At 40.8% G+C, this 111,520-nt stretch overlaps 3 protein-coding genes and 1 long non-coding RNA gene across 7 annotated transcripts; 3 read left to right on the plus strand and 1 right to left on the minus strand.

Moving 5' to 3' along the window:
• Positions 1 to 4,132: 4,132 nt before the first annotated feature.
• Positions 4,133 to 36,260, plus strand: LOC133551304 (potassium channel subfamily K member 4). The gene is made up of 6 exons (XM_061897882.1): positions 4,133 to 4,474; positions 28,956 to 29,070; positions 29,160 to 29,320; positions 29,408 to 29,594; positions 34,928 to 35,070; positions 35,140 to 36,260. The coding sequence occupies exons 1-6, from the start codon at positions 4,286 to 4,288 to the stop codon at positions 35,701 to 35,703; spliced, it is 1,359 nt and encodes a 452-aa protein (XP_061753866.1). The 5' UTR covers positions 4,133 to 4,285; the 3' UTR covers positions 35,704 to 36,260.
• A 9,332-nt stretch (positions 36,261 to 45,592) lies between these two features.
• On the minus strand, positions 45,593 to 47,513 carry LOC133551306 (uncharacterized). Its single transcript, XR_009806473.1, has 2 exons — positions 46,849 to 47,513; positions 45,593 to 46,772 (listed from the first exon to the last, which is right to left on the minus strand). It is a non-coding gene; the product is annotated as an uncharacterized LOC133551306 (long non-coding RNA).
• On the plus strand, positions 46,626 to 85,194 carry esrra (estrogen-related receptor alpha). Of its 4 annotated transcripts, XM_061897886.1 has the most exons (11): positions 46,626 to 46,878; positions 46,973 to 47,172; positions 48,924 to 48,966; positions 49,324 to 49,433; positions 51,048 to 51,141; positions 70,232 to 70,612; positions 74,323 to 74,439; positions 74,548 to 74,661; positions 76,074 to 76,241; positions 79,043 to 79,312; positions 82,904 to 85,194. In XM_061897886.1, exons 6-11 carry the CDS (start codon positions 70,234 to 70,236, stop codon positions 83,155 to 83,157), a joined length of 1,302 nt encoding a protein of 433 aa, XP_061753870.1. In that variant the 5' UTR covers positions 46,626 to 46,878; positions 46,973 to 47,172; positions 48,924 to 48,966; positions 49,324 to 49,433; positions 51,048 to 51,141; positions 70,232 to 70,233; the 3' UTR covers positions 83,158 to 85,194. The 4 variants fall into 4 exon arrangements, with proteins under 4 accessions (XP_061753870.1, XP_061753869.1, XP_061753867.1 ...); XM_061897885.1 differs by lacking the exon at positions 48,924 to 48,966; XM_061897883.1 differs by lacking the exons at positions 46,626 to 46,878; positions 46,973 to 47,172; positions 48,924 to 48,966; positions 49,324 to 49,433 and adding an exon at positions 49,682 to 49,969.
• A 5,643-nt stretch (positions 85,195 to 90,837) lies between these two features.
• prdx5 (peroxiredoxin 5) lies at positions 90,838 to 104,542 on the plus strand. The gene is made up of 6 exons (XM_061897888.1): positions 90,838 to 91,004; positions 102,460 to 102,594; positions 102,669 to 102,800; positions 102,926 to 102,964; positions 104,065 to 104,129; positions 104,239 to 104,542. The coding sequence occupies exons 1-6, from the start codon at positions 90,909 to 90,911 to the stop codon at positions 104,342 to 104,344; spliced, it is 573 nt and encodes a 190-aa protein (XP_061753872.1). The 5' UTR covers positions 90,838 to 90,908; the 3' UTR covers positions 104,345 to 104,542.
• The last annotated feature ends 6,978 nt before the right edge of the window (positions 104,543 to 111,520 follow it).

The raw sequence follows: 111,520 nt of genomic DNA on the forward strand, positions 1-111,520 counted from the left end.
TATTTTCTCCCCTCTTGTGGGTTCAGCAACAACCTCCCCTTGCTCACAATGCACACATACACACACACACACATACACACACACTGTCTGCTGAGGCACACTCCCCATATGTGACTGCCTGAACTCAACACTGCACACTGCACGAGGCGACTGCAACTCCGCTTTCTTAAATTATTTTTCATTTTTTTGAAGGTAAGTGCACATTATTGTACTCTTGGACCTCCACGCCCGAGACATTTTTACTACGACCATGCTTCAATGAAGCTGCATCAGCATTATCTGCAGTGCTATTGGCACACATAAATATATTCCTTTGTGGAGAGGTGTTAAATCTCACTGTGTTATAGAGACAGCATTCATTTGCAACAATGTTACGTGTGTGTGTGTGTGTGTGTGTGTGTGTGTGTGTGTGTGTGTGTGTGTGTGTGTGTGTGGTGGATCAGTGGTTGTATAATGTGTTCACTTTCAAATTGATATCTGGTGATAAACTATGACGTCTATAAAGAAGCATTCAAATATATTTCAACCCATGCATGCATTGGAATAAAAATATAGTTTTGTTTACATATGTATTTATGGATTCACAGCTAGATCCTATGCGAAATTAGTTCCTTTTTTGCCAAACACGAAATACACAAATTTGCTGCTGTTTTTCATAAAATTAAAAAATAAATGAAATAAATATGATAAAATACAATTACATACAATTAAATGTTATTTAATTTAATTATATTAATTAAATACAATACAATTAAAATAAATACATCCATCCATTTTTTACCGCTTGTCCCTTGTGGGGTCACGGGGGCTGCTGCACCTATCTCAGTACAATTAAATTAAATTAAATTGAATTAAATTAAATTAAATTAAAATAAATTAAATGTTTTAATATTTACTTTGCATTTCTTGTGACTGTTGTTTTTTAGAAGGACTCTAATGCTTCATACTAGAGATGGCCAGTATGTTTTTTTCAGGGCCGACACCGATTATTAGTGGTCAAGGAGGCCGGTAAGTGATATTTGCATCTGATATTCATTTGCAGTAAAAGTTATTTAAACATGAATGGGATGCGTTAGTAAACAGTTGGACAAGGCTTTTAGTATGTTTTTCATAACATTATTTTTGAGTAAACGTTGGACCCTTAGCCACATAATGTTTCAGTCAGAGGAGCATCAACATTTGCATTCCAAAATATTGGGAATCTACTGGGAAAATTGGTAAACATTTGCAATTGTTTGAGAACAGGTTCACAAACTAGGAATTTTTCTTGGTGCAATCGTGCAACATAAAGGACATATAACACAGAATAGAATAACATGAGCTGTAACTGAGCTATCAGATCAATAACTCGCCATATACTCAGTTTTATATAATGTTGTAGGAGTTCATGGATTTAATACATTGTGAAGTTTTTCTTTGTGAGGAACACTGAAATATTGCGAAAAATTTAAATAAAATCAATTCTACGCTCCAATCTTGTCTGTCTATCTGTGTTGTCCCTGTGATGAGGTGCGACTTGTCCAGGCTGTAAACCGCCTTCCGCCCGATTGTAGCTGAGATAGGCACCAGCGCCCCCCGTGACCCCAAAGGGAATAAGCGGTAGAAAATGGATGGATGGATGGAATTATAGGCTCCTTCACATATCTCACAGTTGAGACATTATTCAAGCTGTCTTACATCATTTCTTCCTGGATGTTACAGAAAGTATAAACTTTTCTTCTATAATAAGTTCCTTATTTATACGTATATTTACACAGAATTTGGATTTTTGGCAGGGATATCTTTTCTGTCATCTTAATGTCCATCCACCTCTGTCGCGTTATTTGATTGAATCACATAACGTTACACTCGCTGCGCTCTGAGCCCACACTCCAAGTGCTGTGGACGGAGGATTGTTTGTTGCAGTAGCGAAGCAAGGGAAAGAAGGACCAAACCTGGATTTCTTGGGGGGGGAAAATAATATTTTGAAAGCTAAGCAGAGGAGATCAATCTGTACATGTAGTATGTCAAGCAACCAACATTGCAGGAGGAAGAGAAAGTGAGGGTGGGGCTGGGCAGTTTTCTAAGCACTGCAGTGATAAAAAAAGGCAACTCTTCACCAGCAGAGCAAAGGGGCTGGTGCTTGAGCAATCAATATTTATAACTATCTACTTGACTAATTATTTTTAAAAATACTAAATACTGATATAATACGTGTATATACTGCATCTGTTAATGTAATTATGTTGTAGTTGTAAAAAAAAAAGAAAGAAATAAAGACAGATACTGATAAAAAATAAAAATAAAAAAAAGCCAATACCAATAAGTGCCAAAAATCATCCAAGCCGATAATTGTTCGATCTTTACTACATACTATTGTCTGCATTCATTTTGGATCCCACTGTAAGTTTCCAACATTTCACATTTATGCATTGTAAAATCAGTGACATGCGGTGAAGTTCATGGCTTCTTACACACTGACAGCCATGGATTCCCCCTGCAAATACTTTAACTTCTTGTGCTTTTTGCAATGTTAATTAAGGTTGCTCATAACAATGAAAACAATTCACTTTTGGTTAACGTTTTAGCTTTAAAAAGGTCTTTATATATGTATGTATGTATGGATATGTATACATATGTATATATATATATGATAGGTTGATTGGCAACACTAAATTGGCCCTAGTGTGTGAATGTGAGTGTGAATGTTGTCTATCTGTGTTGGCCCTGCGATGAAGGGGCGACTTGTCCAGGGTGTACCCCGCCTTCCGCTCGATTGTAGCTGAGATAGGCGCCAGCGCCCCCCGCGACCCCAAAAGGGAATAAGCGGTAGAAAATGGATGGATGGATGTATATATATATATATATGTGTATATATATATATATATATATATATATTCACACACACACATACATATACATTCATACATACATACATACATACATATATATGCACACTTATATACATATATACACATATATACATATATGTACATTAGGGGTGTGGGAAAAAATCGATTCGAATACGTTGTGCGATTCAGATTCAATTCTCATTTTTTTTAAATCGATTTTTCAAATTGTTTTTTTATCAATCCAACAAACCACTACACAGCAATACCATAACAATGCAATCCAATTCCAAAACCAAACCTGACCCAGCAACACTCAGAAATGCAATAAACAGAGCAATTGAGAAGAGACAAACACGACACAGAACAAACCAAAAGTAGTGAAACAAAAATTAATATTATCAACAACAGTATCAATATTAGTTATGATTTCAGTATAGCAGTGATTAAAAATCCCTCATTGACATTATCATTAGACATTTATAAAAAAAAAAAGAAAAAAGAAAAATAGTGTCACAGTGGCTTACACTTGCATCGCATCTCATAAGCTGGACAACACACTGTGTCCAATGTTTTCACAAAGATAAAATAAGTCATATTTTTGGTTCGTTTAATAGTTAAAACAAATGTACATTATTGCAATCAGTTGATAAAACATTGTCCTTTATAATTATAAAAGCTTTTTTTTTTAAAATCTACTACTCTGCTAGCATATCAGCAGACAGGGGTGGATCCTGCTGAAATCATATGTATTTAATGAATACAGAATCGTTTTGAATTGAAAGAATATTGTTTTTGAATCGAGAATTGTGTTGAATCGAAAAAACCAATATATTATAAAATCGGGACACCAAGAATCGATATTGAATTGAATCGTGGGACACCCAAAGATTCGTAGCCCTAATGTACATATATACACATACATATATATATATATATACACATATATACATATATATATATATATATATATGTATATATATACATATATATATATAGATATATAGATATATAGCTATATATATATATGTATATATATACATATATATATAGATACATATATACATCTCCCTGATGCATCCCTGCCTGTCTGTAGTGTCACCTCCTCCAGACTGTGATGTGGATGGGCTTCCCAGCGGTTACGGATCCAGGGACTCCATCCTCAAACCTGGTGATAAGAAAGACTGGAAGAGGCGAACGCGTGGTCGCTACAACAGGTTTGTGCAGCTGAAACAACATCTGCGCTTGTTTGCATGTGATTGTTGACAGTGCCACTTTCCTGATGGTGTTGCATCCGCTGTATGTCAGCACTGCGGTGTGGCCCATTTGGTGCCCTGTGTTGTGTGACGCGTGTGTGGGCATGTTTCTGCTGCAGCAGCTGGGATCAAGGCCACGACAGCGTGGACCCCGGCAGAACAAAACAAGCGCCCGCATTTGAAGTGAGCGGAGGTGCGGCCATGCGCTGCTCCACACTGCTGGCCATCCTCACGGGGGTGCTTTTGTACCTGGTGCTGGGCGCCGTGGTGTTCCGGGCCTTGGAGGCGCAGCGAGAAGAAGGCAAGCACATGCAGCTGCAGGGAACATGTCGAGACTTCCTGACCAACTTCACTTGTGTCGGTCCGGAGAACCTGCAAGCGCTCATCGAGGTACAGCAGGTTTAATTATTTCTGACAATATGTTTTTATCTCCTTCTTAAAGGAGAACATTATCACCAAACCTATGCAAGCGTCAATATATACCTTCATGTTGCAGAAAAAAGACCATGTATTTTTTTAACCGATTTCCGAACTGTAAATGGGTGAATTTCGGCAAATTAAACGCCTTTCTGTTCATCGGTCTTGTAGCGATGACGTCAGAACGTGACGTCACCGAGGTAACACACCCGCCATTTTTATTTTCACATTACAAACACCGGGTCTCAGCTCTGTTATTTTCCGTTTTTTCGACTATTTTTTGGAACCTTGGAGACATCATGCCTCGTCGGTGTGTTGTCGGAGGGTGTAAAAACACTAACAGGGAGGGATTCAAGTTGCACCACCGGCAAGAAATCTGCCGCCAGACCCCCATTGAATGTGCCAGAGTGTCTGCACATTTTACCGGCGATGCTACGACAGACATGGCACAGAGATGTATGGATAACCTGCAGATGCATTTGCAACGATTAAGGCAACGAAATCACAAAGGTGAGTTTTGTTGATGTTGTTGACTTATGTGCTAATCAGACATATTTGGTCGCAGCATGACTGCCAGCTAATCGATGCTAACATGCTACGCTAATCGATGCTAACATGCTTTTTACGCTAGCTGTATGTACATTTGAAACTAGATACCCACATTTAATGCGAAACAAACACTTACCAATCGCCTGATTTAAGTTGCTCCAGTGTCACAAGATGCGAAAGTCCTGATCGTTTGGTCCGCACATTTTACCGGAGATGATAAAAAGGCAGCCATGCTATGGGCCACTTCATTAGGTACAGCCATGCTATGGCCGAATAGCGTCAATAGCTATTCGCTCAATAGCTTCAGTTTCTTCAATCAATCAATCAATGTTTATTTATAGAGCCCTAAATCACTAGTGTCTCAAAGGGCTGCACAAACTTCTTCTTCAATTTCGTTTTCGCTATCTGCCTCCATACTCCGACCATCTGTTTCAATACATGTGTAATCTGTTGAATCGCTTAAGCCGCTGAAATCCGAGTCTGAATCCGAGCTAATGTCGCTATATCTTACTGTGGTAACCACCATGTTGTTTGTATTGGCAGCACTGTATGACGTCACAGGGAAATGGATAGTCGCATCGCAAATAGCGAAAATCAAGAACTTTAAAGTTTTTTTAGGGATATTCCGGGAGGTGTAAAATTTTGAAAAAAACTTTGAAAAATAAAACAAGCCACTGGGAACTGATTTTTATTGTTTTTAACCCTTTTGAAATTGTGATTATGTTCCCCTTTAAGGGGAACACATTCAATGAAACACACCTCAGAGTAGTCAATGTGCAGCATGTGTAGCAGTATAAAATTAGTATCATATACTTAAAGAGGGCAACATGTTTGTTAGTGTCTAAAAGGTTTTGCAACACAAGCAGGTTTGTCCCGATATTGGTCTTAAATGTATGGTGGCCTGGAAGTGCCAAACACTTCATGAAACTAATTACAATGACAGAAAATGGATTAACAAATAACAAAACAACTTGTAATTGCACAAACCAAATTCACAAAAGACAAAACAATCTGTACAAAAAAACTTGTGCGAAATTACTTTTTGACTTGGCTGTGGTTTGTGTAATTGTAAGTTGAGTTGCGTAGTTTAAGTTTATTTCGAAGTTGTTTTGTCTTTTGTTTATGTTCCCTGAAATTGTAAGTATTTTTTTTTTTTGTTTCATAATTTAGTTTCTGTAATTGTAAGTTGTTTTGTATCTTGGTAATTTGCTTCATGTAATCTTAAATTGTTCGGTTTTTTGTTGATTTGGTTTGTTTAGTCGTTAGTTGTTTAATTTTTTTGTTATGTAGTTTGTGTAATTGCTATTTTGTTTGTCTTTTGTTCATTTGGTTTGTGTAATTGTAAGTTATTTTGTTATGAATGAATCTGTTACTACATTAGACTTGCAACGAGTATATAAAAGGTTGATGGAGGGTTTTGAAAATATTTTAAAAGGCTTTGAAGTCTACAACGGTGACTCCCATTATCTGATTTTGCAAGCGTTTTGATCATCTTTAGGATCCTAAAAAAAAGACGTGTGTGTGTTACTGCCTCTCATAAGGATTGTGAATGATAGGTAAAATTTACCAAAAAAGCGCAGTTTCCCTTTAAACTTTTATACTTCGCTAGGAGTTATTTCTTTATTTTAAAAGTCTTTCTCGAATTCTTTATCAAAGTACAGGCACTCACAACTTTAGCTGTGTATGTTGTTGAACTAGCTGTGTACAAACAAAACATGAAATGTGGGCTAATACTTTACAAAAACTGTTATATGATTGTTCATGTTTTTCAGTCAGTACAGATTGGTGTCCTATCGAATTGTGTTGTGCATTATAAACTCTAACGTGTTTTATGCTGAAGTACAAGTTAGCTTATCTCTTTCCGTTGTTAGCTTTTACAGCTAATACCGTAGCACGCCGATGTGTTACTACGATAGAAAAAGAGTTCCTCAATGTTCGCTCTTAAAATAACAATGTCGCTACAATTTGGTTATTGTACAGGTTACGGAATGTAAATAAAGTATTGTTGGTGGTTTTTGAATGCATTTGTAAAGTGATTAAGAGGTAGAATTGCTGAATTGATAGCCACCTAGCACAAGCCGATTTGTATAAGTTACAAAGTCCAAAAAACTAAAAACATTTGTCTTCTTGTCTTTCATAAGTATTGTGAACGATAGGCCAAATTGTGCAGTTCACCTTAAGACCTTTAGTATATCAGGATTAAGTAAAGAAATCAAACAATGTGCTAATATGATCCAATTTAAGAAACGCTTCAAACTTGAAGTGTTTACAAAGTACAAAGACAAAAAAACATGATAAACGGTCCGTGTACCCTCCGTTCATTCTATTTCCAATTCTAAAACGCAAATCAAAAAAAGAAATTAGGGCCGTTTTTCAATTTTTATTATACATGGCAGGTTTTAAAACAAACAATAAGGTGTTGATTTTCATTGAAATATTGCCATAAAATTGGATTTGGTGCTGGTTTTTTTTCTGGATTTTTCCCCCCCAGATAAACACAAAAATGTAAAAAAAAATATGCAAAAAGGTATGGTTATCTGTGATGACAAATTGAACCGGAAGCAGTATTTTAGCTTTTCCTTTGCATTTAGCATTTTTTTGTCACACATAGACTTGGGTTGGTTTTGCTTCTTCCAGGCAAAGGATGATTGGCACGAGCCAGACGAGAGTGTAAGTACATATTTTTTTATTTAAACACTATAATAAAAAATAAACAAACTAAGGGCGCTCACAAGGAGGTACAAAACTTGGCTACTAAAATACAAACAGGAAAACAAAACGCCTGCTCGATGGCATGAAAGACAATGAATTATAAACTTAAACTTGCACTGTGGCAGAACTATGAAAAAACTAAAACAAAAACACTTACTGTGACCGAAACAAGGGGCATGGATAGCAAGGTGCGTAGCAGGTAATCGTGGGTGCATGAAGGCAAGCAAACGCAAAGTTCCCAGACTGATGGAAGGAAAGTAAAATCCTTAAATACTGGCTGTGGTAATTAGTAACAGGTGTGAGGGGCTGAGAATCGGGGTGTGACTAGAGGGACCAGGTGGAAACTAATGGGTTGACATGGTAACAAAAGCAAACCAGGAAGTGCAAAACGGAACCAAAGTCCAGAAAACAAAACAAAACATGATCAAACATAAAAGCAGATTCACAGGCATTACACTTTTTAGCATAACGGTAACATCTTTGTTCGGCAGGAGTTCTATATATAAATTGGACCTTATTTTCTATCTTAATTTTTGAAACAAAAGTTAGACACCTGTTTGATGAAACTTTTTTATATACAGGACTCAATAGGCCTCCTGCTGAACAAAGATGTTACTGTAATGCTAAAAACATGTTAAACGCACAGGAAAAGTTAAAATACTGCTTCCGGTTCAATTTGTCATCACACAGAAAACAACAAATGTTTGCACATTTTTTTGCGCTATCTGTAAAAAATTCAAATCCATAAAAGCAAAACAGCAAAAAATCCAATTTTATGGCAATATTTTAATGACAATCAACCCTTTTTTGTTTGTTTTAAAATCTGACATATAAAATAATAATCGAAAAAACGGCACTAATTTTATTTTTTGATTTGGGTTTCAGAATTGGAAATAGAATGAACAAAAGGTACACGGACCATAAACATTCTGAACTTACAGATAATCCAACCATATGAAATACAACTTACGTCACCATTTATTATTTATTTATCTATTTAATAATGTTATTATGTATGGAGTATATTGTGAAAAAATTGAGAACAGGATGTGACCAAAAGTGTTGGAAAAGGGGTAAGATTAAGTGAGCTCTGCTTCTTCCCACTCCTTTTCAAACATGTTGAAAAGAGAAACTGAAAATGGTGATGTATCATGTTGTAAATGTATGCGTGTTTGATAAAATAACCATACCCATATGGTTGATTAGAAGTACTTCATTGCATGCCAAATGAGTGAATGAAAATCATGTACACAGGGCATTTAGCATGTTGTGAACACGCTGTCAGAGTAACAAGATGCCAGCAGAGGAATGATGTATGAAGTCAAAGTCATGAGTGACGAGACCAGCAAAGTGATCCATCACCGGGAAATGGAATGTTATGGGTCAAGTTGTGGTCCAAGATGCATGTTGTTGCTATGACTTGTGTCATTACTGTATGTATTGGCTGTAAATGCAGCAACACTTTAAGACCAAAGGGACTCGGGGCCAACAAGGCCATGCAAAATAAATATTTGAAAATGATGCCTCTTTAACATTTGCATAAAAAAATGGTGCCGCTAGACTGACGAGGGAACCAAGCAGCTGCTTAAATCATTCCGCAAAAGTGGATCTGCGCAACAAGCATGCATAGTGGGATTGGGTTTCAACAAACAGGTTTCAATAGATCCAAAGCCTTCCAAGACGATCTGTTCTCGTCTTAAGTAATGTGAGAAGTCTCCTGCTATTATCGCATGGTGCAGGCTGCAAATGCCCCAGCAGTGGTTGTGTGGACAGAGTGGCATTGATTCCACTTGTTTATAGAATGCAGTGGTTCCTAGGTTTGTGTAAGTAATCCATTTCAAAAACTCAGATGAAGACAGATACATATTTTCCATTACAAATATTATATTATAAATGTAAATAATGTACAAAATATTACCAGAAACAAAAAAAATATTTTCTAGAACAGGGGTCTTCAATGTTTTCAAGGCCAAGGACCCCAAAACCGATGGAGATAAGGAGCAGGGACGCCCTACTTAAATATCTTGTATAAAAGTATGATTATATTACGTATCATTGTAGTACTAGCTGGCAACTGGCATGTTAATCACTAGCTGTCAACTACCGCACTAACCACTAACTGGCAAGTAACGCATTATTCACTGGCTGCCCACAAACTAGTATGCTGATCGGTTGTTGGCAACAAGAGTGCTAATCGCTAGCTGACAACTAGCACGCTGATCATTTGCTGGCAACTACAGTGTTAATCGCTATCTGAAAACTAGCGCGCTAATTGCTATCTGGCAACTAATGTGCCAATCAAAATACTAATTGCTAACTGACAACTGGGGCGATAATCGATAGCTGGAAACTGGTGCACAAATCACTGGCTGGCAACAAGCACGTTGATCGCTAGCTGACAACTTGCACGCCAATCGCTAGCTAGCAACTAACGTGCAAATTGCTACCTGACAGTTATGGCATTAAACGCTAGCTGACAACTAAAACACTAATCGTTAGCTGGCAAACAAAGTGCTAATCACCAGAAGGCAACGAACCGGCTAATCATTAGCTGTCAACTAGAGAACTGATCGCAAGCCAGCAAAAAGGGCACTAATTTCTAGCTGACAACTACCATGCTAATCGCTAGCTGGCAACAAACACGCGATTTGCTATTCAACAACTAGCATGCAAATTGCTAGCTTACAACTTGGGTGTTAATTGTTAGCTGACAACTAATGTGATAATTGCTACCTGCCAATAGGCGTGTTAAACTCTAACTGACAGCTAGAGTGCTAATCGCTAGCTGTCTTTAATGGTATCATAAATGTAATAATTTATGTAATTATTTATTCATGGCATATGTTATTATTTACATCAATCAATCAAAGTTTACTTATCCAGCCCTTAATCACAAATGTCTCAAAGGGTTGCACAAGCCCGAACGACATCCTCTGCTCAGATCCCACACCAGGGTAAGAAACAACTCAACCCAATGGAAACAAAAGAAACTTTGGAAGGGACCGCAGATGTGGGTATCCCCACCTGAAGCAAAGGATGCCGAGTGGGTACAGTTAATATTGTGAGAGTCCAGTCCATAGTGGGGCCAATTTAGTCATGTTAAACTACCATACAGAGTCTTGTCTCCGTATTTAGAGACATTTACATTTGTAGAAAAGCTAAATGGATTTTAGAAAATCTACCAAAAGTTTTACAGACCCTCTGCAATACCTCTGCGGACCCCTGGGCGTCAATACCTTTCGTTGAAGACCTCTATTCTAGAGGATAAATATAGTTTTACAAGCAATACTTGAGGAAAAAGCGCTATATGAATATAATTCACTTCACTTCACTTTACTTCCATGGAGACTTGTCTGTATGGTTCAGCTGACTTTGGGTAAGCACGCCATTTATGTCCGCAATACTTGCCCCAAATTCTACATTAACACCGGCACGCCAACCCCACTCTCTCTGCTTCCGTCTGCTCCAACTTTTAACTCTTCCTTCATGCTTGCTTCTATATAAAGCAGTTCATCCTCCGTATATTCAGGTTAAAAAATATAAGGTTCTAAATCCTCATTGTCCAAAAGTAGTCGTCTTCGTTGTCTGTTACCACGTCTGCCATGATTACAACACACTCGCGTTTGTTCTCGGAAGTAGGAACCCACCTTTTTTGCCAGAAGTCGGATGTGCGCTGCTATGGAAACAGAAATAAATGCACTGAGGAAAGAATTTCCGGTAATTCATCAAATTACCAAAATGCAGTAAATATTGTACATATTACATTTTGTTATGAATGTGTCTGTTACGAAATTATACAGGACTGTCTCAGAAAATTTGAATATTGTGATAAACTCCTTTATTTTCTGTAATGCAACTAAAAAATGAAAATATCATATTCTGGATTCATTACACATCAACTAAAATATTGCAAACCTTTTACTATTTTATTATTGCTGATTATGGCATACAGCTTAAGAACTCAAAAATCCTATCTCAAAAATGTTTAATATTTCCTCAGACCAAAAAAAAAGAAAAGATTTATAACAGCAAAACAAAATCAATCATTTAAGAATGTGAATTAATGCACTCAGTACTTGGTTGGGAATCCTTTTGCACGGATTACTGCATCAATGCGGCATGGCATGGAGGCAATCAGCCTGTGGCATTGCTGAGGTGTTATGGATGCCCAGGATGCTTCAATAGCGGCCTTTAGCTCATTTGCATTATTGTGTCTGGTGTCTTTCAGCTGTCAGTCCTGTATATAGATTTGCAGTATGATACAACACGTTGATGAATGGTTTTGAAGTTGTTTTAAAAGGCTTTGAATGCTACATCTGTGACTTTCATTATCTGCATTTTGCAAGCGTTTTTTTTTTATATCAGCTTTAGGATCCTAAAAAAAGACAATGTTGTTACTGCCTCCCATAAGGATTGTGAATGATAAATAAAATAAGAATAAAAGTGCAGTTCCCCTTTAAACGGACATCACTTACAGTGTGTGCTTTGCTACAAGGTCTTTCTTTAATTATAAAGTGTTTTCCAACTTTTTTATCAACGTGCTGGCACTCACAACTTTCTGTTCACAACTTTAGCTGCTCAGGCTAAATTTGGATCTTTAGCAATATTAAAGGGGAACATGATCACAATTTCAAAAGGGTTAAAAACAATAAAAATCAGTTCCCAGTGGCTTGTTGTATTTTTTGAAGTTTTTTTCAAAATGTTACCGGTCTCGGAATATCCCTAAATAAAGCTTTAAAGTGCCTTATTTTCGGCTCTCTGCGAAGACACTCGCCATCTCCCTGTGACGTCACACAGTGCTGCCAATGTAAACAAACAATGGGAATACCACAGCACATTAGCTCGGATTCAAACTCGGATTTCAGCGACTTAAGCGATTCAACAGATTACGCATGTATTGAAACAGATGGTTGGAGTATGAAAATATTGAAGAAGAAACTGAAGTTATTGAGCGAATAGCTATTGACACTATTCATAGCCATAGCATGGCCGAATAGCTGCGTTAGCATCGCCGGTAAAATGTGCAGACCAAATGATCAGGACTTTCGCATCTTTTGACACTGGAGCAACTTAAATCCGTCGATTGGTAAGTGTTTTTTTCGCATTAAATGTGGGTGGAAGGAAACGTAAAATGCATCTACAGGTTATCCATACATCTCTGTTCCATGTCTGCTTTAGCACCGCCGGTAAATAGCATGTTAGCATCGATTAGCGTAGCATTTTAGCATCGATTAGCTGGCAGTCAACATCAACAAAACTCACCTTTGTGATTTCGTTGACTATCGTTGCAAATGCATTTGCAGGTTATCCATACATCTCTGTGCCATGTCTGCCTTAGCACCGCCGGTAAATAGCATGTTAGCATCGATTAGCGTAGCATGTTAGCATCGATTAGCTGGCAGTCAACATCAACAAAACTCACCTTTGTGATTTCGTTGACTATCGTTGCAAATGCATCTGCAGGTTATCCATACATCTCTGTGCCATGTCTGCCTTAGCATCGCCGGTCAAATGTGGAGACACTCTGGCACATTTAATGGGGGTCTGGCGGCAGACACTTTCGCATCTTCAGGCGAGTGGTGCAACTTCAATCCTTCCCTGTTAGTGTTGTTACACCCTCCGACAACACACCGTCGAGGCACGATGTCTCCAAGGTTCTAAAAAATAGTAAAAAAAACGGAAAATAACAGAGCTGAGACCCGGTGTTTGTAATGTGTTGAAAATGAAAATGGTGGGTGTGTTACCTCGGCGACGTCACATTCTGACGTCATCGCTTCCAGCGCGATAAACAGAAAGGCGTTTACATCGCCAAAATTCACCCATTTAGAGTTCGGAAATCGGTTAAAAAAATAGATGGTCTTTTTTCTGCACCATCAAGGTATATATTGACGCTTACATAGGTCTGGTGATAATGTTCCCCTTTATATTTGGAGATCACCAATAATTTTTTGAGACTTATGTAAAAAAAATTTTTTTTAATGTTTTAATTAAACCTGAATTTAATTTGATGCAAGTTTTGTGCTGAAACTGATTAACTGAAAAGTAAAATGTGTTCTATATTTATTTTTTGTGGAAAACATCGATTTTAACATGAAACCCTTCAGAGTTTTTTGACAATATTTTCATCCATTCAGGTACATTTTTGGTCTATTTTTGCCCATAACTTCAGTTAAGTTATTTGGAATGGAATAATTTTTCTCTAATAGGTTTCTTATATTTTATATTTTGAAATTTTTATTTCAGATTCTTTCATATATAGATTGATTGATATTTTTGCTCAATAGGGTAGCTGAAGGACAATAAAAACACACCTGCTACAAAAAACATGACAGAACAAAGTATGTTGTCCTAATCATTTGTTTTGTTACGTCATCACGCCATTACAAATCACCCCCATCTGACCGGACGACACCAGTGTCAAAGTCCTGTGAGAAACACCAAATGTATCCCACTTAATTCCAAACAATAAAAATGTAAAACTGTACTCTTTTTCTTCTAAATTAAACCCTGAAATTAAAAAAAAAAAGCATGATTATATTTTGTAAAACTATACAGAAAAACATTGTCGCTACTGTAGTCAAGGGAGACTAATATTTCCTTTGATACTAAACCGATGTTAGGTTTGGAATTTGACAGAGCAAAAAACGAAAACAATCTATCAAAATGTGTTTTTTTAATCAGAATCACAAATGGTATGTATATTTAGTACTGCTCTTTACCCAAGTACCTCAGCCCTTTAAAAAAAAAAATGTTTTTTAAATAAAACAAATATTTAAATGGGCATTCAAAGGGTAAGCTATTTGTATTTAGGTCTAGAGTTGATTGAGAGATGGAAATAGAAATAGGAGATGAATCTAAATATTTTTATGCACGCCGAACTCCTTTTGGACATTTCGTTCTTGTGCTACTCTATTGCTATTCATTTCATTTATGTATGCCCCACAGAGTTAAACATCAACTTTTAATGATTCCCACTCCTACATTTTTACAAGGATAAAATGCCATTACCCCATTACCATCCCCTTTTGAGATGAGCACTAACGATGTGCGCCACCGGAGCTAATGTGATTGCATGGGGATTACCAGCGCTTCACTTTTACCACTTTTTGTTATGTTACAGCATTATTCCAAAATTGAATCAATTAACTTTTGTCCTCAAAATTGTACACACTTTATGACCCTGTGAGTGGGGATTTATGACCCCAGGAACTACAAAATCTGCAAAGGGTACTAACGGGGATTGATTTATGACCCCGCAAGTGAGCGTAGCATAAACCGGAAATAGGAAGTATACGTACGTCATATTTGACCGCCATTTTGATTTTGTAGTTTTAACTGTTTAATCCGCCATCTTGGTTGTAGTTAATATTTTTTACCAAGTCACACATACCTTATATATTTTGATCTATGGCAAAGACACAGGCCTCTTTTATAAAGCCTTTTTTAAGGTAGCTCTAACCACTTTGTATGAATAAAGGCTATTTTGTAACAGTTTCAGTAACAGAGTTGAGTTATTGTCCCATCATAATACACATACCCTATATTTTAAGCCTTTAGGATGTATTATTTAATGTGCTTTAATTGAACATTAGTTTACATAACCATTTTCTTATTTTATAAAAAATATTTAGCTTTACGCTTAATAACTTAAATAATTAGCTTAATTACTATTTTACAGGATTTTTTATTTCCTATCCTCTCAGACAGTGACGTGCGGTGAGGTTCATGGCTAGTGAGGCACTGACTTCATCACAGTCAGATTTATAAACATATGAACCCTATAGAGTATCTTATTTGATTGGCAGCAGTTACCGGGTTATGTTTAAAAGCTGATACCAGCATTCTTCCCTGCTTGGCACTCAGCATCAAGGGTTGGAATTGGGGGTTAAATCACCAAAAATGATTCCCGGTCGCTGCTGCTCACTGCTCCCCTCACCTCCCAGGGGGTGAACAAGGGGATGGGTCAAATGCAGAGGACAAATTTCGCCACACCTAGTGTGTGTGTGACAATCATTGGTACTTTAACTTAATGTAGCAGGTACTTTAGCTAGTATAGTATAGTATAAATAAATTACACTTATTATTATCATTATTAGCGATAATAACTAATATTAACAATATTAAATAATCACATGTATGTACAAAATAACAAACACGACATTAACAATATTAAATAATCACATGTATGTACAAAATAACAAACACGACAGTGCACAGCGTTGTCACTATGACAGATGTAACACAGCGTTGTCACTATGACAGGTGTAACACAGCGCTGTCACTATGACAGGTGTAACACAGCGCTGTCACTATGACAGGTGTAACACAGCGTTGTCACTATGACAGGTGTAACACAGCTTTGTCACTATGACAGGTGTAACACAGCGTTGTCACTATGACAGGTGTAACACAGCGTTGTCACTATGACAGGTGTAACACAGTGTTGTCACTATGACAGGTGTAACACAGTGTTGTCACTATGACAGGTGTAACACAGTGTTGTCACTATGACAGGTGTAACACAGCGTTGTCACTATGACAGGTGTAACACAGTGTTGTCACTGTGACAGGTGTAACACAGTGTCACTATGACAGGTGTAACACAGTGTTGTCACTATGACAGGTGTAACACAGTGTCACTATGACAGGTGTAACACAGTGTTGTCACTATGACAGGTGTAACACAGTGTTGTCACTGTGACAAGTGTAACACAGTGTTGTCACTATGACAGGTGTAACACAGTGTTGTCACTGTGACAGGTGTAACACAGTGTCACTATGACAGGTGTAACACAGTGTTGTCACTATGACAGGTGTAACACAGTGTCACTATGACAGGTGTGACACAGTGTTGTCACTATGACAGGTGTAACACAGTGTCACTATGACACGTGTAACACAGTGTTGTCACTATGACAGGTGTAACACAGTGTTGTCTCTATGACAAGTGTAACACAGTGTTGTCACTATGACAGGTGTAACACAGCGTTGTCACTATGACAGGTGTAACACAGTGTTGTCACTGTGACAGGTGTAACACAGTGTCACTATGACAGGTGTAACACAGTGTTGTCACTATGACAGGTGTAACACAGTGTCACTATGACAGGGGTAACACAGTGTTGTCACTATGACAGGTGTAACACAGTGTTGTCACTATGACAGGTGTAACACAGTGTTGTCACTATGACAGGTGTAACACAGTGTTGTCACTGTGACAGGTGTAACACAGTGTCACTATGACAGGTGTAACACAGTGTTGTCACTATGACAGGTGTGACACAGTGTTGTCACTATGACAGGTGTAACACAGTGTCACTATGACCCGTGTAACACAGTGTTGTCACTATGACAGGTGTAACACAGTGGTGTCTCTATGACAAGTGTAACACAGTGTTGTCACTATGACAAGTGTAACACAGTGTTGTCACTATGACAGGTGTAACACAGTGTTGTCACTGTGACAGGTGTAACACAGTGTCACTATGACAGGTGTAACACAGTGTTGTCACTATGACAGGTGTAACACAGTGTCACTATGACAGGTGTGACACAGTGTTGTCACTATAACAGGTGTAACACAGTGTCACTATGACAGGTGTAACACAGTGTTGTCACTATGACAGGTGTAACACAGTGTTGTCACTATGACAGATGTAACCGAGCTCCAGCGGCAGTGTTCATTTATTGTCTTTACTGTAGCATAAAAAATGCAGATGGCCTTAAAACGCCACAATACTCAGTCACCATATTTAAGTACCCAAAATAAAGACTCGACATAAATATAAATTCAATCGGAACAGAAACATTGGAGGAAACAGGATTAAAACCCAATGCTAACCGCACATAGAAAATACATGGGGACGGCTAGTAGCTACTATTAGCAAACAAATTCCCTTACCAACTCGGCTTAATATCTCAACATCGATACACTCTTTCGTCGCAACTCAGCCCTGATGGTCGGCACCTATTAGTTTACAATTAGTTGTAAAATGTTGGACGGTTGTTTTTACGATATGCAGGAAAACGACAATTTTTAAACATACCGGCTTCAGATGTCACCAGGCCTAGCTGAGTAGTGCAAGAATGATCCCTGGGATCACTAGCGCCCTCTACCACCAGGAGGCCGGAGAACAGGAGCCTCACATTGTGCGTCTTTGCAGCCGTTTTATGGTTGCCTAGCACAATAAATACGTTACACACATACAGTTGTTGACAAAATACACTGTACATTATATACCTCAGCTAACTAAACTATGGAAATGTATAATATAATTCATATAGCAATACGTTCTCACTGCACAGCAGCCAGCAGTTAGCCGAGTCATTGCGCAATCCACGGGGAGGCTCAACTGGCTGTGACTCACCGCAAGTAATTCTCAGTATTTGAACGGCAAATGTGAAAATTAAGCGATTTTGAATAAAAAAATATTTAAAACTGGTGAAGTTAAATGGAAATTAACTTTATAGTATAATCACTGGATACATATAACAATATAATTATTTTTTTTTCTTTTTACATTTTTTTCTTTCCATGCCTCACCTGCCTCCCGTAACTGCACGTCACTGCTCACAGACAAGATAACACATACACTGTATTATTTAATGTACTGTAACTTCAAATAACTTCACATAATATTTAATATACATGATTTTACTGTAAAAAAAAAAAACTAGGCTCTTTCTGCGGAATACACAGAGCCTCACGCATGCACCATCACATACACACACACGCACGCATATTTAATCACGTTGACATGGTGTCTTCAATTACCAAACAAAGAGGTACTGTCACACGTATCCTTATCCCACAGCATCAAAGCTGATTGTCATAAGAAGGAATCAGGGGCCAAAGGGTGTTGTTCTATAGATAATATGTTATTGTGTAGTATTCTAACTTTTATTTTTTTTACTTCAAATACTTCAATTTCATTCTATAAATCTTAATCCATTCTTCTTAAAGTGGAATGTAATTTGTATTTCTTAATTTACTGTTTTAAAGATATCATACAACCTGATCATTAATTCATATGCCTTAGGAAAGCCTTTAAAGTTGTCTATTCAAACCTCCATTCCTCACAAGGCAATTTGCATTCACACACACTTAATGTGTCATATGTTTAATTGAAATGCTTCAATTAAACCTTAGCTTCTCGATTTACAACGTTTAAACAAGGGTAAATGTCTACTTTATAGAGCTTTTAGACAAACATGCATTCCTATGGTTTTAACATTGTTTTTCCTAGAACTAAACTTATTTTGTATGTTGTTTGTATTTTAGAGCACCTTTATTTATTTATCCAGCCTTAACCTTTTACTAAAGTAATATTAATAATAGTAATAATTGTGAAGACTCTTCTTCGGCATTGTAATGCCGGTGTGGTTTTCCCGTGGATGCGTCGAAGCAGAACACAGCATAGGTAGGATAAAGGGTATTTAATAACAAAAGTCTATGAACAAAAATACTGGTGTAAAGAGAAAAAGTAAACAAAAGACGCTAGCGTGAAAGCTAGGATAAAACAAGGAAAACTAGAACTTGGTACGAGGACACAAAAGAGTAAACAAAACATTTAGCATGAAAGCTAGACAATAAAGTGGCTTGGCGTGAGAGCTAGCGAGAAAATACATACGAATGATGAGAGTCGTCACTGATGCGCGTGGGCAAATTAGGATCCGAGAATGAGTAAACAGAAAAGGTGAGCTTAAATAGGAGGGTGAAAATTAGTAGCAGGTGTGCGGGGCGAGACTAACAGGTGGACTGATGTGTAACCATAGTGATGGACAAAAACAGGAAATAAACGGGTCAGACTGAGAATGAAAAAACAAACACGTGAAGATCTGAGCAGCAGATCGCAACAGTATTCCCCCCCAACAAAAGACAGATACCAGATGTCTTAAAAAACAAACAAAAACTTGAACCCCCTCCCCAAAACCAGAAAGTTCACAAACGAAGGGAGGGCGGAGGGAGGCCACGGTGGAGGGTCGCCAGATCGCATGTCCCCGAATCCACCGAGGACACATCATGTGGCGGCGGCGGGTGGAACGCTGCTGCCGAAAAAGTTTTGGCGGGCGACCTCGAAAAGGCCACATTAGTGGCCGCATCGCAGGATGAGGTGCCCGGCGAGGCGGACGACCCGGGCACGGCCACATCCGTGGCCGACATGGAGGAGGGAGTGTCTGGCGAGGAGGATGACCTCGCAGAGGCCACGCCCGTGATCGACGTGGTGGACGACGCCTCAGCACCGAAATCCCAGCAGGCTTGGAAGCAGCAGACGAGGGTGCGGGGACTGCAGCCAAAGCAGGCCCGAGTGCAGCTGGCGAGGATGATGCGGGTGCTGCAGCCGAAGAAGGCGTCGGAGGCGGCCTGGGAGCCGCAGGAGTCGTCGGAGGCGGCCTGGGAGCCGCAGGAGTCGTCGGAGGCGGCCTGGGAGCCGCAGGAGTCGTCGGAGGCGGCCTGGGAGCCGCAGGAGTCGTCGGAGGCGGCCTGGGAGCCGCAGGAGTCGTCGGAGGCGGCCTGGGAGCCGCAGGAGTCGTCGACGCTGGTGTGGGCTCCAGCCCCGTCGTCGACGCTGGTGTGGGCTCCAGCCCCGTCGTCGACGCTGGTGTGGGCTCCAGCCCCGTCGTCGACGCTGGTGTGGGCTCCAGCCCCGTCGTCGGCGCTGGTGTGGGCTCCAGCCCCGTCGTCGGCGCTGGTGTGGGCTCCAGCCCCGTCGTCGGCGCTGGTGTGGGCTCCAGCCCCGTCGTCGGCGGTGCTTGGCGGCGCGGAGCTGGCACCGGTGCTTGGCGGCACGGAGCTGGCACCGGTACCTGTCGTGGTGCTGGTACCGGAGTGGGCTCCAGCTTTGGAGTTTGTGCTGGCGTGAGAACCAGTTTAGAGTCTGAAACTGGCGTGAGAACAAGGCTAGAAACATTCTCTGGTGTGAAAACCAGGCGAGAGTCTAATTCTGGCGTGAAAACCAGGTCAGAGTCATGTGCTGGTGTGAGAACCAGACTGGGAGCAGGTGTCGGCTTCAGCCGAGGAGCAGGTGTCGGCTTCAGCCGAGGAGCAGGTGTCGGCTTCAGCCGAGGAGCAGGTGTCGGCTTCAGCCGAGGAGCAGGAGTCGGCTTCAGCCGAGGAGCAGGAGTCGGCTTCAGCCGAGGAGCAGGAGTCGGCTTCAGCCGAGGAGCAGGAGTCGGCTTCAGCCGAGGAGCAGGAGTCGGCTTCAGCCGAGGAGCAGGCACAGGGGTCTGCCGAGGAGAACTAGGGGACTGGCTGTGAGCAGGACTAGGACTATGATGAGTGATAAGACAAACACTAGGACTCGGGCAAGGACTTGAGAGAGGACCAGGACTTACAATCACACTAGTGCTTTGAGAAGGGCTTGGGCAACGACCAGGACTTACAGTCATACCAGGGCTTGGGCAAGAACTAGGACAAACGGTCAAACTAGGGCTTGGGCAAGGACTGGGACTAACAATCAAACTGGTGCTCGGGCAAGGACTAGGACAAAGACTAGGACTTACAGTAACACTGGGGCTCGGACAAGAACTTGGGTAAGGACTAGGGTTCGGACTAAGACTACGAGTGGAACTAGGACTACGACGACTACGAGAAAGACTAGGACTACAACTAGAATCAGAACGGAAACTCGGACCAGGACTTGGACTACGACTCAGTCTACAAGTCGGTCTACGAGTAGGACTAGAGCATGGGCTACGAAGAAGGCTGGGACTCGAACTCTGAGAGAGACTGTGACTAAAACTAGAACTAGGGCACGGACGGAACACAGGTGGAGGCGGTCTAAGAGGGCGTGACTTGACCGGGGAGAACACCGGTGGAGGAGGTCTAGGAGGCCGTAGTGGCTTAACAGGTGTAAACACCGGTGGTGGAGGTCTAGGAGGCTTAGTAGTAATACTGGCCCTCCCCTCGAGACCCGGATTCCAGACGGGGTCCCGTTGGATAGAGGCTGACCGTAAGGGCGGGCGGTGGGAGGTTTGGATGAGGGCAGACTCCACCCCATTAGTCTGTATGAGGAGAGGATTGTTCTGAGCAGCAAGAAATTTCTCCTCCAGCTCCAGTTCAATCAAAACTCTCCTGTACCACTCGTCCATCCAGGCAGGACTATATTTTTCTAGGTCAGTTTCAAAATCAGGTGACGTAGGGGTAGGACGTGAAATAGGCTGAGATGTGGGCGGGGCCAAAGTAATGGGAGGCTGATCTTGACAATTAACAATATACTGAGGGTGACTAGAATCAATATAAATGTCCTGATACTGTGTGAAAGTATTATTACTGTCCAAGTTTTTGGAAAATGGCTGAGATATATCGTCCACAATAAAAAAATCTTCTGAAAAAATGTCATCAACAGAGGCCGGTGTTGCGACACCGGTGGGCGTTCCCCAAATGACGTCATCGCTTGTGTCAGAAAAAGTGTCATGGCAGCTTAAGGAATGATTTGAAAAAAAACAAGCAGGATTACCGGTAATGACGGGTGAATCCTGGACGGGGTGAAACTTGCTGTGTCCATGGGGAGGAATAAGTGGTGCTGGAACATTACTGCCGCGCGGGGGACCTCTCCACTGGACCCCCCGCTTCTTCGGGGCAGCGCGAACGGCTTCGGAGGAGACTTCAGGCCCACAGTCGAGTCTTTCCTGCTCCCAAGCCACGAGCTCCAACCACAACCCTAAGTCGAAGGGTTCCTCCCGTGGTTTCGACGCGGAAAAACAACTTGATGCTCGGATCCTACTGTGAAGACTCTTCTTCGGCATTGTAATGCCGGTGTGGTTTTCCCGTGGATGCGTCGAAGCAGAACACAGCATAGGTAGGATAAAGGGTATTTAATAACAAAAGTCTATGAACAAAAATACTGGTGTAAAGAGAAAAAGTAAACAAAAGACGCTAGCGTGAAAGCTAGGATAAAACAAGGAAAACTAGAACTTGGTACGAGGACACAAAAGAGTAAACAAAACATTTAGCATGAAAGCTAGACAATAAAGTGGCTTGGCGTGAGAGCTAGCGAGAAAATACATACGAATGATGAGAGTCGTCACTGATGCGCGTGGGCAAATTAGGATCCGAGAATGAGTAAACAGAAAAGGTGAGCTTAAATAGGAGGGTGAAAATTAGTAGCAGGTGTGCGGGGCGAGACTAACAGGTGGACTGATGTGTAACCATAGTGATGGACAAAAACAGGAAATAAACGGGTCAGACTGAGAATGAAAAAACAAACACGTGAAGATCTGAGCAGCAGATCGCAACAATAATAACAATAATAATAATAGTAATAATAATAATATTGCAAAGTATATTTCCAATATTTAGTTTCGGTTTGCATAGCCTCTCGTATGCCTTGGGCAAACCCCAAGCGGCAATCGTATTTCGCCAGTTTTTTGGTCCCGTGATTAAAAAATTATTTTAAAGTGCAAACTACCTTTTTCGAGTTTTTGCATTTCCGGTAACACGCCAAATATCGCCGTGATGCTATCTGACCATCACAGAATTGATTTTATTCCGTTAATTGTTTTTATTTTTTTTTCCATTTTAAAGCTGAGGAATTACACATGCAAAACAAACATAACTAATACTTTAAAAACTATACGTGAATGTACATAATCCAAGACTTAGATTTTAAACATTTAGACATTGTTTTGGATAGCATCCAATTCAGTAATGTATGTCTAATACAGGGGTGTCAAACTCATTTTGGATCGGGGGCCACAAGGCAAAAAATCTACTCCCAAGTGTACTGGACTGGTAAAATCCCGGCACGGTAACTTAAACATAAAGACAACTTCACATTGTTTTTTTTGTTTAAAAATAGAACAAGCAGAATTTGAAATTGTACAAATCATAATGTTGTTGGGTTTTTTTTTACACTTACACGTTGCGGTTAATAGTATTCTATCTTTATTTGTCGTTATTTATATTTTCTGAATAAATTATGTGATAATGTTCATCAGTCAACTCATTGGTGTTAATTTTCAATCTATCAATATAAAAAAATATATCAAAATCAAATTACAGTGTGTTATTTATGTAGTTTAAATATTTTTTCTCAACTGAGTTACAAACATTGTGTGGTTTATTTTTTACATATGCAGCATCATCTCATCTCAAATATACAAAGAATTGCTATTGCGACATCCAGTGGACACATTTAGAAAAGCTTTTTCCTTAATAAAAAAATTGCTGGTTAATTTTTATACTTAGCAAACTCATCCCGCAAGCCGGATAAAACCTGTTTGCGGATAACATATGTAATGCAAATCCTTCAAGTAAAAATCAGTATTTACGTTCAAATTCTACATTTGAAGGCGATCATGCATTTTGTAAACTTCCTCTGTTTGTTAGTATTTTACAACGTCCCTCAAACCTTGCAAAGTGGTTGTTGAGGTCATTGAGTAAGCTGATGCTCTTGTCACAGGGGACGGGGGAGTAGTTTTATAGTCCGTGGTGACATGTATGCCCTGCCACATTCGTCTGGGTTTCTTTGGATTCTCGAAGAAGTCTTGCACTTTCTGACTGTGAGCACACTTTGCAACCCTAATGGCACAGTTCAAATTGGCTCTGGTTTTTTTAAGTGCTACTATGTCGCCAGATTTAAAAGGGTTGTTCCGAGCCTTCAGCCTTGCACGTACCTCACTGTTCATCTAGGGCAGGGGTGTCAAACTCAAATACAGAGTGGGCCAACATTTTAAACGGAACAATGCCGCGGACCGAGGTTGAACAAATTAACCTTTTAATAGGGACCCAAACAAATTTTGCATTAAATATTGAAAAAGCAAGGCTTATATAACTTTATAGTGACATGCAAAATCCAGTTTCAAATAATAATAATAATAATAATAATTTTAAAAATATCAATGGCATATCAAATCAAATTTAAATAAAAATGTTATGCCTTTTTTTCTATTTGCAATTTTCTGAGGTAAATATCAAATGTTTTCCACAGGCTAATAATAAATTTGAAACTAAAATAACAATGATGAATGAACCAAACATTCAAGCCTTGAAGTAGCAAGAGAAAATGCATGAATAAAACATTAGTTATTGGTCAGTTTGCTGGAAGTTTCCCGGAAGAGTTAGTGCTGCAAGGGTTTCTGGGTATTTGTTCTGTTGTGTTACAGTGCGGATGGTCTCCCAAAATGTGTTTGTCATTCTTGTTTGGTGTGGGTTTACAGTGTGGTGCATATTTGTAACAGTGCTAAAGTTGTTTATACGGCCACCCTCAGTTTGACCTGTATGGCTGTTGGCCCTATTATGCCTTGCATTCACTTGTGCGTGTGTGTGTGTCTTAAAGCCACAAATATTATGTGACACGCTGTTAGTATGGAGGAAAAGCGGACGTGATGACTGGTTGTAGAGAACGCTAAAGGCAGTGCCTTAAATGCACGCCCCCAATATTGTCCAGGTGGAAATTGGTAAAAATTCGGGAAAATGGTTGCCCCGGGAGATTTTCGGAAGGGGCACTGAACTTCGGGAGTCTACCGGGAAAATTAGGAGGGTTGGCAAGAATGAATATTAGCGGTGAATGCGGTGTTACAGCAGCACCGATGCTGTATAACACCGGCGTGCCAGCTCTAATGCTAAATTGATATTGCCTCAAGGGCCAAACTAAATTACACGGCGGGCCAGAGTTTGACACCCATGATTTAGGGTTTCTCCTTAGCCCGGATGTTCTTGATCACACTAACATCCTCCATGCACTTCTGAATGTATGCAGACCGACTGTGCATACTAACATGTGTGATGATTGTCTGTAGCGGCTGCCTTGAACATATCCCAGTCCGTGCATTCCAAGCAGTCTTGTAATGCTTCCATTGCTCCCTGTGGCCAGGTCCTCGCCTGCTCTACTGTAGCTTGTTTCCTGATCAGCATGGGTTTATGTGCAGGAATTAACATCACAGAGAGACGGTCTCAGGAGCTGAGAGGGGGGCGGGTTCCAGCTTTGAATGCCTATTTGATATTGTAGACCATGTCCAGCGTGCTTCCTCCCCTGGTTGCAAAATCCACATATTGATGGAAATGGGGGAAACACAGTTTTCATGTTTGCTTGATTGAAGTCCCTACCACGATGAAAACTCCCTCTGGATGTTTAGATTGCAGTTCACTGACTGAGCAGTATAAAGCGCTCAGGGCTTCTTTAGTGTTTGCACTGAGAGGAATGCACACTGCTGTGAAGATCATAGCACTGAATTCCCGGGGTGAATAAAATGGCCTGCATTTTATAGTCAGTAGTTCTACATCGGGAGAGCAGTGACATGAGACCGTCTCCTCATTCTTGCACCAGTTGTTGTTGGTGTATATGCAAACGCCGCCGCCTCAGGATTTACCTGTGAGGGTGCTGCTCCTGTCAGACCGAAACAGTGTTAGCCCCTCGATGCTAACTGCCTCGTCTGGAACGAATGGTTTCAGCCATGTTTCTGTGAGAAATATGGCTCAGCAGTCCCTCATCTCCCGTCTTGCATTTGAATCCAGCTTCAAGTAGTCCAGTTTGTTCTCCTGGGAGCGGACATTTGTGTCACGATCCGCTATGCGGATCGTTTATTGTTTTGTCATTTATATGTCTTTTTTCATGTTTAGTTCTGGACTCGGCCGATTCCTTGCGTTTGAGCACTTCCTCTATTGTTTTAATCACCATGCCAACGTAATGTGCTCCTCCTCACGGGCTCCTGTCACACACCTGTTTCTGATTATTATTTGTGTATTTAAGCCCACCTGATTCCTCAGTTCGTCCTCGGCTCATTGTTTGCTGAACCCAACAATTCACGTCAAGTATTCTGTTCTATGTCTTTCCATGTGCTAAGTTCCGCCTTAGCTTCGCGTGCGGTCGGCACGTTATATTTTTGAACTTTGTCTCATGCTAAGCTTAGCATTAGCTTACCGTGCGTAGGCACGCGCTTTATTTTTCCTTTTGTACCAGTGTTCTTTATATATTAAAATCAAGTCTTACCTGCAATCCTGCCTGTCTGGTCGTGTGTGCATCCACGAAGTGGCAACTCCGCGCAGCAAGTGCGCCGCAATGCGTGACAATTTGAAAGCAGGATGGAAGGAAGCGGTGTTCTGTGAGGATTAGCTTTTAGCTTTGTTGTTAGCATCGCTCGGCATCCCCGTTTCTGCTTCCGGTCACACCGCTCACGTCTCCTCCATTGAGGCTCTGCTGCTTCACAGGCCGCTGGGTGAACTTCTAACGTTTTTTCTTATTCACTCATCTTTTTGTACTTTCTTCAATGTTACTTTTTTTTTTACTTAGTCACACACCTTTATCTACATTCTTAAATGCTATCCGTAATCTATTTTTATTTCATAAAGTAGTAATTAGAATCTTTGTTAATAATAAGAACCCTTCTGGCGCAGCAGAGTGGCCGTGCACAACCCGAGGGTCCCTGGTTCAATCCCCACCTACTACCAACCTCGTCACGTCCGTTGTGTCCTGAGCAAGACACTTCACTCTTGCTCCTGATGGGTGCTGGTTAGCGCCTTGCATGGCAGCTCCCTCCATCAGTGTGTGAATGGGTAAATGTGGAAGTAGTGTCAAAGCGCTTTGAGTATCTTGAAGGTAGAAAAGCGCTATACAAGTACAACCCATTTATTTATTTATTTATTTTCATTCATAAAGTAGTTATTTGTTGCAATACAATTTGACGGTTTACATTTGAACACTGTATGCCATGAAAATAATTATCATAAAATTTAAAATGTTAAAATATCAGCTCCAGTGATACTAAGCAGAACTTTACAAAGGCATAATTGCATTGTGCATTGCAAAATTCAAATAACTACTTTATGAATGAAAGAAGGGTTATGATTATGCACAAAAAATCTAATTAATACTTTATGAAATAGAAATAGGTTAGGTTTAGCATTTAAGAATATGCATAAAGGTATGTGACTAAGTAAAAAAGGAAGTTAGTATTCAAGAATGTGCATAAAGATGAGTAAATATGAAACACAGTTAGGGTTAAGTGTTTATGATTTTCATTATTTTAGTACAAAATTTAAATAGATTGGAAAGAAAAACAATATGCAGGTTTAAGATTTTTTTTTCCAAAAGTTGGAAAAATCTTTGTGAAGTAAAAACTAAATTTCAATGGACTTTACAAAAAAAGTTTGTCGACCAGTCAATATGCACATGTTATCATTACTCATGAATAGCGATTTTGCATGTATTGAGATGGACTTTTATGGTATTGCATGCATACTGATGGAGGGTCGGCTCTCTGTATCGGCAGAAATTTTGTTACTAAGGTTTTGCTTCGGCACAATGTCATATGTGACCATGTGCAAAGTCATGAGTCCTATTGGGGGAAAATAACCAATACTAACCCAAAGGGAATTTAACCCTTAACCCAAATCTATTGAAAGACAAATTTTAAACAGACAGAACTAATCCATACATTAGGCACACTAGGTTATAAGTAAGGCGCACTGTCGATTTTTTTAGAATATTAAAGAATTTTAAGTGCGCCTAATGGTCGTAAAAATACGGTATTGATTTAATGAACCAGCGTTGCAAGAGAAGAGAGACTGGCACATAAACCCTTCTGATTGGAAATCAGGGACACGTGAATCTCTTAATTGCCAACAAGGAATAAGTGAGTAGAAAAGGCTTTCAGAAACAGTAGTGAGATCACAAAAACACAAAAATAGGAAGAATAACCAAAAAGTCCAAAACAAACGCCCATACAATGATATGTGGCGGATGGACTAGTTTGTTGGCCACAAGGTAAAATGTTTATCAAAAAAATCAACTCATACAAAAGGGGCATACAAGAACTGGGGTACCACTGTACACTCTTCAGCAATTATAACAGCAATTTTATCATATGCTTCTTTGAAAGTCCTTTTTTTTTGCACAGAAATGGTTCTGAATACATCAAAGTCTAATATGCATGTACGTATGTCAATGACGCTTTAGAAAAACCTTTTCAACACTTTGCACCATGAAAGTAGAGTCAGCAGAAGTGTTTCTATCAATCACACACATTCAAAACAAACACACACACACACGCACGCATACACTCACACACACTGTAATGAGAAACCTCTTGTTCATTATACGTTAATGATTGCACCGCAACGTATTATTTTCAGCTGAAGCAAATAATTAGATCAGAAAATGTCTTTGTTCCTGGCCATTTACTCAGAATGAGACATAAATCTGTGTTGTTTTTAGCTTCTCTGTGTGACTTGTACAAAATGTCTCCATGCCAGGAGGTGGCAGAGGCCATTGGTGCAGGTGTGGACCCTAACAGCAACGCCACATATGTCAGTCAGTGGAATCTAGCCAGTGCCTTTTTTTTCTCCGGAACTATCATCACAACCATCGGTGAGTGCATCACTACAACTTCTAAACACACCCTGCACGGCAACACATTCACTTTTATTCTGGTTGGTGATTTGATTATGCATATGCAGGTTTCGGAAACATCTCCCCCAAGACAGAAGGCGGCCAGTTGTTCTGTATTTTCTACGCCTTGGTTGGAATTCCATTGTTTGGCATCCTGCTTGCTGGAGTTGGAGATCATCTAGGGACCGGGTTGAGGAAAACGGTTGCCAAAATAGAGACTCTCTTCCTGGTTAGAGTCCTTAATAGAACTATACTATCACTGTGGGTTGGCTTTGTTTGACACACTATTCCACTATGGTATCCTCTCTATTGACAGAAATGGCGTGTTAGTCCCACCATTGTGCGTGTGATCTCTGCCGTCTTGTCCATCCTGCTTGGGTGCCTGCTGTTTGTTGCAGCGCCGATCCTGATTTTCCAAAAGGTTGAAGGCTGGACCATGCTGGAGTCTGCGTACTTTGTAGTTATCACCCTGACAACAGTGGGGTTTGGTGACTATGTTGCAGGTAAAAACACAAGCCTAACAGCTCACTTTGGGTACCTCACTGTTTGATTATGATTGAGGGGCTAAGGTTTGATTATGAATCGATTATTGATACATCTTTGTCACGCAGCTCAAAGAGGTGTGTTACATCTACCAATCTGATACAAGATGACTGTGTTGTTGAACTGTGTGAATAATGTTCTCTCCTGAATTATTAATTCTGGGGGCAAATTTAACGCCTTTTGCTGCGATGAAGTGGTTACTTTTCCGGGGTGTACCCCGTCTTCCGCCCGATTGTAGCTGAGATAGGCACCAGCACCCCCCGCCACCCCAAAGGGAATAAGCGGTAGAAAATGGATGGATGGATGAACATGCCTTTTTTTTTAAAAAAACAAAAAAACTAACTTTTAGATAAGACATTTGGTGTAAGAAACATTACGATAGAATGTACTACAAACAACTACAGTAGTTTGACAAAACAATGTAATAATAATGCAGTAAATGTACAGCTTTAACCTTGGAGAGTGAAATTCTGTGGCATCCTCTTCTAGCTGCTTATCGAGCAAACACAATATGAGCAGCTTTTCCATATTTTCATGAATAAATGTTTGTTGTTTATATATATTATTTTGAACATTCTTGTTTGACCTTCTGCCTCAGTATGGTGGAGAGTAGTGATACGCTTAAATTGCTTTGCTAAAATGGCAGCGCGTTCTGTCATGTTTTTGATGATTTAATTTTTTTATTTAATGAAAATAACCAACTTCTTCTCAGCTTTGTCCTTCACACTTAGTCTTTCTTCACATGGTTGGAAAAAAAAGATCTCAATCTCTAGCTATAAACTAATGCTAGCGATTATTAACAAATGTTTTGGTCAGATCTTACGGGGTTCACTGTGACATTCGTTACGCCAACTCATGGCAGAGAAGCAACATTTTTGCAACTGAAATGTTTGCTTGCAACTTAAAGCATAACAGTTAGCTGAGAGACATCTCAAAACAGTTAAGGCACTCTTAAGTTGAGGTAGCATTGTATTTTAATTTGATTATTCATAGGTTTGTTTGTTGTTTTGTACCAAAAATATATATTTTAAACTATTTGTTTCCCATGTATTTGTATTGGCCGTGGTCATATAGTGGTAAGCATTCTTTGTGGTTCGATTCCGGGTCATGGTACCAATTGTTGACAATTACTGGAGTTCTTTCGGTTGAACAGTCAAGGTTCAGGTCATCTATCAATCAACTAATTAAACAAAGTTAATATTCTGCCTCGAAATTTAAAGGTATACCATGATTTACTTAAAACACGCATCGAAATAAAGTCAGGTTAAGGGTGAATTAGGCTTTCTAGGAACGAAGTGGGCCAATCTGCACCAAAAATTCCAGAACCATATTTTTGTCCCGGCCGCCTCTGCTGCCTACTGTGACAAAAGTATATTATTTTATTGACATGCATTTATTTTGAAAGCCTGAGGGACAAGCAATAGAAAATGGATGGATAGATGGATTTGACAGGTTACATGTGCTACACTGAGGATCTTTTTTCATGAAATTTTACTGGAAAATACAGGAACAGGACAGATATAAAACTGTAATCAAAGCATGTGACATGATCCCATATGACAGTTTTACATTTGTTCACTATTTTCATGTGTTTCGTACAATTTCCTGCCCTGGTGCTCCCTATTTTACCTGTACTTCCTGTTGGATTCCTTTTTTGCTGCACCTTTACTTATTTTTTTAGCCAGCACATCTGTTTTCCATTAGTTAATCTAACCTTTTTAGTTTCACCTGTTGCTCCTTGCCGGTACTCGATCATTGTACTTTGTGCCTCAGAAAGTGTTTGTTTCCTGTGCCCTTCCATGCTGCACGAGATTTGTTTTGCACTACTTGTGTTTTCCCTAATTAAACTTACTTCTTGCCTTCACATCACCTCTGTTGCTCTGCATCCTGAAGTCCAAACCAGAGACTGTAACAGCATTTTGATTTTAGCTGCAAGTCTGTTTTAGCTATTAGTTTGCTCGTTGTGAGCAATTGTGTTGACTTGATTAGTGTGAAACTGTGCTGGTAAAACCTCAACAAGTCAGCCATAAACATACATCCATCCATCTTCTTCCGCTAATCCAAGGTCGGATCGCGGTGGCAGCAGTCCAAGCAGAGAAGCCCAGACTTCCCAGCCACCTTATCCAGCTCATCCCAGGGTGATCCTGAGGTGTTCCGAGGCCAGCCGGGAGACGTAGTCTCCCCAATGTGTCCTGGGTCTTCCCAGTGGCCTACTACCGGTCGGACGTGCCCTAAACACCTTCCCAGGTAGGCGTCCGGGGGGCATCCTGGCCAGATGCCCGAAACACCTCATCTGGCTCCTCTCAATTTGGAGGAGCAGCGGCTTTATTTTGACCTCCTGCCGAATAACAGAGCTTCTCATCCTATCTCTAAGGGAGAGCCCCTCCATCCGACAGAGGCAACTAATTTCGGCCGCCTGTACCCATGATTTTGTCCTTTTAGTCATAACCCAAAGTTAATGATAATAAACACAGATCGACCTTCCAGCTCAGCTCCTTCTTTACAGCAACGGATCGATACAGGGTCCGCAATACCGCAGACCCCACACCGATCCATCTGTCGATCTCATAATCCACTTCCCTCACTCGTGAACAACACTGCAAGGTATTTCAACTCCTCCACTTGTGGCAGGATCTCCTCCCTAACCCAGAGATGGCACTCCACTCTTTTCTGGTTGAGAACCATGGACTCAGACTTGGAGGTGCTGATTCTCATTCAAGTCGCTTCACACGCAGCAGCGAACCGATCTAATGAGAGCTGACGATCCTGGCCAAATGACGCCATCAAAACCACAAAAAGCAGAGACCTAATTCTACAGCCACCAAATTGAATCCCCTCAATGCCCTGATTGCGCCAAGAAATTCTGTACATAAAAGTTATGAACAAAATTGGTTAAAAAGGGCAGCTGTGGGGCAGTCCAAACTTCACTGAAAATGTGTCCAACTTACTGCCGGCAACGCGGACCAAACTCTGACACTGATCATACAGGGAGCGGACCGCCACAATCAGACGGTCGGATACCCATACTCTCTGAAGACTCCCCACAGGACTTCCCAAGAGACACAGTCAAATGCCTACTCCAAGTCCACAAAGCACATGTATACTGGTTGGGGTCCCATGCACTAGTCGCTAAGACCCTGCCGAGAGGCAGTTCCACGACCAGGACAAAACCCACAGTTCTACTCCTGAATCAAATATTTGACAATCCGGCACAGCCTTCTCTCCAGTACAGCTGAATATACCTTACCGGGATGGCTGAGGAGTGTGATCCCATGATAATTGGAACACACCTTCCGGTTCCCCTTCTTAAATAGAGAAACCACCACTCCCAATGTCCACTCAATGTTGCATATTCTTATCAAGTAAAACAGCCCCATGGTATCCATAGCCTTAAGGACCACCGAGGGGCTTTTAACTACCTCGGCAACCTCAGTCCCAGAAATAGAAGAGCCCGCCACAGATTCCCCAGGCACTGCTTTTTCATAGGAAGACATGTAGGAGGGATCGATGAGGTCTTTGAAGTATTCCTTCCATCGATCCACAACATACTGAGTCGAGGTCAGCAACACACCAGCACCGCTATACACAGTGTTAACAGTACACTGCTTACCCCTCCTGAGGTGACGGATGGTGGTCCAGAATCACTTCAAAGCCATTTTCCATGGCTTCCCCGAACTCCTCCTATGTCTAAGTTTTTGCCTCTGCGACTACCAAAGCTGCGCGCCATTTGGCCTGCCCGTACATGTTCTCTGCCTCTGGGGTCCCATGAGCCAAAAGGAGTCAATAGGACTCTTTCTTCAGCTTGACGGCTAAATGGGTTCCGGAATTACCGCCCAGATAGGCATCAACAACCTGGACGCCACAGCTCTGATTGGCCACCTTGACAGTGAGGTACGGAACATGGTCCACTAGGACTGAATGTCCAGCGCCTCGCTCGTGAAATGTTCAAAGTTCTTCCAGAGGTGTGAATTGAAACTTTCTCTGATGGGAGACTCTGCTAGATGTTCCCAACAGACCGTCACATTGTGTATGGGCCTGCCAGCTCTGTCCGGCATCCTCCCCCACCATCGGAGCCAACTCACCACCAGAGGGTGATCGGTAGAAAGCTCCGCCCCTCTCTTCACCAGAGTGTCCAAAACAAGAGACCGCAAATCCAATGACACAACCACAAAATTGATCTTTGACTGCGGTCCAGGGTATCCTGGTGCCAAGTGCACATATGGACACCTTTATGTTTGAACATGCTGTTTGTTATGGACAATCTGTGACGAGCACAAAAGTCCAATAAAAAAACACCACTCGGGTTCAGATCCGGGCGGCCATTCCTCCAAACTACGCCTCTCCAGGTTTGACTGTTGTTGCCAATGTGAGCGTTGAAGTCACCCAGCAGAACAAGGGAATCATCTGAGGGAGCGCACTCCAGTACTCCCTCAAGGGAATCCAAAAATAGCGGGTACTCTGAGTTACTGTACGGTGCGTAAACGCAAACAATAGTTAGGACCTGTTCCCCCACCTTAAGGCGGTGGGAAGCTATCCTCTCGTCCACCGGGTTAAACTCTAATGTGCAGGTTCTGAGCCACGGGGCAACAATAATTGCCACCCCAGCCCATCGCCTCTGGCTGCTTGCAACGCCAGAGTGGAAAAGAGTCCAGCCCCTCTCAGGAGGACTGGTTCTAGAGCCCTTGCTGTGCGTCGAAGTGAGTCTGACAATAACCAGCCGGTAATCTGTAGCCGAGGATCGAACCGCCAAGGGCCCTACCTTTGGCCACCGCCCAGCTCACACAGCCCCCAGCCTCTATGCCCCCTCTCATGAGAGGTGAGCCCATTGAAGGAGGCACCAATGTTGCCTCTTCGGGCAACATTGGTGCCACATATCCATGCCTGGCTCCAGAGGGGGTCCCGGTGATCCGTGTCCTGGTGAGGGAAATCTGAATCCTCGTTGTTATTTTTTACATGAAGGTCTTTGAGTTGCTTTTTTTCTGGTCCCTCACATAGGACCTGTTTGTCTTGGGAGACACTACCAGGGAGCAAAGAAGCCCCGTGACAACATAGTTACTAGGATCATTGGGATACGCAAGCTCCTCTACCATGATAAGGTGGCAGCTAAGAGAGGAGGAGCCATAAACATTCAAGGATTAATTTTGCTTTCACTTGTTTTAAATTTCCCAGTAAATATTTTTTTTTTTGGTATGAAAGAAGTTTTTATTTTATCTGCTGTATTGGTGTCTCCTGTCCTAAATTTTGATTCACAGCACATTTATGGAACTGTTGACGTAAACTCATACTCTTAAAGGGGATTCGGGACTGGAGGGCAGTGACCATTGGTACAAACCTCTGGTATGGTTTTGGATCTTGCTCGGTCTTGCCTACTTTGCATCCGTCCTGTCAATGATTGGGAATTGGCTTCGAGTTCTATCCAAGAAGACAAGAGCTGAGGTACTTTTTTCCCCTTTCTTGTCATTTATCTGTATCCCATCATTGCTGAGTTTGCGTTCTTTGTGCTAGATGGAGGAGCTACGAGCTCATGCCACCGACTGGGGTCAGAACATCCAGAATATCGATTTTCGCATCGCAGGAAAAATTGATGATCCCTTTAGACGGCGTCGGCGAAGGCGGCGCCATGGTGCTCGTAGCCACGGCCATGGTGGCTCCGCTCCTGGAGCTCCTGACGGGGAAGGAGACCAAAATGAAAGTGAAACCTATTCGGAATCGTACACTTCTTACACGTCCGAGTCCGAGTCTGGATCAGAGTCAGAAGAACCCACGCAAACAGAGCAGGTCCCTGAAGTGAAGAAGGATCCCCACTTTTCTCAACCTCTGGACTATTTTGGGGAGAACCTGGCATTCATTGATGAGTCATCAGATGGTCAGAGTGGTAAAATACACACAGATCCTCAAATTAGTCCAAAACACACCCGTTCACTCAAGAGGAAACACAATAGGAAGCCAGTCCTGCAAAGAAGCCCCAAAAGTAACAGAATCAAACGGTCCAGTCTCAGCAAACAGGAGCACAACGGAACAGCAAAACCGGTTCAGAATGTACTGGCGCTGCCAAAGCCTCAGGTCTGATGCAGCGTTAGCACAGGAAATGAATCAGCAAAAAAAAAATAGACAGGAATGATTAATATAGCAAGCTATTTGTGAAAAATGTATATTTACAGGCACATGGAATGGAAATGTGGCACAAGTGTGGGCCTTATGAGGTTTGCAGATAATGTTCTTGTTTTAGCACGTATGCCTTAATCTTGTGACTGATGACTGTTATGTCTCAGTTGCACCTGCGTTTGTCTGAGGCATTGCTGCTCTCTGCTGGGCTAAGAGAGAATATTCACATTTGATCATTTTTATTTATTAGATTAGATTAGATATTTATGCACTGTATTCAATTATCATGAAGTCCTCCAAGATCATGCAGAAACAATTTTTTCAAAAATCAAGAAGGACAAACCAAAAAGTCATACCACAGCTAATTTGGTGGTGCTGACCTGAGAGAATTGCCTGCAAACAAATCTTTGTTGTACTTTTATGGGGTGTTTAACAAAATTTTTTATGAAAATATTTGCATTTTGATTGCCTTATGAAGTAATATCAACAGACCTCATACATAATAAAGACAGGAAATGAAAGCAGTGTGTTGTTCGAATCAAGTCCATTTTATAACAGAAGTTATTTAACAACCGAAGTTATCTCAAGGTGTACAACCTTCAACATAGGCAGTTGTTATACAGCCCCACAAAGAATGTAAATTAATGAATGAGTTCACATGAAATTTTACTGCAAATGTATTCCTAGCCCCCTCCTTCTCCGACACAGATAAGAATATAGTGGCAAATCACTGTCCCCCCTGTGGGTCGCAGCTACAGTGCCTTAGTTCCACTCCATAAATTTGTTAGAGTCTGACCCAAAAAAAGAGGAAGTAAAAATGTTATTATATTTTATGAGGGTCTTAAACCTTGACCTTCAGTCTGCGTACGATCATTTTCTAAAGTTTCAGTCATTTTTGTCGCTTCATTTAAAAGTAATTTTCTTTCCAAAATTTGCTTTAAATTGGAGGCAAGCTCTCTGAACTTCTGAACTCAATCAAAAATTGTGCTTTCTGATGTTGAACTTTGTCCAAAAATGTGCTTGAACTACAGGATAGGATAGATTTTATTTTTCCCACAATTGGGAGATTCTGTGGCTTGCTGTTTAGATTATACAAACAGTAACGAATGTAAAATGTAATAATAAACAAAGAAACACTAAAAATGAGTAACACATAATAAACACAACTATACACATTAAAGGTGAGAATCTTTGGGCACCTCACGGTTCACTTTTAATTCTTGGGTGACAAATTTATTCAGAATCAATTTTCGATTAAACATGATCCTTGTAATATATTATTTGGCATATGAATTCTAATAAAACCTTATCGAAACAGGCTACAGGTTATTAGGTTGGCCTAATAAACGTAATTTTAAAAACTTTTTATTTAAATTGTATTTACAATAAACACAAAATGTTAATCAATTTATCCATCCATCAATCCATCCATCTATTTTCTACCGCTCCAACCCAATCCCTGCAGCTTCACAGTACTACATAGACATTTACAAAGTAATTGAGAAGCCATATACCGGTACAAACAATGCTAACTTTGTACCAAAAGTTATCAAAAGAAACGGTATCAATATTAATTGTAATAATATCAAAAGTACTATTCTTGTATAATGGTATTCTTATAAAAATACAATCCAAAAAAAAAATCAAATTTAATCGAATCTCGAAAATTATGTATCGATTTAAAATCGGAATTAAATAATCAAATTGATTTTTCTGAGCACTCTTTATGCACACATACACATTTTGTACACTAAACAGTTGCACTATGTATAAATAATAAATAGAAACAGTGTATTATTTGATAGAGAAAAAGGCTTCCTCACAAAATGTATTTTTCTTGGTTGACCAAAACATGTTGGGGGTCACCCTGAATAAAGCATGCATCAAATAAATTTCCAGTTTGATTTAGAAAAAGTCTAAAAATGGTTTCACATACATTAAAAAAAAGTGAACAAACATTGTAACGGGTTTGCTTAGGTGCCCCCAATTTTGGAAGCCTGAATAGAAAGCCGCTTCTCACACAGATAAATATGAAGGTGCAATGGTGACCCTTATCAGCCGCACCTCCGGAAGCAGGGAGAAGCAACCACAAAGAGACTGCATTGTTTACTGTGTAAACAAAGTTAATGATGACATTGCTGATTAATGTTTTGCTCTAGCTGACACTGTAAACATTACAAACACACGCATGCTATCTGGATTGGTGAACTCTAATTTCCAGTTTTACAGAACTCTTGCACAACATTTGACAATTGGTTTTAATTCTTCCTTTTACTAAGACTTTTTTAGGTGGGAGCAGTTTTGGAGTCATGTTCCAGCATGACTGTTCCATAGTTCTTGATTCGTCAAAGGCAGGCTTGGGGGAATTTGGGGCGAAAGAACATTGCACTTCAAACACCTTCAGGATGAACTAGGACATACATTGTCTGTGACTTTTGACCCTTATATTTCATCCTATTATTACTTCCTTTGGATGAAAGTGTCCCAATACATCTGTCTACATGGTGCACGCTTGTGAGTACACATTTAGGCTCAGGCTGCAAGACTGGAATAGCACACATACCGACAAGAAACACTCATGCATGCTGTAGGGGACTCAAAAGTCTGACTCAGCACCATGCAGTGATAGATTTATTATGAAATATAATAAGTCAGAAACGAGCAAACAATTTCTAAAAACAATCAAAAAAGGCTGAAAGAAGAAATATGTTCATTCTTGCCAACCTTGAGATCTCCGATTTCGGGAGGTGGGGGGTGGGGGGCAAGGTTGGGGGCGTGGTTAAGAATCAAATATTTTATATATATATATATATATATTAAATATATATATATTTATATATATATTAAATATATATATATTTTTTTATTTATTTTATTATATATATATATATATACATGTATACATATATATATATTATTTATTTATATATATATATATATATACATTTATTTATATATATATATATATATATATATATATATATATATAAAATAAATACTTGAATTTCAGTGCTCATTTATTTACACATATACACACACGTCACACTCATCTACTCATTGTTGAGTTAAGGGTTGAAATGTCCATCTTTGTTCTATTCTCTGTCACTATTTTTCTAACCACAGCTAGACTAACTGGCAGAGAAGAAGTCTAGCAAAACTCCTAGCCATTATGGACAATACCTCTCACCCACTATACACTCGAACCTTGCGGAGAGAATGAGCACGTTCAGTAGAAGGCGCAGACTCCCAAAATGTAACACGGAACGACACAGGAGGTCCTTCATACCGACAGCAATCAGACTGTATACTGCATATGTTCCTTGACTGCACTTAAATGTAGAATATATGTAGAATATATGTATATTATTTATATATTATATATAATACATTATTTATATTATATTATTTATTATTATCATTGTTTTTTGTGAGCGAACTGTGGTGCTAAATTAAATAAAGTACATTCTATTCTACATTCTATTCTATTCTATGTACAGGAGATGGCAGTATTGTCCTGTTTAAGAGTGTCACAAGTTCACAACATTGGAGCTTACGGCAGACGAACTGCTTTACGGTAGACAAAAATATGACTGCTGTTGTCGTGTGTTATTACTGGGCTGGGAGGACTTTAATGAAACTGCCTAACAATAAACCCACATAAGAAACCAAGAACTCGCCCTTGATCATTCTACAGTTATAACGTCATTGGGCAGACACGGTTTTTATACTGTGGGAAAGCTGGCGTGAAATTAGACTGTCGACACGTCACTCAGGTCCGCTTGGAGCTGGAGGGGGCGTGGCCTCCAGCTCCGCCTGAATTTCGGGAGAAAATTTGTCCCGGGAGGTTTTCGGAAGAGGCGCTGAATTTCGGGAGTCTCCCGGAAAATCCGGGAGGGTTGGCAAGTATGAATATGTTCAACATGCACGAGAGTGAGTGGGATCACACGGGCTGAATATCACATGAGGGTTGATGATTGCAGACAGGTGATACACAACAGGAAAGACAATGACAGGATCTAATGTTTCTGCAATGGGTAACCAATTTAAAAAAAAATGAATCAAGCGTGACATAAACCATGAATTCATTTACGTGGACCCCTTCTTAAACAAGTTGAAAAGCTTAATCGGATGTTACCATTTAGTGATCAATTGTACGGAATATGTACTGTTACTGTGCAATCTACTAATAAAAGTTCCAATCAATAGTCATGTATTTTTCTAAGTAGACAGTTTATCTAAAAACAGAGGTATCAAAAAAATATCTTTCAGATTTTCAAACATGCTAAATAATTTCAATGTAGGTCAAAATGTGTTGTTAAATATATTGTACTTCGCTTTGTGTTGTTGGGGAAAAAGTCAGCAGTTTGAACAGAATGTATTACATCCTTGCAGAAAAGCAGATAATGAAGAAGACTTTTGTAACTCTCAGCCCTTATAATGCCTTAAACTTATTTAACACATTTTAAATGGTGGGTGTCCAGACAATGGACACCACACCTCTAATCGGGCTTGAAAAGGCAGGTGATTTGGCAATGCATTGTGGAGGCTGGGTAGTCATTGTCCCCGGACAACGTTTTTTTTTTGACATGGCTATACTCAACTAGCGGTACAATGAAAGAAAAAAAACAAACTGGATTAAAAAAAGATTGGAGGAAAGAAAAATCTCAAAACAAATTGGACATTATTCTAAAGGCTCCCCACCTTACAAATTAATTAAAATTGGTGCAATTGATCCATATGAGCACATCCGATTTGAGAAAGCTGCCTTAACGTATCCTGTTTTTCGGCCATCAACAGAGTCCGTTTTTTTACAGACCAAACATTTAGGAATGCCAAGTTGGTAAATGCTCACGGACAAACCAACTTTGGGTGTTTGCAGGACCTTTAAATTTTACATCAGAAAGAGAAGAGTTTTGTTCTTTCAGAAGGTATTAAGTCAACAGGACTTGTCACTATGTGGTGTCTGCAGGAGAAATTATTTTCAAGCTAAATATATTTTAAGTCTGAAATAAACTTCCCATTAATGTGGGAAATACTTAAAATCCTATCAGTTATTGATCTATGAATGGGGGTATTGCTTTTTTCCCCCAAATATTGTACGTTGTTTCTAACCCACAGCTGGGGCGGTTTAGCTCGGTTGGTAGAGTGGCCGTGCCAGCAACTTGAGGGTTGCAGGTTCGATTCCCGCTTCAGCCACCCTAGTCACTGCCGTTGTGTCCTTGGGCAAGACACTTTACCCACCTGCTCCCAGTGCCACCCACACTGGTTTGAATGTAACTTAGATATTGGGTTTCACTATGTAAAGCGCTTTGAGTCACTAGAGAAAAAGCGCTATATAAATATAATTCACTTCACTTCACAGCTATCTTAGCCTAGGTAACGATAACAGCCTACTAAATGCTATGTGTGCAACAGAATAAAACAGGCATTGATTCAAACTTACAAGAGTGATGGCGGGTTTGGTCATCTCACGGCTGCTATCTGGACTATTCCACATCTCTTTATTTTCTCAATAAGCAGTTGGAAATTATCAATCAATCAATCAATGTTTATTTATATAGCCCTAAATCACAAGTGTCTCAAAGGGCTGCACAAACCACAACGACATCCTCGGTACAGAGCCCACATAAGGCCAAGGAAAAACTCACCCCAGTGGGACGCGTCGGTGACAGTGACTATGATGACTATGAGAAACCTTAGAGAGGACCGCATATGTGGGCAACCCCCCTACAGAAACACTCTTATACACACTACTGAAATGCTCTCACATAAACAACTGAAATGTTTTCCTCTCGCACACACTACTGAAACGCTCTCATACACACGACTGAAACGCTCTTATACACACTACTGAAATGCTTTCACATAAACAACTGAAATGTTTTTCTCTCACACACTACTGGGACACTCTCATACACACTACTGAAACACCCTTATACATACTACTGAAATGCTCTCACATAAACAACTGACATGTTTTTCTCTCACACACACTACTGAAACGCTCTCATTAACACTACTGAAATACTCTCATACACACGACTGAAACGCTCTTGTTTATGCTCTCACATAAACAATTGAAATGCTTTTCTCTCACACACAACTGAAACACTCTCATAAATCTCATAGAAAGACCCGTGATGCACTGTTTCCATGTCATATTTTCAATTCCTATTGAAAATCAATGATATTCACACATCTCAAACGCATCTCAGGTCTGCACATTTTGACCTGCTTATGTGCATTCAACAAGTAACTAATGTGAAATGTGATCCATATTGTGCTGCTATGTTTGTTATACAGGGTCTTGTTGCATGCGCACATGCATGACGAGTAGAAAAGCAAGTGAGCATTAACAGGCCCCGCCCTCCTCCCATGGCAAATGAACAGTTTACTGTACCATGTATAAAGATGACAGGCAACCTTCTGGCATGACAATCAGGAAGTCAGCAGGCTGTGATGATGTGCACTGGCAGTGGGTGACCTTTTACTGGAGGACACACACACGCACACACATACTCGTACACACACGCCCGCGCGCAGTCACACACACACACACACGCATACTTGTACACACACGCACGCACGCACACACACACACACACACACACACACACACACACACACACACACACACACACACACACACACACACATGCATACTCACACTCCCCTGTGAATGTCATGAAGTCGGCTGCGGCTCTTTTCCTGCTGCCGCCACCAGAGGGATGATTTGGACTCTTTATTTGTACCATAACACTTCCCTCATTCTGAAAAACTCCACATTGTCATATTTAATTTAGATTTCCAATGTGTAGACAATCTTTGCCGTCAGCTATAGATTGAATCAATCTCTAATATATGGTGTCAGTCATTATGGACTGTCCATCCATTTTCTACCGCTTTCTCCCTTACGGGGTCGCGGGGGGCGCTGGCGCCTATCTCAGCTACAATCGGGCGGAAGGCAGGGTACACCCTGGACAAGTTGCCACCTCATCGCAGGGCCAACACATATAGACAGACAACATTCACACTCACATTCACACACTAGGGCCAATTTAGTGTTGCCAATCAACTTATCCCCAAGTGTTGCCAATCAACTTATCCCCAGGTGCATGTCTTATGTTAGCTAATTAAAGGGGACCTATGATGAATGCTGTATTTTCTGACTTATAAATGTTACAATGTTGGATACAGTTGTCCCTCGTTTATCGCTGTCAATTGGTTCCGGACATGACCACGATAAATGACACTCCACAAAGTACGAATCATTAATTAAAATTATTATATTTTAATAGATAACACATAAAAATTGTTCATACCTATCTGTATATATTTGTTGAACTAGATGAGAGCCCTCCAAACATTAAATAACACCCTTTAGTCACCTTTACATTAATTTAATCCAATATAGCAATACGCCCCAGGCTGAGCCAATCAGTGACCACGATACTAAACGGTGCACTCTGATTGGTTTGGTCTCAGCTAGTGGCCAATATTACTGTAGTATTGATACGTTTAGTTTATTTATCGTATTTCCTTGAATTGCCGCAGGGCATATAGTATGCACCTGCCTTGAATTACTGCCGGGTCAAACTCGCTTCGCAAAATAATTAGCGCATGCTTAGTATTACCGCCTGGTCAAACTCGTGACGTCACGAGTGACACTTCCCCTGTCATCATTTTCAAAATGGAGGAGGCTGATTTCAATACCGGTAATTTGAAATCACATAAAGGGAAGAAGATTAAGAGCTATTCAGTAGGATTTAAGGTCCAAGTTTACATCACACTCAATTTTTTACTGCATGCCTTTGGTAAGTGCCGGAGTGAGATTAGGTTTTAAAATTATTAGCGTATGCTTACTTTTACCGCATGCCTTTGGTAAGCGCAGGAGTGAGAAGAGGTTTAAAATTAATTAGCGCCCCGGCGGCAATTCAAGGAAATACGGTAGTCATTTTTATTTTTGAAAATGTAGAATTTTTTTTAAAAATATGGTCCTAAATTTTTTTATGTGGGGATAGGTTGATTGGGGGCTTCACGGTGGCAGAGGGGTTAGTGCGTCTGCCTCACAATACGAAGGTCCTGCAGTCCTGGGTTCAAATCCAGGCTCGGGATCTTTCTGTGTGGAGTTTGTATGTTCTCCCCGTGAATGCGTGGGTTCCCTCCGGGTACTCCGGCTTCCTCCCACTTCCAAAGACATGCACCTGGGGATAAGTTGATTGGCAACACTAAATTGGCCCTAGTGTGTGAATGTGAGTGTGAATGTTGTCTGTCTATCTGTGTTGGCCCTGCGATGAGGTGGCGACTTGTCCAGGGTGTACCCCGCCTTCCGCCCGATTGTAGCTGAGATAGGCGCCAGCGCCCCTTGCCACCCCAAAAGGGAATAAGCGGTAGAAAATGGATGGATGGATAGGTTGATTGGCAACACAATATTGGCACTAATGTGTGAATGTAAGTGTGGATGTCCATCTGTGTTGGCCCTGTGATGAGGTGGCGACTTGTCCAGGGTGTACCTGCCTTCCACCCAAATGCAGCTGAGATAGGCTCCAGCACCAAAAGGGACAAGCGGTAGATGGATGGATGGATACCCCAAAAATATGCAATGAGGTGAATTTGCAATATTAGAAGCTCCCTCCCTGTTGCTTCAAGTCAAGGGGAAACACAAAAACGGTAAGAACAAGCGGTAGAAAATGGATGGAAGATAAAATATTAATATCATTTAATATTGGTATGTCCAACACAGATGTTGGACATGCAGCAACATAAATGTTGCTAAAAAAACAGCAGTTTTCTATTCACTTTCTAAGTAGAGTGTGCAGGTGGACCTAATGTCGTGACCCGGTGAATCAATATAATGTTTATGAAATTAATTTTCCACCGTGTCTAAAAATAGTGGTGACGATTTCAAAAGATGGAATATATATATATATATATATATATATATATATATATATATATATATATATATATATATATACGTGGTGTCCAAACTTATAACGAAAAGTGTGCGACCATTTCGGTATTTTTTTATTTTGTAAAAAAAAAAAAAAAAGCTAAACTCATAGATTATATATATTTAAAATCAAAACTTGATGTGAGTTTTGTGTTAAAAGTGACAAAGTGTGCAATAATTAGTTATTACTGATCTGTCTAAAGTCCGGCCGGCCAGGGGAGCATTTGTGGCCTGCTGCTTGAGTTTGATGGCCCACAACATAATGTCTGAAAAAAAGCAACAGTTCAAATGTAAGGAAAAATAGCAAAAAGATGGTATAAGGCGAAAAAGCTGAAATTTTGATTCTAATCATTAATAACAGTGCAATGTGTCACTTATAACACAAAGCGGACACTAGGTTTTAATGCATGTTTGTTAATACTTAGCATGTTTTTTTGTTTTTACAAAATACAAACTATCAAAATGGGTCTCACAACCTTTCACTTTGACTCGAGCTGCAGGCCACAAATGCCCTTCGGGCCGCACTTTAGAGATCCTGATTTAAACTATATTACAAACCCTGTTTCCATATGAGTTGGGAAATTGTGTTGCATGTAAATATAAACGGAATAAATAAATAATAAATGATAAATGGGTTGTACTTGTATAGCGCTTTTCTACCTTCAAGGTACTCAAAGCACTTTGACACTACTTCCACATTTACCCATTCACACACTCATGCAGGGAGCTGCCATGCACCACCCATCAGGAGCAAGGGTGAGGTGTCTTGCTCAGGACACAACGGACGTGACGAAGTTGGTACTAGGTGGGGACTGAACCAGCGACCCTCGGGTTGCGCAATACAATGATTTGCAAATCTTTTTCAACCAATATTCAATTGAATGCACAACAAAGACAAAATATTGATGTTCAAACTCATAAGATTTTTTTTTTGTAAATAACATTTAACTTTGAATTTCGTGGTTGCAACACGTGCCAAAGTAGTTGGGAAAGGGCATGTTCACCACTGAGTTACATCACTTTTTCTTTTAACAACACTCAATAAACGTTTAGGAACTAATTGTTGAAGCTTTGAAAGTGGAATAATTTCCCATTCTTGTTTTATGTAGAGCAGCTTCAGTCGTTCAACAGTCCGGAGTCTCCGCTGTCGTATTTTACGCTTCATAATGTGCCATACATTTTCGATGGGAGACAGGTCTGGACTGTAGGCGGGCCAGGAAAGTACCCGCACTCGTTTTTTACGAAGCTACGCTGTTGTAACACGTGCTGAATGTAGCTTGGCATTGTCTTGCTGAAATAAGCAGGGGCCCTTGAAAAAAACGGCGCTTAGATGGCAGCATATGTTGTTCCAAAACCTGTATTTACCTTTCAGCATTAATGGAGCCTTCACAGATGTGTAAGTTACCCATGCCTTGGGCACTAATGCACCCCCATACCATCACAGATCCTGGCTTTTGAACTTTGCGTCGATAACAGTTTGGATGGTTCGCTTCCCTTTTGGTCCGGATGACACAATGTCGAATATTTTCAAAAATAATTTGAAATGTGGACTCGTCAGACCACAGAACACTTTTCAACTTTGCACCGGTCCATTTTAGAGAAGCCGGTGGCGTTTCTGGATGTTGTTGATAAATGGCTTTCGCTTTGCATAGCAGAGCTTTAACTAGGACTTACAGATGTAGCGACCAACTGTATTTATTGACAGTGGTTTTCTGAAATGTTCCTGAGCCCATGTGTTTATATCATTTAGAGATTGATGTCTGCTTTGATACAGTGCCATCTGAGTGATCGAAGGTCACGGTCCTTCAATGTTGGTTTCCGGCCATGCCGCTTACGTGGAGTGATTTCTCCAGATTCTCTGAACCTTTTGATGATATTATGAACCATAGATGTTGAAATCCCTAAATTTGTTAAACTGTTTGACTATTTGTGTCATGGCACGGAGTCGAACCCGCGTTTCCTCTGCGGCTGGATCTGCGGACGCCTCCACTGACAGCGCGCCAAGGCGTTCCTCCGTTGACAGCATGCTCAGACACGTCCCCACTTGTGCTGAGCGCAGCACGCCCACGCGGCAACGAGCCTGCACACAATCAGGAATCAAAACACCTGGACTTGACGAGAAGGAGCGACATAAAAGACCAGTGAAGCCAAAAGACCTTCGCCAGATCGTAGCCAATCTCCCTTGTGTAAGCATCACGTCTGGCACCACTCCCTTTTTCTTTGCTCGCCTTCTTCTGCTCTTCCTCTGTCCCAACTTGATGTCTTTTGTGTTTCCCACAGTGTCTTCTGTGATCGTGTCCTGCCTCACGACCTCCTCCTGGATCTTTGCTTGCCCTCCCTGATCCTTGACCACTGCTTAGAACCGGACATCGTTGCCTCCCTCCAGCCCCCGACCGCTTGCCTCACTGTTGACTGCCTCTTTGCCTTCCCCCTTGGATTCGACGAAAGATACATCCAACACTCAAAGACAACACCCTCTGGTAAATTCCACATTGTTATTTCCACACATCGTCCGCATTCATTCTCTAGTGGTAGCATCCACACCCCACACATTCATCAAAGGTTTTAATAAACCTTCTAAAACCGCAGTTCAGTCCTGGTGTTGCCTCTTTCCCTTTGCCTGTACACAACAATTTGCTCACGCAGTTGTAGACAAAGGAGTGTACCTCGCCCCATCCTTTCTTGTGAAAGACTGAGCATTTTTTTGGAAGCTGTTTTTATACCCAATCATGGCACCCACCTGTTCCCAATTAGCCTGCACACCTGTGGGATGTTCCAAATAAGTGTTTGATGTGCATTCCTCAACTTTATCAGTATTTATTGCCACCTTTCCCAACTTCCTTATCATGTGTTGCTAGCATCAAATTCCAAAGTTAATATTTATTTGCAAAAAAAAAAAAGTTTATCAGTTCGAACATCAAATATGTTGTGTTTGTAGCATATTCAACTAAATATGGGTTGATAATCATTTGTAAATCATTGTATTCCGTTTATATTTACATCTAACACAATTTACCAACTCATATGGAAACGGGGTTTGTACATATATTTGATTTAAATTATGATACTTCTGGAGAGGGTGGGTGTGGCTTAATTTACAGTCTAGGAACAGCTTGCAGACATAACAAACATGGTTCTAAAAGCAACTGTGAAACAAAATGTCCCAATATGTATCATCGAAACCAGCGATTTTCAAACCGGGGCTCCATCTAGGGTACACCGAAGACTCAACAGGTTTAAACCGCCGTGTTTTATTCTTCTATATTCAAACATTATTACTGTTTGAACTGTGTGTAATGTTACAGTGTCCTATAATATATTATATATTATATTGCCTTGTATTTAATGAATACTTAGGCCCACTACGCTACTGTATTTTGATTTTGTTCATGATGGTGGTGTTTGGAGCGTATATTCTGTGGTGGTACTTGGTAAAAAAAGGTTTAAGAAACACCGGTAAAGATCACAAGGAAATATTTTGAATGTGTAGTTAAAATAATTGCTGGTCCACTTCAAACACCGTAACTGTTGTAATTCATCTTATGTTTAGAATGTTTCTATGCATTTTGGTTATGAGGAGCTGCAAAGTGTGTATCTTACTAACCTAGTCATCAGACCGCTATGGAGCAAACGTCTTACCAGTGACTCAATGATGCAGTAATGTACTTTTCCTGTACACCAAACACAAAGGCTTCTAAGAATTGATGTATTCTATCAGCTGACACCTGTCTCAGGTCAGGACCTGCTGTAACAACCACCCCAGTGATCCCCAGCTGGCATTCACTGTTTGTTTGAACCACCATTCAATATAGTTAGTTCAAGCATATCCCGTGACATGTAGATAAATCTTGCAATGCATGAGCGCGTGTAACAGTAAATTGTATTGTTTGATTTAAATGCTAATTCAAAGTTCTAAATCCTGCCTATGCACAGTCAGGTTAATAACGCACACTGCACCAGCATGATGCAGTCTCACAGAATCGCAGTGTCTGCAGCAGACTTCATGACCTTGCTTCAAGGTCGCAATGACACTGCCGTCAGCCCCCCACCCCCCCCCCCCCCCCGTCGGCCAACCTGCACTCACAGCACCGTTTCATGCCTGACCACCGCCATGCGCACCTTTTTACACTGCTCTAGGGTTAATTAGTGGAGGCACAATATCAGCTAAATGCAATGCCAATTGTCTTTAGTAATACAGCTCTCATGTAATGTCTTCTTGTTTTGAAAATAGAGAGTTGGCACAAGTCAATGTATGCTGCGCAGTTGCATTTTGGGTAAGTGTTACATATGGTGTGTCCCATAGCTCCCTCTTTGAGGTGAGGTAGGCCATTGGTCACGAGACCGAAAAGCATGACCACATTTTCCATAGAGGTGTGCTTGCTATTTTCCTCTCTCTCTCTGTCACTCTCACATTCTCATTTCAGCACTCACACATACATTATGATTATTTCATGGAAAAAAGCACAGTATTGTTTGGCATTATGATGAGTTACAATGAGTAAACTGACTTTATGTAGTTTATGTATTGGTATATTAAGATATGCAGATAGTGCATGTGCACATGTGGCAAATTCACTTGAAAGTTAACTATTCTATTTTTGTAATACTTACTCTTTGCCCCCGTTATGAAGTTGATGACGCTTTTGGACGATACGCACTGACGTCACGGAGAAAGCAGACGCAAATTGGACAGCGGGAGGAGCCAAGGCACGGGACAGAGGCTGACGTCACTGATCCGCCAGTAAGTTCGCGAGTAAAACTAGCAACACCGGAATCGTACAACGTCAAAATAAAACAGTAATTCATATCAACATCAGATTAAACTTTCACCTGCTAAAGTATGCAGATGTGAAGTTGCCATATTTTACATTCAAATTATCTATTTTATTTTAAAGTGTTTTACAACCTGAGAAAAGAGCCTAAGATTTAGCTACAACGGCCGGTGGTGTTTTATTGTGAAAATCATACATAACCGGAAGTTGTATTTCAATATCTTTAACTCGACTATCAGAAACAGCTCGAGTGGTGGTAGTCGAAGGCGATATTTTTTTTTATCACCACCACCACCACCAGTGTCTGGAAGCAAGCAGGAGAAGAAGACGGTATGTCGTCGATTGCTGTCATCACATACTTCCCGGTAATGTCGCCGTGAGGTATAAAGAAACGTGACATTGCTTGGACAGTGCTGTTAAACTGCTACAAACATAAAAAAACACCCACGGTGGACCTGCCAGTCCCAAAGACCTGCCTCGCTCCAGATTAAGACAACGCGACCCGGTAGGTGATCACCACAAACGTGCGGGGTTTCTTAATAGCACAATAATATGAATATTTGCGAGTGTTCATCAGTTTATGCATGTCTTGTCCGTTGTCGCTTGGTTTGTATGCACCCTGAAGCAGAGTGGCTATTCACGTTACTGGGGGTAGGGTGCATAAACCGCAGGAGAATTCATCATTTAGTGTAGTCGTTTTTGCCCATTATTTACCGGCCCCACACCTCTTGTTTATGCCCATGCACAAAGGACCACTTGCAAAGGTCATCAGCTGTATTAAAGTTACACGACCAAGCCCCCCATTCTTTTATGAACCTCCACAAAACATTTGCAAACATTGAGTAAGTCGCAGCAGACCAAAACTACTTATTCTTCATTGCTACAATACATCCTGACTTCTTCCCTCAGTCCCTGCCTTAACACACTGACCTCTGGAAGTAACCAAGGGTGCTGCTGGCCCCAGGATTGAGATCACTGATCTGACGGCGTAATCCACTTTGGCAATTAACCTTTTCACCGGTTGGAGATCAGTAGGCAAGGTCACAGCGGCAGCATGGCCAAAGCTCTAAAATACTTTTAAGTGCACTTATTTGATGCATACTAGTGGGTAGAGGACATTGTACTTTACACATATAGCACTTTCAGTATGCCGGTTCAAAGTCTGAAAACATTTATATCCCTCTTCTCTTTTGCTAATTCGGTTCCATATCGGCGTCGCCAACTAAATCATGTTTCAAATAATTGTGCACAACTCGTACATGTAATGATTGATTTATAAGCGCTGCTGCTTCCAAACTTTTCAGTGTTAAACTTAGTACGAGTGAGAGACAAGGTGTTGGCTCCGCTGTCTGTCCTTGAAGCATTCCTGTGACTTTGACCTTTGGAGTCTATCACGCAGCATAAGGGAAGAAGGGGGGCGGGGGTGTGTGTCCATAGATCCGAATACATCCAGGTCAGTGTACATATATCAAGGATTAAAAGACAAATGCTTGACAAAAAAAAACTGGATTGTGCTTTTAGTGCCATGATTTGATTTGAATGTGGAAAATATGTAACTGCATGAACCTTCTTTCACGTTGCAGGACTGATATATCTGAGATCTGCAACCGAAAGCCACAACAATCACCAGGAGTCATCACATTCTGTTAAGGTTTCAAATACCAGTCCATCAAGCAGGTAAATACCCTCTTGTAGCTATTGTTTGAGCTAAGACCACTATTATGCAGTGTGTTGATATAACCTTACAATGCCGTTCTGTCACCGGTCAAGTGCAATTGAGGATTGAAGAAACTAGGCTTTTCACTTGAAGTTAGTAGCATTTTGTTTGAAAATAATTGTGCAGAGGGGTTTTTATAGCCAAAACACTTTTATTCACAGTACTTCCATATTTTTTTTAAAAGCAAACAAAAAGCAACTACTCTAATCAAGTAGTTCGATCAGTACACTTCATTAGGAATACTGTGCACTAAGGGTGGGCGATATGGCCTATAATCTGTATTGCAGCCTCCAGCGATAGTGTTTTTATATCACAATATATTAATTGTTATGTAAATGATAATAGAACCATTTCAAAGCAAATTTCAAGGCGTTTAATTTAACTGTTGACGTATACGGTAACCTATTGCGTCACTTCCGGTTATATGATTTTGTTAAAACTGCTATTAATCTACTTGCTAATTTACTGTTAACACCTGGTTACTTTCTGTTTTAACATGGTTTATCTACACTTCTGTTGAACTGTAGCAAATATTTAATTCCTGTGTTTTTTTGGACACTTTATATTAGTTTTCAATTCAGTCTATTTCAAACATTCGATTTGATTTTGATTTTTTCAAGGATCCCCATTAGCCGGTTGCCACAGCAACCCACTAGTCTTCCTGGGGTCCACAAACTCAATACAATTACAAGTAAAAGCATAAAATTATAACTACACAATACAGACACAAAAAAAGAAAAATACAAGCAAACAATTTACAGTCACAGAATATTACTTACCATATAAATATAGCTACACAATACAAAAATAGTCAACAAGCAAAATAATTTGCAGACTCGGATAAAATAATACTTTCCTTTTAAAAATTTAAATGCCGGTGATAATTCGAGGCAGGTTATTCCAGAGCGATAAAGATCTATAAATAAAAAATCCATACGATACAATGTAATGCAGCACATATTTCCAGTTGTTTCGTTACGGCAGGTCCGAAAAGGAGTAGGAAGAAGGAGAGCTTATTTAATCCTTCCTCTTTTCTAGGGGTGTAACGGTACACAAAAATTTCAGTTCGATACGTACCTCGGTTTAGAGGTCATGGTTCGGTTCATTTTCAGTACAGTAAGAAAACAACAAAATATCAAATTTTTGGTTATTTATTTACCAAATTTGTAAACAATGGCTTTATCCTTTTAACATTGGGAACACTATAATAATTCTGCCCACGTTAATCAACATTAAACTTCCTCAAATTGTTGCTCAGATTAAATAAAATGACAAAACTTTTCTTCTACATATAAAAAGAGCAACATTAAATAGTTTCTAGTCAACTCATCATGCTTAATTTATCACAGCATTTGGGAAATGTTATATTTTTATCACCCTGCCATTCAAAGCTTTTCTGCCCATAAAACACACACACACACGCATGCACACACACACACACACATGCATGCACGCACACACACCGCAAAATGATCTAACGTTACGCTAAAAGCTAATTCGCCTTCACCTCAAGCCAGAACTGCGAGCGAGCTGAGCTGAAGTTTAAGTTTCTAGAAGGTCAACGGGCTTATAGTGATGTTAGTAGTAGTTTACTGGGAGGTGTTTATTATCATTTGGGGAGAGTACGCTGCCTTATGCTCACCTGCTAAACACCTATCTGCTCGACGCTGAAGCATTTACTACATGTGCTCTGAATACGCACAGCTGATTGGCTGTTACCGCTCTGAATACGCACTGCTGATTGGCTGTTACCGATATATATGTAACCAATCAGATGGTTGTGTGGGTGGGACAATGCTGGGTGCTGAGGCAGAAGAAGCAAAGCAGCTTGTTAAGACTTAAGCTTAGAAACTCGTACGGTACGCCCCCGTACCGAACCGAAACCCCCGTACCGAAACGGTTAAATATAAATACACGTACCATTACACCCCTACTCTTTTCATATCATAGCAATTTGATCCCATTTCCTTGTTCTCTGTTTGTAACAGATTGATCAATAAATAAATAATAAATGAATAAACAAGTAAACAAATATCAACCACATAAATAATTATTTGTTTGTTTTTTTTGTTTTTTAAGATTCAAAATGTTCAGCATAATTGTTCTTCTTTGTTCTTTGTGAGCAGTTGTGGTTTGAACAGTCTCTTAAACTGTATGATATTGGTTTTGGGCGATACTAAACATTTGAGTATCGACCCAATACCATGTTGTTACAGGGGCAGTATTGGTCACACCGATACTGCCCCTGATACTTAAAATAGTCAAAATCACTGAATGATTCCATTTTTGATTGCAATTACATAACACAAAACACAGAATGGCGGTTTAAAAATATCTATTAACTATTTAAACGATTTCCTCCCACTGGCTCTTATTTAAATCATTTGGTACTTGCCCTTAAATCACTCTTGTGTCCAGCGACTTTCTGAGTTTCTTAACCATAACAAAAAAGGACAGAAGGTTTTTGGAGAATAGAATATTGATCCAACCACAGTAGTATCGACGATATGCTGATACTATACTTGGAATCGTTACTGTTGATATTTGCATTAAGCCACCACCATGTTGAAGAGCTCTAGCTTGTTTTTAGCATATCCTCCTACAGTGTGTAGTGTAGTATGTAGCTGTTCCTCAACCTACACTGATAACCATTTTAAGAAACATTATTTGCTGACTTAGAAGTTATTATGCACTGTGGAGGGACATTAGCCACTAGCAAGAATGTTACATTGCAGTGAGGATACGTTCATTTACTTGACACTGTTATATTTGCAGGACACAGCTAGAATGTGTCATCTACATGCATTATCACAATATAACAATATTATTAAAAACTTTATCGTCAACAATTTTTTAACCATTTATATCACAAAACCCTACTGTGTACTACTGAACACTCCGTACATGGAATAGTGATGATCGCAAAATTTACCTATGTCGTCATTATTTCAAATTAATTTCTAACCTTTTGCTACATAGCCAAGATGGCATCCAGCACTGCTCTCTCACCATTTTGATACTACACAGCATTTTGCCATGCTTCACCTTCTATCTTTTGATTCGTTTATAGCTCTTCTGCATTTCATGACGCATGACTTGCAATTTTGTTCTGAAACACTAGAGGACAGTGTTTTCCTCGGTGAGCAAAAACAGCTTTTGTTGACTAGGTATTAACTTCCTGTGAGTAGTAAGTGTAAACAATGGCGTCTCAAGCAACATCCATATTGTTGTTGGAGCTGGAACTAGTCATTTTGAAACAATGGTCTCTTTTGCCGTCCATATTGCTCTGAAACCAGAGGAGGAAAACTTTTTCACGAAGATGGGTTGTGCGCCCCCTGAACAAGTCGAGAGGGAGGAAGGGCAGGAGGCCGATACAGAAAATATGTACTAAAAAGTCTACCAAACACAGCTCTGCCGTCCGCTACATTTTTTGTAGATGCAAGTAAAGGTATGCCGGAAGGGGGTGCAGCTAGCTGGCCTCAGTCATGCAAGCTATGTGATGCAAGAGCATTTTTCAGCTCTCGGTGCAAACGCACAATTTAAGTGCACAATTTAAGTGCACAATTTAAGACACTGTACATGACTTTCAGAATATGCTGCTCTTGCCGTGTTAGTGTTTCCTGTACTTGCATTACTTTGGCAGCTCGTTACAAATACATTTGTACTGCTACAAATAGATTCGGCTCTAATCAGGCGGAATGCCTAATTATAAGCACCTAGTCTGCAAGAGAATAAGAAGGTGTAGCAGGAATGATAAGTGTTGCCCCCTTTGTCACTATATTTAACGAGTATTCAGACACATATGGAATATACTATGTATTCAGATTCATTTTAAATCATCAATCAATCAATTGATAGAGCCCTTAATCACAAATGTCTCAAAGGGCTGCACAAGCCACAACGACATCAGATCCCACAAGACAAAACTCAACCCATTGGGCGGAGTGAGAGACCTTGGAGGAGTCTGCAGACGTGGGGACCGCCCCCAGGCAACCGGTGCAATTGATGCTGAGTGGATGCGGTTAATAATATGAGAGTCCAGTCCGTAGTGGGTCCAGCAGCGGCTACCAAATTCCCACCGGTACGTATTACTAAAAGTAAGAATAAGGAAGTGTTTATAGTAACAAAATACACGAAAGGATGCAATGTATACACAGTGGGAGCAGAGATTCAGACATGTAGGGCGCCTCCACAAGCCTGGGGAGTGTGCATTACCGCCGCCGGGAAAGTTGGGGTATGGAAGCGTGCAGAGCACTTCCACAAGCGTGCGGAGCACTTCCACAAGCGTGCGGAGCACTTCCACAAGCGTGCAGCGCACTTCCACAAGCGTGCAGTCCAACCTTTCATTAGCAGGAGTCATGACTAGCGATAGTGCTAAAATCGAAAAATGTGACGTTCGCTCTTTTAAAGATCCATCTTTCTTCAAAGATCCTTAAATCTCATCTCTACTAAAAACTGAGCTTGGAGATATTCTTTTGGGTCGGTTATTTGGTAACACTTTGTTTTCTCTGTAAAATACAACATGTAAACAAGGCCACGTAAAATTACGGCCCGGGGGCTAGCTGTGGACTGTGGTTTCTTTTTTATGGGCATGTGGAACAAAATTGCAACCTAATGTAACAACAACAACCTGAAATGTTGATATCAGGAATCAGGTCTATTAATAACAGAAAAATGAATACTGTTCTATTATTCCAACATTGTATGAACATGCGTCATGGCGGATTATGCAAATTACATTACTATACCTGGACAAAGATCAAAGAGTATTAGCTTGAGTATATTTTGATAGACCAAATAACTTGTGAATAATGGGAATTGATGGAATGATGTTGTAGGCCTTCTAATACAAAGTCATGTTTTCATATTAGCCATGCCAGTTGTGAAACTGACTTGCAACAGATTCATATAAGGCAGGGGTCGCCAACCCATCCATCCCTTTTTCTACCGCTAGTCCCTTTTTGGGTGGCGGGGGGTCGCTGGAGCCTATTTAAGCTGCATTCAGGCGGAAGGCGGTGTACACCCTGGACAAGTCGTGGGTCGCCAACCCATTGATCGCAATATAGTAGTCGCTCTGCAAAAATATTAGGGGGGGAAAAAAGTATTAATATGATATAAGTGACACCCCCACCTGGAGATTGAAAAAACAAGCACGTATTTTAACCCCTGAACACGGCCGCAGGCTTCGCATACAAATTACCCGCTTGTCTCGCAAAAAAGTGTGAGTGGTGCTAAGGTGCAGTGATAACATAACATTTAGATCGTTACTGTGACTGTGTTAGTAAGTAAGATGACATTAAAGCTCAACAGAAATGAAAGACAGTTGACAGGATGTCGACCTTTTTATTGCAAACAGTCGATCCGTCATTAAAACATGTCAAGACACTTTATCAAACCAATCACACACTTTGTCGGCTTCAAAATAAAAGCGCTACGCCATACATACGGTTGAACTACGTTTAGGGTTTCTTCTTAATGTACAGGCTTGATATTTGACACCACACCTACCAAAATAAAGTAATATAATGTATTGTAGCGCTCAGAAGATAACAAAGTCTGACGTTTTTTTTAGCTTTTGTGGCCAATTTTATGCAGACAACTTGCCCAATTCCAACAAGTATTTTCTCTGCGCAGACGTCTGTCACCGTGTTTCACTCCGAGACACACAACACTTGTTAATTCTCCCCCGATACAGTGTGTTCAAAGACCACTGGAAAAATGACCACCATAACACACTAACATACACATTAACCCCATCCATATGCATGGGGTTGTCCGGCGTGAGATGGTCTTTTAAAAATTTGAAATATACCTGCGGACAGCGATCTTCACAATTTAAGATGACACTGGCGGTTTTGAATGAGAGAAAAGCTCCCAGCAACGTGAAACAAGTGTGACGTCCGGCTCTCTGCAGCTCGGTTTTTGTCACAGACATGGCGCTACAGAATCTAAACAGTTACTCTAAACACGAGTACAATCAGCAAAAATACCAAAAAATACCAAAACTAGATGTAAGGTTTGTTGCCGATTGTTTTTATTACAGGAAAAGTGACTAAAAGGAAGACGAGCAATGTCACATTAGCTATGGTTGTAGTTGACCTACATCCATACAGCTTCTCCAGGCAGCATTATTCTGCTCGATACAACACTGGCAGAAGTTCAAAACGTTCAGGAAGATTCTACAATACCATTTTTTTAAGAATTGCAATTCTCCTTCAAATTCCTGTTGTAGAAATCCCACATACAATGCAAATAGAGCTTATCAGTAAGTGCTACGCCTGGGTGATACATCGATTTTATTGATGAATTTTTAGTTTTTTTATCACAGACCATAACAAAATATTAATAAAATCAATGTTTTTTTTCTCTTTTTGCATGTTTTATTTCAAACCCACCACCCATATAACCCTGGGGGAGATTGACTCATAGCAAAACATGGCTAATGCTAACGCCAACCAGAGCGAGACCTTGGTTCCAAAGTGTTGTCAGTGGTTTTGTTTTGCGGCAACAGACATGGAGCAAATGGCTGCAAAGTTTGTTTAAAAAAAGGCAGCAGCCCGACAAACTTATTCCATCATTTGAAGTCGAGTGGGAGAAATGCAACTCTTTACGAGGCGAACAACAACATAGCAAACAAAACTTCCGCCAAAAGCAGCGTACTATAGTGGAATACTTTACACAAGGTATGTATGATGATAAAAAAGAAACACAGTAGAAAACTATCATTAAAGCAGTCGCTCTGTACATCCACAGTGGACAGTGAAAAAAACTGTGGTTATCCAGCAATTAAAACTATAGTGACCTCTCAATGCTGCATTTTTCTTTAAAGAAGTATTTTACTCAGGACAGATGACGTTTTGCCTCACATATTAAGCTCAGTATTGTATAACTTTATTTATTTCCAACAGTCCTTCACAAATAGTGGAGCAGGCCCTCCTGGGGGGTGGGGGGGGTGGGGGGGGCTTTTGACCACGGGAACATGCTTTTTTTTAAAAGCTTGGCTTCACTGTAACCATGGTGGGAGACGAGGAAAGACTGGTGTGTTGTTTCCTTTAATGTTAATGAGCTTACAATGTTATGCAGAGATATAGTTATAACAATTTTATTGACAAATTATACTATTTATAGTCAGAATGGTGAATGCGGGCGGTGGGGCGCAAGATATTTTCTTCTCCCTGGGGGCAGGGGTAACAGAAAATATTTAGAGAACGACTAATTTAAAACAAGGCATATTAATCAACATATGAACAAAAGCATTACAGTAAATATGCCGAAAATCTGTTTGGTTTTTTTGGAAAATGATTTCATACAAAGTCTTATTTATATCTGTTTTAAAAATAACCCAATTTAGAATAAATATTTTGCTAAGAGTAATATGCAGTGGCATTTCAAACTGAGATATGTAGCAGCAACCCCCCCCCCCCTCGCGACCCTGGAAGGGACAAGCGGTAGTTAATGGATGGATGGATGGCATTTCAAACTACTTCTGATCAAATAAAAGTGAAACATCTTATGAATTGTCTTGGTCCTTTGTATTCATTGGGTTATTTAAAAAGTAGGTTGTAAAACATCTCTAATCATTTTTGTGTAAAAAAAATCGTAGATTTCATTTTAGGCCATATTGCTTAGTAGGTGCAATTATTTTCCAGATGTAGCATATAAATGTTGCTTTTCTCACCATGATTTACTCCTGATCTTGTACACCAAAGCCAATAACTGTTTAAATTATTAAGGGACAAGCGGTAGAAAATGGAAGGATGGCGAACTGATCTATTTACAAAACATTGATGTAAATTGTGTACACATTGAAAACAGTAAATGAGCGTATGTGTTAGCAATTGCTAAGGGTTTGATTTAATGAGCTTTGCTTCTTCCTACTAGCTTTTGGAATTGGCCTTGTGTTTAGAGTGACAGCCCTGAGATCGGTAGATCGTGAGTTCGAACCCCGGCTGTCTCATACCATCCATCCATCTTCTTCCGCTTATCCGAGGTCGGGTCGCGGGGGCAGCAGCCTAAGCAGGGAAGCCCAGACTTTCCTCTCCCCAGCCACTTCGTCCAGCTCTTCCCGGGGGATCCTGAGGCGTTCCCAGGCCAGATGGGAGACATAGTCTTCCCAACGTGTCCTGGGTCTTCCCCGTGGCCTCCTACCGGTTGGACGTGCCCTAAACACCTCCCTAGGGAGGCGTTCGGGTGGCATCCTAACCAGATGCCCGAACCACCTGATCTGGCTCCTCTCCATGTGGAGGCGCAGCGGCTTTACTTTGAGCTCCACCTGGATGGCAGAGCTTCTCACCCTATCTCTAAGGGAGAGCCCCGCCACCCGGCGGAGGAAACTCATTTCGACCGCTTGTACCCGTGATCTTGTCCTTTCGGTCATAACCCAAAGATCATGACCATAGGTGAGGATGGGAACGTAGATCGACCGGTAATTTGAGAGCTTCGCCTTTCGGCTCGGCTCCTTTGTCACCACAATGGATACAGCGTCCGCATTACTGATGACACTGCACCGATTCGCCTGTCGAGCTCATGATCCACTCTTCCCTCACTCGTTAACAACTCTTACAACGACTCATAACAAACACTGTAAAATTGGGACCCATTACATCCCTGCTTGGTACTCATTCAATGGTTGGAATTTGGGGTTAAATCCCCAAGATGATTCCCGGGCGCGGCCACTGCAGCTGCTCACCGATCCCCTCACCTCCCAGGGGGTTAACGATTGAATGGGCCAAATGCAGAGTTTAATTTCACCACACCGAGTGTGTGCGTGTGACAATCATTGGTAGTTTTTTACTTTAACTTTTGGAATTGTAAGAAACATGTATATTATGTGATGTATCATATTGACACCATATAACTTAGACATCCGTTCATTGCTTTGTATGTATTAAAACCAGTTATTACACAACTTATATAAATGGTGTTGACTGTTAGTTATTTAAAGAAAGCTTGATGTCAACATCTAGATGTGTAACGGATAACAATATCCAGAAAGCACGTCGTGAAGTGGTGTTGTTAGTCCTGCAGCTGCAAGCTAGCCAGTTGTCCGGTACATTGCAATATTTTTCGTTCTAATCTGTCTCATTGTATCGCATATTTGGGAAGTGTACGTGGTACACCAGCCTCCATTTCCAGGTAAAACGAATCATAGTCTGGATAAACGGCCAAAATAAACCACGGCCCCGGAGGAAATAGCGTGGACTCCATGGATCAACGTTAAGCGACAGCTAGCTGTTTAGCTAACGGAAGCTGACGTTCATGCTAACAAGGTAAGCTAATGCTAACATAACGCTACAGTAGATTGCAGTAATTGTGTGACACGGTGCAATGAAACTTTAAACAGCCGACTAGTGAACTGAGCGGACGGTCACTGCGTGAGTTAGGCGCAGACAGGAACACGAGCATGCAACGTTTGCTTTAAAATGCTTGTGTGGCCAATGTTCTTCATTCGAGTCACACCAACATGTATGTCGACGTAGGCAGCAGTGCACATGTACGTCCATCCATTTTCTACCGCGTATTCCCTTCGGGGTCGCGGGGGGCGCTGGTGCCTATTTCAGCTACAATCGGGCGGAAAGCGGGGTACACCCTGGACAAGTCGCCACCTCATCACAGGGCCAACACAGATAGACAAACAACATTCACACTCACATTCACACACTAGGGCCAATTTAGTGTTGCCAATCAACCAATCCCCAGGTGCATGTCTTTGGAAGTGGGAGGAAGCCGGAGTACCCGGAGGGAACCCACGCATTCACGGGGAGAACATGCAAACTCCACACAGAAAGATCCCGAGCCCGGAATTGAACCCTGATTACTCAGGACCTTCGTACTGTGAGGTAGACGCACTAACCCATTTTCCACCATGAAGCCCACACATGTATGTATGATTGAGAAATACTTCCATCCATTTACTACCGCTTGCCCCGTTTTTTAGGTGGCGGGGGTGCTGGTGCCTATCTCGGCTGCATTCGGGCAGAAGGCGGGGTACTTCCCAGTAAAAAGATTGCATGTTTAATTTGGAATGATGCGATGATAGCCTGATTTAAAAAAAAAAAAACGGCATTTTAAAGCTACTGGGGTTGACTGTTGTTGTAAGAACAATACCAATGGTACGCAATTTGCAAAATGCGCAACCGCATTTTGCAAATTTGATGTCAAATCAAATGTTTATTGGATTCATCACTATACATCCACGACAGAACTACTGACCTAACTACTACCACAACTTGGTTTACCATTTATACGATATAATAATGTAGGGCAGTGGTTCTTAACCAGGGTTCGATCGAACCCTGGGGGTTCGGTGAGTCGACCTCGGGGGTTCGGCGGAGATCAAAACACACCCGACTCTTCATGTAAATACAAACTTCTCCCTATTGGCGTATTACAGATGCCGCAACAGCTGACTAATTTGCAGGTGTGTAATTTGTTGTGAGTTTATGCACTGTCTTGGTTTTGTTGTTTGAATAAGGTGATGTTCATGCACAGTTGATTTTGTGCACCAGTAAAGAAAATATGGTAACACTTTAGTATGGGGAACATATTCACCATTAATTACTTGCTTATTAACATGCAAATTAGTAACATATTGGTTCTTAACTAGTCATTAAGCACTAATTAATGCCTTATTCGGCATGGCCTTATTATAACCCTAACCCTCTAACCCCTAACCCTAACCAAATAACTAACATATTCTATTACTTGGAATATGTTCCCCTAGTGTCCAAATATATCTAAATTAAGTCTTTGTTACTTAGAATATGTTCCCCTATACTAAAGTGTTACCAAAAACATACAACTTTGTCTTGAATTTGAAAAAATAACATTTCATTTTTCACTAAAGAAGGGTTTGGTGAATGCGCATATGAAACTGGTGGGGTTCTGTGCCTCCAACAAGGTTAAGAACCCCTGATGTATGGTTACCTGGAATTTGAAATAGGCCACCCAGCCTGAATCCACACCTGGTAGTAGTTTAGTCAGTAGTTTAGTCGTGGATGTACACTGTATAGTGATGAATCCAATAAACATTTTATTTGACATTTGCATAATGTGGTTGCGCAATTTGCAAATTGCGCGCCATTGGTATTGTGCTTACAACACTGTGCTGCACTCTCAAACTCCAAACGAAGTTACTTACACCTACTTGTGTTTGAGTTGTATTGCGGTATGTTGAAGCATATCGTTACAAGTGGGACGAATTGGGGTGTCTAGATAGGGCATGTGATCCTGCGTGGTCATGTCATTTTAAAGTTTTAGGCCAGACTTTTTCCATCAAGAGCCGCAAACTGAAAAATTTAAAGCATATGCAAGAGCCATTGTGATATTTTTAATTTTCAAAACCAATTCCTTTTTTAGATTTTTTTTAGCCTATAAGCCTCCCTTCAATTTTGGTCCCGGAGACCAAAAAGTGCATCAGTCATAAAAATGTAAAAATTAGTCATATTGTCCAGGGTGTACACTGCCTTCCGCCCAAATGCAGCTGGGATAGGCCCTAGCCCGTACCCATGAGCAACAAGCAGTAAAAAAAGAATGGATAGATGATTGGATTATTATAAATAAATAAAAATAAATGTATATATATATATTACCCAATGCTTGACGCTGTAAATACATTTCAGGTCTATTTGTCGTATGGTTTATTCCCTTTTTGTCAAAGAAACCCTTTTTTTAATGGCAAGAATGTCTATTTATCCATTTTCTACCACTTGTCCCTTTCGGGGTTGCGGAGGGTGCTGGAGCCTACCTCAGCTGCATTTGGGCGGAAGGCAGGGTACACCCTGGACATGTCACTACCTCATCACAGGGCCAACACAGATAGACAGACAGCATTCACACTCACATTCACACACTAGGGCCAATTTAGTGTTGCCAATCAACCTATCCCCAGGTGCATGTCTTTGGAGGTGGGAGGAAGCCGGAGTACCCGGAGGGAACCCACGCAGTCACGGGGAGAACATGCAAACTCCACACAGAAAGATCCCGAGCCCGGGATTGAACTCAGGACCTTTTGTATAGTGAGGCACATGCACTAACCCCTGTTCCACCGTGCTACCCGGCAAAAAATGTCATAGTGGAATATTTGATGTGACGTAATTGGAGCCTTAAATACAAACCCCGTTTCATATGAGTTGGGAAATAATGTTCGATGTAAATATAAACGGAATACCATGATTTGTAAATCCTTTTCAACCCATATTAAATTGAATGCACTACAAAGACAACATATTTGATGTTCAAACTCATAAACTTTTTTTTTTTTGCAAATAATAATTAACTAAGAATTTTAATGGCTGCAACACGTGCCAAAGTAGTTGGGAAAGGGCATGTTCACCACTGTGTTACATCACATTTTCTTTTAACAACACTCAATAAACTTTTGGGAACGGAGGAAACTAATTGATGAAGCTTTGAAAGTGGAATTCTTTACCATTCTTGCTTGATGCACAGCTTAAGTTGTTCAACAGTTCGGGGTCTTGTTGTCGTATTTTACACTTCATAATGCGCCACACATTTTCAATGTGAGATGTGTCTGGACTGCAGGCGGGCCAGGAAAGTACCCGCACTCTTTTACTACGAAGCCACGCTGTTGTAACACGTGGCTTGGCATTGTTTTGCTGAAATAAGCAGAGGTGTCCATGATAACGTTGCTTGGATGACAACATATGTTGCTCCAAAACCTGTATGGACCATTCAGCATTAATGGTGCCTTTACAGATGTGTAAGTTACCCATGCCTTGGGCACTAATACACCCCCATACCATCACAGATGCTGGCTTTTGAACTTTGCGCTTATCACAATCCGGATGGTTATTTTCCTCTTTGTTCCGGAGGACACCACGTCCACAGTTTCCAAATATAATTTGAAATGTGGACTCGTCAGACCACAGAACACTTTTCCATTTTGCATCAGTCCATATTAGATGAGCTCAGGCCCAGCAAAGCCGGCTGCGTTCCTGGGTCTTGTTGATAAATGGCTTTCGCTTTGCATGGTAGTTTTAACTTGCACTTACAGATGTGGCGACCAACTGTAGTTACTGACAGTGGTTTTATGAAGTGTTCTTGAGCCCGTGTGGTGATGTCCTTTACACGCTGATGTCGGTTTTTGATGCAGTACCGCCTGAGGGATCAAAGGTCCGTAATATAATCTCTTACGTGGAGTGATTTCTCCAGATTCTCTGAACCTTTTGATGATTTTACGGACGGTAAATGGTGAAATCCCTAAATTCCTTGCAATAGCTCGTTGAGAAATGTTGTTCTAAAACTGTTCGACAATTTGCTTACAAAGTGGTGACCCTCACCCCATCCTTGTTTGTTAATGACTTAGCATTTCATGGAAGCTGCTTTTATACCCAATCATGGCACCCACCTGTTCCCAATTAGCCTGCACACCTGTGGGATGTTCCAAATAAGTGTTTGATGAGGATTCCTCAACTTTATCAGTATTTATTGCCACCATTCCTAGCTTCTTTGTCATGTGTGGCTGGCATCCAATTCTAAAGTTAATGATTATTTGTAAAAAAAAAAATGTTTGAAAATCAAATATGTTGTCTTTGTTGCATATTCAACTGAATATGGGTTGAAAATTATTTGCAAATCATTGTGTTCCGTTTATATTTACATCTAACACAATTTCCTTACTCATATATATGTTTGTACATCAATAATTCATACCCCATCCATCCATTTTCTACCGCTTGTCCCTTTTGGGGTTGCAGGGGGGGCTGGAGTCTCTCAGCTGCATTACCATTGATTTGAATTTGTTATTATTCTTTTAGCAATGACAACTTGAAAAATATCTCACTAGATTTCTTGAGGATCCAAAAGGGCCTTATTAATAAGAGTGTTATAAATAAGTATTTTTTCCATCCATCCATTTTCTACCGCTTATTCCCTTTCGGGGTCGCGGGGGGCGCTGGCGCCTATCTCAGCTACAATCGGGCGGAAGGCGGGGTACACCCTGGACAAGTCGCCACCTCATCGCAGGGCCAACACAGATAGACAGACAACACTCACACTCACATTCACACACTAGGGCCAATTTAGTGTTGCCAATCAACCTATCCCCAGGTGCATGTCTTTGGAAGTGGGAGGAAGCCGGAGTACCCGGAGGGAACCCACGCATTCACGGGGAGAACATGCAAACTCCACACAGAAAGATCACGAGCCTGGATTTGAACCCAGGACTGCAGGAACTTCGTATTGTGAGGCAGACGCACTAACCCCTCTGCCAATTCAAAGCTTGCATTTCGAGGTCAACATATGATCTATCTGTTGTTTAAAAATTTGATTTATTTTTTTAAATATATATTTTTTTGTTTTATGCCCTTTTTGTCAACGGTTTTTCGTTGTTCCCATTGGGTTGAGTTTTTTTTTTTGCCCTGATGGGGGATTTGAGCCGAGGATGTCGTTGTGGCTTGTGCAACCCATTGAGACATTTGTGATAAAGGGCGATGTAAGTAAACTTTGATTAATTGGAAGAAAACTTAGTATTTTAAATGGCAAACTAACAATATGCAATATTTTCACTAAGAAATATTTCAAAGTGGAATATTTGATGTAAAGTAATTGGAGCCTTAAATTGTTTACTAAATTATAATATTGGTTTTGATTCATTCTGAGTTTTGAACAATGACCGTTTTAAAGAAAAAAACATTGACATTCCAACTTTGTACCATTTATATTTTACTGTTAAGAGCAGCACGGTGGGACAGGGGTTAGTGCGTCTGCCTCACAGTACGAAGGTACTGAGTAATCCTGGGTTCAATCCCGGGCTCGGGTTCTTTCTGTGTGGAGTTTGCATGTTCTCCCTGTGACTGCGTGGGTTCCCTCCGGGTACTCCGGCTTCCTCCCGCCTCCAAAGAAATGCACCTGGGGATAGGTTGATTGGCAACACTAAATTGGCCCTAGTGTGTGCATGTGAGTGTGAATGTTGTCTGTCTATCTGTGTTGGCCCTGTAATAATGTGGCGACTTGTCCAGGGTGTACACCGCCTTCCGCCTGAGTGTAGCTGAGATAGGCACCAGCGCCCCCTGCGACCCCAAAGGGAATAAGCGGTAGAAAATGGATGGATGTTTCTCTTTTATTCTACATTTGTATTTTATTTTTATCTTTTAATATATATATATTTTTCTTTCAATAGTATTTCTAAACTGTGCTGCTGGCTGTTAAAAATTAGCTGGGGGCCGCAGTGGCCCTCAGGTTGCACTTTGGACACCTCTGCTTTATGCTGAACATAAGCTATGTTTATTGGGAATAAAATACAAAAATATAATACAAAGCTTATAATCCATAAATTAGTTGAAGTACTATGAAAATAATAAACAATTAAATATACAGGAACTTCCTGAGAACAGATTATCAGCACAATTGTTGTGACTTGCCTGCATGGTGCATGCATTCAAGCAAGGTGATCTAGAGGACTTTTCTCCTCATCCTCAATAATCCATAAATTAGTTGAAGTACTATGAAAATAATAAACAATTAAATATACAGGAACTTCCTGAGAACAGATTATCAGCACAATTGTTGTGACTTGCCTGCATGGTGCATGCATTCAAGCAAGGTGATCTAGAGGACTTTTCTCCTCATCCTCACATACTGATCTATTATTCTGGGACAGCAGCAGTAGATTAAGACTGTACAAAATGTCCACCTTGGCTTGAAGTACAGCGCATACCTTTTGCACCATTCATACTGTGTCATAGTTAATTTGATATTTGATATTGTCTGTCTATTGAGGTGTAACTTTGTGTAATATGACACAAATAGGAACCCACCTGCTTGGCCCCCACTGGATTTTATGACATCCTGTGTCAAAGACACATTTGGCTTTACTATGAGTGTCTGGAATGTGCATGCCATAGAGACAACAACTCGATCAGATGATGAAACTACTCCTATTTCAAAATTGCGTGTACACGCCTGTGTATTTTTGGTGCACTCCTTGTGATGCAATTCAGTTTTTTTTTAATAAGTTTGATGTACTATAATTGTGATTGTAGAAAAGTTAAGTGTGGTAGTCAACACGTTTGTTAGTAATTGTCAGTGGGGACTGTGTTGGTATGTAAATTACTTTATTCTGTATTCGCTAATGTAATGCATTATTACTTTTTGTGTTCAAAGGTATGAGAGGTTCTAAGTACAGACACGGAGGAGAAGGAAAGCACTTTGCTGCAGCACTCTTACAGCCTCACACGAACATTACTTATGCGCCTGGAAAGTGAAGAGCGATCACGCTTTATGAGCCGCGTGACCTTTATCCAGTCACCTTGGCTATTTTAATTTACAAAGATGCCAGTGACAAAGACTTCACACCGACCATGCTTAAAGATTGCAGTTTTTAATAGGTGCGAATGGTTTTGATTGAGCTGAAGCTAATGTGTTTATTTCATGGCTTAAAAATAATAGCTCACAAGCGCACAGGCTTTTCTGTGGATTACTTTTTACTTCAGTGACAATAATAGACGAAGGCTATGCAAAGTAATTCACTATTGATTGTCGGAGTTGTTGACAAGATGATATAATCCTTTAATAGTCCCACAATAGGTAAATTCATGAACACGTTATTATTGTTAAGGGAGCTTTCACCTATGTTGGGCAACATTTACACTCTGACCACATACCGCATTTTTTAAAGTAAACATGTCAACTTAGATATAAAATACGTTGTTTTTACAAAGTAAAATGCTATAGCAACACAATGCAGTATTTTTATTTCGGTATTCAGTGTTGCTCACAAATACATTTGGTGCTGCCTGCTACTCCCTGGCTCATAAACACATTATAATGGGACTGTCTATGACTGCAGCTTGTTGTTTCAACACCCTACTAAGATTGCACAATACACATGATATCCCATAAAAATGTATGTATTTGGCCCACAATACAGAGTTTAATTCTTACCGTTCAATCGCGCTAATGCATGTGTATGACTCTTGCTAACTGCTAAGATAGCGTATGTAAGGTAACAAAAAAATAGATTACAACTGGAAATAAAGCAATATATTACCACAAAAGCCAGCAGCCAGAGGAGAAACTTTTGATGCCTGTAACTTGTTTTGAATTGCTTCTATTATAATTTAAGTAACAACTATCGTTATTGTAACCAGTCTCTAGGCCGTACAATAACTGCTTCTTAACACACCTCATCAGCACATAGCAGGAGCGATTATTTTTGCTAACTTAGCGGCTATTCTAAGTTACCAGAGATAAATGGTTTTCTGGTACCGGTACTCAAAGTTACCAATTTTCGGTACTTTTGTGTGTGTTCATGTGGTAATAAATCTTATATTGTGTAATAGGGAAATCTCAAAATATTTCAATTTAACATATTTCTTTCTCTATCTACCCAGCTCTATGTAGTCCTTTCTTTTTACATCTGGAAAATATGTGCTGAGGGTCCATTGGGGCAACTAAATTATAAGCAAATGAACAAAAAAAGATTGAGTAAAAATAGACAAATATTTTTCAGAAAGTAAAAAGCTACAAATGAAAGTGAAGCAAAAACTTTACATCAACATTATAAAGTACAGTACGAGGAACCGAGCTGACTATGATAACTGTTGCAAGTTAAAATGCAAATCTAACGTCTTCTTACACACTAGGCTTTTTACATGGACCAGGTGGAGATGATTATGAGGTTGCTGTTAGCGTCACCAAATGTTAACACTGTTTCTTCCCTCGTGTACCTGGCCGCAGCCAAGTCGACAAAGATGCCAAGTGCAGGAGTTGTAGCCGTACATCTAACTTGGCTGTCTAAAATTCCGCGCTCTTCAGCCATGACAAAAACCCTGTGTTTAACCAGGTGCTTCCTTACATTGCAAGCGTTCCAGATACTTGCCTTGAGTTTTGCGTCAAAAATATTGCAGCGAGCATAATCCGCATTGGTGTCACATTTGAAAAGACAGGCCACACTTAAGAGATGGGGTGTCAAACTCATTTTAGCTCAAGGACCGCATGGAGGAAAATCTATTCCCACGTGTGCCGGATGGGTAAAATCATGGCATAATAATTTAAAAATAGAACTACGACAACTTCAGATTGATTTCTTTGTTTTACTTCTGCCAAAAATAGAACAAGCATGTTCTGAAAATGCATATATTAAAAAATACCCTCATGACAAAACAATTCAAGTAAGTAGGTATCAACTAACTAATTTATCATTTCCACTGTTCACTTTATTTATATATGCGAAGAAGGCAATCATTTTCAATCATTGGTGCATTTTAAGTGGGGTTACCAATTGTTTATTTTACTCCTGTTTGTTTTAAGTTGGGTCGAAGGGGAGGAGTCGCAGCCCCGCTTTACCGTGTACCTCTTGCTTGGTATACTTGCTGGCCCTGGAATAAACTTTTGCTTGCCTAACAAGATTGCTATTGCGACATCCAGTGGGCACATCTAGAACAGCAGTTTCATTAATTAAAAAATGCAGCTCAATTTTACACTTGGCAAAGCATCTCACGGGCCGGATTGAACATGTTCCACAGACTGCATGTTTGACATGGCATGATATTGTATGTTTGGCATGGTAGGATGTTTGGGTTTTTGTCAAGAAGCATTGCAAGATTACTAAGAGCATGTGTGCTTTGAAATCCCCTGTTCTCCACTCAAGTGCGTGCAAATACTCGCCACTGGCCAGTGCTAATACAACCAGATGTGATGCAACCCCTGCACCAGCACCGAAACATGGCTCTGCTGGATCTTACATGAATCGGTGCTCGGTAGCACCGGCCCGGTTTAGGTTGGTGCCAAAAAAGTACTGGATCCGGGGCTGGATCCCTACTTTTGACATAAAACACACATAGAAGGGACAATTCTTTCAATGTTTTATTTACGCTCATGCATCGTGGCCAATTATGCAAATTAGATGAAGGTGTCGTCTCACCACCGATAGATTGCAGTCCTGTGGCAAACACTAATTTATTTCAGAATTTTTTATTAGTTACTATATTATTATAGACCTTTTAAAATAGGATTGCAACTTGTTTTTTCACTTTTGTTAGACAATGTTAAGTTAAAGTTTTCTTTACATGTTTTCTTCCCTTTCAGACATGTCTTCCAGGGATCGCCGGTCCGACGTCTACATCAAGGCAGAACCGAGCAGTCCGGAAGGAGGCGGAGGAGGGCGAACAAGTCCCGGAGGAGCCTCCTCCGATTCCTCCCAAAGTGGAGGTGGAGAGACCAGGGGAGACTGTACTAAGCGCTATTCACCACCGCTTTACACACCAGCCTTGCGTTGCCACTTCAAAGACGAAAGCGGCGATGGGGCGGATGAGGGATCCACTGGAAACGGAGCTGGTCGTTGCAAGTACGCCCTCAGCACGCTACCCAAGAGGCTGTGTTTGGTCTGCGGGGATGTGGCATCAGGCTACCACTACGGCGTGGCTTCCTGTGAAGCCTGCAAAGCCTTCTTCAAGAGAACCATCCAAGGTACGACAGGCCACATTCATGATTCACTATAATATTAAGACACAATGTAATGATTTGTGAGTTAAACGATGAAATTGACTGCAATTTGTAAACACAACTGTGGTGTGGGCAGCAGGCCACTGGCTATAAATTTACTATACAGCCATGTTCTCAGCTGGAGCAAATATCATTTGTCAAGTCAAATTAACAGTGATTACCCTAAATATGATTTACGGAATGGCTGCAAAACTTGGCAATTACCTATAATGCACACAATGACATACTCTGAGAATTTCAAAAAATTCACATATCATACCTCCTCCAAGTGAAGCCTGTCGTTTTGAAGTGTGTGGATGTTGCTGATTCTACTGTCCCTTTGCATTGCAGGTTCTTTACCTTCTTTACGATTTAACGGTTTACACCGACAACAATTTTCCCCAAACGTAGCATTGTATTATTATGTCTGCTTCGTCCCTCACACCTGTGACATCCTGAATGGTAGTTGATAAAACCCCCTACAAATACTTTCAATATGTTATGCAATTGATCATATATTAAATTGTCTTTATAATGTACTTTTATACAAGACCATTTTATTCTGTTTTTATCAATGTTTTAAATTGTGTCCCAAACTTATTCAAATATATGTCGTACTTGTATGTTCTACAATGTGACAGCAAACATTTGGAGCCCTTATACCATATCAACTACAGCGGCCACACAACCCTCGTTTATCGTGGTTAATTGGTTACTGACCTGAAAGTGATAAGTGAATTTCTGCAAAAGTAGGATTTTTATAAAGCATACAAAAACTGTTTACAACCTACCAATCACATTTTTTAAACATGATTAGAGCACTCTAGAATTGAAACAACACCCTTTTACCCTTTTTTTACCCAATAGAGTGGACATAATAACAGAAAATAAGACCTATAATATACTTTTAATACATATAGGACATAAATAAGACAATGCAACATGTACAGTAATATAGAGTATCACACATGCGTTCTAGGATTGTGCGATATAGACGAGTGACGTGCTGTCAGGGGAGGCAAGTGAGGCAGTGCCCTGCCACCAGTTGGCTTAACCATGAGATGTTCCAAAACGAAGTAATAAAATAAAATAAGTTTTAATATTTCTCTTTTGTTTTATGCTTTCTATGTGATTTTAGTGTGGTTTCTGTATATTTTGATAATTTTCATGATCAAAATCGCGGAAATTCCATGTTTCCTGATCAAAACAATGCAGCAGATGAGAAGTGAGGCAGACACAGGCGGTGCCTCCACGGCTACACAAAGTGTGTATTGGGCTTGCGTGCTAGGGGGCCCATGCTTGTTGCCATGTGGAAAAGGCAGGTTTTGAGGCAGCAAGTACCTCTGCTTCAAGGTAGGGGGCGATATATTGTCAACTTGCAGTTCAATGCCTCAGCAGTACTCTGACTCGCCACACTGGGAAAAGTGGGGGCACTCAAGATAACAAACACAGGTCTCTTCAGCAGAAGCCAGCATTTTTTTATTTTCTTTTTTTAAACTGTATTTATAACAAACATGGGATTTTTGTTAGAGTAAGCCAGCGTTTGTGGGTGTTTTTTGTCAGATGCAAAAATATTGTTTAATTTCTTGGAATGAAATTGAATTAAATGAATGTTTCTGCCATAATGGAGGATTATATACTGTATCAAGGATTAAATACTTCTCTAAACTGGACTTTAAGACAAAATGAATGAATACCATGAATTGATTATCGTGGACCCCGACTTAAACAAGTTGAAAAAGTTATTCGGGTGTTACCATTTAGCGGTCAATTGTACGGAATACGTACTGAACTGTGCAATCTACTAATAAAAGTATCAATCAATCAATCATACAAAGTACGTTTTCATGGAGGATAGCTATTGCTGCTTCAGATACAAATACAGAAAGGTAATGTACACTCACAATATTTGATTTATTTTGTTAAAAGCAAATAGGACCAAAAAGTATTTAATAACAACTTTATCAAATAGTTTTTGGACCCATTTATCATATCATAATATCATTATGATAACTTTTCTATGAAAGCGAATAGCTCCATTTTTTTCCCCTGTAACTCTAATGTGCAACCTAAATCAACAATGACTAGAGCTACACGTGAATTTTATGAAAAAAAAAAAAAAAAAAGTATGTATGCCTCACCTGGTGTTTAGTTCATCGCACGTCACTGATATGGACGATATACTATATAAATGACATGAATTTGGCAGACGATCATTTTCAACACAATTGTGATATTGTGATGATGTTTGTTGATGCAGCTGTGTCTGCAAATTTGACAGTGACAATTGAATGAATGCACTGTAGCATTCTAGCTAGCGGCCAACTTCCCTCCACGGTACAAAGCCACTTCAAAGTCAGCAATCTTTGCCTCCATGGCAGAAAATAAAGTACTTTCTTACAGGTATCATCTTTGGGGGACAAGGAATAGCTAAACATGCTACACTACACACCATAGGAGGATATGCTAACGTAGGCTAAAGCTCTTGAATGTAAACAAAGGTGGGCGGATCAATACAAATATAGATAGTAACGATACCAAGTATAATATAATTATTTGGTCGATACTACATTGGTTAGATTGTTGATTTTGTTATTGATTACAAACACCGCCATCCTGTGGTTTTATCTGATTAGAACTGTGATCAAAAGTGAATTTTTTGATCTTAAAAAAATTAAGTATCAGCATTGGTTTGACCAATACTGCCCCACTAAATACTTGGTATTGGATTGATAGCCACATTTGTATTATCGCCCAAAATTGATGTAAAGTGTACAAAGAGCGGAAAAATAAGTGGTTTTAGAACCATGTTAAAACAAAGTAACCTGCTTTTAACAGTAAAATAACATGAACTGAAGACGAATATTAGTTTTGAGAAAATAATACTGGAAATGACGCAATGTGTAACCACATATAATATGTCAGCATCTGAATTAGAAGCATTTGTAATCTGTTTTGAAATTATTTCATTGTCATTTATATACCAAGTAATGTATAGTTTTAGCAGGAGGCTGCAATATATATCGCAACAAAAATTTTAGGCCAACTTGTATTTTTTAAGTGCAATGACAATAAAGCCATTCTATTCTATATCGCATTGACACACATGCACATTTCTTAAACACTAAAACCACTAACCTTTGAAAATACTGCAACCTGATGATCTACTGTGCAATGCAGATTTTTTTTTTTAACCGCTAAGTCAATTGATCCATTTTCTTACTTTAATAGGTTATATTTAGGACAAAAATGTGCATGAAAATGCACAGGCCAAAGTCAAAATTAATTAAAACAGTGAGGAACTGTGATTTGATTTTTAAGACAGAAATACACATAAAAAAACGCGATAGTGAAGCCTCAAAATTCGAAGCATGAAGTGGCGATGGATGACAATAGCTGTTATAAGTAAGTCAAATATATATAAAAACAGTTTTAATTACTTTCTAGTGCCTGCTTTACATTCATCAACTATATCCTTGGAGCGTGATCAATTTAAATGAATAATTATGTTAAAATGATGCAATAGTGACTAAAATCTCACAAGCTTAAATGCAAATTCAAAACTATTCAGCTGATTCATTCATATTTACATTCTGTTAGATTGCATTAAAAGTGAAGGTCATTTTCATTCATCTGAAGTATTCATTATTCACTGTCTGCTTAATAACCTTTTCATCTTCTGTTCTTGCGTGAAGGTAACATTGAATACAGCTGTCCTGCATCGAATGAGTGTGAGATCACCAAAAGGCGCAGAAAGGCTTGCCAAGCATGCCGCTTCACCAAGTGCCTCAAAGTCGGCATGCTGAAAGAGGGTGAGTGTAACTTCTGTTTGGACTTTGATTATCCCACCATTAGCTGGGCATCTTTTTATTACATCTGGACAATAAGTATACTCTTTTTCCCCATGTATTGCGGTGCAGGAGTTCGTCTTGATAGGGTTCGAGGTGGACGACAGAAATACAAAAGGCGCCCTGAAGTGGAGAATGCAACTTACCAGAGTGTTCCCCTGCCACTGACTAAGGAGAATGAAAAGGGTTTGTATTTTTATCTACAAATAGAAACCAATCTCACTGTACTAGAACTATCTTACTGAAACAAACGGGGGGGAAAAAACAATGTACAAACTCTTGTAACCCAATGGAAATTATTTTTAAAAAGTGCCGTCTACCTCCCTGACCTGATTTTTTGTGCGATACACGTTAAAGGTTTGCGTCTTATAAAGCAAGGGTCGGGATCGGGAACCTTTTTGGCTGAGAGAGCCATGAAAGCCAAATATTCTAAAATGTATTTCCGTGAGAGCCATATCATATGTTTTAACACTGAATACAACTAAATGCGAGCATTTTTAATTAAGACCAACATTTTATAGTATAATCGGTATCTTATTATTTTTAATAACATTGTTATTCTGAAGCTAACTAATAATAAAGAAAATACTTCTTACCATTAATGCGACTTCTTGAACAGGTGCGGTAGAAAAACGGATGGATGGATTAAAATGCATGAAAATGTGTTATATTTTGAACGTTATTTTTAACACTGTGATTACCAGCGGAATTATTCATTACTTATTGTGTTGAGAAATGTCTGCTAAGATTTATCTGAGAGCCGGATGCAGTCATCAAAAGAGCCACATCTGGCTTGAGAGCCATCGGTTCCTTACCCCTGTTATTAAGTATGCTGAAGTAAATGCATTTCATATTTTGGCATATTTTATTCATGTATGCTTTATTCAACCTATGATTAAGTCCTCATAATGTGCTGTTCTGTTTTTTGACAGGACTGCCTACTCAGTTTCTGTCAAAATACAACAATCAGCTCAAAGTCAAGTCACTGCATGTTTTTCGTACAAGACTGAATTGTTTTGTAATGCAGTACTGTCAAATGCTGATGCATCATATTTGGAGGAAAAATGCTTGTCTTACTATTAAGCCTATCATGTGTTTTTTTAAAATTTGATTAATCACACTTAAATTTGGATTTTTAATGATTAATCACAGGTAATTACTCGCTTACATAATTTAGATTACCTTAAGAAGACTCCCATTATTTGGACACAAATGCAGTTTTATTTTCAGAATGTCGTAGAGGATATATTGTCACTGTTTTACTTGAATGTACATCATTTATTTGCTCAAACTTGACTTGCTAACAGTTTTATCTAAAGTCCAGTCAGGGAGTGAAATTTACCAGCAAGGATACCAGTAGGAGTTTCCTCACTCGTCTTTGCACAGGCGTACGCATTGACTCGATCACTGACTGTATAATAATCTTTCTAGTAACCATCCGCGGCTATAGTAGAGGATCATGTAGGGTCAAAATCAATTGTGTGATTAGTCTGCGTATATACATGATTACTGCGATCTTTTCCTGTTGATAACATCAAGGATTTTTGACAGCCCTATTTATGCTTGCTGATGATGTGCTGCTGTGTTTTGTACCACAGGTTCGTCCAACATCATCGTGTCTCACCTGTTAGTCGCAGAGCCAGAAAAGTTATTTGCCATGCCTGACCCCCTCCAGCCTGACACAGCCCAGCGCACACTTACGACCCTTTGTGACCTCGCTGACCGTGAACTCGTTGTCATCATTGGCTGGGCCAAGCACATTCCAGGTAAGAGTCGCAGGGGGCAACAGAACTGGGAAGCTAGTGATGCTTGACAATTAAAGTTCATCTAACCTGTTTTCTACCAAACAACATCACTAAGCATTGGCAAATAAATCAATTAATAAAACATTAAGTGAAAATTAACTTGATATCTTTGCAATCATTGATGAATTGCCATGTCCGTGTGTGTGTTTTCTTTCTCTCCATTTATAAACAAGGTACAAGAGGGTTCACTCTGTGTATTGCTCTGAGTACCTAAGCAATAGCAGAATTTTTAATTAGAAATATAAGAGTGAATCCCCTTGTCAATCATCCACAATCTTTGTCTGTGGACGGAGGCAAAACCGCCCGCTTACACATGCGGGATGCATGGATAGAGAGCCTTGCTAGTCATGACTACCTAGTGAGAAGCACCATGAGGTAACAACAGTTAGGAGGAAAAAAGATGATTGCTAAGCCAAATGTCCCTAGGTGGGGATATTTAGCTTCAAACAAGCGAGAATTATGAGCCTATTAACATGGATGAACGGGCATATATGTCCAATTTTTTGTAAAGTGATAGCAAAAAAAACCAAACTGACCTAGTTTTATAACTGAGGAAGAACAGCACATGTTGAAGTGCAATTAATTTTTTTTTTCAGAGACTGAGTCTATTTTATTTTTGTTTAACCGAATGGATGGATAGATAATTTAGGATAATTAGACATTATTGACCTTCCAATTGCAATGGTAAAAAGAAAACTACAAGTCAAAGTTTATTGCATTTGAAAGGAATACTTGCAATATAATTATTATATATTATGATTACATGAGCGCTTAATTTGGTCTGAAAATAATGCTGACAATATTGTTTATCCGTAATCACTTGTGAGACAAAATATCATCCAGCAAAATGTATCCGCCCCGACCTAAACATCACCTTTTTTTAAGGAGGCAACCACAGTGGATATGTTTCTTTTACTTTTTATTCATAGCTGTATGTAGAAGTGTCTGGTTGTATCTGCTGCTTTAATGTCTTTAACGTCCTATGTGTTCTTTGATGTTTGATGTTTCCCTCTTACACACATGTAAGAGGGGTGTGTACTATGGCTATGAGTTGTTGTTTTTTTCCCTTGGCCTCAGTCTGCACCCCCTCTCCAGGGCCCAGGCTAAGACCGATTTTTTTTTATTTTATTTTAATCTTCTATTTTTTTCTCCCCCCCCCCTTGTTTACCTGTATCTCATCTTTTTTTTGAAAGGGGCGCTGGAAGCCGGCAGACCCGTCAGCGATCCTGTTCTGTCTCCCTTTAATGTTTGTCTGATCTTGAATGGGATTGTGCTGAAAATTGTAATTTTCCTGAAGGAACTCTCCTGACGGAATAAATAAAGTACTATCTAATCTAATCTAATCTTTCTCAATGTCTATATGGAGTTCCCAGGGGATTTAATCAATCGCTACCAGACTGTTCGGTTTGGCTTAGAAAACATTTTGTTTTGCCTCTCATCCAAGTAGGCTTTATCATTTCAGTAATAGACTTAGATTGGTCAGATTTAGTCAGATCTATATCATCAGGAAAATGTACAGCCTGCAGGCCTGATCAGGCCCTTGAACAGGTTTGATACAGCCTGCAAGATGAGTTGGCTAAGTATAAAAATAAGCGCAATTTTGTAATTTAGAATTGCTGTTCTAAATGTCGCAATAGCAATTTTTTGCATCCCCTTTGCCAGAGCGTGCATGACTTCAGAGGGGGCGGAACTATGTTTGTATTAAAATAGGAGAATAGAGGCAACAATTCTGTGTTCGGATGCTTTGTATTTACGGTACTTATTAGTCCTTTTTAAATAAATTGTGGCTTGTATGCCTTGATTGTCAAGGATGTTGTTGATAATGTAGGCTGTGACATTTCTACGCCCCCAAAAATGCTTTGGATAATCCATACATGTTGTATTTATGACTGCATGGGGACACATTTTCTGGGCGCACAAAAATACCGTTTGCTGAAATAATATGTTTACCCTTCTAACTACATGTGATTATTATGAAATTGGTCCAAATTCACAATGTTTGTTGTAGATGATGGTATATTTGTAAATAAATAACCACATGATGTTAGTACATCAGTTAAGGAAAATTAGTAAATCACATTATTACAATACTGTTACTTGATTTTGATATTACTAATTTCATCTTCTGAAAGATTAAAATTAACACCAATGTGAGCATTTTAAAACTCTGCCAGAGTTAATTATGTCTAGTTGACTGATGAACATTATCACATAATTTATTCAGAATGTACAAATAATAACAAATGAAGACAGAATATTATTAACTACAACATGTAAGTGGAAACAAAGAACGTTTTGATTTGTACATTTTCAGAATGTAAATGGTCTGTTTTTAAACAAAGAAAAAAAATCTGAAGTTGTCTTAATTTTAAGTTATCATATGATGTTACCACTGGGGAATAGATTTTCCTCCATGTAACTCTTTAGCTAAAATGATTTTGACCCCGAAAGGGAATAAGCGGTAGAAAATGGATGGATGGATGGATTTTGACACCCCTGCTCTGTATGAAGTATAAACTACCTCTGTTGATTAAAATGTGCTCTATGTTGTGATTTATTTAGAAAATATCTTGATAGTTCTACCATAGAATGTTCTACTCTGTATGCTAAAGGTGTGAGCATCAAGTGGATCTCAGTATTGGGGCACTTTAAAGCCCTGCTGCCAGTGCTTGTCTCAGTTCACTTTCAAATTAGAGGCCGTTGCCAGTTTTCCTCGTTAACATTCAGATCCTTCACTCTCCCGCTTTTTCTGTTTCCCCCAGGCTTTCTGTCGCTGTCGCTGGCAGACCAGATGTCTGTGCTACAGTCTGTTTGGCTGGAGGTGCTGGTGCTGGGTGTGGCGTACCGCTCACTTGGCTGTGAAGATGAGGTTGTCTTTGCCGAGGATTTTGTCCTTGATGAGGAAATGTCTCGTGTTGCAGGCCTGACAGAGCTAAATGCAGCAATTAGTCAACTCGCTCGACGTTTCCGCACCCTTAATGTGGACCGAGAGGAGTTTGTCATGCTAAAAGCCATCGCGCTAACTAACTCAGGTATACTTGTATATCTGTGCATACAGACACTCACATGCAATAACAGGGTTTCCGTGGTGCATTTTAAGTTATTAAATTGATTTTGCGAAAATTAGGGTCTTAAATGGCAATAAAAAGCAATAAATACGATGTCCAGTGGCATTAAAATGTAATACAATAGGACAGTGGTTCTCAAATGGGGGTACGCGTACCCCTGGGGGTACTTGAAGGTATGCCAAGGGGTATGTGAGATTTAAAAAAAAAAAATAATAATCCAAACAGCAATAATTAAAAAATCCTTTAGAAATGTATTTATTGAATAATACTTCAACAAAATATGAATGTAATTACATAAACTGTGGGGGAAAAAAATACAACAATGCAATATTCAGGGTTGACAGCTAGATTTTGTTGTGGACATGTTCCATAAATATTGATGTTAAAGATTTTTTTTGTGAAGAAATGTTTATAATGGCAGAGGGGTTAGTGCGTCTGCCTCACAATACGAAGTTCCTGCAGTCCTGGGTTCAAATCCAGGCTCGGGATCTTTCTGTGTGGAGTTTGCATGTTCTCCCCGTGAATGCGTGGGTTCTCTCCGGGTACTCCTGCTTCCTCCCACTTCCAAAGACATGCACCTGGGGATAGGTTGATTGGCAACACTAAATTGGCCCTAGTGTGTGAATGTGAGTGTGAATGTTGTCTGTCTATCTGTGTTGGCCCTGCGATGAGGTGGCGACTTGTCCAGGGTGTACCCTGCCTTCCGCCCGATTGCAGCTGAGATAGGCGCCAGCGCCCCCCGCGACCCCGAAAGGGAATAAGCGGTAGAAAATGGATGGATGGATGGATGTTTATAATTAAGTTCATGAATCCAAATGGATCTCTATTACAATCCCCAAAGAGGGCACTTTTAAGTTGATGATTACTTCAATGTGTAGAAAACTTTATTTATAATTGAATCACTTGTTTTTTTTTTCCTCAAATAGTTCAAGAAAGACCACTACAAATGAGCAATATTTTGCACTGTTATAAAATTTAATAAATCAGAAACTGATGACATAGTGCTGTATTTTACGTCATCTCTTTTTTTCAACCAAAAATGCTTTGCTCTGGTTAGGGGGTACTTGAATTAAAAAAATGTTCACAAGGGGGTACATCACTGAAAAAAGGTTGAGAACCACCGCAATAGGACTAGGCCGATAGTCAATACGTCAAAATGAAAAATAACTTAACGTTATGGTCATCGATAAATTGCTAAATCTGTATGCTTTTTCTTTTTTTGCCTCAGGCCTTCAAACAAGAGGTCTTTTAAGGTCTGAAGGCATGAAAAGTGCTGCCTCCGTAGCAGCCACTCTGCTGGACGGAAAAATCAAATAGCTTTGCCATTCTTTCATGACTGTTAGCATGTAGTCCGTAACTGGGACACCTGCCATGTTATGAAGAAGCTCAGCTTGTTTCATACACGCCGCCTTTATATGCTCATGACACAGGCACCTCATGCGACTTAAGCATCAGTTGCATTCTTACTATGATGTGCATTTATTATTCCATAAAACGTTTTATACTTAAGCCTTTTTAGAGCACATGATTTTAGCTGAGATAGGCGCCAGCGCCCCCCGCAACCCCAAAAGGGAATAAGCGGTAGAAAATGGATGGATGGATGGATGGATTTTAAAGAGATACAATTTCAAAAATGACTTCTGGATATATTGTATTGATCAACTAATTCAGAATCAGATGTTCATTGAGAGTGCAGTTTCCCTTTAATAATTTTGATGAAAAGTTTTGATTGAAAGTACAGTGTGATGATTGACAGAACTGTTTAATTGGCTATTGTCTATGGCCGGTGCATGAAGTCAGAACACTGGATGCTTGGAACGCTACATCCTGTGAACGTGCTCATGCTGTGCCGAAAGCGAGTAAATGAATACATGTTGGGAAAATGGTAAACTGCAAATTTCAGCCAAAGTGACTGGCTAGCTAACTTTTCAAAACTTATTTAAAGCCCGTCGATTGTAAACGCTGAAAGGTGTTCTGCAGTATGTGCAAAAAGACCTTCAATCTTTGCACAATGGGCATCAATGCAGTGAAATTATAAATGCTACTAGCTGATCACAATTTGGTGATTGAAGGCAGGCAGCAGTTAACTGTGCCAAATTTCTTTGACATGACCAACAAAAGCCACTTCTGGTGTTACCACCACAACTGTCAGCTGTTGCTACCCCAATAGAAAAATAAATACATAAAAATTTCTCAGATGAAACGGTCTTGCAAGCCAACTTTTCCAATATTTAAGGTTATCATTGTCGAAAGCTTACAACTGTGTGTATAAAAACAATTGTAAGATTTTGGCTATATTTGATGCAGTAGGACAGGGACATTACATTTTAGCTGATAACAGTAGAAATCCTGAATACACAGATCCAATAATGTCCTGCACTTTGTGAAATGTTTGTTCTATTCTTAAATCTCGTAGCTGAATATGAATAACCATAATATTGGAAAAACATCTAACAGAATGATCACCTGTTTATGAACGATGTCAGCTCATCATTGTTTGGTTGCAACAGTTTTGTTTGGTTTTGATAGGACATAACTTTGTCAAAATATTTTCAAAAGTTTGTGTGTTTAGTCAAATTTAGTTGAAAACTAGAAATTGGCACCTCCCATCTACATCTACTTAAATATGTCTCCCTGATGTTTTTATTTTGGCAAATGTTAGAGGCTCTTATCTAAGTATGATGTAAACTTACTGCTATAATAATACCTTACCCCAATCTAAACTTGTATTGCAACTAAGCTATTCAAGCGTGCACATTGAACATACAAGCTGTGATCGTTCTATACTAATAATTTGAGACAGCTGAACATTTTGGAAAATAATAAAAACTAATTTATTTGTTACACACTTTAATTTAAATAAGTGACAGCAGTACAAACCAACATTTACAAAAAAAAAGTTTAGCCATTAAAACAAATAAAATACTAAGACTAAAACACAATCAGTGAAGCATACAAAACACAAAACATGCAAAAATAATGGGTTTTCTAAGAGTGTGTTTATTTAAAAAAAAAAAAAAAACATTTCAGTGTGTGTCAATACTTTTTGACAATACTGCGATATGAATGGTAACTGTGAAATTAAGTTTCATATCGTTACATCCCGGGTCGTATGATGAGATGATGTATGAAAACAAAAGTAAAAAAATGTTTGTCATTTGAATCATACAAAAAATGTGGCGTACAAAAATTAAAGTACCATTGTATGGTCGACAAAAATTTTAGACTGTTATCAGAGACTTACATTATGTGCTTCAGTCTCTAAGACGGATGAGATAATGCATCCAGATAATAACCCAACAATGTAGGGGAAATGCGCTTGGTTGTATTTTGAGTTTGTTTCAATACAACAAAAAATGAAAACTACACCATAGATTGAGTCTTTCGAAAAGGTTATGCTTTTGTTTGCTACAATACCAACATGTATGTACGGGCACACGCATAAGTAATTACAGTCAACTGCAGGTCATTTGGCATATAACATCCACTGTTTTGTAAATAAAGGCTTGGAAAGTAAACTTACATTCATTAGCTTACTATGTTTTTCTCCGTCAGACTCTGTTTACATCGAGGATATGGAAGCTGTGCAGAAGCTTCGGGACCTCCTCCACCAGACCCTACTGGAGCTGGAGTGCCAGCGCCGCCCGGACGATCCCCAGCGAGCGGGTCGGCTTCTCCTGACACTGCCGCTCCTCAGACAGACCGCCGGCCGAGCTCTGACTACATTCTACAGCATTAAGACGCGTGGCGGCATACCCATGCACAAACTATTCTTAGAGATGCTTGAAGCCATGATGGACTCTCCCTAGAGGAGAGCACATCAGGATGACGCAGAGACTGAGCAGTGTTTTAATCTAGTCTTTGAATGGATGTGTTATTCGAGAAATATTCATGAAGAAGGGTTTTTTTTCCCCTTACACAATGAGAGAAATGGTTTAAAAAGAAAGACTTTGCCAGCTCTAAAGCTGTAGCCGTTGGACTTCAGGCAAGCACCCTCAAGAGCCACAAAAAGTGTGGATATACTAAAGAATGCCAAGTTCTTTGCAGTGGCTTCTTTGGTGTGTTTCATCACAGCATCATTCTGCAATTGCATAACCACTGGAGAACATAGACGTAGCAAGAACTGACTGCAGTCATGTGGCTTTTGAACTCATGAAAGCCATAACATCCGGTAAGGACTTGAAAGTCCACTTTAGTACACAGGGTGCATTCATCTGCTATAGCTTAGTGCGCCGTTATAGGCAGTTTTTTTTTTTTTTTTTCGGACTTTCTCGCAATATGTTAAAAGCAATATAATGACTTGATCATTGTCTGTCACCTTAAGATGTGGATAATACAGTACGTTACATCCTAGTTAGTAGTGTGTCTAGTTGTGTCCCCCCCACTCTCAGGACCCCAAGTACGTTATTTTATTCCAGCCGTAGACTGGTTTGGACTTGGGAAGAGAAAAGCTATTAAGAATGTGGGAAGTTGGGAACCAGAAGAGGTGCACATTTAAAAATTGTCCATAAAAATCCCCTACTTCTGTCTGTTTAATCCTTCTGGATTGCCATTTTTTCTTACCCAGCTCCACTAGATCTTACCTTGTTATGGACCTTAGCAATGCTGTTCCTGAAAATGGTCTGAGGGCCATCATATTATTTAGCTGCATTTTCTGCAGTAGGGAAAGAGTTGCTTCAATGTGTGATCTTTTGTGTTTGTACGTGTTACTTTAAAGCGCCTGCAATGGGCTCAGGGGCAACTAGAAATGCAACATATGCAATGTTATGTATCGAATATTGACTTCATACTCTACAGCTCTACTCAGCCCTCTTTATCACGTTGTAAACTTCCAAAATAAGGGGCTGTCATAAGAAGCTTTTCATTCAATGTATAGAATTCCTGAAAAAAATATTAATCATTGGCCAAAATGCCAATAGTCACTTGATGGTTACGGTAAAATACCTTTTATAATGGAAGGTCATTAAAGCCAGCAAATGTGACAATTTCATTCATGTTCCTTTCTAGGCTTTTTGGATGTGTATGATGGAGTGAGTGAATTTTGAGCCGGGACATTTAAAAGATCCCAGTCTAGGACGTTAGGAACGCTGCTTGTGTTTTACTGTAAAGCAATGCAGTTTGAAAAGCTGACCATCAAGACGTCATTACATGGATGAAAATGACATGTTTGCTATCGACTGTTTTGATTTCAGATCTTCTGAACTGTCCGTTTAAATTTGGATTTTGGAAGTCATTAAATATTGTGAAATTGGACAAATGTCTGTTCTGTGTGAACCGAATTTGGAAACACGTGTTTAAAAAACATAGTCATTTTACATCAAAAAATTAAATCATATTAATACTGTATGTTTAATGTAAGTGTTTAAGTGGAGGTCACTGAATTCAACTACGGATTGGACCAGGGTTCATTTGCTGTCTTGCAGGTGCAATGTTAAGCGTATTTCTAGTTTTCTGTGTACATGAATATAAATTAGCAATACAATAAATTACGTTGTATAGACACTGTATACAGTTAACTTCGCCACTTGCGGTAAATAGCCACTAATCATTTAGAAGCTGAAAGCAATGTTTGTATTTTGACAGACGATTTAAATGATTAAATTCTATTTTTTACTCAATTTACTGTTTGTTGACACCACTTTATTTTCATGTTGTTTATTGACTGAATTTATGTGTCAGTTTTGGTTTCTTTTACAGTTAGATTTTTAAAAAGTTGTTCTGGTGTCCTTGTCTTAACATTAAAATCACTGTGAATAAAAGTGATAGTCTACTGTTTGAGCCAACAGGGAGTGGATTATTTGGGGAGCTTTACACCGTGAAATAAATAAGACAACACTAAAACCTCATTTTACTGGTGTCACTTCTTACTGGGCTTCACGGTGGCAGAGGGGTTAGTGCGTCTACCTCACAATACGAAGGTCCTGCAGTCCTGGGTTCCAATCCAGGCTCGGGATCTTTCTGTGTGGAGTTTGCATGTTCTCCCCGTGAATGCGTGGGTTCCCTCCGGGTACTCCGGCTTCCTCCCACTTCCAAAGACATGCACCTGGGGATAAGTTGATTGGCAACACTAAATTGGCCCTAGTGTGTGAATGTGAGTGTGAATGTTGTCTGTCTATCTGTGTTGGCCCTGCGATGAGGTGGCGACTTGTCCAGGGTGTACCCCGCCTTCTGCCCGATTGTAGCTGAGATAGGAGCCAGCGCCCCCCGCGACCCCGAAAGGGAATAAGCGGTAGAAAATGGATGGATATACACACATGAGGAGTTGGCGACTTGTCCAGGGTCCTTTTGATTGATTGAATGAAACGTTTATAAGTAGATTGCACAGTACAGTACATATTCCGTACAATTGACCACTAAAGGGTAACACCCGAATAAGTTAAACAAGTTCTTCAACTTGTTTAAGTCGGGGTCCACGTTAATCAATTAATGGTACAAATATATACTATCAGCATAATACAGTCATCATACAAGTTAATCATCAAAGAATATACATTGCATTATTTACATTATTCACAATCCGGGGGGTGGAATGTGGAACGGGGGTGGGGGGTTAGGTTTTGTTGAAATCAGTACTTCAGTCGTCAACAATTGGATCGTCAGAGAAATGGACATTGAAACAGTGTAGGTCAGACTTGGTAGGATATTTACAGCGAGCAGAGAACATAGTGAGTTCAGAAAGCATAAGAACAATTATATACATTAGATTATTTACAATCCAGGGATGTGGAGGAGGGAGGGTGTTAATTTAGGGTTGAAGTTAATTGGAGGTGTTCTTTTAGTGCGCTTTTGAAGGAGGATAGAGATGCACTGTCTTTTGCACTTGTTGGAAGTGCATTCCATATTGATGTGGCATAAAAAGAGAATGAGTTAAGACCTTTGTTAGATAGGAATCTGGGTTTTACGTGGTTTGTGGCGCTCCCCCTGGTGTTGTGGTTATGGCGGTCATTTACGTTCTGGAAGTAGTTTGAAATGTACTTCGGTATCAGGGAGGTGTAGCGGATTTCATAGATTAGGCTCAGTGCAATTTGTTTGACTCTGTCCTCCATCCTAAGCCAGCCTTCCGCCTGAATGCAGCTGAGATAGGCTCCAGCACCCCCCGTGACCCCGAAAGGGACAAGTGGTAGAAAATGGATGGATGGATGGATGTTTTTTGTTTAACCGGTCATAATGTTACCTTGGTATTGAGCTATGCTGAGGTCTTCAAATAATTGCAGTTGTCCCACTAATCACTAGCTAATTATTAGAGCGCTAATCAGTAGAAGCATTAAGTCCCATCTTAGAACTCATTTGTATACTCTAGCCTTTAAATAGACCTCCCTTTTAGACCAGTTGATCTGCCGTCTCTTTTCTGCTCTGCCCCTCTCTCCTACGTGGAGAGAGGAGCAGGCCAAATTAAGTGACCACAGATGAAAGTCGGGACCCGGGGTGAACCACTTATCTGTTCATCAGTTGGGGACATCTCTGCGCTGGCCCCACTATGGACTGCACTCATACTATTTACTAGATCAACTTGACGTCCATTGCACCGGTCGCCCATGGGGTGGGGTCACACGTCTGCGGTCCTCTCCAAGGTTTCTCATTGTAGCCCATTGGGTTGAGTATTTCTTTGCCCTGATGTGGTATGTCGTTGTGGCTTGTGCAGCCCCTTGAGACAAACGTAATATAGGGCTATATATATATATAAACTTTGACTTAAAACTTTGAATCGTGAGTTGGCAACTAGACCCCTAATCGGTAACTATCAACGAGTGCGCAAATCGCTAGCTGGCAACGAGCACTAATCACTAGCGACATCTAGCTGGCAACTAGAGTGCTGACCACTATAGCTATCTTAAATGCAGACACAAATACAATAATACGGTTGTTTCATGTTTTATGTATCAAGCTACTGAAAGTAGGTTGTCCATGCTGGTTTGACGTTAATGTGTATCTAAAAACATGTCTGTGGAGAGACGGAGCCGACGAGCCGACAGCGGGCTAAGATAAACAGTAGTCCTGCCCAAGATGGCGGCCAGGAGGCGGAGCATGCAGCAGAGCGGAGAGGCGGGGCACGGCTGGAGCAACACTGGAGCCCTCAGAGTCAGGTGCGTAAACAACACACCTTCATAGTCATCATTGTCACTGGCGTCCCACTGGATGTGAGTTCTCCTTGCCCACTGGGTGTGAGTTTTCCTTGCCCTTATGTGGGTTCTTCTGAGGATGTCGTAGTCGTGGTGGTTTGTACAGTCCTTTGAGACATTTGTGATTTAGGGCTATATAAATAAACATTGATTGATTGACCTGTTCTCAATCCCTGCATCTTCTGCTGCAGCATAAAAAGGGAGAAGGAGGAGCAATCGTGGCAGAAGTAGCAGAGGCACCACCCGACAACGAAGATCACGAACGCGACAAGAAAGACCCAGAGTGAGATGAGCCCCCACGGAAGACCCAAGCACCGAAAGGTGCGCCGCGACGAGCAGGAAGAGACGGCGCGCTAGAAATTGACGCGACAGACGGGCAAGAAGACATGGTTATTGAAATAATAAATCAGAGTCAAACCTGCCACGATGCGTCTTGTATCGATTGTCACTACAACCCACACGATGACAGCTGGAGAGCTGTCACAATGTACAATTGTGGAAAAATAAATTCAAACGAGTAAGTCCAATCAACACAATATTTTACGACCCTCCGTCAAGTACACCCCTAGTAAAGATCCCTGTCTTGATCAGGGGTATATGTCTGCGTAACGCTAGTTTTATAAGGATCACAACAGTGCTGCGTTCAAAGGATGTGGAACTTTTTAGCTAGTACAGTAATCACATTCAGACATATGGCGTTCATCTAGCACAGTGGTTCTCAAATGGGGGTACACGTTCCCCTGGGGGTACTTGAAGGTATGCCAAGGGGTACATGAGATTTTTTTTTTAAATATTCTAAAAATAGCAACAATTCAAAAATATTTTATAAATATATTTATTAAATAATACTTCAACAAAATATGAATGTAAGTTCATAAACTGTGAGAAAAAAAAATACAACAATGCAATATGCAGGGTTGACAGCTAGATTTTGTTGTGGACATGAAATGTTTAGAACAGTGGTTCTTAACCTTGTGGGAGGGAGCGAACCCCACCAGTTTCATATGCGCATTCACCGAACCCTTCTTTAGTGAAAAATAAATTTTTTTTTTTTTTTATTCAAGACAAAGTTATATGTTTTTTTTTACTGGTGCACAAAAATGAACCATGCATGAGTATCACCTTGTTCAAAGAACAAAACCAACACAGTGCATGAACTCACAACTAATTACACCCCTGTAAATCAGATGGAAATTAGAGGAAACATTGTTTGGGGGTATCCATATATGCTGATAGGGAAAAGTTTTTATTTTTACGATGAGTTGGGTGTGTCTTGACCTCCGCGGCAGAGGTTCTGTCGAACCCCTGAGGCCGACTCACCGAACTCCTAGGGTTCGATTGAACCCAGGTTAAGAACCATTGGTTTAGGGACGGCGTGGCGCAATGGGAGAGTGGCCGTGCGCAACCCGAGGGTCACTGGTTCAAATCCCACCTAAAACCAACCTCGTCACGTCCGTTGTGTCCTGAGCAAGACACTTCACCCTTGCTCCTGATGGGTGCTGGTTGGCGCCTTGCATGGCAGCTCCCTCCATCAGTGTGTGAATGTGTGTGTGAATGGGTAAATGTGGAAGTAGTGTCAAAGCGCTTTGAGTACCTTGAAGGTAGAAAAGCGCTATACAAGTACAACCCATTTATCATTTATTTAGAATTAAGTTCATGAATCCAGATGGATCTCTATTACAATCCCCAAAGAGGGCACTTTAAGTTGATGATTACTTCTATGTGTAGAAAACGTTATTTAAAATTGAATCACTTGTTTTTTTCAACAAGTTTTTAGTTATTTTTATATATTTTTTCCCCCATATAGTTCAAGAAATACCACTACAAATGAGCAATATTTTGCACTGTTATACAATTTAATAAATCATAAACTGATGATAAGGCTTCACGGTGGCAGAGGGGTTAGTGCGTCTGCCTCACAATACGAAGGTCCTGCAGTCCTGGGTTCAAATCCAGGCTCGGGATCTTTCTGTGTGGAGTTTGCATGTCCTCCCCGTGAATGCGTGGGTTCCCTCCGGGTACTCCGGCTTCCTCACACTTCCAAAGACACGCACTTGGCGATAGTTTGATTGGCAACACTAAATTGGCCCTAGTGTGTGAATGTGAGTGTGAATGTTGTCTGTCTATCTGTGTTGGCCCTGTGATGAGGTGGCGACTTGTCCAGGGTGTACCCCGCCTTCCGCTGAATTGTAGCTGAGATAGGCGCCAGCGCCCCCCGTGACCCCAAAAGGGAATAAGCGGTAGAAAATGGATGGATGGAAACTGATGATATAGTGCTGTATTTTACTTCTTTATCTCTTTTTTTCAACCAAAAATGTTTTGCTCTGATTAGGGGGTACTTGAATTAAAAAAATGTTCAAAGGGGGTTCATCACTGAAAAAAGGCTGAGAACCACTGTCTAGCACATGGGCGTCAAACTCTGGCCCGCGTAATTTAATTTGGCCCTTGAGGCAATATCAAATTAACATTACAGCTGGCCCGCCGTTATTACACAGCAGCGGTGCCGCAGTTTCCCACACTTGCCAATCCTTCCGAAGTTCAGTGCCCCTCCCGAAAATCACCCGGGGCAAGCATTCTCCCGATTTCCACCCGGACAACAATATTGACGGCGTGCCTTAAAGGCACTGCCTTTAGCATTCTCTATAACCTGTAGTCACGTCCGCATTTCCTCCATACAAACAGCGTGCAGGCCCACTCGCACAATATATGCGGTTATTACACACACATAAGTGAATGCAAGGCATACTTGGTCAACAGCCATTCAGGTCACACTGAGGGTGGCTGTATAAACAACGTTAACACTGTTACAAATATGCGCCACACTGTGAATTCACACCTAACAAGAATGACAAACACATTTCGGGAGAACATCTGCACTGTAACATAACATAAACATAACAGAACAAATACCCATAGACCCTTGCAGCACTAACTCTTTCAGGACGCTACAATATATTTTGATATTTACCTCAGATGGCTGCAAATAGAAAAGAGGCATTAAATTAGTATTACAATTTTATTTTATATGCCATTGATATTTTTTAATTATTATTATTTGAATATTTGATTTTGCATGTCACTATAAAGTTACTGTATATAAGCCTTGCTTGTTCAATGTTCAATGCAAAACTTGTTTGGGTCCCTATTAGAAGGTTAATTTGTTCAACCTTGGCCCGCGGCTTTGTTCAGTTTTAAATTTTGGCCCACTCTGTATTTGAGTTTGACACCCTTGGTCTAGCAGGTGGTGCACGTTGCAAAGTCAGTGAGTGTGTAGCTACAAGTAAGATGAAGCCAGGTGTAGGCGTGCGTGTCTCTTTTCTTAAGCGGCTTTGCCAACGCGGCTCGACCAGCTATAACACGCACGCACGCGCACGCACGCACACACGCGCACACAAGCACACACACGTCATTTTATTCGGACGCTGGCCAGCTAGCATACAATGTTTTCCGCCACAACCGTGCTTATTAGACGCACCCGTGTTGATCGTCGCGCCAGACTGCTCCACTCCTCTGCTTTCTTCAACATGCCTATTCAGGTAAGGCGTCATTGTGTAAAAATAGCTGCTCTGCAATTATATTGTCTTGCAAATTACACTTCAACCACTCCTAAAAATATGTTTTATTTCTTAGCTGCGAACTGTTTTAATGTCCGCCATGACAGCCGTTAGCTAGCAAGGCGTATGTTTGCCGTCTTCATGGAGTTTAACATTCACCTCCTTGCACCTGTCCGAATTCAAGTCCCCGCAACCAGCTAATGTGTTTATTTTACACACGTTAGCTGCCCTCTGAATAATTTAGTTTATCGAAAGATGCTCGCTGTTATATAAATAGTAGATACAATAGTGTGGGACGCATGGGGGCTCAGTGAAACACGATTGTCGTCGTACTGCGCACCAAATTCACTCTAGTTTTAATGAAACGTTACATGAGAGCGTTCTTGTGTTTGGACTCATTAACGTTTGTAAGATGTAAACATACAGCATGTGCGTACATACTTTGACGAACCAATGGGTCAAATACATTAATCAATGTCATTTAAAGGATTTGCCAAGTCGTACGGCTATTTTAACCCAATAATTGCTTACTAAGACTTTGTCGGCATCAATTGGCGCTCTACTGCAACTACAATAAAATATACAAAGTCATTCAAGAAATTCCAGTATTTAAAACTGGTGGCGTGCGAAATTTGTATCCCGGAAGTATTTTGTATCTTATTCCGCGGGAGCGCGCATTCGGGCGGAGCTGTCACGCCAAATTTCTTCTCCCTACAGAACCTCTCCCCCCCAAAAAAGCTGTGAAAACGATGATGCTGTGTTCCAAATTTAAGTTGTTTGATGAATCTGAATAAGCCTACGGCTTTGCATTTTGTTTATTATATATATATATATATATATATATTTTTGTATTCTATTTTTATTATTTTGAACTTACAACCCCCTGGCGCTGTTTTGTACTGTTTTCATAATGTTTTATAATGTTTTATATTGTTGTTTGACTTACTGTTTGTAATTGTTGAAATTTATAAATAAACCTTTAAAAAAAAACAAAAAAACCACAACTAGCATATTTTGAATTTACAACCCCCTGGCGCTGTTTTGTACTGTTTTCATAATGTTTTTTAATGTTATATATTGTTATTTGACTTACTGTTTGTATTTGTTGAAATTTATAAATAAACATTTAAAAAAAAAAAAAAAAAGGAACCTCTCCCCCCATTTACTTCCGGGGTCATGATTAATACAGACGTTTTGTTAACGCTATATTATAATAATACATACGTTTTGCTAACGCTATATTATTATAAAATTTTTAAAAACACAAGCTATGGGATGACATAAGAAGAAACGTGACCCCGGAAGTAAATGCGTCATCCCATAGCTTGTGTTTGTAAATTGTTTTTTGATTTTTTTGTATAATATAGCGTTGACAAAACGTCTGTATTTTTATAATATAGCGTTATATTTTTATAATATAGCGTTAACGTTAACAAAACGTTTGTATTAATCATGACCCCGGAAGTAAATGGGGGGAAAGTTTTTGTAGGGGGGAAGAAATTTGGCGTGACAGAGCTCTGTGCCTTGTTCAGCCAGCGGCAGCACTTAGGAATTTCAGTGATTATAAATATTATGTAACCCCTACTAACTTTGTGTGATTAATAACATGAGTCCAAATTCACAAGATTTGTTGTTGATGATGCTAAGTATCTACAGAATAAAACACATGTCAGTACATAAATTAGGGCTGGGCGATATGGCCTTTTTTAATATCTCTATTTTTAGGCCATATCGCGATGTACAATATATATTATGATATTTTGCCTTGGCCTTGAATGAGCACTTGATGCATATATATGGCGTCACATTAGTGCCAAAAATCCAAGCGCATACAAACAGTTATCGCGCGCTGATTCTCCACTTCGTGCGCGCGCGCGACACCCTTTTGCGTGCGCGCGCGCGACATCCTTTTGCGTGCGCGTGGTGCCTTTGTGCGCGCGTGCGACACCCTTTTGCGCGCGTGCGACACCCTTTTGCGCGCGTGTAGTGCCTTTGTGCGCGGCGCCTATGTGCGCGTGCGCCGTCTTTGTTTTGGCACTTTGGGGGCGTGTATGCTTAGACGGCCCCTCCTTTTCTGATTGGTCAGGCAAAAATTGCTCAGGGCCAATCAGTAGTATAGAACGGCGGGTCATCCAGTTGTGCTTTCACAAGTTCAAAGAGTTCCTGCATCCATCCATCCATTTTCTACCGCTTATTCCCTTTTGGGGTCGCGGGGGGCGCTGGCGCCTATCTCAGCTGCAATCGGGCGGAAGGCGGGGTACACCCTGCAAAGTCTGGATAATAGCGCCTGGTACTTGAATGTGGTTGGATAGGGCCTGCGGAATATACAGCTCCTGTTGACAAACAAATTCTAAAAAGTCCAAATTTAGTGGTGTTGTGGAAAATGCCAATTGAATTTGATCTAAAAGTCTTTGAAGAAGGTAATGTCTTATCTGTTGAGAGAACATCACATAGTTAATGAAGTGTCAAGATCAATATCTCTCTTTTCATACAACCAGTCGACAGATGTCAGTCAATGATGGAAATTATATTTTCAAATATGTTTTCTTTCCTCACTTGTCTGTTTTAAAAAATATTTGTATTTATTTGATATTTGTATATTTAAATATTGAATGTATGCCACAATGTGGGACTATCAATTTTCTTTCCTATATCTACTTTAAGTTTACACCAGAGTCTACCCGAACCCACTTATCTATGCGTACTTCCTATCAGGACCACATGATTAGCATATGGGCCTAATTATTGATGTTATGATTGCAATTACTATTTTAGTAGAATAATGTTATCACTACTTTTAATGAATATGGTTTTAATATTACTATAAAAAGTATTAAGTTTCTGCAAACAACTCAAACTATGGAAAATTAGATATCAGCCCAGATCAGTATAGATGGCAGAGTTAAAAATATATATTTAAAAAAACAACAAAAAAAGCTAGCTCCATACATTAGGCAAATTAAATCTGACAGATAATAGTGTAAGACTTACTTGTTCAGCCATGATAGCCCCATGAAAACGTGATTTCCTGTCTTTAGGGACGGCGAGGCGCAGTGGGAGAGTGGCCGTGCGCAACCCGAGGGTCCCTGGTTCAAATCCCACCTAGTACTAACCTCGTCACGTCCGTTGTGTCCTGAGCAAGACACTTCACCCTTGCTCCTGATGGGTGCTGGTTGGCGCCTTGCATGGCAGCTCCCTCCATCAGTGTGTGAATGTGTGTGTGAATGGGTAAATGTGGAAGTAGTGTCAAAGCGCTTTGAGTACTTTGAAGGTAGAAAAGCGCTATACAAGTACAACCCATTTATCATTTTATTTATTTTAATCCCAGGGAACTGCCCTGGACCTTTCATCATAGATATGAATACCGATCATTCTATTGATGTCAATGGTACATGTACTATTTAAATGTACATACACATACAATACTCTGACATTTATAACAAATCGAACCGTTTGGAAATTAGTTGAAAATTGGTAATTTAAATAGTACATGTTACTTGACATCTATGTACTGGGCGGGTCCAGCTGCCTGAGGTAAGATGGCCGCCACGTTGGTCCTCCATTGACTGACAGCGCTCAGAGCCAATCAGAAAGAAGGGGCCGTCTAAGCATACCCACCCCAAAGTGCCAAAACAAAACATGACAGCGCAAGGAGAGATGCCAGGAGTACACAGACAGCGCACAGACCGAGACGCGCACGCAAAAATGCGCCGCGCACGAAGTGGAGAATCAGCTCGCGATAACAGTTTTTATGCGTTTGGATTTTTGGCACTAACGTGACGCCATACATATAATCGCAGCAGTATGATGATTATGTGTATACATTAAAAACATTCTTCTTCATACTGCATTCATATATGCTACTTTTAAACTTTCATGCAGAGAGGGAAATCAGAACCAGGTCAATTGACCAAAACAGTATTTATAAAAGTTAAGGAATGGCACAAACATTCAAGACATTTCCAAAACATAAAGTGCAAGATCGTCAGCGACATTTTAAGTGTCAAATAAAAATGAGCTGCATAATAGGAAATCAAATAGTATTCGTCCTTCACTATGTGGTAGGTTGCTTTGGACGTTTTGAAATTCTTTTCATTCTCTATCGAATGACTTTTCAAATGATGCTACATATTAGCAGTAGTGCTACTTTTTATAGCAATGCTTTTGCCCCACACTTGACAAATTACGGTTGTCTGTTTGACATATTCCCACTTGAAGCCGAACCACCGCCAGACGATGGACGCTCTGCAGTCTTTATTGGGAATGAAGTGTTCTTTCATTTGTTACCAGATCCGCACATTCTTTCTCTCGTAGTACCACTCGTACGGCTACGTTAGCAGCTAACGTAGCCCAGTCTGCTACCTCTCTGCTGGGCGAGGGCGTATACGAGGGCGAGGGCGTATGACGTGACAGTATGGGACGTGTGTAAGTTTGTGCGCCTTCTTGTCTGTGAGAAGGAGAAACAGGAAATAGTGAGAAGATCCTGAAGTGTAATGCCCGCAGCTAAAAGCAACTGCGTGAGAACGTATACTCGAATATTACAACATATTCATTTTCTATATCGCACAGACAAACCCGCGATATATCGTATACATCAATATATCGCCCCGCCTAACATCAATTGAGGAAATTATACACAGATACATGATGAAATAGTATGTATCCCCTACTAATTTTTTTTGTAATCAATAAAAACGAGTCCAAATTCACAAGTTTTGTACAATGCCAAGTATGTACATATAATCCACATGATGTTAGTACATAATGGGGATGTGCGTGGCATAAAATTTTTTTTTTGTTTTTTGTTTTTGTAATTCAACATGTAATTGAGTCTATTATGTAATGTTTGTTCCCACTATATTGGTGTGTTATAATCTATCAGAAGATGAAATTAATAATAGACCAAATTACAGGATGTTATTAATGTAATTTGCAGAAAATAGCAGGCTGACCAACCGCTCTGCAGCGTGACACCGTGTACAATAGAAAAGGGTGTGCGGCGTTGGGAATACAAGTACAACACGTAATGTACGGATGATCAAAAGCATCTATTTGAGTAGGAATGTCGCATGTGCCCCCAACAACATTTTAGACAAAGCATGATCGTAGTAATACACATTTTGTATCATTGACATCGCTAATAACATGGAAGTCTGAACAAGGAACAGCGGTTTTCCCACATGCGCGCTCCCGCGGCAGGAGATACAAAATATTTCTGGGATACAGAATTTTTCACGACACCGGCCCCAAGGTTTCTTTTCGCCCAAAACAAGATTTTGTTAGTGGCCCCATTTTGGTCTTTAAAGGGACCTATGATGAATTTATCTACATTTAAAACACTTCCTTGTGGGCTAAACCCAACCATCTTCTACCGCTTGTTCCTTTCGGGGTCGCGGGGGGTGCTGGAGCCAATCTCAGCTGCATTCGGGCGGTAGGCGGTGTACACCCTGGACAAGTCGCCATCTCATCGTAGGGCCAACACATAGACAGACAACATTCACACTCACATTCCCACACTAGGGCCAGTTTAGTGTTGCCAATCAACCTATCCCCAGGTGCATGTCTTTGGAGCTGGGAGGAAGCCAGAGTACCCGCAGGGATCACACGCAGTCACGGGGAGAACATGCAAACTCCTTCCTTTAACATGGAATTGAGTCTACTCTGTAATGTTTTTTCCCACTATATTGGTGTTATTTTCTAATCTATCAAAAGATGAAATAAATAATAGACCAAATTACAGGATGTTATTAATGTAATTTGCAGAAAATAGCAGGCTGACCAACCGCTCTGCAGCGTGACACTGTGTACAATAGAGAAGGGCGTGCGGCGCTGTGAATACAAGTACAACACGTAATGTACGGTTGATCAAAAGCATTTATTCGAGTAGGAATGTCACATGTTACACCAACAACAATTTTGACAAAGCATGATTGTAAAAATCCCCAAAACTACATTTTGTATCATTGACATCGCTGATAACACGGAAGTGCTGCCGCTGTCTGAACAAGGAACAGAACTTTTCCCCATGCGTGCCCCCACGGCAGGGGACACAGACTATTTCAGGCATACAAAATTTGCCACAACACAGGCCCCAAGGTTCCTTTCGCCCGAAACAAGATTTTGTTTGTGGCCCTATTTTGGTCTTTAAAAGGAACCAGTGGTTTTAAAAAACGTTTTACCAACTACTACCTCAGGAAAGACTTGGCTCTCCAAGTACCACAATAACAACCAACATTAAAGTACAGTAGTGTAGTAAGCCAAACTATTCATTAAGAACAAGGGACACATTTATTTTAACAAGTATATTTAATATTTTTGACCACTAACATTACATAGTTTGAACAATAACACTGTTTGAATATTTCATTAAGTGATTATTTGGCATACAATTAAAGCCTGCGTACCACAGGTTGAGAATCATTGGTCTAAATTAGGGCTGGGCAATTTATCGATATATATGGTATATTGCTGGTTTGTCTCTGTGCGATATAGAAAATGACTATATCGTAATATTCGAGTATACGTTCTCACGCAGTTGCTTTTAGCTGCGGGCGTACACTTCAGGCTCTTCTCGCTCTTTCCTGTCTTTCCTTCTCACAGACAAGCAGGCGCACATTCTTACATATGTCACATAGGTGTCCGCCCTCAAAGAGCAGAGACGTAGCAAATTGGGCTACGTTAGCTGCTAACGTAGCCGTACGAGAGAAAGAAGGTGCGGATCTGGTAACAAATGAAGGAAGACTTAATTCCCAATAAAAACAGCAGGGTTTCCATCGTCTGGCAGTGGTTCGACTTCATGTGGGAATATGTCGAACAGAGAACCGTAACATGTCAAGTATGCGGTACAAGCGTTGCTATTAAAAGTAGCATTACTGCTAATATGTAGCATCATTTGAAAAGTCACTCGCTAGAGAATGAAGATAATTTCATAACCTTAGTAACGTACCACATAGTGAAGGACGAATAATATTTGATTTCCTATTATGCAGCTCATTTTTATGTGACACTTAAAATGTCTCTGACAATCTTGCACTTTATGTTTTGGAAATGACTTGAATGTTTGTGCCATTGCTTAATAACTTTAATAAATACCCTTTTGGTCAATTGACTTAGTTGTGATTTCCCTCTCTGTATAACCTTTTAAAAGTAGCATATATGAATGCAGTATGAAGAAGAATGTTTTAATGTATACACATATAATCATTATACTGTGATTATAAGCATCAAGTGTTCATTTAAGGCCGATTATATATCGTATATCGCGATATGTAGGGTTGGGTATTGTTTGAATTCGAACAATTCCGATTCTTTGTTTTGATTCCGATTCCTGACGATTCTCGATTCCGATTCTTCTTGTACCATGCAGGGATCCGTGTGTGTGACAGGTAGTCCCTAGAAGGATGGTATGCATTTTGGGTTGAGAGTTTTCACCATATCCCTGCAAACAAACAAGCATGTAATGTTGCTGTTACTGTTTAGCCCAGTATCAATTAGCTTAGCTCTAACGTTATTGCTTAACTAACCTAAATGTTGGGAGATTCCACCTCTGAAAAGGGATCCAGTCTTTTTACTATGTGTGCAGTGACCTTTCTGTGGCACTCTTCCGTCTGTGGCACCGACATCTTCCCCATTGCTGCTACGGTGAACGGATTACGCTGAGCACATCGCGGAGGCTGGCTAGCAGTTTGTAAATTGTCTATGAAAAAATACGCGGGCTAATTTGTTAGCGGCCTCAACGTTGGCGCAAAACACATTATTTATTGCATATATATCGTTTTACTTACCGGATTTGGACTGCAGTGCAGTCACCGAGGTGCCAGGCTGGGCGTCGGAGCAGGAGCCAGAGGAAGAGCCAGAGGAGGACGGTCGGCACAGCGCGTCAAAGACGGGACACGCATGTATTTGTACTCCATGAACTCGGAGGTGCTTCATCATGTTTGACGTGCACTCCCCTAAGCACGAAACAGTCCTGTCGCACGTGTTACATTTCGCTGATATATATTTTTTTTCCATAAAATAAAGCCACACTTACGACCGCCGACGACCGCTATCCATGCTTGACTGACTCGCTCGGCTATGCTAACACTTCCGGCGGTGGGCGCTTCTTCCGGTCAGCGGACTTTTTTTTCCCGGTCGGCGGACTGTGTATCGAAACTAGGAATCGAAATTTAAACTTTTGAACGATTCCGGGAGAATCAGAAAGTTAGTCCCGGTTCCACTCGATACCCAACCCTAGCGATATGGCCTAAAAATATCGCGATATTAAAAAAAGGCAATATCACCCAGGCCTAGTTTAAATAATATTAAAGCTTCTCCCCTTTTGGCTGGGAGCTTTACTTGATGTCAAAATAAGTATGTCCATCTGTCTTGGTTGACAAAACTGCAACTTTAAAAAGGAGAACTGGAGCGTGTGTTACAGCTATTTTGGGATCACATTCCTCAGCCTTTTCTGATAAGGTCTATTAAAGTCTACTGGAAAGAACTGTGGACCAGCTCAGACATTAGATTGTGTCCCCAGAGAAGTCCTGTGGGGAGTGCTCAGAGTATCGGACAGCCTGATTTTCAGTCCATTTTCAGTGAGGGCTGGACTATGTTAGGGCTGCCCTATGTCACCGATTTGGTTCATGACATTTATGGACATAAGAATTAGGCACTCTCAGGGAGGGCTGGGCGATATATCAAATATACTCGATATATCACGGGTCTCTGTGCGATATAGAAAATGACTATATCGTGAGTATTTAAGTATACGTTCTCATGCAGTTGCTTTTAGCTGCGGGCATTACAGTACAGGCTTTTCTACTCTTTCGTCTTTCTTCTTCTCCCAGAGAGATAAAACAAGCGCACCTTCTTACATACGTCACATACTGTCGCGCGTGCAACGTCATACGCTCTTGCGGAGCAGAGAGGTAGCAGCATATGTAAGGTTAACTGTGGCGAGTGGTAATACGAAAGAGAGAGAAATGCAAATCAGGTAACAAATGGAGGAAGAATTAATTTCTAAGAAAAACAGCACGGGGTCCATCGTCTGGTGGTGGTTTGGCTTCAAGCGGGAAGATGTTGAACAGACAACCGTAAAATGTCAAGTATGCAGCTCAAGCGTTGCTACAAAAAGTAGCAACACTGATAATTTGTAGCATTATTTGAAAAGTCACCCGCTTGAGAATGAAGAGTGCTTGAAATTCCGCATGTCAACATCTCGGCCATTGCCACACCCAACAGGCAACCAGCACTGACCCAATTGAGCCTGGCGTCTTCCATTTCCACGTCAACACCGTATGAAAAAATTGCCCACAGAAGGCGATAACGTCCGCAATAACTTACCACGTAGCGAAGGACATACACTGATTCCCGTTTATGCAGCTAATTTTTATTTCACAGTTATTGAAATATCTATTTGTGTTAAACTATTGTTAGTGGCATTCTGTACAAAAAGTGCACTTTAATTTAGTGTTTTGATTTGTCATCTTAGTGACATCATGCACAAAAGTGCACTAATAACTTTTTTTTTAAAATGTCTCTGACAACTGTGCACTTTCTGTTTTGAAATTATATGAATGTCTGTGCCACTGCCTAATAAATGTTTAATAAATCCAGTTTTGGTAAATTGACTTGGTTGTGATTTCCCTCTCTGCATGAAAGTTTAAAATTAGCAGTAGGACCAAGAATGTTTTAATGTAGACACACAGAATCATCATACTGCTGTGATTATATGCATCAATTGTTAATTCAAGGCTAAGGCAAAATATTGAGATGTATATTGTTTATTGTGATATGGCCTAAAAATATTGAGATATTAATAAAAGGCTCTATCGCCCAGCACTACTGTCAGGGATCCAGTTTGATGGCTGTAGGATTAGGTATCTGCTTTTTGCAGACGATGTGGTCCTGTTTCCCTTCATCTGGCCAGGATCTTCAGCTCTCAATATATCGGTTCACAACCTCATGTGAAGCAACTGGGATGATAATCAGTACCTCCAAATCTGAGTCCATGGTTCTCGCCCTGAAAAGGATGGAGTGCTATCTTCGGGTCTGGGAGGAGATCTTGCCCCAAGTGGAGGAGTTCTAGCACTGCATAGTCTTGTTCACGGGTGAGGGAATAGTGGATCGTAGATCGGCAGGCGGATTAGTGCGGCGTCTGCAGTGATGATGCGGATTGTGTATCGATCGATCTTGGGGAAGTAGCTGAGCCAGAGAGCAAAGATCTCAATTTACTGGTTGATCTATGTTCCTATCCTCACTTATGAGGTTTTTGGTTATGACCGAAAGCTCAAGATTCCGGGTACAATCGGTCGCAGTGAGTTTTTTTTGTCGGATGGCAGGGTGAGAGTAAGAAACTTTGTCATTTAGTAAAGCTGCTACTCCTCTACATTGAAAAGAACCAGATGAGGTGGGTTGGGCATCTGGTCAGGGAAGTGTTTAAGGTGGGTGTGACCAGTAGAAGGCCATTGGGGAAGAGCCAGGACACCTTAGGGGGACTACATCTCCCATCTGGTCTTGGAATGCTTCGGGGTCCACCGGGAGGAGCTGGACGAAGTAACTGGGGAGTGGGAAGTCTGGGCTTCTATGCGTAGGCTGCTGTGCCTGTGACCTGACCTCGGATTAGCGGTGGAAAAATGGATGGAAATAATGTGTTATTTTACAAGTTATAAAAATAAATGTATTTATTTTAAATAATCAGGTGTACAATAAACAGAGACTACAGTTCAAACAAATATGTTCCGCATTTGTTTTTGTATTCCAGATAATGTCCAAAGATTTTTTTAAATGTTTTTTTTATACAGGTAAAAATAAGTCAATAGGCATGATGTAGTCTACCACAGTAAAGTCAATTCAAAAATACCATGGCGCTTTGGCGGTAATTGAAAAATAAACACAATAAATGGGTAAAACTATGAAAAAACAAATCTTCTTTTGATATGTTCAGGAAAAAGGTTTGACTGTAATATAAATTTAAATTGTATTGTCGTTTTTAGAACAATGGTCGTAATTCTAAGTCAAGGATAATATTTGAATATTGTTTTTAATATTGTTGTGCAACACTTTGGAAACATTTATGTTGTTTAAATGTGCTATACATACAAAGTGGATTGGATTGAATTCTGTCACTATGATGACGTTCAAAGCGATGTAAATTAGCCTTATTTTCTGTGGGCTTCTGAAAAGAGGTTGCTGCTAAATGCTGCTAAACCGAGCTAATATTTTTACAAAGGACATGTTAACTCACCGTTAAGTAGAAGTTTAGCATAAACAAAGTAGAATTGTATCAGTTAGGTCATTCAGTTCTTCAAATGAGAATTAGCAAACACCTACGGAGCCTGATAATCACGTTGATGATCAGCTACTAGTGACCATGGTCATGTGGTCAAAAACAGCTTGCACACAGTGTTTTTGCAAGGAGCCGGCCTACAAAATTGTGAGTTATTTCCTCTCTCAGGTGGGTGAAAGTCTTCCTGCCGTGGAAGTCCAAGAGGGTGAGCCAGGAAATAAGGTGGCAATGAATCAGCTCTTCAAGGGAAAAAAGGGCATCCTCTTTGCTGTACCAGGAGCTTTCACCCCTGGTTGCTCCAAAGTAAGCATAAGCCAAATTCATAATTTTTTTGTCTTTTTAATATGAACTTGATAATTATTTATTGTTGCTTTCAGACTCACCTCCCAGGTTATGTGCAGCAGGCAGCAGACTTGAGGACTAAAGGCATACAAGAGGTGGCCTGTGTTTCTGTGAACGATGCATTTGTCATGGCTGCCTGGGGGAAGGAGCACGGCACAGATGGCAAGGTACGCTTTAGAATAGAATTTCTTCTCACTCAATATCACAGCTGTGTCCTTATTTTCTCAAGTGTTTAGTAGCTTTAAATATTTATGAAAATATTTTCTGAAAGTTTTATTTATTTTTCCTCCAGATTCGAATGTTGGCTGATCCAACTGGAGCATTTACAGAGGTAAGCCACATTCTAACTTGTATGTACTTGTACTCACATTGAACCATTTGTGTCACTGTCAATTCTGTTGACATCATAGTTTATCACTGACAAAGACCTAGATGTTAGTTAATCGAAATAAATCCATAAAAACGACAAAATTGATTGATTTGTCTATGAATAAAAACAAGATTAAGGGTATCCTATCAGAACTACAGTCTATTAGCTTTTGGTGAAAAACTGTAAAATATTGTAAGAAGTTACACACTGGATAAAAAGAGCAGCAATGTTTTGTATGGGCACAATATTTCATGTTTGACGCTATGAGAGCAAGACTATCACTAAACTAACTTGAAGCATCTGCTGGCGACACATCCTGACAGTTGAGTGACTCTTTGCTTAATAATAATTAGTATTTTTATGTTACTATGTTTTTATTCCTGACGAGTGCAGTTCCATAATAGATGACTAGTGCATTATACAGTGTTGATAATACCATACAGAAGTTATACTCACTTATCATCTTAAATAAATATTTTAATGTTTTGCTCTACAGGTAGCCCTAAATAAAGTTCTATATTTATTTATCGTAATTTTAGTTGACTAAAATGTTGTGAAATATTGTCAACTAAAACTAAATCAAATAATTAAGATGACTAAAGTCTGCGATGAGATGGTGACTTGTCCACGGTGTACCCCGCCTCCCGCCCGAATGCAGCTGGGATAGGTTCCAGCCCCCCCGAGTGGGTCAAGTGGTGGAAAATGATTGGATGGAAGGAAGGAGGATGACTAAAGTGTGACTAGAACTAAAATGCATGTTAGTAAAAAGCTATAATTTAGAAGTAAATTAATAACTAATGAACAAAGTAAACTGATTCTCCCAATTAGGGCACAGCTTATTGGCTTGTTCCATTACTTCTATACTCATCCAACGAGTATTTCAAGTCTGATTTTCTATCTTGTCCTCGGTGGTGGCTGACATTAGTTAATAGTGAGTGGGGCATTTATTAAAAAGCTGTATTACACATGTGTGCTAGCTTGTAGTGTGCATTACTTTTTGATCATTTTGAGTCCATTTTAATTATATCGTAAAATGTGTTTGCATTCCTGTGTTTTTTTAGGCTGTGGACTTGTTACTTGATAGTGATCAAATCGTGCAAGCACTTGGAAACAAGCGTTCTAAGAGGTAAGAGTACTTGTGTGTGTTGATGTATTTTGAAAAACCATTGGAAAGTTTTGCCTGTCTATTGTGGATTTATCGTATAAGTCTAACTAGGTGTGCGTCTGAGTTGCAGATATGCTATGTTGGTTGAAGATGGAGTTGTGAAGAAGATCAATGTGGAGCCTGATGGCACTGGGTTGACGTGCAGCTTGGCGCCCATTATTCTCTCTGAGCTGTAGGCTTGTTGACGTTTTTTTTTTTTGCAAATTCTAAAAGTTGCATTCACCGTTCCGAATTCTCGTCCCAAAGAGTACAGTAAATGTTACACAGATTCTTGTCTCTAAAGAAAATGCGCACAAATATGACCTGCAATGCCAACAACAGTGTAATATGTCACTTACTTTGAGTAATAATAAAATGTATTTCTAAAGCAGTAACATCTGTATTGTTCTCAAAATTATTCTACGGTTTGGTCTATTGATTATGGATAAATAACTGATATTTGATTGTGGTAAAAGTTAATTACCAACAAAACACTGCACTGGTAAAATAGGTATAAAAATAATAAACCATTTGTTTAGGACACTGGCAAGAAGCTGAGGAACCTTGCACACACTTGCATAAAGAGTTTAACCTTGATCTCCTGACTGAAGCAGAGATGTGAACCACTACTCCGCTGTGCTGCCAATATGTATATATAATACAGTACTTTGCACACTTCTGGGTTTGATAAAAAGTTAGTGTTCTCATGGGCTTCACATTGCAGTGTCGTGGTAAAAGGAGAAAAGCAATACAATTAAAACAAGATCTGGGGCAGCAATTTACCAAACTAAGCAGTCTCAAGTACCCCACCCCCCCCCCCCCCCCCCCACACACACACACACTTTTGATTCCTGCTGCTGATTTGAACCACATTCCCAGCGTGCCTCAATTTATGTAGCGACTTTGTCTCACGTCATGTGTCCCTCCATTCTGTTGTGTGCTCATGGCTATGCTTGGCGTGTTGTTCTGAAGGTTTGCATATATATGTAATTGTTCCTTTCAGTTCTACAGATAGGAGATAATTTATGTTAAGGGATTATTATTATTATTTATTTATATTTCATACGTGTTGTATGGGAAGGTGAAATGTGTATCATTCAGTTGTTTAACCGTTGCCATGGTTACGGGCAGTTCTGTTTCCGCCGGCAGGTAGAAAAAAGTGTTAAAAGAGCTCCGGCACTAACAAGCAACGCAGCGTCGGTAATACTACACGGGAGATGTTTGCAGATCGGATAAGTAACTACTGTAAGCTTCTTATTTCAGTGTGTCATAAGTGACAGTTAATAAAGTGCAGTAGTTCAAGTTTAATAATGACGTTTTGGGCGCTTCATGTTGTTAGAGTATGTGAAGTGCATGCCAACCGATAGTAAGGTAACCGCAGCTCGCACTTGTGTTTTTTTGCTGCACAGAGACTTCACGAACAGCAGGTTTAGTCACGTTTGACTTAAGTTTGTTATAGAGACCCTCTCCCCTATGACTGTATAATTTGGAGAGCAAGTGTGGGACAGTATGGAGAGTTTAGTTGTGTGCTATCGTGGCTACATTACTGCGAAGGACGTGGACAGTGCGAGGTTGGTGTGTTAATTGCACGCGCTCACGGACTAGTCGACAGAGAGGTGACCCAGGACGAGGCTAGTTCTCCTCTCGCTCCAGACTGGACTTCTGAGGCGTGCTAAAGGAAGCACAGCCGTGCTCCCTTTCCCCCCCATCTCTACTCCACAACGGGAGGTGTCCACCCTCTCCAACGCCCCCTTGGTATCCAGTAGTTTCAACTCACCCACCCCACCCTTACGCGCACCACCGATTCAGCAGGACCGCAACGGACAATCTTCTGGCCCAGCCAAGGGGCCCAGGTTGGACTGTGTGTGTGTGTGTTGTGATTGGTTTAGTGCGGGTGGTTCTATTGGGGAGGTAGTGTGTGAGTGGGGACGAGTGTATGAGTGTAATTAATGTGTTTATTATTGCCTGGTTATTCTATGTTTATGTAGTGCATGGGTGTCAAACTCTGGCCCGCGGGCCAAATTTGGCCCGCGGGCCAAATTTGGCCCTTGAGGCATTATCAAATCAACATTAGAGCTGGCCCGCTGGTATTAGCAGTGCCGCTAATACTCATACTTGCCAACCCTCACGATTTTCCCGGGAGACTACCGAATTTCAGTGCCCCTCCCGAAAATCTCCCAGGGCAATCATTTTCCTGAATTTCTCCCGATTTGCACCCGGACATCGATATTGGAGGCTTGCCTTAAAGGTACTGCTTTTAACATCCTCTACAACCTGTCATCGCATCTACTTTTCCTCTTTACAAACAGCGTGCCTGCCCAGTCACGTAATATAGGCGGCTACTACACTCACATAAGTGAATGCAAGGCATACTTTGTCAACAGCCATACAGGTCACACTGAGGGTGGCCCTATAAACAACTTTAACACTGTTACAAATACGCGCCACACTGTGAACCCGCACTAAACAAGAATGACAAACACATTTCGGGAGAACATCCGCACCGTAACACAACAGAACAAATACCCAGAATCCCTTACAGCACTAACTCTTCCGGGATGCTACAATACACACCCCCGCTACCAACACCCCCGCTCCCCCCAAATGTATTAGGCTGTGGAAAAAGTTAATGTTGATATTTACCCCAGAAGGCTGCAAATAGAAAAGAGGTATTACATTTTTTATTTAATGTACCATTGATGTTTTTTAATTTGTTTTTTGAAAGTTGATTTTGTACTATTAAGTTATATAAGCATTGCTTGTTCCATTGTCAGTGTTGAAGCAAATCAGTGTAGAAAACTGAGCAATAATTAACATTTTATTCATGCACTTTATCTTGCTACTTCAAGGCTTGACTGTTTGATTCATTCATTATTTTATTTTCAAATTTATTGTTAGCCAGTGGAAAAAGTTTTATTTCGATATTTACCTCAGAAGGCTGCAAATAGAAAAGAGGCATTCAATTTTTATTAAAATTTTATTTGATATGCCATTGATATTTTTTTATTATTAATATTATTATTTGAAACTCGATTTTGCATGTCACTAGAAAGATATATCAGCCTTGCTTGTTCAATATTCAATGCAAAACTTGTTTGGGTCCCTATTAAAAGGTTAATTTGTTCAACCTTTGCTCGCGACTTTGTTCAGTTTTACATTTTGGCCCACTCTGTATTTGAGTTTGACACCCCTGATGTAGTGTATCGTAAATTGTTAAACTGTATAAGCCGTCTCCTCTCACTCTCTCTAAAACTACATTTATTGGTTAAATAGACAATAATTGGAGCATCCCCCGAGGTAAAATACAGTTCTTTACAGGCTCCCGTACATTTTGGTCCTTCGAGCCGGAACCACCAGCACGCTCTGTTAGAGAGCGCAGGTTACCCACTAGACTACAGGACTATCACTTGACTACCCCAGATGAGACAGACAGACCCAGTAGTTTAGAGAGTAAAGCACCCCAAGTGGAGGAGGGCATTATTGCAACACCTGAGTTAAATTTGACTATGCAACCCAGTATTCACCCCTTCTCCTCACTACCAAGGGATGAAGAGAGACACGAAAAGGCTGGCCCGCTGCTGGCAGCAGTCATCCCTCCGCCGACAGAAATCGCCAGTCAAGGTGAAACGGAGGAAGAGGAATGGCACAAAGAGGATCCACGGGGCGGTGGCAACTCACAGAACGGTGAGGAAATAATTCTCCATGATGACGCCACCCTACTAGACAGGACCAACCCGCGAACCTTCCATCTAGGTGAGTTTTTCAAGAGCTCTTATCTTCAAGGCAGGCCCCCCAAAGTAAAGTCTTGCCTATCTCTGGCCTGCACAGCAGCGTCCATAGCAGCTGTACAGGTCGTCACCGTAGCAGCCACTCAGGACGATCAAGCATTGAGAGTCTACTCTCTGAGAAGTTAATCCAGCAGATGATTGACAACCAGGAGAACTAGCGCCAGGACGCCCTCGCCAGAGAGAAACTACAAGAGCAGAAGCTATGCGAAGAAGCCCGTGCTAGAGAGGAGCATCTGCATGAAGAGGCCCGCGTTGACAAGGAGCGCCGGGAGTGGCAAACCCATGCAACTGCGGAGGCACTAGAGAAGGCTGCCGTCCAGAGCCTGGAGATCACTAAGCTCGCTTTATCCCGCCAACCAGAGCTCTTCCCCCTCCAGACCGGATATCAAGAGTGCCCTCAAGGCCTGGCTCGCCAGAGGAAAGAGAGAGGAGCATAGAGAAGTCTCGAGCCCTGGACCCAGAAACCCAGAGCGCACACGAGGAGGAAATAGAGCCTGACGAACGCTTGGACTCCCTTCTGGATCGTAGGGTGTGGTATCCACACGCCCCTCCTCACCATCGCGATCAGCCCGCCGTAATGCGGGACCATATGACCCGCTTTCTCTCCACCCACCTGGCTCCGTTGTTCCCTTCTTTGCCCAAGACAGCAGGGAGAACTACAGGGAGATGCGGCTGAGCCTGGAGTACCTGCCAGGAGAACCGCAGGCGTACCACAGTGAGCAGCAAAAGTGTCTCACGCTCCAATCTTCATTGCAAGCTACCAATAGCTAAGAGACTTTGCTTTTTCCACGCCAAGTCCCTCACCCCCTAAACCGACAGCATCAGCGAGCTAGATTGCTGCTGGGGATGTCCATGGGACCACATCCTCGACGAGGTTAAAGCCCTCTGGGAGTTACCTAAGATCAGAACCGACGTAGCCCTGGATGACTACGCCCTTCGCATCTGCTCCCTGGTCACGATGCTGAAGCTGCAGGGACCAACTGGATCCAGGGAACTAAACACAGGCTCCACCATGGAGCGCTTCATAAGGAAGCTACCCAGACACCGAGAGGAGAGGTTCCGGCGGCGCCACGACCAGCTCCATCCCGATCAGCCAGTTTAGAGGAGCTATCTGACTTTCTCAGAAGCGAGGTGAAGCATATCCGTCTCCCTACGAAAGCTGAGCCGAAGTACAACGGATACGAACGGTCTGATCGGGCCACCAAGAGGAAGGAAGGGTCAGTCCGGGTGATGACGACGATCTCAGAGGCTGACACTAATGAGAAGAGTGACACCCCCCACGGTGAGAGGGGCGGCCCTAAGCAGGGTGAAAAGAAATCTCAACCGCCTTGCCCGTGTTGCACAGGGTCCCACTGGCTTGAACACTGTCCAGAGTTTGGGAAGAACAACACTGAAGAGAGGAAACAGTGGATTAAGGACAACAAGCGGTGTTGGAGATGCGCCCGTGAGCACATGGCCAAGCAATGCACCCTGAAGAGGCCTTGTCGTGTTAATGAATGCGGCAGGATATACCTTACGGTCCTCCACGACCTCAACACCAGGAGCGACGAGCCGGAGACCGGAGAGTCCCACCGGGACCCATTAAGTGAGATCCAGGAGGGTCATACTTACTACGTAGGCCCAGTCCGTGGTAACAACCCTCAAGTGTTACTTAGGAGGGTGCCGGCATCCTACGCCATGACAGGAGAGAGATGTCGACCTACGCAATCATTGATGACTGTGCAGAGTGCACCATCCTGATAAAGGAGGCAGCCACCGCCCTCGGGCTCAAGGGTCATCCTCATCAAATGAATATCCTCACCATCTGACCCAGGCCCACCCAGGTTACGGGTGAGATAGTGTCACTGGAGATCATGGCAAAGGGGCGACCAGGAGAAGTGCACCTCCTGCGCGATGTGTTCACCACGGCTGACGTGAGCTTTTTTGACCCATGGCTACCCAATGAAGGCGCTCAAGGCAAAGTACCCCCATCTGTCAGAGTTGAGTCTTGATCAAGAAGAGGATGTGGTACCAACCATCCTACTCGGGTCTGATCAACGCTGACCCTTCCAAGGCGCATCATCCCAGGCCCACGTGGTTGTCACGTCGCCCTGGACACTCCACTTGGTTGGACTCTCCAAGGCCCTATCAACCTGAGGAGTGCTAATCCCAGCCAGACCTGAATACACTTCCTCAGAGCTGAGCATGACGATGGGGTCCTCCTAGACATCGTCAATAAGTTATGGCAACTGGACGTTACTCCTTTCAAGAATGGAAAGCATCATATGTTCTCCAAAGAAGATCAGATAGCCATAGTCCTTCCAAATGAGAAGAGCAAGGACAAGGCAGAGAAAAAAAGGTCCCACTCTCGTCACCGGCATTCCCACAGCAAGAGCCGCAGGGAGTCATGGAGCCATGGTCGCCGTAGGAGCTGCAGCCGAGACCGGAGCTACCGCGGCAACAGGCACAAGGGCCGGGACAAAGACAAAGACTGGGAAAGGGAAACAACAGAGGAGATTAAGAAGCAACTAGCCCCCCTTCAAGTCGATCCGATCACGCCCAACTCTCTCCTCATGGGGCGGCCAGACACTGCGCTTCCACTCGCTGCCTATGCTTCCACGGATGACGTCAGTGATTGTACCTGGAAGTACGGTCAGGCCACAGCTGACCAGTTTTGGAAGAGGTACACCTCAGAGTATCTTCCAAGCATGCAAGGCCGTCGCAAGTGGCACAGAGAGCGCAGTAACTTGGAGGTGGGCACTCCAGTCATGGTAGTGGATCCAGCACTACCCAGAGCGCATTGGAATCTGGGCAGAGTGAAGACAGTCACTAAGGGGAAGGATGGAAGAGTTCGCTCAGCGATAGTGGTCACTGGCCAGAGAACCTACCATCGACCAGTCGCTCGCCTTATCGAGCTCCCCCCATACTCTGATCCGACTCCCTCTGAACCCCCCTGACTTGCTTATATATCAAACCTCCATTTATATCTGATTTCCTTCACATAAATCAGGGTGCGGCTGTTCTGAAGGTTTGCATATTTATGTAGTTGTTCCTTTAAGTTCTACAGATAGGAGATAATTTCTGTTAAGGGATTATTATTATCATTATTTTTTATTTATATTTCATACGTGTCGTATGGGAAGGTGAAATGTGTATCTTTAAGTTGTTTAACCTCGGTTGCAACGGTTTTCAGTTGCTATAGTTATGGGCAGTTCTGTTTCCGCCGGCAGGTAGAAAAAATTGTTAAGAGCTCCGGCACTAACAAGCAACGCAGCGTCTGTAATACTACTTAATTGCCCGCGCTCATGGATTAGTCGACAGAGAGGTGACCCAGGACGAGGCTGGTTCTCCTCTCGCTCCAGACTGGACATCTGAGGCGTGCTAAAGGAAGCACGGCCGTGTACCCCCCAGGCCCCACACCACCATCTCTACTCCACAACGGGAGGTGTCCCCCCTCTCCAACGCCCTCTTGGTATCCAGTAGTTTCAACTCACCCACCCCACCCCTACGCGCACCACCGATTCAGCAGGACCGCCACGGACAATCTTCTGGCCCAGCTAAGGGGCCCAGTTTGGAGTGTGTGTGTGTGTGTGTGTTGTGTGATGG

Source organism: Nerophis ophidion, linkage group LG04 (assembly GCF_033978795.1).
Source record: "Nerophis ophidion isolate RoL-2023_Sa linkage group LG04, RoL_Noph_v1.0, whole genome shotgun sequence".
Lineage (NCBI taxonomy): Eukaryota > Metazoa > Chordata > Actinopteri > Syngnathiformes > Syngnathidae > Nerophis > Nerophis ophidion.

Coding starts and splice junctions, on each gene's coding strand:
- LOC133551304 (XM_061897882.1), top strand. CDS start 4,286: ATGCGCTGCTCCACACTGCTGGCCATCCTCACGGGGGTGCTTTTGTAC. Junction 29,321..29,407: donor AAATAGAGACTCTCTTCCTG/GTTAGAGTCCTT, acceptor CTCTATTGACAG/AAATGGCGTGTTAGTCCCAC. Junction 35,071..35,139: donor CCAAGAAGACAAGAGCTGAG/GTACTTTTTTCC, acceptor TCTTTGTGCTAG/ATGGAGGAGCTACGAGCTCA.
- esrra (XM_061897886.1), top strand. CDS start 70,234: ATGTCTTCCAGGGATCGCCGGTCCGACGTCTACATCAAGGCAGAACCG. Junction 74,662..76,073: donor GACTAAGGAGAATGAAAAGG/GTTTGTATTTTT, acceptor TTTGTACCACAG/GTTCGTCCAACATCATCGTG. Junction 76,242..79,042: donor CTGGGCCAAGCACATTCCAG/GTAAGAGTCGCA, acceptor TGTTTCCCCCAG/GCTTTCTGTCGCTGTCGCTG.
- prdx5 (XM_061897888.1), top strand. CDS start 90,909: ATGTTTTCCGCCACAACCGTGCTTATTAGACGCACCCGTGTTGATCGT. Junction 102,801..102,925: donor AGCACGGCACAGATGGCAAG/GTACGCTTTAGA, acceptor TTTTTCCTCCAG/ATTCGAATGTTGGCTGATCC. Junction 104,130..104,238: donor GGAAACAAGCGTTCTAAGAG/GTAAGAGTACTT, acceptor TCTGAGTTGCAG/ATATGCTATGTTGGTTGAAG.